This window comes from Nicotiana sylvestris, chromosome 2 (assembly GCF_000393655.2).
Source record: "Nicotiana sylvestris chromosome 2, ASM39365v2, whole genome shotgun sequence".
In the NCBI taxonomy this organism is placed as follows: domain Eukaryota; kingdom Viridiplantae; phylum Streptophyta; class Magnoliopsida; order Solanales; family Solanaceae; genus Nicotiana; species Nicotiana sylvestris.
In genome coordinates, this window is record NC_091058.1 from 33,009,474 (window position 1) to 33,153,652 (window position 144,179).

The window sequence follows — 144,179 nt, forward strand, 5'->3', positions numbered from 1 at the left end:
AACGATCTTGCTATCAATTGCACACGTTTAATTAAAGACTCTACAAGGCCATTTTGAGTGTGAACATGAGCTACAAGATGTTCCACTTTTATTCCAATTGATAAGCAATAATCATTAAATGCTTGGGATGAAAACTCAGCAGCATTATCAAGTCTAATAGACTTAATTGGATTATCGGGAAATTGTGCCCGTAATCGGATTATTTGTGCCATTAATTTTGCAAACGCGAGGTTGCGAGATGACAATAGGCATACATGAGACCATCTAGAGGATGCATCTATTAAGACCATAAAATATCTAAACGACCCACTAGGTGGGTGAATAGGTCCACAAATGTCCCCTTGTATACGTTCCAAAAAGGCAGGGGACTCAATCCCAACCTTTGTTGGTGATGGTCTTATAATTAACTTGCCTTGATAACAAGAAGTGCAAAAATTCATTATTTAAAAGAATTTTCAAATTATTTAATGGATGCCCATTTGAGCTTTCTATGATTCGTCTCATCATAATTGATCCAGGATGACCCAATCGATCATGCCAAAGTATAAAAGTATTGTAAGCAGTAACCTTTTGGTTTAAGGTAGAATGTGCCTCAATTGCACTAATGTTTGTCAAATACATGCCACAAGATAAAGATGAGAACTTCTCAATAATTCTTTTCTGGCCAGAGACATTCTTGGTAACGATGAGATATTCCATATATTCTCATATATTGTCTCAATATGAAATCCATTTTTGCGGATATCTTTAAAACTCAACAAGTTCCTCTTGGACTTGGAGGAGAACATTGCATTCTCAATGATAATTATTGTTCCCATAGGCAGAGTTATAGTAGCTCTTCCAGAGCCTTCAATTAGATTACTACTACCAGAAATTGTAGTAATATCTGCCTTACACATACTTAAATGAGAGAAATATTTCTTCTCTTTGAATATTGTATGTGTCGTACATGAATCAATTAAGCAAATATTTTTATAATTGAACTTTGATCCAAGTTTGCTTTGAAAGATATCCATATTTGCTTCCCATAGTTTGACATACAAAAGAAGTATATGAATAAATATTAGTATTTTTAGAAAAAATGGAAAAGAAATAAAGTTAAACCAATAATTCAATAGTAGCCTTTAATGCATTTTCTGGCAAATTCTAATTATTATACAAATAATTACGCAAAAAATAATACAAGTACACATATGACTAATACAACTACAACAAATTTATTTACAAGTATAAATTATTTGCATTTTCCTATACATTGTATGAAACATAATTGATCCGTGTAAGAAAAGAACATACTCATAAAAAAATTGAGGGTGAAGTAACAAAAGTTGTTCCAGGGTGCTTGTAAACCTTTTCTTAAAGAGAATGAAAGCAATGTATAGGAAAGTTAAAATCGTTAAAAGATCACTGAGACTAGAATACTAATTAATAGGATATTACTCATTGTTTGTGAAATTTATAAAATTTCTCATAAGCATTTCATTGTTTCGTTCAGCCACAAGTAGTAGAGAAATCAACTGAGAGTACTTTGTGAAGCCTTTCTCTCGGTACTGCTGTTGTAAGACCATATTGGAAGCATGAAACATTGTAAACATTTTTTCAAGCATATCATAGTCACTGATATTATCTCCACAGAGTTTCAATTTGGAAGTAATTCTAAACATAGCAGAATTATATTCAGAAACAGACTTAAAGTCTTGGCGCCTAAAATGAGCCCAATCATATCGTGCTTGTGGAAGAGTGACCAACTTTAAGTTGTCATATCTTTCCTTTAAACCATTCCACAAAACAAATGGATCTTTCACTGTGAGATATTCAATTTTCAACTCTTCATCAAGGTGATGGCCAAGAAAATCAAGGCCTTAGCACAGTCTTGTGTAGATGCTTTATCTTTATCTTTAATGGCGTCTCCAAGACCCATTGCATCTAAATGGATTTCAGCATCCAATACCCATGTCATATAGTTCTTGCCCGAAATTTCAAGGACAACGAACTTTCTTTTCATAATATCAGACATTTAAAAAAATATAAATTTGAGAAAAATTATACCTTAATTTTCTCAAAGATCTTCTTGAGATGGTAGAGCCTCGTGCTGATAACGTGTTATAAAATATAATCCAAAATAACAATATAGAACAAGCAAAACAAACTAAGAGATATAGATAGAAAGAGAGGAAGAGAGATTCTTATTTCTTCTTCAATTGTGTGTATTTTTCTATCTATTACAAGGCCTTTATATAAGCATAAAAAATGAAGAAAATATGTCATGGAATATGTCATTGAACATACAAAATATGTCATTAAGCATTTGAGATGAAGATCATGGAAGAAGAGTAGACATCCACCATAATGTGATATTTATCATAACAATATATACTTTTATACAAAGTTTTAAATTTTTATAGTAAATATTAATCGTTTGCACTTTTAGTACAATTCTTTACCTTTACATTCTAGTTTAATTGGTAGTTTTCTTTTGTTAAGTGTAAGAATCTATTTCATGTTGAAAATTATATATTTTTAATTGAGTCCTTAAATTATTCATCACTATTTGATTCAATTATCATCAATATATCTTGGTAAATAATAGATTTCTTAAAGGGCAATTGATTTGATAGTGTTAAGTTGAAAATGTAGTCGCCGAAATGTGTGTTTGGTAGTGTATGTCTTAAATTTAAGAAAAATCGATAAAAACCCGAAAAAATCATAAAACTGACATAAACCGAATCGAGAAAAAACCAATTTAATTGGTTTGGTTTGGTTTGGTTCTAATATTTGAAAAACCGACTTACTTGGTTTGATTTCTTTTTAGAAAAAAATCGATCCAAACCGAACCATTACCTCCATCGTATAATCAGAACCAACTTGTACCGTATGTCTTTAGTATGTTATTCCATTGATAATTACGCCATATTGGAACATCATTCATATGGCCCCTTAATTGATTTTCTTTTTTATTTAAATAAAGGCTTGTTATCCCCCAAAAGTATAATTTAGATTTTGTAAATTTGACGAGGTTTACCTTCTGAAAATATCATTGTTTTTTTTAATCACTGGATTATCCCAACAACATTCCCCATTTATTGATTAAATTGCGCTATAGAATTTAAGAAAAAATAATACTTTATGAAATATTTCACCAACTTATTTTGCAATCAGGTTCAAAAAAGGGAAAGTTGGTCAAGGAAATTAATATACAGAATATGTACATTTTTTATATGGCATCGGCCGAAGATAAGTTTACCAATAGAATAATGTAATATTGAAAGTTCCTTCAAGTACAACATAAGTAGCTAGTTGATTTAAGTGACCTCTTTATTCAGGTTTTAATTTCTTATACATTGATAGTTTAAGAAAAACTTTACATTTTCATGTTATTAATATTCAATTAAAAATTATTATTTATAGTAAATTTAAGTAGATAACTTGAGAAATATGAGTAACTTGTTACAATTAATAAAGTTATAAAGCGAATCATTAATTTTCTATAAAGAACTTATACAGTATTGTGATATTATCCTTCAAAACATTTTTTAATTTTCAATGAAATTTTGCCTTAATTCACTTTTTATGGTTTTATTGGCTAATTCAAATGTTATTCAATCTAATCTTATCTTATTTTAATATTTAAGATTTGCGCTTATCCCCATAACGGAATTGTTTTGATTGGGCTTCTCATGTTGTCTTGTTGGTTTCTCATAGAAAGCTGCAACTTTCAACTTACGTACTACCCGCAACTTCCCCAGACGCTCTTGTTGGCGCGTGGTTCACGTCACTAAATTGCCTTGTTGTAACCCCCTCGTACCCTTCACTTTCCTCTCATTAAAAGTTTCACCTTTTACTCCATTAAAGTTTACACATTTGATTCCCTTTTAATCCCCCACCCCCTAACATACCCCCCTACTCCCAGTATTCGAATTATCGAATATACCCGTTGCTTTATTTTATTATAGTATATGCACATACTTGTGTCTGCTTATGTGCAAGTGGCAACTTTCCTTGTTTGAAATTTTGGAAAAAGAAAGGATTTTGGAGAGTTACCCGTTAGTGTAAAGCTGCTGTGGAAGCAAATGCGATGAATCTCCGGCAACGTCCACCAGTCACGCGCGGCCGTGGTTCTGATCACGCGCCGCCACCACCCCATTACGAGCCGTACAACATTATACCCATTAACAATTTGCTTGCTGACCACCCTTCACTAAGGTACCCAGAAGTGCGTGCTGCTTCAGCTGCTCTACGCGCCGTCGGGGATCTCCGGCTGCCGCCGTTCATTCAGTGGCGTGACAGTATGGACCTCATGGACTGGCTTGGACTATTCTTTGGGTTTCAAGACGATAACGTGAAGAACCAACGGGAACACTTGGTTCTCCATTTGGCTAACTCTCAAATGCGCCTTCAACCACCACCTGCCGCCCCGGACCGCCTTGACTACGGTGTCCTCCGCCAGTTCCGCCAGAAGCTCTTGACAAACTACACAAAATGGTGTTCATATCTTGGTAAAAGGTCTCAACTTCGCTTGCCAAGACGCCAAAGTCCAGAACTTTCTCGCCGTGAGCTCTTGTATGTATGTCTTTACTTATTGATTTGGGGTGAGGCTGCTAATCTTCGTTTTGCTCCTGAATGTTTATGTTATATATATCACCATATGGCTATGGAACTGAATTACATTCTTGATGGTCACATTGATGAGAGTACTGGAGCCCCTTTTGTTCCATTTACTTGTAGGCAGTTTGGTTTCTTGGAACAAGTTGTCACTCCTATTTATACGACGATTAAAGGTGAAGTTGAGAGGAGTAGAAATGGCACTGCCCCTCATTCAGCTTGGAGGAATTATGATGATATAAACGAGTACTTTTGGAGTAGGAGGTGTTTTAAGAGGCTGAAATGGCCTCTTGACTTGTCATGTGGTTTTCTGGATACTAGTGTAGGCAGGAGAGTTGGTAAGACAGGTTATGTGGAGCAGAGGACTTTTTGGAATATTTTTAGGAGCTTTGATAGGTTATGGGTGTTGTTGATATTGTTCTTTCAGGCTGCTGTTATTGTTGCGTGGCAAGGTACACAGTATCCGTGGCAGGCTTTGGAAAGGAGGGATGTGCAAGTGCAGTTGCTTACTCTCTTCATAACTTGGGCTGTTTTGAGGTTTATTCAGTCAATACTTGATGCCGGGACTCAGTATAGTTTAGTTACCAGGGATACAATGTGGATAGGTGTGAGAATGGTCTTGAAAAGTGTAGTTGCTGTGACATGGGCAGTCGTGTTTGGGGTGTTCTATGGAATGATTTGGAGCCAGAAGAATTCTGATAGGAGGTGGTCGTACGAGGCGAATCAAAGGATCTTGACATTTCTTAAGGCTGCTCTGGTGTTCATCATCCCGGAGGTGTTAGCTCTGGTTCTTTTCATTCTCCCATGGATACGAAATGTGATTGAAAACACCGACTGGCCAATTTTTTATTTGATAACATGGTGGTTCCACACTAGGATTTTTGTGGGTCGCGGGCTCAGAGAAGGGCTTATTAATAACATAAAGTACACGTTGTTCTGGATTGCAGTATTGGCTTCCAAATTTATCTTCAGCTATTTCTTTCAAATAAGGCCGCTGCTTGATCCTACACGAGCTCTTTTGAATATGAAAGTTAAGAAGTACAAGTGGCATGAATTTTTTGGTAGCACGAATGAGCTAGCAGCTGTTTTGATGTGGATTCCAGTTGTTCTAATTTATCTAGTGGACCTGCAGATCTGGTACACTATATATTCCTCCATTGCAGGAGCAACAATTGGGTTGTTCTCGCATATAGGCGAAATTAGGAACATTAAACAGCTCAGACTCAGATTCCAGTTCTTTGCAACTGCATTGCAGTTCAATCTGATGCCCGAGAATGAGAGTATAGATGCTAAGGACACCCTGGTTCGCAAGCTTCGGAATGCAATACATCGGACAAAGTTAAGATATGGCCTTGGACAGCCGTACAAGAAGATTGAATCGAGCCAGGTGGAAGCAACTAGGTTTGCCTTAATATGGAATGAGATTATCATAACTATGAGGGAGGAAGACCTTGTTAGTGATCGTGAGCTGGAGCTGATGGAGTTGCCACCAAACTGTTGGGATATTAAGGTTATTCGTTGGCCGTGTTTTCTCTTGTGCAACGAGTTACTTCTTGCTCTCAGCCATGCAAGCGAGCTGGCAGATGCACCTGATAGATGGGTTTGGTTTAAGATAGGCAAGAATGAGTATAGGAGGTGTGCAGTGATTGAGGCTTATGATAGCATCAAATACTTGCTATTAAAGATTATTAAATACGACAGTGAAGAGCATTCAATAGTCACTGCGCTTTTCCATGACATTGATGATTGCATTCACTTTGAAAAGTTTACTAAAGCCTACAAGATGACCCTCTTGCCACGCATTCATGAAAAGCTGGTGTCTCTTATTGAGCTTTTGCTCAGGCCAGAGCCAGATTTGCGTGATATGGTCAATGTATTACAGGCTTTGTACGAGCTTTCAGTTCGGGAATTTCCAAGGGTGAAGAAGAGCACAGAACAACTGATGCAGGCAAGTCTTGCTCCTTCAAATACCAATCACGGGTTTCTTTTCGAAGAGGCGATCGAGTTTCCTGATAAACAAGATGCTTTCTTCTATAGGCAGCTGCGCCGTTTGCAAACAATTCTTACTTCCAGAGATTCAATGCACAATGTCCCAAGAAATATTGAAGCGAGACGGCGTATCGCCTTCTTCAGTAACTCTGTTTTTATGAACATGCCACGAGCTCCCCAGGTAGAGAAGATGATGGCTTTTAGTGTCTTGACCCCTTACTATGATGAGGAAGTTCTGTTTGGCAAAGAAAGTCTTAGGAGTCCAAATGAAGATGGAGTATCCACCATATTTTATCTGCAGAGGATTTATGAAGATGAGTGGGCGAACTTCATGGAGAGGATGCATACAGAAGGAATGCGAGATGAGAATGAGTTATGGAACACTAAAGCAAGGGAGATTCGTCTTTGGGCATCATATAGGGGGCAGACTCTGTCCCGTACTGTAAGAGGCATGATGTATTATTACAAGGCTCTCCAGATGCTTTCCTTCCTTGATTCTGCTTCAGAGGTTGATATAAGGCACGGCTCGCAAGAAATTGCTTCACCTGGTTCATTGAACCAAAATAATCACTTGAATGGTATAGGCTCTGGCATGTTGCGAACTCCTCAAAATATTCACAGAACGAGTAGCAGCGTCACCCTTCTTTTTAAAGGAGATGAGTTTGGTGCTGCTCTAATGAAATTCACTTATGTGGTGACCTGCCAGGTGTATGGTTCTCAGAAGAAGAAGGGTGATCCACGTGCTGAGGAGATCCTAAATTTGATGAAGAATAATGAGGCCCTCCGAATTGCTTATGTAGATGAGGTTTACTTGGGAAGAAATGAAGTAGAATACTATTCTGTCCTAGTGAAGTATGATCAACAATTGAAGAAAGAAGTGGAAATCTACCGCATAAAGTTGCCTGGTCCCCTGAAACTTGGGGAGGGTAAGCCGGAGAATCAAAACCATGCCATTATCTTCACCAGAGGTGATGCAGTTCAGACCATAGACATGAATCAAGACAATAACTTTGAAGAGGCACTTAAGATGCGTAATCTGTTGGAGGAATTCAAGGAGAATTATGGTATTAGGAAGCCCACCATTCTGGGAGTTCGTGAAAATATCTTTACTGGTTCTGTGTCATCTCTTGCTTGGTTCATGTCTGCCCAGGAGACGAGTTTTGTGACTCTGGGGCAACGCGTTCTTGCCAATCCTCTCAAGGTACGGATGCACTATGGTCATCCAGATGTCTTTGATAGGTTTTGGTTCTTGTCCAGAGGTGGCATCAGCAAGGCTTCCAGGGTGATTAATATAAGCGAGGATATATTTGCTGGATTCAACTGTACCTTGCGAGGTGGCAATGTTACCCACCATGAATATATACAAGTGGGTAAGGGAAGGGATGTTGGATTGAATCAGATCGCAATGTTTGAGGCTAAGGTTGCTAGTGGCAACGGGGAACAGGTATTGAGCAGAGATGTATATAGGTTGGGTCACAGACTAGATTTCTTTCGCATGCTCTCATTCTTCTATACGACTGTTGGCTTCTTCTTCAACAATATGATAGTGGTAGTAATGGTCTACATGTTCTTGTGGGGGAGACTGTATCTTGCACTCAGTGGTGTTGAGGAGTACGCCAGCAGAAATGCCAGCAGCAACAAAGCACTTGGTGCAATTTTGAATCAGCAGTTTGTTATCCAGCTTGGTGTGTTCACTGCCCTCCCTATGATTGTGGAGAACTCTTTGGAGCATGGCTTCCTTCCGGCAGTCTGGGATTTTGTAACTATGCAACTGCAGCTTGCCTCACTATTTTTCACATACTCAATGGGAACCCGTGCACATTTCTTTGGTAGGACCATTCTGCATGGGGGAGCGAAGTACCGTGCAACTGGGCGAGGTTTTGTTGTGCAGCGCAAGTGCTTTGCTGAGAACTATCGGCTCTATGCTCGCAGCCACTTTGTCAAGGCAATCGAACTTGGAGTGATCCTCATTGTGTATGCTTCACATAGCCCCTTGACTAAGGACACCTTTGTGTATATAGCTATGACTATATCAAGTTGGTTCCTTGTACTGTCATGGATAACATCTCCGTTTTTGTTCAATCCCTCTGGGTTTGACTGGTTAAGAACAGTGTATGACTTTGATGATTTCATGCATTGGATTTGGTACAATAGGGGAGTTTTTGTAAAAGCGGATCAAAGTTGGGAGACATGGTGGTATGAAGAACAGGACCACCTGAGAACTACCGGTCTCTGGGGAAAGTTGCTTGAGATTATTATGGATCTTCGTTTCTTCTTCTTTCAATATGGAATTGTTTATCAATTACACATTGCTGGTGGTAACACTAGTATTGGTGTTTACTTGCTGTCTTGGATTATTATGGTCGCTGTTGTGGCAATTTACATTGCCATTGCATATGCAAAAGACAAATATTCGATGAAGGAGCACATATATTATCGACTGGTGCAGTTGCTTGTCATTCTGCTCACTACGCTGGTGATTGTTCTACTGTTGAGGTTAACCAAGTTTACGCTGCTTGACTTCATCACAAGTTTGTTGGCTTTTATTCCAACTGGATGGGGCTTAATCCAAATTGCCCTAGTGCTCCGGCCCTTTTTGCAGTTTACTTTGGTTTGGAGCACTGTTGTGTCCTTGGCTCGGCTATATGATATGATGCTTGGGTTAATTGTTATGGCTCCTCTGGCATTTCTATCATGGATGCCTGGATTTCAATCCATGCAGACAAGAATATTATTTAATGAAGCTTTCAGCAGGGGCCTTCAGATTTCTCGTATCCTCACAGGCAAAGATACATAATTTGAGGTGATTCTCTAACTTACATAGGTAGTTGAGTTTTCTATTTATCATGATGATTGGAAGTGTACTTTAGTCTATCAGGTTTAAATTCACATGCTATGTATAGCTGCTAGTATTTTTTAGACTTGTAGTTTCTTGTCCAAATTTATAGTGCTCTGATTCAATTAACCTTCTCTAAGTTCGAAGGTAGCTAGATAAAATTTAAGTCAGTTAAATCTGTGCTAAGTACAAAGGTGACACTTTATCTAGCCTTTCTGAGATAAGATAATCTTTTTGTTTGAGAAGGATTGACTGCCCTGTTGTTCATGAGGTCAGCAACATGAATGCATCTACGTAAACGAGTTCATACACATGACGGAACTTATTGAATTACTTAAAAAAAAAAAAGAAACGAAAAAACCGGAATGTTCTTACTTTTGACATTTTGTCACATAGTTTGTCTGGCTGTTTTAGACTGATTAATATGCTTTGCTTTCCTGGCCAAAAATAGGCTAACCCTGGAGAAATGAACAGTTGTTTGATAGTGCTGATGTAGAAGCAGATTTATTGAGAACAGATTTGCAACCTTTACATCTGCTGGTTTTAAATGTCATTTCTAGCGTAACAGGCTAAGATGAATGTTATTGAGGCTAGCAAGACATTAATGAAAATATAGACAAGAAGGGACATCACCAAAAGCCATATAAAAGCAGAATAAAGATAACAAGATAGTAAGGTGATAAAAAAATCCGTCTAATAAAGTAATAAATATCAAAAACACTTATGCTTTTTTTTTTTTTTATATAGGGAAGGTTTTTATATCAGAAACACTTTTGCTATTTTCACATTTCACTTTATCATCTTTCTTTTAAACTTTTCATCACACTTCTTTCTCTTTGATTTTGAATAACAAGGCTTGCCCTGACATGTTTTTCTGCTGTTAGTAATAAAGCAAAATGTTGATGTTTCTAACATCTATTATCACGTTTATGAATCCGCCCCCTCTCCCATCCTCAGCTAAGATGGCCTAAAATTATTACTTGCATTGAAAACAGTATTGAGCAGGAAAATTTATAATATGGTGTCACTTTAATCTTAGAGTATTCCTTTAAAAAAAAAAAATATTCGTAGAGTAATTATCCTCGCTTGTTGGAAGACCACTCAAGAATTTAATCCTTGTCACATAAAAAAAGAAAAGAAAGACTAAGATAGAGCCCCCCAGGACTTTGGTCTAGTGATAAGAACCCAACATCAGAAGTTCGAATCCTATTATTTAAGTGGAGAAGGGCAGAGATGCGGGCCCATTATCCACCAAGATTCAAATCCTGCACCACCTGGCTCTTGGCGATTTCTCATTATCAAAGAAAGAAAAAAAAAAGAAAGAAAAGAGAAACTGTGATAGAGAGAAGGGATGGGAGGTCGGGGCATTGGGGTATGGTTCGGGGTCTAAAGATAGATATCTTAATCCATAAACTTGATGTGGGGGGTAAAAGCATTATACAAATTAAGCTTTTTGGTGCAAAATAGATGATGTCCACAAAGTGGAGCAAATGCCGGAATTCCTCAGCTTCTTACAGATCAGGAGCTGAGTTTTTCCTTTTTGTAAATGTCCGGGTGCAGCACATCCTCAGTTCTGGCTAAGTACATCAATAAAATCTTTTGGTCCACCTGAGTAACTGGTCATACTATCAAAGATATTATGTGTTGTTTTTCTTATATCTCTTAATGATTGAGATTATGATGTTCAATAATCATGCTTGTTTTAGTTAACTTTTCTGTTGATTGCAGGAACAAGTTAATAATTTCAGAGGCATATGCATCTCTTTTCTTGATTATATAGGCCGCGGTTCCAAATAAGTGGCTTTATTTTTTGTTGGAGCTTGGATGGGGAATTTGATTTTGTGCCTTCTACTCAGTCTGGGTAACTTCTCACCCTTCAGTCTACCAAGTCGACGAGGTTAATACTACTTTTTTGTATTCTCCTTGCTACTTACAACATTGTGATTTCTGCTTTATTTAATTTTGAGTTTATATTGTTTGCTTGGCTGGGAAGGAGGATGTCAACATTTCTACTTTTGACGGCTAAAAGCTTAGATGCTGTGACCGCGCACCTCCTAATGTTCAAGTCATTCTTTGCTTGATGATAATGTCATTACCAGTTAGCAACTTTGCCATCATGATACTCAACAACCTCTCAGTTAACTAGAAAGCTCGAGGGTGCTACTTAATTTACTGTTCTACCCTCTTTTCAGACTTGTATTTCCAAATGCTTTTGTACGAACATGGTACAATCTTTGTTTCAGAGAATATCTGCCCGCCCTTAGTTCTGACTGCTAGTCTGACCATTTCTGAACCTGTCTTTTATACCGTTTCCAACTCAATGGAGAATATCTCGACTCTTGCAATTCCGCTTCCCTTGGCTTATAACATGATTAAAAAATCGAGTCTTGACTGTAGATCCTCTCCCTCTGCACTATATTCTCTTGGGCAAAATATCAAATAAACAGACTCGAAAGCTTTGAGTAGATGATTCAAACTATTGAAAGCTGACAATGAAACAGAGTCTTATCAATTGGTTACATCCTCATATGTTGCTATAGGATTGGAATGTGCCTAAATCTTTATTAATTCATCTATATCAGATGAAATCAACAATAGTAACCCACCTTTACCTATACAACAAATCTGTAGACAGAGTTACTTATTTAGGTTTCTGGTTTCCCCTTGTAGTCATGCGTTTTCGATGAACCATTTTGTTGGTCATTTGCTACCTGAAACTACAAACTTTGAAAGTTGAAACATCTCGAGACCTAAATTTTCCACCTTTCACTCTTTCTTAAAGTCTGTGCTATACTACCATCTCTTTAATCTTTTCTTTAGTTTCATCTTTTTGTTAGCCTCATCTATTGGAAACAGCCTCTCTGCCCCCCTAGGGTAGGGGTAAGGTGTGCGTACACACTACCTTCTCCGGACCCCACTTGTTATAATTCGTTGGACTTGCAGGGTAGGGGTAAGGTTTGATCTACATGTGAAGGACAGCACACCTGCCCGAAATTTTGCACATTCGACTCCTCTTTACCGTTGGACACCAACAACCATGAGGGATCTCTCTTTCGCGTGCAATATATATTTACCATTCTGTCTTTGTAAATTGCAAGGTATAATGAAGCCTGATGTAATTCAATTTTCACTTATGACATTGCAGGCTTGCAGCGGTTTTACTAAGCGATGTGGAACAGTTGGGTCTTTTCTTCTTCCTAGTCTTAGTATGGTTAGGTTCAGGAATCATGGTTAGATCTATCATGTTTCCAATTTTTTGTAATTCTGTACATAATGGCCACATGTAAATGGTGTAGTCTATTCTGATTATGACACTGTATTTGCGTATTTCTGGTGAGCTAATGGACGACAGTGGAACTTACACCAACTACGGTTTGGCTACTGAGCTTGCAAAAGGAAATTGCTCACTTCTAGCTCTATTTAATGTATTTTTTGGGGGTTAATTTCTTGACAGATGTAACTCATATTCAGTCAGTGAGCAAGACTTACTAAAAGGCACTTTGCTTGTCGCCTTAAATTGTAAATGTATTTGGCTCTCTGAATAATTGGCCAGTGGTATCACTTTTAAAATGTTCCCTAATTCAGATGAGTTTAGTTAAGTTTATTTTCTTACTAGAATTGATCAAAATTCAGTAGTAAAGAGACATTGAACGTATCATAGAAACCCTCTTTTGGAGCCAAAGTTATGACATCAGATGTTAGTTTGGTAGCAAAATCATAGGAAAGTAAGAGCAGTATACATGAGAGAATAGCCAAGAAACCCAAGTGAGATGTAGGAACTCAAATTTGGTCAAATCCCCGGGAAATATAAGCCGCTTACCCGCCTCCCAATTCAAATAATTAATTAGAGTTCGAATCTGTGATGTGCGCCTAACTTAGACTTCATTGTTTGTGTTGTGCGAGGCATTGGATAAAATTTCTCACTTCTGCAAAAACCAGACCTTAAGTCGAATTTTCATACATCCTCAGAGACAAAACTTGGATGCTATTTCTTAAAATGGAGTAAAATCTTCACTCTTACACTTGCAATTTTTTTAGCGACCAACCCATCAAACACATCTTTCTCCTTCCCAACCCCAAATGAAGTATCTATATACTTAGAAAATCTAATCTCTTGCAAAAATAGCTGACTAATTCAGTTTAATCCGGCTATGTGGGAAAACTTGCCAGTTAAAAACTTTTCTTAATGAAATGCCAGTACTTTACAACTTATAATTTTGGGGAAAACAGGAGTGCAGAGAGTACTGCAGAAACCTGTCAATGCATCTAGAAAGCTGAAACAGATACAAGTCCCACTTAGATTGAAAATATTCACAGTGATTGGTAAGCAAAATTTTGCATGCTAGCCAGTTCAGTAACAATAGTGTCTGAAAGAAGAGTTCAACTACCAAACTATAGATACTTAGAGAGTCTGCCAGATGAATCATTCCTTAACAGGCTTGAAATTAGATACTTCAGCTATACAATCTTTGACATACAATGTAAGTATCGGAAGCTAATGAAGCTCATGACAGGAGAACTAAAAGTTTCTTCAAAAATCAAGGATAAAATTTCTACTGACAGTTTATTCTTCCGTAACTGACTCAGTGCTGACTACAGATATTTTCTCATATGTGGAACTATCTCTATATCTCCTGGGAAGAAAACAACGGCCCCCAAATCTCTGCTGCAAGAAAGTGAGAATTGCAAGCAGCAGACCCCCACAACATATAATGATGTCCCAAGCAGTGGAATAGTAATCCATTTTTGGGTTTCCATATATGTAATCAAATGACCAGGCATTGCCGTGAGCTCTGTAAAGATCATATACATGTGGCATTAGGCGCACAAGGGTGGTTCCTATATAGAAACCAGGGGTGAGAGCCTTCTCAGCGTTGTTACAGAACAAATTGAACAGAATCTGAGGAAGCAAGAATCCATCCAAGATCAAACCGGCATATGTTTTGAGCTCCCCCCACAAAGTTTGCTGTTGGTAACGAAAATGAAGAGAATATTCAAGCTTCATCTGATGAGGATTTCTTGACAGATGGAGAAAGTAAGCAATCAATCCACCACAAATATACATTGGCAAAGACAAATACAGAACCTTTTTATCAGATATCCAGGAATTTTTTAGGCTCTCATTACCTGCTCTTGCAGACCATATGAGTTGGAGAAGACGGAATTCCAACAAGAATGCTATCATCGTCATGATTCTAATTAAAATCTCGTTTACTTCAACCCATCCATCATTACCAAAGTAAACATTCCGCTTTTTCCGGTTGACCAAAAATAAAGCTTCAAAGTTTAGCAACAGAGGGATCATGTGTGCCAATGTGAGTACAACTAGCATGACAACAGAGATAAACGGAAGCACACTTGGGTTTTTTTTCACATAAAATAGCTGCAGACCCACAAAGATGCATGCAAGTGTGTTGGAAATTAGAACCATGGTCATTTCCAGATCCATTCTCCATATGGAATTTCTGGCTTGGTCAGTGTAGATCGAATTTGATATAAGTTCCAGAGGTTCAAAGTAAAGAGGATCAGACTTTTTTCTCATGCTCTCAATGGTACCTCTAACACCTGTGCGGACTTTAGCGTTCAAAGATGGGTACTGAATGTTAACTAGAATTTCACAGTCTAACGATGAATTTTTCAGTGAAATCCCTTGACGTGATGAAAAATACATACAACCAACCATGCAAAGATGTCCACTCCTCGAATCATATAAACCTTCAGCAGAAATTTCAATTGTCATAGGAGTATGATCATCAATGTACAAGAACTGAGGTGGAGCAAAAAAGTGAAGCACATAGCTTACATTGACCACAGTACTTTGATTGTCATTCAATTTAACAGAAGAATCAGATGCACCCCGGTAAAACTTATCCCCCACAGACAATGGCGCTGAATAACTGAAAATTTCTGTTTTTTTCTTATTCCTCACCATCATATCAAATCGCATATCAGATGAATGAACATCGGGATACTTCCCTCCCTTGCCTTTATAACTCATTGCCTTGGCACAAGACCTCGTCACATTATCAATCACAGTATACTCATATGTCAATCCATCAAGCCTGTTAACCAGATTTCTTAGACTGTGCAAGGCAGCTTTACCGTAATTACCTTTTTCATTTGAGTCTTTTCTTATCCAAATCTCCCCAACAACAACACTCCTCTCCTTCAAGGTCCATTGCTTAGGCAACCTCAAACTCAGCCTCACAACACAATCCCCAAGAAAACCCTTTTCAGCTGCTGCATCACTTCCATTGAAAATCCGGCAACCAATCATGTCAACTGTTTTCGTCTTCTCATCCCACTTCCCTTCAGCAACCAATGTTTGATTTATCAAATAAGTTGGCCGAGTGCGCACACCATCACCAAAGCTTAACAAGAATCTCCCTCTCCCATTATCCCCGCACTCAATCTCATTAAACCATATCGTCATCGGCCTAAAGATTGACACATTACCACCAAGAAAATCACAATTCCCATTACTACAATTACCCAAATACATCATTTCCATAGTCCCAGCACGACTTATCACTGAGCACACGCTCCTATCTGGGTTTTCTATTCCCAACGAAACATTAGACCAATCACCATATTCACTAAACCCATGATTCTCAACTTCTTTATTAATCAAAGTATACATATAATTTCTCAAAGACAAACCAAGTATTTCAACAGGCTTAGTATATGCATTTTTATCATTCACATCAATTCTTTCCAATGTACCATTAACAACACTATGCAAAATATCAGAAGAATTCAAATAAACCAACTTAAGAACAACAGCAACAGAACTTAACTTCCTCATACCTGATCCCACCATACAAAGCTTCCCAGTACTAGAATCCCAGAAACCCGAAACGCGAAACTCTCTCGAATACCCGCCGCCACCTCTGGTAGGAAACCTAGGTGGCCGGTTATAAACTAGCCGGAGTTGCCGCCGGTGTACAAAATCACCAAAAAACTCAGGACCAACACTTCCTGCGAACCTCAAAACACCTTCAAGTTTAAATATTTTACCATTTTGGGTCGGATAAACGTTTTGGGTGTAGAAATTTAGGGTTTTTGGCTTGAATTTTCCGGCATTTTCAAACGGCACGTGGACGTACGCGTTGCGAAGACTGAGGAAAATTGGGGTAGCGTTAAAAGGGGTTGAAGCTTGGCTTAAAGGGGTGCTGGAAACATCGTCGTTACAGTATGGTGAGTATGGGATCTGAGGGAGTTCGGAAACTCCAAGGGAGGAATTAAGGGAAAGGAGAAGAAGGAGTAGAAGAAGAAGAGGACTAAATTGGAATTTGGGTGATGGGGTTGTTGTAAATATGGAAAGTTTGAATCTGGATCTAGGGTTTTGCAATGGAGATGGAGCTGAGGAATTCTCCATTGTTATGAGGTGTTCATGGAGCATAGTGGAGAGACGGAGACTTCAATGGTTGATCAAATAAATATTGCTGACATTTATATACACCTGAATCACAATCTCATTTCCTTTTTTTTTTTTTAAACTTTTGTCTCCCCTTTTGGATTCTATAATTGTCGGTTTGCTTCTTTATTTTATTTTCTATTTTGACTTTCGATTTAGAATTATAATCTGATAATAATTAAAAAAAAATTATATAATTATGTCATCCGGGTAACTTTTGTCCGCCAAAGAAGAAGTTATTTGCATTTTTCTCTCCGAACAGATTTGAACTTGAGATTAATGTAAAGTAATTTACACATAAAAACAGAAAGAATTCATGAGAAATTAAGATTCCAATTATAATGTAGACAAAAATTAGGTTATTCTATTCCTTATGTTTATACCTGACCAAATTAATTACTTCATACCTATACTGGTGGAAGGATTCAAATTTCCCAAGTAGAATAGTCGTCAATTACTATGTTGTCATTAAAAACAAGAAACAAAGAACGAATGCCTGAAAGAGCTTAAACTTTTATCATTGTGCTTTTATTAGGTATTCCTTCCTTTTCAATTTAAATGATTTAATTTCCTTAATACTTTGTTCCAAAATTTAGAAATAATTTAATTTTGAATTTTTCCTATTTACCTATTTTATCAGAATTTTTATAATCACACAAATATTATGGCCCGATAAAACTTTTAATACCATATATTTCAAAGTTATATTTTTTCTTTAACTTTATGTCAAGAAAGGAAAAGAATATTTTATTTTGTTATAATTTTTTTTTTTTTTGGTTATGATAAGACACTTTACTTTTGTGCAGTGAGATGTGTGAGATTCAGACATTTTCGATCCCTAGTTTATTCAAAAGATAAATAATTTGATATTTGAATAGAATAGCTCTGAACAAGGCATAAATCTTATACTAGAAGAAATGGAAATAAGAAGGCTAACTATAGTTGAACAATTAAAAGAGATAGAGAACAACTTATTAATTTGCATTTCAATAATAACGTAACATACTTGAAGCTTTTGACCAGATTCTGAAGTAAATTAGAGCCCGTTTGGACATAAGAATTTTTTTACTTTTCTCCGAAAAATTTTCATTTATTTTTCAAAATCAGTGTTTGGCCATAAAATTTTTAATTTTCACTTGAAAATGAATTTTAGAATTTTTCGAAAATTTGAAAAACCCCAAAAAACTGTTTTTCAAAATTTTTACTGAGATCACTCATAAAACTTCAAAAACAACCCAAAATTATATTCATGTCCAAACACAACTCTAATTTTCAAATACCATTTTAACTTAGAAAATTGTTTTCAATTTTTTTTTTGAATTTTTACAATTCCATATTATTAGTATCATAGTATGCAATAAACGTTCCTTTTACAGTTTGAATTATTTTTGGTTTTGGTTTTACTTCTCCTAACCTTTGATCGACCTAAATGCTGAGTTTTCCACCACTCTAATAAGGACCTAAATAAATCCACTTAATGATGGAGACTTGATTATATCCTTCCATTTCCTACAACCCAAAGCTGAGCCGGCCATTGCAAAAAGTTGGTGTGTTTTACTATTTACTATAGTTTGTAACTTTATGCAATTTGGATATAAGTGGTAACCAGAACATGTTGACACAACAAGTTCAAAACAACTGGAAAACATAGTAAACACCGATCTCGAGGTTCAACCATTTATTCAAGCTGCAATATCTTACAAAATGTAATGCATATATACACAACTATGGTCCAAATACTCATTACTCACACATACCCCAATTCCCCCCCCCCCCCCCAACAAGCCCACAACACACATCTGCACACTTTAAATTAACATGGAAACGGCCAATTAGGGCCAGTTCAAATGCTGATATTGTACATATATTGGTAAGGTTGTTAATTATTACACAGGTGCATAGCAACACTTAATCGGACAACTGACTGCAATCGATACCTTTGTCAGTGAATGCCGCCACGAGTTTAGGGAAAAGCTTGCCAAGCATAATCTTGAACCCTGTAGAGCTTCCTTTTATCGGTTCTTGCTCCTGGCTTTTGGGTTGAAATGCAGAACCAACTGGTGCACCGTCCATGTACGCCTTACAAGCCAACAAAATGTGCTTCCATCTTTTACCAAAGTGCTCTTGCACGAGTGCTTCAAAATGCTGCAGCATAATTGACCAAGCAGATCAGAAACTTCCATATTAAAAGGGAAGTGTTTCTATATAGAATGCTGGAATACAAAAAGTCTTGGTGGTAATTAGAACTTTAAGTTGTCAGAGTCCAAATTCCTTTCTTAAACATGGTACATTACGTGGTTTTATCTGAAATCTAAACATGATTTAAAGAGACTTGGAAAACTTCAAATGTAATCATCTACCTTAGGTGGCTTGTTGAGTTGGTATAACATGGACTTGCAGGTAACAAGGAAAGCATTTTCATTATAGCTAGCTGAGTTCTTTTCACCATCAGCTTTTCCAATCTGTGCATCATATCCAGCCTCATTGAAATAAGGCTTTTCATTGAGCACAAGTGCTTGAAGAGAGAGGAGAACTTGTAGAATCGTGGAACTTTTGGGGTTCCATACTTCATTTCCGGAGCCCGTCCATGTATTTAAGAGACTAAGACAGACCTTTCCTGACTCATACAAGTTGGGATTGACACGAAGCCCGCTAGAGTGATAGTAGACCATCTGCACAATTTCATTTTCACAAAACCTAAATAAGCTTTGACGAGAAAGTCTATGTTTGATCTCACAAATCAAGAAACAGATGAATTTCATAAATGGATGGTGGAGTTTGACAATTGGATGCCTAACAATGCATAAGAGCTAATGAATAAGTATGATCTGAATTTAGCTTCCAAAGGTAAGCAAGTGCTCATTTCTATCAATCAGAACATTGTGGAAATATGGAACAACTTGTGCTCATGTTAAGATTAATGCACAGGCTATAAAGAGTTACTTACAGGTGGCTCATGCGGATAGTCCGAAGGTAGGTAAATATCAAAGAAGAAGAGTCCATCATGATACGGAGTCCCAGGTGCACCAATAATGGCTGCTCGCAGCAAATCCATTCTTTCTTCATATACGCGTACATAGATAGTCTCTGTTTTAGGTTTTAATAAAGCAAGTGTGAGGAAGAATAGTCAAGAAATGCACTGTAAAACCATCTATTCGATGATAAGAGGTTTTTTGCTGATAGAATCAGATATTGTGCATCAAAGAGAAAAGAAAAAAGGAAAAGATATTGTGCAGTCAAGTTGTGGTTAATTTAGTGTCTATCTCAACCCCTCTCCCCCAAATCTTTCCTATTCGAGCAATAGTTTGTGATCATTTGTTCGCCTTTTCAAACTTAAGTTTATCGTCACTCGGAACTTTCCACTTTCCTGAGGGAAAGCCATTCTGTCTTAACAGCAATCGACCAAAATTACATAAACTTAGTGAATTAAGGAAAAGAGAGAACTTCTTGAGAAAATGATACAAGACAGAGGCGCTATTACAAAGAGCAAAGACAAAATAATTGGCACATAATATCAGAAACATTAAACCTACAGTGGCTCCCTTACTTTCTAAACTTTTAAATTCATTTATCATATTAGCCCATGTAAGAATCTAATTTTCTGGGCTGTTTGTCTTGCAAAAGATCTGTGGAGTAACCCACAAAATGAATTTCGAATAGAAGATCTATCATTTTGCTCCAAATGTAAAGATGAAAAATAGAACTTGTGGACTGCCATAAGGGCATTACCATTTGACTTCGGTACATGAACTACAGAACAACTGATATTTATCATATATTCCATAGGCTAAAAAAGGCAATATATTTCAGGAATTAAAATTCTAGTTGCAGAGTATGCCAATTCTCATTGAAAGTCTGGCTTATATCTTTTTACATTTTCCCTCGTCTTTGTTCATTTCAGTAGCTTCAGCATTCCCAATGTTATATCTTTCCACCCCCACCCCCCTCCAATTCAACGAGCTTTCGCTCAAAAAGCATGACTCATACTTGCCAAAATACATAGATAGACAAAGTAAACAATAGCAGAATGTAAATATCACATCATTAGACACAAACAGAAAAACAGGTTGAAATTCTCACCAGGAAGATCATGTTCCAAAATGCTCCATTCTTGTTGGACCTTCTTCAGCCAACCTCTTCTAACCTGTGAAGTAATAGAAAGATTAAAAAAGGGGGAAGAGTAAAGTAAAAATAACAATAAGCCGACATGTTCACTTGGGAAAAACTAAAAGAAATTTTGACCTGGGATAACTGCGCCTTTCCAGCACCATCTGCAAAATGGTGGTCTGAGAAACCAGTTACCATATCAAACTGTCTAAACTCTTCAGGGAGCTTGCTGGAAGATGGAAAAGCATCATGTTTTTGATCCTCAGCTGTTTCCTGTTCTTGCTCTAGTTCCATTTCAAGGGAAGCCTTCATGTATCCTACCTCAAGTGTGAGAATTCCTGCATTCAAATTGCTAAGTTCTATGACTTCCTCCTCATTTAGAATCCTTGATTCCTGTCCTTCTGATATAGCTTGGTATGTACCAAACAGTGATGTGCTCAAGGAGCCGAAAAGACGAGAGGTGATACTCGAGAAAAAGCCAATAGCAGCTTGAGAAAGCAAACAGGAACTAGAATTCCACAAACTCCTGTTGCAACTTTCACTATCGCCACCAAACTTCAGCAAGTCCTGAATATCAAAATCTAACTCTGTCAAACTTTCACACGAGAATGAATACCTAATATCTAATTAAATCCCTGCTATATTGAGCTTCTTATAACGTGGATGGCCAATGATCTTCTAACCACTTTTTATGGTTATTAGCTTATCTCCTATTGAACCATCCGGTTTTCCTTCCAGTTAACTATCAAGTCACTGCCAAATTTTCCATTCTCAGACTTACTTCTTGCAATAACACCAAAGGAACAAAACATGGAAAGGGAACTAGACTTACCTTTTCCTCAGGTTTTGAAAGTTGATTTTCCTCTGAACTCATCTCCGCACCTGATGGCTCAGCATTTTCACCAGAGGGCACTGTAATGGCAGCAGCAGCTTCACACTTACCTATCCGATAGATCTCAAAGGGTGCTACCTGATGAGCATCAATGAAGAAAGATAAGATTTGAGCCAGCTCAAGGCATAAGACCAAGATTAAGAGTATATTTCTCGAAACACTTCAGCTCTTAGTACATTATTTATTACTTTCAACAGTTATCGTGTGAACAAATATTCCTAAAGAAAACGTTTCGGTTGCAAACTTCAACTGCTTTCTGCCAATCAACTTTCCACCAAAAAAGATCAAATTTAATAAAACAATGTAAGAAGAACAGTAATGATATGATTCTTGGAAATCAGCAAAACATGAGCGCTAATGTCAACAAACAGTAAGTATCCTTTTGAATCTCCAATAGGTTATGTCACACTCACGTTCAGCTATGAGAAATGAGGAGAGAAAAAAGACAGGATCCAACCCCTCAAAAATAAAAGAATAGAAAAAAGAGTACCCTTACCGTGCTTGTAATACCAGTAGCCCATTTCACTTCAATATTGCCATCTTTGAAGCCAACAATAATACCAATGCAAGACAAGTGATCATATCCGGTGAAATCTGAATTATCCTTTCTTTTATCAATATTCTTAAGCTTGGAGTTAATGTCCATCTCAGAGAACATGCTTTTTCCATCAAGACTGAAAACCTGATCCTCACAAAACTTGCAAACCGCATCACCGAAACAGTATGAGTAGTCTGGATGGTCCATCAGTTCATATGCACTCACAATTTCTTCAGTTTGCTCTACCCTAAACTTATTTGGTTCATTCAAGGAAAAAGTTGTCCATTTTACCTTTACAGTTCGCTCCTTCGCATCAACACACCTCACCACGCCCCACCTTTTTGGACTGGGAACAGACGAGTCATCACAGGATCCCTTATCAAGCACGAACTGCTCTGGCCAAAACTCATGAGCATCCACAATATTGACAGGAAATACAGAATCTGAGTCCAATCCAGTAGTCACGCTTCCATCCTGCCACGAAACATCAACTTTTGTCCTTGTTCTTGAAATTACAGCAACTTGCGGAACAGTTGAGCTCCTATTACTCTGAGATGCCTTGTTTAGCTGCCTGTTCTCTTTCATTGCTCCATAGGGAGGTGAGCATTGAATATTCTGCTGCAGAAAGTTCTTAGAGTCAGCAACTGGAAGTAGACAGCAATCTCCAAGCTGCCACTTTGCATGGGAGAAGCAAGATAACAAGGTTAACTTTTCTGAGTCCTGAAGATTCGGGGGACTAGGCACCTCTTCACAACCAAGACTGCCACAGCCGATCCAATCTACATACATGACTCCAGCCTCCACAGCACAAATGGTACCTTGCTCTCTTTTGCCACTTTTTACACCACATAACCAGTTGGTTGATCCAGAGGCAGCTACAGACTGAACTTGAACCCTTTGTCCCGGGTAGAAAGGATATTGTGGGTCTTCAACTAAATCAGGGGAAATTGGTGTGAGAATTTCTGAACCCTCGGCTGCAAACTCAGACTTTGCACCATCATCAAAGAGGACTTTAACTTTATCGACTATCTTTTCCACTTTCCCAAGCCATGGGCCCATCACTACATAATCCCCAACAGAAATTGGACGTATTTTCACCAGATCTTTTGAGTTAACATCTTGCATCTTGCTTCCATAAATATTTTCCAAGTCAACAATCATCTCAACATTGATCACTTTTCCCATCTGTCCGGATGGGTCATTTACTGCGCATACTATGTCCCCATACATAAACACTCTCTCAAAGGAGAGAAAGTCGTCGATTTTACCGATGCTCTCCTCAAGACTTGAAAGAATAGAACAGGCATGCCCACCATACAGATATTCAACATAATCCTGATCGTCATAACTGCTGCTCTCGCTGAAACTATCAAAGTCACTTAGAGAAGATGTATCCATAGTGTGGAATCCAATGAAAAGTATTCTGCAATTTGAGAAACATTAATTTATAAGCCAAGAAATGAGGGTTCAAAAAGCATAGTATTGGAATGAAAGTTGCCAAAATGCAGCTACATCTTGCCTATATCTGATTCACAGTTATTTTCTCTTGGATTCTTGGTGCTTAAATTCTAGAGATACAAAAAACACGAGTGACACTTTGACTTGAAAAATTACACACGCTTAAACCTAAATTATGTTGCTTTATACTTATTCAGTTGCTCATATACTGTAATGCACTATACTTATTCAAAATCGAGAGCAATTGATGGGATGACTTGCAATGGAACAAATGGAAACATCGATCAGCTTAACTAAGTTGAATTAAACCCAATCCCTATTGGTGTTAGATGATATAGCTAACAATAAGTTACATGGACAAATAAATGACGAGTGACAGGAGACATACCACACAAGTTACTTGCAAGTCCTAGCTGTTTGATCCAAACTTACAGACTGATATTGATCCCCTGCTGACGATGATTATCAGTCTTCCTAGTTCCAACAACGACCGATGTATATATCCAAAGATGAATCAGATCTCGAGGTCAATCTGTTACTTTTAAACAGAGACCAAGATAGTATCTCCAAAAGGAGATAATGCCAAAGGAGATTTGCCCTAAAGACAAATGTTTTGGAGTCTAACTCCAAATGCCAAAGGAGATTTGCCCAATGAATTGACAAGTCCACTAGAAGAATTGTGCAGAGAAGAACTTTCGAATTAATTGTGGTCCTTGTAGAAGTGCCACTTTCTTTAGCTCTTCCTGACCGGTTGAAGAGGAAGTCCACAAGCCGGATATATGGATCAAACTTTTGCCAACAAAGGAAGACAACAGCTTGATTAAAACCACGATAAAGAACCACCAAACAGCGGAACTTCACGATTTGCCAAAGGAGATTTGCCCAGCAGAGCCAATAGAGAGACACATGTAACTAGATGCTCTCGCATGAAAGGAATTTACTCCTCTCAAAGGCCAAAGACAGTTTGCCAAAGAAGATTTTCCCCTTAAGTGGAACCAGCTGTTCTGTCAGGTTTACTTACTTCCACAAAAAGGAGATGTCTCAGAGAGTTGAATCAACCAGAAAAAGACAGATGTGTTGCATAAAGTGTTTAAAATGCCAAAAAAGATATCTGCTCTTGAGTAACCAAGGAAACTGCTGAGAAAATGTAAGTTGATATGAGCCACTGAACTACATCAGGAAATCCTTGCAAAATATGTGGTATACTGACCAGGAACCAACTTTCTTCTGTGTCAAACCAGACTTAGCTATTTCAGAAAATACGTGAAACCTGTGTGCAGAAATAGCTGTTAAATTTCAACACAATGCTATTTTTATATAGAGCAGTAGGAAGACTAGTTCTGCAGTTTCTTTTGACCAAATAGATACACAGCCTACATCAAAATAGAGACGCGGCATGAAATTCTAAGAGGAAAAGTTCTCAAGAGGACCTATAAGAGAATGAATCAGCAATTCCTTAAAACACGGCCCATTTCTGTAACTTCTTTAACCATCTGACTTTCTGTTCATCATTCAAATAAAATTTTCAAAATAACTACTGTAATCTTTTGTGGTCAACTACTGTGGTTAATTGGCAGCATGCGGATACTTAGACAATAAACCAATTTCCAAGTGAAACTCATTTTTTAAAGATTAATTGAGTGATGGCAGAACTTGCACACACGTTTTTGCCATTTAAACTGTTGTTTGAACTTGCATCAAGATCAATTTAGAGCTCTATGGTTAATTGCTTACAAGTGCTTTTGTCCACATGAAATAATCATTTTCAACTAATTTTCAAAACCCAAATCCATGACCCTTCAAAAACTAGAATTGAATTAAAAGATCATATAATAATAACAGTTCTCCAGCTAACATCACAAGTAAGATAGATGTCTTAAAATTGGAATAAGACTCCACGGGTTCATCAACCATCAATAACTGTATTATCTATGTTTTTGTGCAAAGTCCACCTCTTTGACATTGAGAATCTACTCTAAGTTGAGAGGAATGAGTTGCTTTTTCATCTTTAACTTTGCCTTTTCATTCAATTCAATTTATTTAGCCTAAATTTTTATTAACCTCATATTAATTACATCCTTACCATTTCTTGGTTCATTCATCAAAATTGGATATTCTGTGCCCCCAAATTACTGTTAAGTTTCTTTTTTGAATGTTTAGTCCAATGCTCAAGCCTCGATATCATAATAAGTTTCTTATTATCAATGATTTTGCTTCCTCAGGATCAGGTGTTAAGCTTTCAATGTATTAAGACATGAGAAGCGACTAAGAAGCTATTATCTTCTGATTCCAGTGCTCACCTCAGAAATAGGCGATCTACATGTGAATAAAAAACCTTTGCTCCTAGATACTAAGTATATAGTGCATCTAGCCTCAAGAGAGGATATCACTGGCTTGACAATAGCTTGTACTACACATATCCTTGAAGACCTCAACCTGAAGACCCTCTACTATTTTTCGTATTTATCCTCTCTGACTATATAGACAATAATCTATGCGTAAAAATTGCGAAATCTCGAAACATTATTTTCTCTTTTGATATCAATTTTCCTTTTAAGATGGTCATATAGACACTAGGCACAATGAATAAAGGCAATTGCATCTTAGAATTTCATTTGGTGCTCTACCCTTATCTTTACTGTCCTAAAATTTCAATTAAAACAACTTGTTAAACAAACTTTTTCATCTTTGAATCAGAACTCCAAAAAGTATCCTTTTTGAATTGAATGAAAATTGCAAACATGCAGCCTAAGAGTTTCAATAACATTCAAACATAAAATTCACCTTCACATAAAGAAAACAAATAAGGAGGAGAAGTGTGAGAAATATTTTCATCAAGGTGAAGAAATACATATGCTAGATAATTCAAACAACTAGAGATTAAAAAACAAACAGCCAAAAAGAGTAAAGGACAGCATGAGGAGAAAAAGGAAACAAGATTATAAGTAGAAGTTGAGAAAGCTACCATCTTTTACCCTCTTATGCCGATATCAAACCAAAGGCAACTTCCATAGAAAGAGCACAAGCTGATGAAACTGAAGCAACCCCAGAAGAGAGAGTTTAATTCTTGAATTTCTAGCTGTTTCCTTCAGTTTCAGAGATAAATTCTTGAATTTTTCTTTCCCAACAAGCAGTGATCACCTCAACCAAAACACACACACGCCAAGAAAAAGAAAGATTAAGGGAATTCAGAGAGGCAAATCACCTCCCTAAATTCCCATAGTCCACTCATATTCAAACCTCACAAACATGGCAGCATCAAATGTTGCAAAATCACCAACCCCCTTAATTACCACCTCTCTTATTTCTCTTCCACTGCGTGTGTGTGTTTTGTCTGTGTGAATTCTTGAACGTTAAATGGAGATTTTTGAGTTGTGTGTGTACTATTTTTCATAGCCAATTATAGATACAGGGTATTAAATAAAACCCCATATATACTTTTTAAGAAGAATATACCGTAGTATCTATGCTCTCCTTGTATATTGTATTCTCTACTCTTTTCTGCCGTACAAGTTAACAGGAGCATCCCGAATTTACATAACTACCCTCTGTGGCTGTTGTAATCAATTATCACCTTGATCCAACTTGGGTTCTAGAGCATTAATTAATTTATCACTTTTTTCTTTTTGAAAAGATAGATGGTGTTTTATATATTTTAGTTTTTATATGTGATGATTCTATTTTTTTGATTTCGCACCCAGTATTTTTATATCCGTATTAGGATCCTAACTAATTCAGATTCGTATAGTGTAAGACTCATTAAAAAAAAATACTCTAAATAAATAATATTTTCATTTTCAAATCTCGAACCTGAAACTCCTAAACATTCTATCCATCACACCATACTCCAACAGTATGATGATTCTATAATATGTTAGTGTGTGTGGCGGCCAATGTACCTTCATAAACCTAAGAAATCGATTTTATAGTTCGTCCAAGTATTTCTTTTTCAAAAAGAAAAAGTTGTAGTGGTCAAATTAACATGTGTATTAAACAAATTGTTCCGTTCAATATCTAATCAGATGTAGTTATCTCACATTTTCAAAAGGCCAAAGAACCTAATTCCTATGTTTTTTCACAATAAGAAATAAGAATATGAATTAAATATTAAGGTTTCATGTTGTACATGTAGAATTTGTATGCACATTGATGTTGATTCAATCTCTAATCATCTTAGTCTTATTTTTGTTGCCAAGTGCAAACAACAACAACAACAACAACCCATATCTTGGGTAGAGAGTTTGTTTCCAAAATAGACCTCGATGGGGAGGGTAATGTGTACACAGACCTTACCCCTATCTTGGGGTAGAGAGGTTGTTTCCAAAATAGACCTCGATATCCTTCCCTCCAAGAACTTCCCACCTTGCTCTTGGGGAGACTCGAACTCACAACCTCTTGATTGGAAGTGGAGGTTGTTTACCATCAGAGCAACCCCTGATATTAAGGTTGCCAAGTGCTTAAGGTGTTAATATTACTTTCACATTTTACACCGATGATTTGATTTTGTAAATTTGAACTTCGTAACATTTGTTTATATCTCCTATAGTTGCGGTGCTAATTCAAGTAAGGGAGTGACAATCTGAAACTTAGACATTTAACATCTTTGTATACATTATAACTTATGCCAATAGATTTAATAATTAATCTTTCAGAAATTAACAAGTGAATGATTAATTTGAGTTTATGATTATCTCATATCTTAGCATGATTGTATATCATATAGTGGTGCTTGGCATCCCTACACCTTCCAAATGAAAAATACATAGTAAAAACTATCTGTTATCTATTAAACAACTAGCAATTTGTGCCACGAGGCTTTAGTCAAGTGGTAAGAGCACATGTGTGGGTTTGACGCACCTCGCGTGTTCGAACCATGCTGTAAGAAAAGCTTGGTATTTACTTGGAGAAGGATAGAAAGACATGCTCATTATCCATTAAGTTTCTAACTGTGTGCACTGATCCTCGAACATTTCTCGTTTATAAAAAATGTGGAGCAATTTGTTTACCAAAGAAGGTGCATAGGAGGGGGAGGGGGAGTGGAAATGGATAGTAAATGTTGGTAAATAAGTAGGTATTATCAAAGGCGCGCTTAAACCGTACTTAAGCCCTAAAGCGAGGCTCAAACATGTTGAGCGCTTGGCCTCGCTTAGCGGGTACTTCAGTGTTGTGATCAAGGATCTAAGACATATTGTTCTTTGCCAATGAGTGTAATCCTGAAGAGGCGACACTAAGCATTGATATTTTACTTTATCGTAAATTTTCTTCAATTTCTTTGTCCTTATATTTGGTTTCATGCTTATTGATATTAGTCTTGGACTACACATATATATTTATAGTTTTTCTCCATTTGCGCCTTTCTTCATTAACGACCACGCTTTATTTTCACTTTGCGCTTAAAACCCTAATAGACATTAGAGCTTTTTTTGCGCTTTTCTCCTTTGATAACACTAGTAGCACATTGTCAAAGGTTATTTTTGAACCACCAACTTGTTATTTAGGCCATTCGAGACATTATCTGATATGAGTACCTTTTTTTTAATTCAAATGCTTGACGAGAGTTTTTCTCTTTTGTTGGTTTAGGGTAATCAATTTGACTGCAACTGCTTGAAGGATTGGGTCACCTTGGGAAAATGAAGTAATGTCTTTTCTTGTTATGTAAATTCTATTTCCGATATATCTTGTATTCACTTAAAACTCAAATTCAAGTGCTAATAAATGTCACATAGACATGATGGAGAAAAGAAATGTTGTACAGATATTACTTTCCTATAGGTATCCTGTAGTAGACTGAATGTGCTCTTTAGCCCCAAAGCCTATGTGTTCATGCTTGTTCCTGTATCTTACGTAGCGTGTTTAATACATTGAGTGAATTATTGCAAGCACATTTATTTTTGGGGTACGGGGTAACGCTAAATGTTGTGTTTGCATGATGATTTTAGTAGTGGTTTGACAAGTTCTTTCTGAAAAAACTGAGCTTATTTGTTTGCTTGCATTAGTATTGTTAGTAACAAAAATTTAACTGCTTTGAACATTTGGTCGTGGTGCAGAAGGGGAGCACATGTACAGTGGGATGAGGAAAATTTGGGAGAAATGGAGGCAAATAAACCAGTGAGGCAGAAAATAATTGAACCAAAGACACCATATCACCGCATGATCAATATTGATGGTATGTTCGTGAAATTAATTCTTCTTTTTCCTTTGTACCCATTTATCTCACTTGTCAATTTTTTGTGTCATGCAAGCTTCATAGATAGATCAAATAATGCGGTGGCGTGTTGTCTTCCTGCTTTTCACATGTTGATCATTCTTTTTGAAATTTTTTTGATGCTTGATAGGTTTATAAATAGATGAAAATCAATTATGTATTGACTTGGTTTTATGCATTTGCTAGTCTTCTTTTTCTATCTTTTCTCAGGTGATTTATGCGCCATCCGTTAATTCATCACAAAATTGCTTAAAAATTTCCTCTTGGCTAAAAGCGTGGACTTCACGATGTTCAACTCTTTCGAAGAGATAGATTTGAATCCCTATCGGTCTAGCTGCCCCTCTTCATATTTTATTCAGCCTTTTCACATGCTTGTTTCAAAATTTTATTATATACACGAAGCGGGGGTACTTCTGCGTTATCGGCCTTTACTAAAATTGTGTTTCCTGTTGTAAAGTTGTCTCGTTCGTTATTTGTATGTATCAGACCATAATGGTTCTTTTTTTCCCTTTTGATTTGCTTCCGTTAAGTGATGATTTGGGAGGAAATATCATAAGATTTGAACTTATTTGGATCATTTGCCAGTAGTTTTGGAAATATTATAGAAGTTTCTTTATGTGGTACTTATACTCTTTGAGTGAATTTTGTTCACGCTACTGATGCATCTTGTATCTCTGTTGTTTAATTTGCTTTTTATTGATATTTAAGTTAGGGTGATTGTTTATTTTTCTCAAATTGCAAATCTCAAAGTTGATGTGTATGTGAAAAAAATAAAGTTAATTTTTTGGAATAATATAGAATTCTCTAGAATGTCCTAGTTTAGTATACTTGATATTTATCTAGTGGACATATCTAGATGTTCTAGAATGTTGTAGGAAGATAAGACATATCTAGATATTCTAGAGTGTTGTTAGAAGATAAGGTTGCTAGAATTTTCTTTGTACATTATCTAGAATCATATCTAGAATCATCCATAGGCTAGTATAAATAGGGGGTATCTTGTTCATTTATAAGTAAGCCAAAATCAAGAAAGCCTTCTTTCCTAAATAAGTTCTCCTATCTAAAATCTCTCTTCTTTTTTCAAGCTTCCTCTTCTTTAGTTGAATCCTCCAATCTTGGTTAACGATCTTGGGCTAGCAGAAGGTCTCCGAATAATACTCTTCTTCTGCTATTCTTTACATGGTATCAGAGCCATAAGTCGGCTCCTGGATTTCAAGGTCGGGTTAGTGGTTGATTCAACTGATTTCTCTAAATGGATTTGGGTGGTCGTGCTAATGGACTGGGGATTGAGTTATTGAACCAGTCCAACTACAAGGTATGGAAGACTTGTATGGAGTCATACCTTGTTGGTGAGGATTTGTGAGAAGTTGTCAATGGGAGTAACACAAGTCCTCCTACTGACGCATCGGAAAATAGCAATGCACGTAAGAAGTGGAAGCAGATTAATGCTAAGGCGGAGTTTATCCTAAAGAGATCCATCTCTCATAATTTATTTGATCATATTATAAGGTGTAAATCAGCTCACGAAATATGGAGGACCTTCGATCGGCTATTCAACAAGAAGGATGAAGCTCGGCTACAGATTTTGGAGAATGAGTTAGCTAACACCACTCAAGGTAATCTCTCGATCACTGAGTATTTTTTGAAGGTTAAAAATCTATGTTCTGAAATTTCTCTATTGAATCCGGACGAGGCTATCTCTGAAGCACGAATAAGAAGAATTATTATTTGTGGCTTAAAGCCAGAATATATTCCCTTTGTTACATCGATTCAAGGATGGGTTCAACAACCATCTTTGGAAGAATTTGAGAATTTGCTATCGTCACAAGAGCTATTAGCCAAACAGATGGCTGGTGTATCCATCAAAGAAGGGGAAGGAAATGCTCTTGTCGCCGATAAGAGGAACTTTAAAGGGAAATCAAGAGATAGCATGCACTTTCAATCCTCAAGTAGTTCAAGCTCGCTAGGAAAGAAGGGGGAGTCTTCCTGCAACGGTAAAAAGCCTTAAAAATGTTACCGTTGTGGCAAAGTCGGGCACATAAAAAGATATTGTCGAGCCAAAGAGAGCAATATAGCTCAAATCGAGGAAGTTGCTGAAGAAGAAGAAGAAAAAGAAGAAGACTGGGGAAAGTGCTTCACAGCGGAGACTCGAGCAATAAATGCCATGGCTTCCATAAATTTTGAAAGAGACTGGATCGTGGATTCAGGATGCGGGCACCATCTCACTGGAGATCAATCCAAATTCTCCACCTTTCGCGAATACAACGGACATGAGGTCATTGTTACAGCATATAATACAATCCATAATGTGGAGAAGGAAGGCACTGTTGTGATCAACGAGAAGCAAAAAAACACTATCACCCTCAACAGTGTCTTTCACGTTCCAGGTATGAAGAAAAATCTATTTTCAGTTGCAAATGTTGTAGATGATGGAAACTATTTGCTATTTGGCCCACGTGATGTGAAGTTCCTCCGAAATATCAAGGTACTCAAGGCAGATATCGTTCACTCAGGTAAGAGAGTTAACGATTTATATGTCTTATCTGCCTCTAATTCATATATTGAGAAGATGAGTAGCAATGATAATACACATATTTGGCATGCTAGACTTGGACATCTAAGCATGGATAAATTAAAAGCCATGGTAAAGTTGAATCTAGTAAAAGGTTTGCCTAACTTAAGAAATTTTGATGGAGGAGAGGTTTGTGAAGGATGTCAATATGGAAAGGCACATCGTCTTCCATTTGACAGATCCTTGTCAAGGTGCAATGCCCCACTAGAACTTATTCACAGTGACTTAATGGGGCCAACGAGAACTCCTTCATTTTCAGGCTACTCCTATATGCTAATTTTCATTGATGATTTTACTAGATTTACTTGGATTTATTTTGTGAAGCACAAGTCAGAAGTTTTCAGTAAGTTTGTGGAGTTCAAAGAAACTGTTGAAGGTGAACTCGATTCCAGAATTGGTAATTTAAAAATTGCCCGCCCGAATCCGGGGCGGGGCAATTGCACTTGCATAGCCTTGGTTTGGAAGCACTCGAGGAGCCACTCTTGGAGGTGGCGGGGGAGGGTCTGGAATATTATCATTGGCCTGGCGGCCTCTCCTTTTTCCTTGAGGCACAATAGGGACCTCATCTTCAACATTATCATCGACTTCCTCCCCCGGCGGAAGATCTCCAAGAGGTGCGTTGTTTAAGTTTGTTGTAATTCTGTACCTGAAGTTGTGACACACACAAATTAGTAATGGAGAAGGAAAGAAGAAAAATACACAAAACTATTTAGATAGATAGCCAAAACCGTTAGTTCCCCGACAACGATGCCAAAAAGTGATAAAGGCCAACACTGTACTACTATGAAGTAGCAAGAGAGGTCGAAGCAGCTTTTACCCGAGAAGGTCGGGATCGATTTCCACATGGAGCTAGATATTGGAGTTGAGTTTCTATCTAAAATGGAGTTGTGTATTTGTTCCTAATTGCACTTCTAAACATTTTTGGTATTGATATTAATTCTAATTTTATAATACTACAATGCTAAATTAGGCTAAGTAAAGTTAAGATTAAACTATTGAGAGTTGATCAAATAGATAAAAGGCACTAGGGTAGTGACTTTATCCTAGGTGGTCAATTGACGGATTCTTGAGTCTAAAGCTAGATTGTCACATTCGGGGAGTACGATATAACTATTGCACAATTCTACTCACTCTATACCTCTCGGTAGTTCGAGTGATTTTGCCCGAATTGACTTTCTCAAGACCAATTGGGTATGCAAATTTGTGCAAGCAATCAAGGTTCAAGTCGGGTATTACTATCTCTAGATTTAACCCTTTAATTGGGGCTATCAATATCTTGAATATGCCCTAATTCCTTGTTGGACCAATTTCATGGACTTAGACTCCCTTTCTCAAGAAGAACCAAAGTCTACTAAGCATAAACTAGTGTTTGCAACCACTAAGTCAATATTAAAACCCTAAATTAGTCCAAATATCAAACACTCATAGACAATCAAGCATAAAAACACAAGACCCATCAATTACTCACACCCCAACCCTAGCTAATGGGTCTAGCTACTTATAATTATAGAAGAAAACAAAGAAATAGATGAGGAAAAGCCCATAATAATTAATTACTAAATAAAACTTAAAGATTCAATATTGAAACTAAGCTAAAATTACTCAAAAAGGTAAAAGATATGAGTTCACGAGCGCAGCTCTACGTCCAAAACAATCTGATGGCCTAAAAATGGGAAAAGAAACTATTTATATTAGGCTGAAAATTCTGGATAAAAATACCCATGTGGGGATAGTGCGGACCGCACAAAATCGAGTACAGCCGCACTAAGGCTATTGGCTTGATTAATTTGCTCTCTGAACTTGGGCTTTGTGAACCGCACAAAGTCGAGTGCGGCCGTGGTGGCTTCTATTGCGGTCCGTACAAAATGGACCGCGGACCGCATTGGGCTTCATCCTCCAACCTAGCAACTCTATGATTTTGGGCAATGCGGACCGCACAAAATCGAGTGCGGCCACAATGAACCCAATGCGGACCGCACAAAGCCCTTTGCGGCCGCATTGCCTGGTGGCCTGAAAAACATACTCTCTAAACTTCATCTTTGCGGACCGCACAGAATGGTGTGTGGCCGCAATAGCCCTGTTTGACTGAGTTTGGTCTTGTCTTGGTACTTGTGCAAGTTTCACTCCTTTTTGAGTTGGTTTTTGACACCTTGTCACCTTTTGATCAAACCTACAATCAAGCACAACTTGTGAGCCTTTGGGACTATTTTGTATACATTTCTAATCAAAACTTAAGCAGGAAAGAGTGTAAAATGCATCATAATCTCTAGTTATGAGGTACGCGCAAGCTGGTTCGGATACCATGATGGTTAAAAAACACAGAAGTGTTTTCTAGATGTGATGTGCGATATGATGGTTTTTTCTAGATGTAATATGTGATACGCATGAATTGTGGAGAGAGGTGCCGATGTTGATGGTGGTAGATGATGGAAAGGTGGGCTACAAACTCTGGATGTTCCTAGCATTTTGCTCTCGAGGTTAGTGAAGATGGTGATGGAAGGAGGGGAGAGGAGTTATGGAGGAGAAAAGGGTGAGACATGAGGGAGTGTTTTCTTGATGTTGTGTCCATGGTGGCCTAAAGGCTTAAATAAACGTATTAATCAGTAGCACACTTGCAAGTACCTGGATGTCTTACATGTCACTTCTGTAATCATCAACTAGTGTGCGCTTCAATGGGATGTATGGTTGGACTCGACTGAAGGGATCTGGAAGTTTCTGTTTGTCAATATGAGGCTGTTATGTCCCCAAATAAAATGGGAAAGTGAAGACCTTAGAATTTTCGGCAAGGCAATGCAAGGGAAATGGTTTTTGGCATTTGTGACTAAGGAGCAGACACTATGAAATTAGGTGTTCATAGAAAATATATGTCGTAAAAGGGGGATGGATGACTTAACTCACATTACCATTCTACTGCAGACTATGAAGAACCAACATGGAGTGGGAAGACTTAAGCATTATCATCAGGTACAGAGTAGGGGATGCAGGTAGAGTCAGTTTTCGAGGTCACATATGGTGTAGAGATAGCACGATGGGTATCTCTTTTCCAAACATATACGGGGTCTCAAGCTAGAGAGAGCTGATAATATTATAGATCTAGAGGACATAAAAGGAGTGAGCTACCTGACTTGTGGTTTATGGTGAATTATGAGATTGGGAGATTGTTGAACACATGCTAGCTAGGACCTGTGAAAGTGCGAGGCTAGGAGAGATGGACTGTTCTCGATAAAGTATTGCCATCGCTTCTAGGTGAAGGACAAGTTAGGCTTTTCACACTTAATCCATTTGAATAACCAACACAGCTAGAAAAATGTGGCTTTCTGCATGGTTTGCAACAAAAAGAGATATTGACAGCTAAGAACTTAAGAAAAAGAAAGATTACATATGTTAGTATGTGCTATGTGTATAGATGCTCAGGTGAGGATGTGGATCCTCATCTTGGTTGTATTTTCAGGAGGCAACAGAATTGTATGGGTGGTGTTGAACTGGTTCAGGGTTCAATGGACTATGTCGTGATAAGTGAAGTCTGTACTGCATATTCCAAAAATTAAAAAAAAACTACTGAATAGTAGTCTTTAGATGAATGAAGAGAAGATCTAGCACATGTGATGCTGCCCGGTAGTCCTTATGTCGGTTCAGTGGATGGAGAGAAATAAGAGATTTTTTAAGGGATTAGAGAATGGATTTGTTCATTTATGGAATATTCTGTTGTTAGTTAACTTTTGGAGCGCCATGAAGTCCCTGTTTGTAATTAAGATTAGCTCTCTTTAGTAGAGAACCATATCTCTAGATAAGCTCTTTAGTGTTTGATTTATTACTTGTATTTGAGATTTTTCCAGGCAAGAGAGATTAGCTCAAGGGGAAAGCACCTCCACCTCCAACCTTAAGGTTGTGGGTTTGAGTCGCCAAGGGAACGAATTACCATATTAAAAAAAAAAAAAAAATTCACATTTATAAATCACTTATCTTGGAAAAAAAGCTTTGTGATTATCACGTCAAGTTATGTCATACTGTTATGAAGGTTCTCAGTTTTGAAAACTGCTTCACTGTTACTTGATGATTCTATAACCTTTTGGGTCAATTACTAATTTGACATTTATAATGCAAGTTTACGGTTATAAAGTCAAACAAGTATATAACACAAGAATGAGAGATCTCTCCAAGCAGACTAGAAACACACTGTTGTCTTGTTGATTACCTGTATTTGATATCATCGGTATTCAATAAAGTTGGGAATGTAATTTTGCCATTCCATAATGCTGATTAGTTTTGCGGTTCTTTTTCCTGATAACCCTTGTCCATTTTATTTTATAAATACCCTCTTTCAGCTCTTGCTATCAACAAGCCAAAACAACCTTTGCTCATATTTTAAATGAAAATCATTGAACTTAATTCATGGATAGTGTTGAATGTGTTTGATTATTTCATATAAAAATTTAAACTATTAGAGAGAACACATTATTATTTATTTAATTATATATTGAACACCCCCTCACATGCTGATATGAACTCAGGACTTTTACCTACTTTGATAAGATGTTGCATAGATAAAATATACTTTATTTTATTTAACTATATTTTCAACTGATAAAATGAACATTTCCTCTTCCATCCTCTTCATTTGTTAATTTTAGAAAGCAAAACTTATATAAGATGAGGATTACGGTAGAGTGGGAGAGGTTTGAATGAAGAAACAAAGAAGGGGGAAGGGTGAGAGGAAGAAGCAGAGGGAACGGGCGACGGAGAAGAGGAAAGCTGGGATCTGTGGGGTTGGTGGGGGTCTCTTTTAGATGTTATTTTGCCACATCACTCGCACTTGTAGCACACGCATGAGGTTTGCTGGATTGGGGTGTGTAAGAGACACATGCGTGTTAAGTTTAAGTGTCAAAGTGACAATTGAAACCAAGTTTGACTGTCTGTTTTATGTATTTTGCCAATGGGAAACTACTGTGATGATGCTTCCTTGATCTTTTTATATGTTATCCTATCCACTTGGAATGATAACTTAATATCTTATTTTATAAACTAACCGATCTATATATCCTCCATGTAATTGTATAATTAGGAATAACAATTATTTTTTCTTCCTTTTTGCATTACTTGTATTCACTATTTAAATCTGGACATACTTTGAGGAATAATCAAGCAATGCATCCCCATAAAAAAGTCACCTGTTTCATTTTTTTTTGTGGCATGTGTCCCGATATTTAATAAAGTAACAATTAATTTCACATGTATTTTAATAAGGATTTCCTGTAGTTAAATCTATGCTTGCCAATTTTCTATTTATTAAGAATTAGTTAATTATTAATATGACAAGAATCTATTTCTTTAAGCATGGGATTGATTTAAAATCCATGCACGTGCATAATAAGTAATAAGAATTACTTTTTTTCCTTTTTTGAAATCATCAACATGATTGAGGGGATAATCTTGTAATTCACTTCCAATAGATTGAGGGAATCTGGTCCATTCCATGAGGATACGGGAGATGACAATACTCTAAGTAAATTAACGCAACCTTCTCACCCTCCAGTTCTGCCGAAAATGTAACAAAAATCTTGTTCCATATCTCCATCTAGTGTTGCAGGCTTAAGGCTCGGACCAGCTAAGTCCGTTCAGGGCAGGTCATTCGGTTCAAATTTTTATTTACGACAATTGCATGTTGTAAGTTGTTATATTTTACTTCATTTTGGTTCTCCTTGACCCATAAAATCAGCGAGCAACCTTCATCTTTATAGAAATTGTTTGCATTGGATCATTTTTAGTCGTTTGACGATCAAATTTGCTTGATATAAATTGCGCTAGTATAACCCTCATTATTTTTCTCTATATTGCATTATGAAGCTAATTACTATTTTCTTCGTCCACAATAAGTGACCAATTTACTTTTTTATTTTGGCCCAAAATAAGTGTCCATTTATATAATCAAGAAAGAATTCAATTTGTTTTTACAAAAGTACTCTTATGTACATATCCCCCAAAAGAATTTTTACTCCTTACATTAAATATTTAATTAAGGGTAATTTAATCATACTATGTATTTTTGTATAGAATTTAGTATTTTTTAATGGGCGTGCCAAAAGCAAATTGGTCACTTATTGTGGATCAGAGAGAGCAGAAGATATGTATGGAAATAATTAAATGAATGAAGTTGGTTATGACATTTTATCCAAATGACATGATAATTGTCCCACATGGGTTTGGTTTCTTTATATCCAAGATCTTCATCTTTGACACTGTCATTAATTTGAACAGGAGTGAAGTGAAAAGGACCAACTTTTATGTTGTATCTTTTCTATTATTACATCCCTAGGCGGAGCCACTTATAACTAAGGAGTGAGTGTCAAGTTGACATTCTTTTGTTAGAAAATTATATTGTGTTATTAGGTAAAAGATTTTATTTTATACATATATATTATGTTAAATCTCTTTGACTTTCATGTGTTTAACTTTTTATATTTTAACACCTCTTAATAATAATCTTACTTCCGCTACTGATTACATCATTCTTCTACTTATTATACTCCATCCACTAAGATCTTGTTGCTAATTTTTTTAAATTTAAAATAAATATACAACAAAGTGGGATTTGCTTTGGTAACAGAGGGAGATCTGTCTTCATATGCTAAGGTTTGACAAATGGCACTACCGTACTAGAAATCAAGCTTTTCGTGATTATTAAATTCGACGTAAAAAACTAAAAATAGTCACAAAAGTCGCCACTTTTCTTTCTTTCTTTTTTTCTAAGTTGGAGGACATGCATATTTTATTTCCGAATATTCTGACAAATCTATTTTCATACGGAAAGGTGCTACAAATGCAAAAATAGGTTTTCATATGCAACGGTGTGACAAATGGCAAGGAAAATCTCTTCATTTGAAAGTCTTTTGAAAAGCTATCAAAAATTGTTATCAAGCATGTTTAATTTTGTTTTCCTTAATTCTAAACGAAATGTCTTGTTGCCTGTTGAAGACAAAAAACAATTCATAAGTTAAGTTTTGATCATAATCATTACCATGAGAATTCTCCAAAGAATTTTCATAAATGATAATCTGATTAAACACGCAACTCTTCCCAATTGTCTTCCATAAACAATTATTTTTATTTTTATTTTTATTTTTTTGTAGATCTCATTTTTTATAAAAGTAAACCAAAGTCAGAAGTAGACCCAATAGCGACCTGAGAAGTTACTGTTTCAATATGGCAATTTGTAATACACACCGATTGATAAACTTTGAGTCATATTTATTTTGGTATTGAATTGAATTGAATTAAGTTGATATACTACTAGTAAGATGCAAGGAGAAAAAGCATTTTTATTTTCGTGTTTCTTTCTATTGCAAAAATTTATTTACTTTAGTAATAATAGCTAAAACTAGGCTTTTGTTCTTGAATATTCTCCTAGGGTATCATCATCTATATATATGTCAACTCAGTGAGCAAAAGATATTTGGGTGGACAACTTTTCATAATGACTGTGACATGTTAATGTTATGTTAGTCAAATTCCATACAATACTATTCCAAGAGTATATATGTTTTGACAAAAAATTAAAGTTGATGCATCAAAAAAGAGAATCACTTCTCTAAACAAGCAAATACGCGAGGAAATGGGTCTTTATGGTTTTTTACAGCGTTGAAATTAAGAAAGTGTCTTTTTTAGGTATTTTATGTGTAAAAGATAAATCTCTTATACGTGTAAAAGTAAATTTCTCATGTTTCTCATGTGTGAGAAAAAAAAGAGTTATAAAACTAAAAACAAATTTGTAATGGGCTATAAAACCAGTTGACCCCAAATACCTACGGGACACAGTTTAGTTTCATGTGTTTTACCTTGTCATAACTCGTGCAAAACAAAATCAATTCAGTTAATTAACTATATATAGATAAACGTGTGATACACCTAAAGTTATAGATTGTGGTTCAATACCTAGAAAAGAATGCACAGTGCATAGATGATTTTTGTATATATAATACCTATTGACTGTTAAATATCATCAATATATAAGGAAAGTTTTTTGTGTAATTATGGCAAATAGAGTTCAAATATAACATTTAGTTCATGGGTTCAACTCTCAGTCAATCCAGCTTAATTACATGGGGGAAGTTTAGCAAATACCCATGCGCGGAAAATATTTGGTTTTGTAGCTTTTTATAAATTTGTTTTTAGTTTTATGACCCTACCTCTTTTATTACACCTGGTAGATTTACTTTTACACCTAAGAGATCTAAAAAGATTATTTTCTTAAATTATAAATTATAAAAAGATATAATATATAAATAGCAGCCCATTTTTTCTAATACCCAGCTAAATGAAGTCAAATTAAGCTACTATAAGCCAAGCCAATTCAAGCCAAAGCCAAGTCAATTCAACCCAAACCGAGCCAAGCCAAATCAAGTTAAACTAAGTCAAATGGGTAAAATAAATGTTGGGATGAGTGGGTAGGTAGGGATAATTAATTTAAATTGGGTAGGTATATATTGTAAATAGTTTTTAAATAGGTAGGAAAGGATAATTATTTTAAGCTTAATGGGTATTTTACATAAATTGCTCAATTATATAGTCTTATCAAATCTACTCTAACTGCTCCATTCAACAATACCAAGAGACATTGTTCAAAAAAGCGATCACCTTTTGTCTAGTCATAATTTGGTTAAATTATTCACACTTTTCTTAGTAAAGTTTGGTGATGAGAGCTACTGATTATTCAGTGTTTGGATTACAATCTTTTCCACCACACTTGATCAATACCAAAAACAAGAGAAGTTTATTAAATCTAGGAACTAAAAAGCGTCCTAGGTTTTTTGCTCAAGTTTCCAACAACTACATAGTATTATTATGTCAATGTCAGAAGAAATCTTCCAAGAATATTCTTTTACTTAGTTTTTGTTTCGTGAAGAAACAATTGCATAATATTAGAAGCATGCCACTTTTGTCTAGCATAATATGTTTATTCCTTCTCATAAATCATGCAAATTCAAAAAGGGCATTTCAATATAATCTACCTTACTTGTTTCTGTAAGTTTTTTTTTTTTTTTTTGCACTTTCAGCGCATAATATTTAAGCTCATCAATATTATTAGATACGTATGATTGGTTGAGACCATTATTACTTCCTGAAACCTCAATCCACCCACTAAGAAAAGAATTGGAAGAATTAGCTATGAACTTTATCACTAATCTGTCACTAAATCCCTCGTAGCTAATAGAATTTCTTGATAATCTGTTGCTAATCCAGCACTAAATAGGATTAGCGACAGATTTTTTTGTTTAGCAACAGAATTTGTCTGTCGCTAATTTTTTATTTTTTTTTAGTAGTAGTGACCATCTGCGATCTCCAAAATTAATTAAACTTCGTACCCAACTACTTGTGCAGTATTTTTCATTCTGGAAGTAGGTCATTTAGACTGCTTAATCATGCTTGTGCAATTGTAGAGCAGTTGTTTACGTTAATGGTGTGTATGAAAAATCGTACGAGACTATAATTCATCTTTTGATGATCATGTGAATTAAGTAAAGAAAGTATAACTCGGTAATTGAAACATGATCAGTACATGCAACAGAATCTTTGGTTTCAGACAAACAGGAAACATACTATCTATAGAAATGTTCTAAGGAGATATATATGATGAATCCAAAAAGGCCAAATTGTTTAACTTTTACAAGTCATTTGTTCACTCTCAGTTGCAACTTGACTCTTTACTAATGCCAAATGAAGAAGTTGTTTGAATTAAATTTTGGGTCGTGTATGTATATAATGAAGTAAAGATGGATATGTGATCTTTTTTTAGGTGCAATCTTGGAATTAGGTCCAAAGGTAACAGCATTATGCACTAATCTTAGTTGGAAAGGCATTTTTACAAAGTGGAAGTTTTTGGGGGAGTGAAAATGACATTTTCCTAATTTTGAATCTCTTTCCACTTCAGTAACTCATCTCTACCTTTTCACATTTTTTTTTTCTTTTTACGTTTTTGGTGGGTTTCAAAGCTCCAGTACTTTACATGATTGTATTTTTTTCCCCTTGAATTCACTTTCTTCTTTTTTTCTTCTTCTTTTTTTGCAGTAGGTTTTGGACTTAGTTATTAGGCGCAGGGACCGCCAATCAGGTCTTTATTTTTTGGTTTCCCCATCTATGTCTGGCCTGCATTGGGATCCGACTAAATTCGGATTTACGTTCGAAAGTCTCACATTAAGGTAATTAAAGTACTCCTTATCAAAGACGACTTCATACCCAAGCACTGCCGGAGCCACATGCACGTTGACACCCTTTCGTCGAAAAATTACACTGTTTAGTTCGGTAATATTTTTAAATATATATATATACTATATAATGACACACATTGACTTCTTGGCGAGTTTGTTTCTTTATATTTTGACTCGCCTTAATGAAAATCTTGGCTCTGCCATTATACCCAAGGCTTAAATCTGAAACCTTTAGTTAAGAATGAAAGAGTACTTATTACTCCACCACAACCCTTATTGGTCCGCCAATCATGAATCTGAATTGCAGGCATAATTAAAGTACATGCTAACGTAGAGTCTAGACGGTAAGAGACTTTGGTTTATCCGAATTCAGTTATTTTGTTTCAAATTTTAATTTATATTTGTATCAAAAAAAATTCGAACTCGAACACTTAAATTTTATATTTTAGATCCATCTCTAAGTTAAATCAAACATCTTGTTGTTCGAGATATACATACAACATCTCACATCAGTCATGTAATTTGTTTCAAAAGAGTTTATAATGACTCCACAATTATTTTGGAGTTTCAAATTAAATGTTTAAATTCATCCAACCAACCAAAAAACCAAAACAGAAAAGGACAAATAGACTTAGCTAGCGTTTGACCATAGATTTCAAATTTGTTTTGAAAAATCTGATTTGGGTGAAGTTTGGTTTGAAGATGAAAATGTGTTTGGCCATACGTTTTCAAAACATATTTTCCAACTTTATTTTGGAAAAACATGTATATAATTCCCAAGTTTTAGGATTTTGGCCCAAAATCAGCAATTGGGGTAATTTTGGAATTTTGCCAAAAGGTGGGCAAAATTTATGGCCAAACATGAGTTTTGAAAATAAATCCCAAAATTATTTTGGCAAAACTCATGGCCAAACAGGGCCTTAATATATTGTCATGTTTCATTTCGTTTCGTATGGTTAATTGGTTATAGATGAGGAACTAATTAAGGAATTAGTAAATAAATAACAGAGAATACGCATCATAATTATTGAAATTAGATGCTTAGTTTAATTTGGTTAATGAATTTGTAAAGTGGGGAAGAATGACAATTAGTACACTATTAAAAGACGTAGGTTATTCTTCTATACCCTTCATCGTAAAGCAAGAAAGATATTTTCAACAACCAACGCAATCATACTCCAAAAGTTGATTTTGTTAAAGAAAACAATTTTAATTTTCAACAACACCCAAAATAAGTTTGCTACTTGCCTTTGAACACTCTTTTCCAACCTAAAAAACTACATAATATAATTAAAGTGCATAATGTATCCCACACGCAACAGAGAATAATAGTCAGCATAATTAAGCAACTTCATTAGTTATAGACCCAGAAAAGCATAAATTAACTAGTATATTTATCAACCTTCATTTTTCTTTTAGTAAAAAGTAGTAAGATATTAATTAACTAGTAATTTACCACCTTTTAATCAACTGTTATTTTGATATACACAGTACCATATGAATCTTCAAATAATCAACCGAATATTTGTTTAAAATCGACCTAGGTATTTCTCAGTATAAAACCGGTACTGATATATTTAATATTATCACACACTATGTTCGATTGTCAACGTTTGCCTTATCGATACTCGACCAATGAATTGATGTCCAGGGGCATGTGATAATTAATTTAAAATGCCAAAAAATCAGAACAAGAAAATAAAAAGGCCGTTGAGTAGGAATCTTACCACTCTACTATTAAGGAAAAAGACCTAACATCATTAAGTTGGTTCGAGAAATGAGAATATATACGTAATGGTGGAACAACAACACTTTGATTCTATAACGTTATTAGTGGGAAGTCATGATGTTGTTGAAATTATTATCAAACAATTCATTCTTATTTCAGAAAGGAGAGGCACAAAATGCTCATGCCCATGTGCTTTAATATTTGTAACTAATCTGGTCAATTTATCAAGATTTTTGCTTCTTTCACAATAATATTCCTCCATCAATTCAATGAGCAGTGGTAATGGAACCAAATACACTAAAACTCAGCTTCCTTTCACATCTACGAAACCCTTGTCATATTTTTGGTTCCTACTCGATGTTCTATACTTGCATATTGAAGCTCCCCCTATTCACGTCGCGTAAAGCGCAGCAAAAGGCGAAGCGCCCTACTATGATCTTTTCCAAACGCATAGCTCGAACTCGAGGACTTCTAATTAAGAATGGAGCAATTCTATCCCTCCTATATTAACTCTTAATGGTATGAAACACATGTCATTTCTGCCGTAAGTATACTCAAAATATTGAAAGCACTAGGTAATAATTAACCCTATCATTTCTCCCATAGAAAGGGAATTTGAAAGAAGGGATGATGCTACTTAAGGTGTACATGGATCGGGTTGGTTCGGTCTTTTATCAAAATTAAACCAAACCAACTATATCGGTTTGGATTGGTTCGGTTTTATCGGGTTTTTCGATTTTTTCGGGTTTTCTGTTACATGAATATTATTTCAATCTTACTTTGCTAATTTTTTATAAGTAAATATATGTTTAGAAAAAATTGAAAAAATTGACAAACATATCACCTATTAAAATATTCTTGTGGGAGAATTCTCTTAATAACACATGATAGTAGTTTTTTTTAGTCGTGTGACAATAATTTTTCGTTGATGGACACTTTCAACATTAACCGAATTTAATAATTAAATATAAAAATTAATATGTTACCTATATAATGATATATTCTATTTAGTTTAAATTATCGAAATATCACTTCAAATTTGAAAAAGATATAAGATTTAATAGATCTTAGCATATGAATATGGAAGAACAAAGAATTTGGCGCATTTCAGTAACACTTGATTAGAAAGTGATTATACAACCCATTATTTAAAGTTAATAAAAAAGGAGCACTTCATATTTAACTAAATATTACATCCCATAAGAGAATCGCAAATATTTCTAGATTTTTTTTAAAGAAAATTCTATAAAAAGTCTTAAAAGTATATATAATAATTATATATTTATATGTCGGTTTGGTTCAGATTTTTTTTACTCAATACCAAACCAAATCAAACCAAACCTAATCGGGGATTTTAATCAGTTTGGTTTGACTTTTCGATTTGGTACGGATTTCTGGTTCGGTTTGTACACCCCTAATGCTCCTTTAAAGCATAAACCATCAATTTCTTGTTTATTCTTATCCAGCTGCCTAAGAGAAATCAATAGAGCAGTCAGAATTTGTAGTGTGTATAGTTAGACCTCTCTATAACAGCATCTCTATATAATAACCATTCGTTATAAAAGTCAAGTTTTTTCGGAACCAATTTTTATGTTATGTTATATTATATGTTCTTTATAACAGCACCTCACTATAGCAGCCAAAAAATATCGGAACAAACAAAGCTGTTATAGAGAGGTTGTTTGACTGTATTACTTTTACAACATATAATATAATCGTAGTTGAGCAATACGAAATTATGGCGCTATGAGAAACTGTTGTTCAGCTATAATATATATCAATTTTGTGATATATTGTCTTTGTTATAGCGCATTCACCAATATTCAATGCAAAGTATAAAAGTCTAGTGAGCAAATTCACATGTTAACTAGCCAAGGACGAAAAGATGAAATGTGAGGAACAACTCAAAAGGACACTCAGCCATATACAGCATAAATATAGAATCTAATTGGAGTTGAGTTGGAAACCTCAAGAAAGGAATGCATAAAAGTAAAGAGGGAGAATTAATATTCAAATCCTATTGCTACAAATTAGTGAATAATTGAAGCTTCCGAGGGGCGGTGCGATGGGTCGAATTTCCCCTTTTTGAGATTATAAGAATTAATATAAAGCATTAATCTTGTTCTGTTGCATTTTTATGTAAACGTTACAAGACCATGCGCGATTGAAAATTTAGACATATTTTAGATTTTTTTTTTTTAATGTCTCGCGACCTTTTAGAATATATACTCATAGATTTTGAAATGTTACATAATTATGTTTAAAGATTCAAAACATCTTATTTACCTATGTTTGATATGGATAAAGGGACTTGAGTCCTATCTTTCTATCTAGTGGTTGTGAAAAGTTGAAAATATATATAAGAAGATAAGTACTTCATGGCCATAAGTACGTAGTTTCCTCAATTTGATTAGTATTTACTTCTATGTACAAATTATCACACATTCTGCGTAGCAATAAAGATATTAGATTCATTTTCTTATATAACAATATATATACCTCTAAAACAGTGAGAAGATAATTATAAAATCTTAGGACGAAAGTAGAAGCACTCCACATGTTAATGAAAATGAAGTTTTGTGAGTGGGGGTGGAGGCTAAAAGAGTCGTCGTGAGTGGGAGGGACTATAGAGTATATACTATGAGTCTATGACAAAGAATTCCATTATTAGTTTTTTAATTAAAAATACAAGTTGGAGCACTGAGAAGTCCCCTTATTCCTTTTCCCAGCTTTGTTCATCAATGATACTTAGGTTAATAGGTGGGCAATTCTAGTGATATCCACTTGTTTCTGTTTTATTTGTTTAACAAGAAAAAAGGTTAAAAATAAATAAATAAATAAATAAAGTAAAATCCACTTTCAAGTACTTTCTTTCTTTTTCTTTTTCTTTTTCTTTTTCTTCTTTTTTTTTTTTTTGGTGAGGAGAGGTATCTTCCACAATTTCTTAATGATTTTAGGACTTTAAACAAGATTTGAATGAATCGGATCTATTCAAAGAAAATAATTGATTGCTCATGAGAAAAAATAAATTAAAATCTGAATTCTTCAAATTTAAATCTCCATTAAGTGACAACAAATGGAAGCATAGTGATTGTAAAGATGGAAAAATGTAAATGAAATATATAGGACGAAAGTTATGTACTTTTTAAAAAGAAGGTAGGGCCAATCTAATAAGTGGAGCATAAGAAAATGAAAAACAGTCTTCTTGAACTATTGTACTTAGTTAGTGGCGACATAAAAGTGAAGAGAAGGTTCATCCTAATCTCAAGTTTTGTTTTGGAGTCAACTAAGAAGATATACTTCGAGGAGCAATTGTAAAGTTGGCTTCGTGTGATCTTTAGGTCACGAGTTTAAGTTGTGGAAGCAATCAATAATGCTTGTATTAGGGTAGACTGTCTACATCACACCCCCTAGAAGGTGTGGCCCTTCTTAGAGCTTGCATGAATGCGAGATACTTTGTGCATAAGCTGTCTTTTAAAGAACTATATACCTGCAAGCTATGTTTTGCACACACCCAAGATCTTCTTCTATCAAGAAGTGGGACAGAGAGTGTATTTGGAAAGTGTCTGTGGTGACTACTGTTACAATCTCTGTTTCCACAAGTTGTAAACTCAGAAGTTCGATAATGCGACATATGGTTAACAAAAATTAAATTCGAAACTGAATGCTTAAAGCAATATACTTGGTGCCTCCTGTCTGTTATGTTACTATTGTATGGAAATATTTAGAGCTTGTTATCTTTCTTTTCTCTTTGTATTTTTTCTAAAGGGTGAGGGTAGAGGATAATGTAGGTCCAAAGGGGGTCAATCCAATCCCTTTTATCAGAAAATTACACTATGGTAAGGCAAATTCAATTATTGTTTTATCACATTAACAAAAGAAATCCTTTACTATACATAAAAGAATATCTAGGTCACTGCTCCACCACTGGTGGGGAGGCTTTTCAATTCATCTGTTTTTGCTTGACCAACAAAAACTGGCATACTTGGTCAACTAAGGGCAAGTCCTTTTGTATTTTGCTTGACAAAAAGAGTTCAAGCTAAGCTGCCCTCAGCTTCGAATCCTTTTCATCCTATTAATTAGTCATACAAAAGGAGGTTAAGAAGGGGATAAGGGTGGGAAGCCGCATGAAATTTACTTTTTCCTTGGGGTTGGACACGACAATTTCGGAAATAAGCAATAGGGCTAATCAACTTTAGATTAGAACCACGATAATTGTGACAGTAAGATTACAAAAATACTTTTGTACGTCAAAGTTTATGGCATTGAAAATAGAGATTAATTACAGAACAAGAGAAAGAGGAAGGAGCGAAGAAAAATGGTGCTCAAATAACCCCTGGCTTTTGAACTATTAAGACCACTACAGATATGTTGAGATTTCTTTTACCATAATCAGTAAGCTGCGCAGAGGTAAAAGTCTTCAATTTGCAATCCAGCAGAATGTAGTTTCCATTCTAACTTTGTTCCTCGCCCACACTTAAAGATGGAAAATTTTGCAAGAAATTTTTGACTAACAAGCCGCATCCAGTGGAAATCCAGGACCCAAACCTAGTGTTGGGCCTTCATTTAACATGGTTCTCGACTACAAGTTTGCATAAGCGCATAATGCCGCAAAAACTAAGAAACAAGATACAAGATATAAGGTCTGAAAAATGCACGAGTGTGGATACATGCTTAAGGTACCAGCTGCATTAATATAGTCCCTCATACACTTCGTTTTCCTTGGACACTACAGCAATAGTTTTCCCTTTATTTGCTAAACAACAACGCTAATGTTTTATACAAAGCAATGCAAAAACCAAATATCCAGTCAAAGCTGATCATGTCTCACCATATTTTGCATAGTCCAACAGCTAAAGCCGTGCAATATGACAACACGTACGGAAAGGGGAAACCAGCAAAGAAAACAAAACCACCAATGACTTGAGAGTAGGACATACTCCTCTAAAAGAAAATATTATTCTCTAAGCTTTATAGGCGATGTGTTCTCGTAACCGAATATACCCTCAAGATTCAACTATGTTAAGCCTACAACATAATCATTGCCCTCCATCTCATGCCACTTTAACACCTGAACACATGTGGCATCTGCGTTCTCACATAAATCTTATAAGACAGGACGAGAATGGAAAAAGCTGAGCCATGTCAGCTGTATATGCCAAATATCCCTTACTCAACTATTACTAAAACTTTTTAGCATCTTTAAGCTGCTACTGCTACCTTCTTAACACCTTTCTTCTCTGTTTTAAGAGGGGGTGCCACTTCAGGTTTCTCAATTCCTTGTATATCCGTAATCCTCAATTTTGTTAATTCCTAGAAATGAATAGGAAAAGAGGATGAGAAGTAACAATGAGTAAAAAACATAGCTGTGTTTCAGGCAGTATGTTCATTGTGGATGAATCAATGACTAACCTGTCGATGTCCTCGTGTTCGTCGATAATTCTTCCGTCTCTTCTTCTTGAATATAAGTACTTTAGCATCTAATGCCTGGACCAAGAGAAGGACAGATTAAATATCCTAACCTATCTGGAATAAAATGAGATGTGTGTGTGCATATATGAAGTAAGTTATGCGACCATCCAAGCTCAAAGCCTGAAGAACTGAACCTAGTTCCACATCTGTGGCATTCCTCGAATAAGCTCAGCAAGATCCAATAAGTAATATAATTGAAGCTAACAGTTATAACTACTGAAAAATGAAGTTCTGGTAAATACACAAACCATTCTTGAGGTATTGTATATTACTAATATCAGTCCACTTACCATAAGTGGTTACTGGTAGTGCAATATGTGCAATACCTTTTCAACAGTGATGAAATATAGATCATTTAAAAAATAACAACAATCACACCTCAGTCCCAAACAAGTCAGAGCCGGCCCTCGATGAACCTTTTTTTCCTTGGGATAAGTATTCCTCTCAACAACTCCTTATAGAATTCATTCAAATAAGAACTTATTCTTTTAATATATTTTAAAGGATTAAAAAGTGGTTTTTGAGGAAATTGCTAATCCAACTTCTCAAGCTTCATGGGAACTCACTAGTCAACCAGAAAATACACAAGTAAATATGCAAACAAACTAAAGGCAAAGGTAGACTCATGACACAACTATCTTACATGCTCCTCAACGACAGCATGAACAGCTGCATCCGGCAATATAGGCCTGCCAATGATTGTCTGAGACGTTGAGCCCAGCAGCAAAACCTTGTTTAGTATTAACTGAACACAAAACATGACATAGTTATGCACTCACGTGAAGGTAATTCCAATGTACAAGCATTTTTCACAAGTAAAAGACAGGCAAAAACTAAAGTGAGAGAGGGGAAGCACCAGTGTTGTCAAAGGCGTGCTTAAAGCGCGCTTAAGCCCTGAAGCGAGGCTCAAAACATGTTGCGCGCTTCGCCTCGCTTAGCGGGCGCTTCAATGTCGTCATCAAGACTCTAAGGCATACATTTCCTTGCCAATGGGCGTAATCTGAAGAGGCGACACTAAACAATTGATATTTCACTTTATAATAATTCTTTTTTACTTTCTCTGTCCATATACTCCCCCCATTTCAATTTATGTGAATTTATTTTATTTTTAGTCCGTGCCAAAAAGATGACTCATTTTCATATTTGGAAATAATTTACTTTTATGCAATGATTTGTAGCAATACATAATATATATGCCTCATTTTACACCACAAATTCAAAAGTTTCTCTTTTTTCTTAAACTTCGTGTCCAGTCAAATAGGATCACATAAATTGAAACGGAGAGAGTATTTGTTATTCACATTTATAATTATTAATTAATCTTGGACTACACATACATATTTGTATATTTTCTCCATTTGTGCCTTTCTCCATTAAAGCCCTCTCTTTATTTGGCTTTGCGCTTAAAGCCCCAATGGACCTTAGAGTTTTTTGTGCTTTTCGCTTTTGATAACACTGGGAAGCACATAGCAAGCTTCATCAGGGTCAAGGTCTCATGCGCAACGTGATCCTGCACTTTGAAGCTTATCTTGTGCTTCAGCTTGTATTAGAACTAAAACCTATCATTAAACACAAGCCACATTATATTTAAGGGTTATGAGTTTGTTCCTCTTTCCTCTATATTAAACTGAACCCATAAGATTTGTTTTCTAAACAATTACTATGGTGGTAGTTACTTCTAACTAAGTTGGAAACCAAAAAAATTAGCATCTTCCCTTGGCATCGAAAGATATCAAAGCCAATTAGTTTCATATGGATTATGGAACCCAAGAATTTTGTGCATGCACAGCTCAAAAGATGTCCATTTCCAGCAATATAATTCAAGTCTCCTTTTATACTTTACATAATTTTAGAACAGAAGGCATACTACCCTATTCTAATTATAAACACTTGTCAATTCTTCTCCAACGCAAGTACGTAACAAATAGTCTCATTAGCCCTTTTTACAGTATTATACCTGTATATTAAGACAAGGAAACTCATTTTGCAATAATATCTAGGATCAGTGTTATCAAAGGCAAAAGCGCAAAAAATCTCTAAGGTCCATTTAGTGAAAAGAGGCGCAACTGGAGAAAAAGTAACAATATGTATATATAGTCCAAGACCAATAATTATAAGCATAAATAACAAATATATGGACAAAGAAATTGAAAAAAAAATTACGATAAAGTGAAAGATCAATTGTTTAGTGTCGCCTTTTCAGCATCACACTCATTGGCAGGAAAAGTATGCCTTAGAGCCTTGATGTGACACTGAAGCACCCACAAAGCGAGGCGAAGCACTCAACATGTTTTGAGCCTCGCTTCAGGGCTTAAGCACGCATTTGACAACACTGTCTAGGATACACAGAAAATATTATAAGGTTGTTTCATCTCAAAGTCCCAGTGGTCTAATTTGCATTTACTTTCTACCATCAAAAACCTGAAGATTAAAGAATAAACTGATGACAGGAGAAAGAATCATGGTTTTCAAAAAAAAAAAATAGTTGCATGTTTTCTTAATGGGAAAATGCATAATTACCCCCTTACCTATACCCGGATTCCCAACTACATACTTTTTCTTTGCGAGAATCATATTACCCCCCTAAACTTATTTTAAATGGAATTATTTGCACCCTTAACGCTGACGTGTCAGAGTGTTTGTATTTTACTCTCCCAAAGGAGAGTGAGAAGCAAGAAAAAATGATTTTTAAATTATTTTTTATTTTTTTTACGATTTTTTTCCTCTTCCTTTTCCTTTTCCTTTGTCTTTTTTCTTTTCCTTTTTTTTCGTTTCCTCTCTAATTCCGGCGGATATTCATTCACCGGCGACTTTGTCTAACCGTTTTTCTTCCATTTTTTCTTTTCACACACAAATTAAACTCTCAGAAAGATCTATTCATAAGAAAACCAAAATACACTCAGATTTGGGGGGGGGGGGAATTCATCATCGGAAAACCTTCCCACGCCGGAAAAAAAATAATGTATTGAAATTTTAACTGGAAAAAGTTTTCTCAGCTTATATTCGTTTTTATTTCTTTTGCTCTTACTCCCACTCATAAATTCAACTTTCAAGAAAAATTTATATATATATAAAACAAAACACACTTAGATCAGGATAAAAAATTTGTCGCCGGAAAAAAAAATTCGCCGAAAAAATGGTGTTTGTGAAATTCCAACGACCACCATTTTATGCTGCCGGTGACCAAAACAAAAAGAAAGAGAATGAAATAACCCAAAAAATGAGAATAATAAGAAAAAAGGATAAGAAAAAGCAGAAAGAATAAAAAAAGTACTAAAAATACATGTGGGGGCACGTGTAGCTCACCACTTGCCAAGAGTTTGGTTGCCAGCGTAAAGGGTGCAAATAATTCCATTTAAAATAAGTTTAGGGGGGTAATAGGATTTCCGAAAAAAGAAAAAGTGTGTAGTTGGGAATTCGGGTATAGGTCAGGGGGGTACTTATGCATTTTCCTTTTTCTTAATCAACCCAAAGTTGTGTGGTTTTATGAAAAAGGCCTCTTTAATTAAGGAAAACTACAGAGGAATTACAGGGATATTACATAACAAGAGGAGGGTAATTATCAAATTCCAAAAGCAATAAAAGGGTAACTTCCTTTTCCCCCTTTTCATCAAGCATCAGATGAGTTAAAAATAGAATTATGAAATTTCCCACATCTAATAATAAATATCTTAAACTTTTTTCCACGTATATCACCACTTAATTGATGTTATAGATATACTTTTTTCTCAACTTTTTCCTTGAGAATTGCTCTGGAGCCTTTTCTTTCAAGTAATGCCAATTGATGCAAGGTCAGTAGTAAATAATCTATTGAGAAGAGCAAAGATAAAAGTAGTGGACTGAGACCTAATACATTTGCACAAAGAACTAAGGAGATCATCAACTAGCTCCTGCAGTCCTACTTAAGGTTTGGTAGAAATTGAGCATTTAACATATCCAGAGGGACGAGGCACATAAAGCTCAAATAAGCACTTAGAGTATCCCTTTACCCCATCATTCCTTACTTGAACAAACAACAGAGCTTAAAAAAAACGATACATGGTCACAATCCAACCAGACCTGTGACAGCCACAACCCTAAACTCAGCCTTTAGTTTTTTTCCTGATGAAATTTCAGCAGTTAGGGTAAATTTAGTATGAGAGCAGCGGGTGCATCTGCACTGCACACTTGCATTTGATTTTAACTATATGAACTGTTGAACAATTTTTAAGACATATATTTTTACTAAGTTAGCGCCCGCTGCTACAACGTCCTCAAGGTGTCTTCTGTTGGTGGTATGCATAAGAAAAAGACATCAACTTTGTACACAACTTCCAGAAAGCAAGAACCCAACTTACCTTGTCATTAACTTCGCAGAACTTCAGTTTCTCAGTAAAAATGGAATCACCATTGCTCACTTTAAACTGGTGAGAACCAATCTACATAACAAAAGACAACAGCTTCAATTCTCCAAAGGTCACAATTAAAGATACTTTATTTATCAGTAAACGTATACAATCTATAGTGTTAAAAAAACTCCTAATATATTAAGTCAATAAAAAATAGCATAGACATTCATATAGTCGATTATAAGGTATACAGGAAACAGCAATTAACCTGAACAATGGCGAAAACGGGTTCATATGGTTTGAAGACCCGGTCCGATTTCTGAAGTGGGCCGATGACCTTATACCCAATTTCAGCTGCCTCGTGTTCTTTCTCCTCTGGAGTGTACTCTCTGCTGGGCTCACTATTCGACTCCAAACCCTCCACGTCCTGATCATCATCATAATCATCATCATCAGTTTCTTCTTCACTTCCCTCCTCGTCATCATCGCTATTGATCGGTCGATTGGAACAGAAATTCCGGTGGAAAGATGAAATTTTAGTGGTAATGTGGGGGCATTTTGGGGAGGACGTGAGTGCGTTAAGGGAATTGAGTAGTTTTGGGGTTAGGATTTGAGGGGAAACGGAAGTAAGGGAATGGAGAGAAGATGGCTCCGGAGATAGAAGATATGTTAAATGACGGGTTAGGGTTTGAACGCATCGGCGATTCGCCATTGTTTGGCTGAGCTTTGACCTTTAGGGGAGTGATGAGTGGGGACTGGTGAAAGTCTAGGGTTTAAGAGTGAGCTGGAAGTTGGGGGTTTCTGTTCTGATTGAACTCGGTAACATGACTCACGGTTCTCTTTTTCTTTTCGTTTTTTTCCCTTTTTTATTTGAAGAGTAGTAATTTTATTTTTATTTTTAAATAACAGTGGTGTTTGAGTTTCACATTTTCTGGTTAGCTTGCCCCTGTCATGATTTTCATATTTATCGACCACCAAACCACACGCTCGAATTTGGAGTAACAGTTTTAACTTTTACTTGATAGCTATGTTTAGCTTGATCAAGAAATAATCAACTCACCCCTCTTAATTTGTAACTTTTCATATTATCAAAGTAACTAGCGTGTGTTGAAGAATTATAATGATTTTTGAAACTTCGTGTTACTGTATTTAAGGATATTTTATCAACAACGAGCATGATAAGTGATAAAAGTTTTTGTGTTGCATTCATTTATTTGATGCAAATATAAATTTTTTTGTGGAATCTTTAGCATGTTGGCTCATTACTTGCAATGTATGATACCGCAATCTCATCTCATCTATAGTTGGAAACTACTGATCAGCATGTTGGTTTTTTTTAAATCTAATTAGATAAGAGGTGTGAATAGGAAATGAAGGGAAAAGATTTGGAGAGAAACGAAAAGTTTGAAGCTATTTCCTTTACTAATGCACTTTGTCCCTCATCGAAAAAATTAAAGAAAATTTTTGTGCTTATATAGAGAAGTACCTCGCGCCGTCGTCACTCGCTCGGCTTCGGTCAACCCTTAGTTACCATAAGCTTGCGATTTATGTCCAGTACTAGTGAGGTTATGCCTGGGTATGTTAGCAGATCCACTAACATTTTTATTTTCGTCAAAATTATCAAACGAATAGCATAAACAGCATGCACATTCTAACATTTACCAAAACGTGACAACATTAAAATCTATTAGGAGGTATTTGTGAGCTTAACACATAATTCAAATTGCAAAGAGGTTGAAAAGTTTTTTAATTTCAGCAACAATGAAATGAAGTATAGGTGTTTTATTTTTCTTCTGAATCAAGTATTTGAGAAGACATGTGATTTGAAGTGTTCTGCAAAAGCATAGTGTTTAATGTTATTGTCACTGAATCTAAACTTTAACTATACACAATAGATCACCAACAAAATCTTAGCTCCTATACATCATAGAATTGCCTGAAATTTCTCTGTGTTGAGCCTGATCAACTTTGGTTTTCTTCATTTCCCTGCTCGTGTTAGAGCTATCAGGCATTCTTGAACTATGCACATTCTCATCTAAGAGTGAAACAGGAATAAAGGAGTATTAGAGTTAAACTTGTAGTGACACAATCTTAAGCTCAAAGGGTAGATTGGCCTTGAAAGTTAAAACAAGGCTCTAAGAAACTACTGGTATAACTGGGATAAAATACCAAAAGAAAATCAAATTAAAAGAAATGAACAACTTGGAATTTGGCTCTGCAGAAATTGAATTTTACTATTTAGTTTTGGTAGTGTATTATTAGCATGACTGTGTTTTAAGCAAGGAAACATGAGACTTATTAGTAATTGGAAGAAATTCTGAGGTGAAACAATGAGTATGATGGGCCTCTAAAGATGTAGCAGATGAGACAGTAATGTCGTCAACCCACAACGTCCGCATATGTCAATTCAATAAGCATGCATAATACCAAAAAGAAAGGATCTTAGCCCAGTTGATATCTTTCACTGTTATGATAAAACTGTTGTATTTAAACTATATAACCAAATCCCAAAACACAATCAATAGAAAACTATAATAGAAAAAGAAACAAACTAATATATGAATTGTCCAATTCAAACAAACTCAGTTGTTTGGAGACACCACAACTCCCTCTACCCTATAACAAACCAGTAACCACTCAGAAGAATACATTATTTTTTATCAGGTAAGATAATCTAGCAACAAATATATAATAACTACTACTATCCCTACTATCCCTCAACCCCACACAAGTTGAGGTCACTATATGGAGCCTCTTTACCATTCTAATCTATTTTGGCCCGTCTCTATTCCAATACTGAACCTTTGCTTAAGGATACTCTTACTCTAGATTTCATAGTCTTATACGGACATACAAGTTGAGCTAGCAATAACTAACCTAGTAAAATAGTGTGTAACAGTTTCTCCAAAATAGAAGACAAAACAAACAAATTCGAATCAAAACTTAAATCAACTGGTCGCTGCACTTGGGAGCACAGATCGGTAGAGTCACCCAACAACTAAAAAACTTACCAATGGACATGGATTCAGGAGGTCTGATAGTACATTTTCCTTTGTTTTTTAACACCAACTGCTAACCAAAGAGGCACCTGTGTTGCTATTTGTGGACAGATAATTTGAATATTCAAAACAAAATTAGCACAAAACACTACAAAGCTTATGTAAAATAAATTTAATTAAAGGAGGAAAATAATACATATACAAGATTGAGAGGATCCATTCTCATGTTTGGCATGTATCATCTTTTGAAAAAATTCCAACTGCACAAGCGATAAACAAGAAACTAAAGCTCACCGCTTTGGCATTACTTAAGAGCATGAAACAACACAAAATAAAGTGAAATTACTAAAAGGTGATTTGTATTAAAAATAGAAGCAGATCTTGGATTTTTAAGTTAGTGCATATAGATTACTTGCTGCACCCACTACTCTTTTATCTTTAGTGACAATAGGCATGGATTTGGAAAAATATAGGTGCAACATTTATTTTCACTGAAACTTGTACTTCTATGTAAATCCACAATGGTAAGAGGAAATGAAACAAATTCTAAGAAATATAGAGCACAAATATCCTTTAAAAGCATAAGTCAAATAGAAAATCAGATGAAAATTTCATCAATTTGATTGTGCGAAGAGAAAATGAGAATTTTTTTTAAAAAGCTAAGAATATCAGTGTGGATAGAGAAGTAAAAGAACCTCAGCTGCAGAAAAAGCGAAAGCGTGAGGATCAGATTGGCTATCCATTGCAATTATCTTTTACTTGTATGTGAATCCGGAGTTTTGAGTACTGAAAGTCTCACAGTGACAAATCTACAAGCAACCAAAAGTAAACACAATAAGCAAAATCCAGGATACCTCATATTCCAATAAGTTAATATTCAAGTAATTTCCAAATTAAAAATAGTTCACTATAAAATAAACCAAAAGTGAAAAATAATAAAGTATTCATTGGAATTATTATGTTCTTCTACTATGTAAAATCTCCAAAATAGTAATTGATTAAAGATATAGCATTTTAGAAGCTCTAATGTATTATTGATGTCACACGCAAGCACTTCATTTGAGACAACAACATGCATTTTATCTAATCTTGGTAAGGTTCAAAGATAATCACACCAGATAGTAAGGATTCGTTGTACGAAGAAATCCTGCAATTAATATTGTAACACCGAAATACTTTAATCCTTTCAGCTAGATTACTAATAAAAACAAATCATTAACAATGTCATATACATTATCAAAATTATTGTACGAAATAGGAGAAGACATTAGTGGTTAAAAAGCAATTTTATCGTAACAGAGAAAAATAACTTCACAACTGTGAAGCAATAAATGAAAACACATCAGTGAAGGATGTAACTATAATAGACAGTAAATCCTCCTTCTTCAAGCTATGTATATGTAACACATCCTCACATTTTCAAGAAAACAGACAGAAGAACAAGCAAGAAGACGGCGTACATGCATTGCAACAGGTAAAAACTTTTCCTTTGTGTATTTATCCCGAAAAGAAAGTTTCAAATATTTTATATTCAATGATATTATACAATGTCAGAAGTAGTGCTAAAAGCACAGAAGGTAAGGGAAGTTTGTCGTCTTAATCGTATCCTTTTTAATTTATCAGATAGATTTTTGTATTCGATATAAAATGATCAGCGAAATTGTATAAGTGCACATATTAAGATACGTTAAAATATTATTTGATAGTTTGTTTACAGTTTGTATTGCAAAGTGAACAGTTAAATGATGTTATACATCCATTGTTAATTAAATTATATTACCTAGTGATCGATAAACCATCCAAAGAGTCAGTGAGTATATATCTTATATTAACATACAATAGATAACTTAGTTTAGAGACCACATATCATCAAGAGAAACTAAAAAAGAAGAAACATGTTGCGCCTCTGTCATGAAGGTAGGAGGCAAGTTCAAATTCGAAAATCACAAGTACTGCAGTAAGTCACTATTTAGATTTTATGTGTGTTGCGGAATATCGTGGGTTAACTAGCACACAATCTCACACAAAACAAATAAAGAAGAAAAATCAACACAAGGATTTAACGAGGTTCGGCTAAGCCTAATTCTCGGGGCAAAAGAAGAGAGAGTTTTTTCACTATGAATGAGAAGAAAAGCACAATACAATCTATATAATCCCCAACTACAACCCCTATATATAGATCTCAAAAGGTCTCAAACATATATTAGAAAGGTTTCCCAATTTGACAAGGACTATAGGTTTTCCTTTCCCAAATCTATTAGGACAATGGGTTTTCCTAAACCTATAGAGATTATGGGTTTCCTAAAAATACAAGAAAATAATTCAAGCCACAAATAACAAATCTTCCCCTTGACTTGAATTCTCTTCATCAACAGGAACAACGTCTCTCTACATTGCCCTCATCCCTCGCAAGGGCTCTATTGAGTACTGCACACACCAATCAAGTCTAGGCAATGCCTAAACTTGTTAAGAGACTCAACCTCTTTAGCCATAGCACTAATCCGTCGATTTGGTTATGTACTCTAAATAGCTTATGAGTAGCTATAACACTCAAATGCATCAACGGTCTCTGCAACTGCCAAAGCAAATCCCACTGGATTCGTATATCCAAGGAGATTCCCATCAACTACATTTGCAAACCTTTGCGGTCGGTTGATCATTCTCTTCTCTCTGCCTATTGCAATGCTATAGAGTTGTTGCGCAGGTGCATCAACATTATCTTCTTGATCAATATTTTGCACCTCCTCCACTTCCTTTACTTTAGAACTACTGGGCTGAGCTAGTGGAGATTCAATTTCTAACTCCATGCGGTCACTGACACCATGATCTGTTTCTGCTATTGCCTTATCCCTCTGACTGTCCAGTGAGGCAGATTCATTGAATATTACATCCCTACTGATAATTAACCCTGGAGTCTTTTGATCTGTGTACCACAACCTATAACCTTTCACTCCAGTTGCATACCCTAGAAATATGCACTTCTTTGCCCTCGGCTCAAGTTTTCTATCCCTCACATGAGCATAAGCAGGACAACCAAATACCCTTAAATTTGAATAATCAGCAGGCGAACCGAACCATACCTCAAAAGGAGTTTTGAACTCAGTAGCTGTGGATGAAAATCTATTGACCAAATAACAAGCTGTATTGATTGCTTCAACCCAAAAATCTTTGCTAACACATGAGTGTGAAAGCATGCTTCGTGCCCTATCACAAAGCGTTCTATTCATACGTTCTGCAATACCATTTTGTTGTGGTGTTCCAACACAAGTGCAGTGTCTCACTATGCCCTCCCTGCTGCAAAAATTATCGAACTCAGAATTGCAAAATTCTAACCCATTGTCAGTTCGAAGACGCTTAACTTTTCTTTCCGTTTGTCTCTCAACCATCGTCTTCATGTCGAAAATGCTTCATCTTTTGTTTTCAGAAAATACACTCACACCATCCTTGAGTAATCATCAATCAAAGTCATAAAATACCTGGCACCACTCTTGGAGGGAACTCTGTTTGGACCCCACAAGTCAGAGTGTATATAATCTAACTTGTCTCTGGTCTTGTGCTCAGCCTTGTTGATGAACTTTACCCTTGTCTGTTTACCAAAGACACAATGCTCAGAAAAATTCAAAACTTGATTTTTATACCCATTTAGCAAATTCTGCTTACTCAACAAAGACAATCCATTATCACTCCTATGGCCAAGTCGCAAGTGCCACAACTGAGACTGATTCAGATCACTTTTCCCAGAAGCTACAGCAGCTTCCCCTTCAACTATACTAGACCGAAGATGATATAATTTAGAATGTAGTTTACCATTCATGAGTACCATGGAGCCTTTACACACTTTAAGTATTCCATTCTCGGAGTGAAATTTGTACCCTTGATCATCCAAAGTCGAAAGAGAAATCAAATATTTCTTTATCCGAGGAACATGCCAACACTTAATGTTTCTGATAATTCCGTCGAACATTCTTAATTTGATGTTACCAACCCCCTCTATTGGTAATGGATTATCATCTCCCATATAGACAGTCCCACTCATTTATTTGTAAGTTGCAAACCAATTCCTGTGTGGACACATGTGGAAAGCAAATTTTGCCCATGACTAGAACTCACAGCACAAACTTCCCCTACATAATCACTATCATCAAAATTATTGCCAGTGTCAATAATATTTGTCGAATTATCTATTTTCTGCTTCCCTCTTTTCTCCTTCTGCTTAGGACAATCTCTCTTGTAGTGACCTTGCTCCCCGCACTCATAACAATTTTGCTTTCTTTCTCTAGACTTTGATCTTGCGGTTGACTTTTTCCTTTTAAATTCCTTTTGTTTTGTTTTTCCTCTAATCACAAGACCCTCGCCCTCAATTCTGTTGTCTCTTTTTCAACTCTTTAGATTTTAGTGCATTACTAACATATTCTAGTGAAATATTATCTTTCCCATATAGCAATGTATCAGTAAAAGTATCATAAAACAGTGGTAAAGAACATAACACAATAAAGGACTGATCCTCACTCTCAATTTTGATATCCACATTCTTCAGGTCCATTATAATTGAATTAAACTCATCAAGGTGAGTTTTAACATGTGTACCTTCATTAATACGGAGATTGTATAACCTCTTTTTTAGGTAGAGGCAGTTCGTCAGCGATTTCTTAGAATACAGATCTTCTAGCTTCTTCCATGTCGTTGCTGCAAAAGTTTCTTCAGCAATTTCTCGACGAACGCTATCTGTAACGCTCATGAAGATCGCACTCAAAGCCCTCTCCTTTAGGTCTTCCTTCTTTGTCTCTTTTATATCTTCAGGAAAATCCTCATCAATTGCTTTCCATAATCCTTGTAACACCAGGGACGATTTCATCCTAATCTTCCATAGACTGAAACTAGAACCTCCATCAAATTTCTCTACTTAGTACTTTGTTGAAGATGATGAAGACATCTTAACCCTAAATTATGTGTAGAAACCCGAACCTTGCTCTGATACCAATTGTTACGGAATTTCGTGGGTTAACTAGCACACAATCTCACACAAAGCAAATAGAGAAGAAAAATCAACACAAGGATTTAACGAGATTCGGCTAAGCCTAATCCTCGGGGCAAAAGAAGAGAGAGCTTTCCACTATGAATGAGAAGAAAAACACAATACAATCTATAGAATCCCCAACTACAACCCCTATATATAGATCCCAAAAGGTCCCAAACATATATGAGAAAGATTTCCCAATTTGACAAGGACTATAGGTTTACCTTTCCCAAATCTATTAGGACAATGGGTTTTCCTAAACCTATAGGGATTATGGGTTTCCTAAAAATACAAAGAAATAATTCAAGCCACAAATAATAATTTAACAACAAAGGTTTCATGGTATCCAGAAGAAAGGAAAGGGAATTCTCTTTAATTGATCAAATTTATAGCAGGATGTTAAAGTTTTTCCAGCCAAGCAGTAAAATAATTATTGTTTCAATCGATTCTAACATTGTAAATTTTTATTAAGTAATATCCGCTTTGTTGGCAAAAATATACCAAAATAATAGTAGCTAAAGCAGGATCCAAATTGCAGAGCTATCTACATAATACATGCATTTCAAACCTTGTGTCACTGCCGCTCGGGATACCTCTGTTAGTAAACCAAAATTATTTCTTAAGCAAAGGAAAATCAATCTTGATGACTATCTAAAATGAAGACAGAAAGAAAGCTTTCAACTCAAAAACACCACTTGATAAGCTAATGAAACTTCTTGCAATGTCAGGCAGAGATTTCCTATTCGTGCGTCAAAATGCCCTAACTCAAAATGTAACCAAAGAATGAAACCAGATAAAACAAAAGACAGGACCATGCATAAGAAATCTAATTGAAAACCTGGTTGAAGAATTTTGTCAAACACCTAGAGAACAAAATTTATTAACATGTTTCACTTTATCTGCAGGAATCCCCTTGCTATTCAGGGGAAAACACAAATACCTAGCATATTATCAGCGATTGAAACAAATCAATGCAAGAAACACAAGATGAGAAGAAGATTACCCAGTAGGAAATATCAATAGACAGAGGGGAGGAGTGAGAGAGAGCAGAGATATTAAGCGAAGAGCCGTTTGAAGAAGAGGACTTTGCAGATGGAGCTTCTCACCAGTGTCGGATGTAGTTAGAGAAATCAAGCGGTGAGTTGATAGTTGGGCTACACGTGTTAGGCTACAAATTGGGATAATTCAAAAATAGTCGAATTTACAAGTGGTCATTCAAAAAAAGCCACAATTTCAAAAGTAATCGAAATTGGGTCAGACAGACATGCTGACCATGAGCTACCTGATTATCCCCGTTTATAGTATAGGAATAGAAATAGATATGATGGGCTATGATTTGGTAACGTTTATAAGACTCTCACTTATATACAACAAAAAATAATAATTGGTCACCTCCTAAAAGAATAGGTGAAATCTTTTTATACCATCTTTTCTGCAAACAACATCTATAACACTCATCTTGCACAATTTCTAGGGAAATTACCAGCTATGTCCATTTATAAGTAGCTCATTACAAAAATTGGCCAATTGATAAAATATTACTAATATTAGCCAAATTATCCAATTAGCTATTTGTAGCAAAAAAAAAATCAAATTTTTGATTTGTTTTGAGTGGAGTATTATTAGAATAGATTTGGCACAACTTAAGGAGCTTGAATCTCAGTTTTGGAATGATTTGGTGAAGTTTTGAGGCGGTTTGAATTGAAAATTCGAAGTAAATGCTGAACATGAAAAAAAATGATATGTGTATCACAGTGTGTATCATTTGTGTATTACATATGTATCATATTTGTATCAATTGTGTATCACATGTATATCCATGTATGCCTGTGTGTGAAATACATGCGTGATACATGTGTCGTAGAAGACTTTTTTGAACTTGATTTAATTACGAATTTTGATACAAAACCAGTCCAAATCGCCTCCAATCTTCCTCAAATTTTGTATATTGACTTATCTATATATTTTCAATGAATTTCAACTATATCCATTGAAAAAGTTCCTTTTTTGTTTAGATTTTTGGAATATTGTATAGATTTTTATATTTTATCACCTTATTTGCTACCCCGTCCATGAAATTTCCTTTCCGTCTTGTATCTAATGTTGCTAATCACGCTTAAAATATGAAAGGTGATTTTTGCATGTAATTCTTTGATAAAAAGAACCCTATTTTTTGGTTTTTCAATTTTTGTTGGCTAGTTTTGATAAGTCTATGACTAATAGCTAGATGTTGGTAAGTTAGATTTATTTGAGACATTTGTGTAAGTTTTCCCAATTTCTAACCCCGAGAAACCGATATCCTTGAGTTCGGGGAAGGAAAGAATAAGAATTTACCTAAAATAAATATTTTATCTTGAGTTGAGATCTCTATTACCAGGAATAACTTTTCTATGACGTCTGAATTTCCTTTCTCTCCCACGCTTCGCGGGTATTTCTTTTACCGGACTAGTACTAAACTTGATGTTGACTTGTTAATATATATATATATATTACTCAATGCATATATATTTGAATATTTAATTTAATTTAGTTTAATTTAAAGCTAGCATTCTCTTATGAATAAATTAAAATCAAACAAACATATTTTTTCGACCAACTCTATTTCTATTCTTCTAGTCATTTGTGTATGGGTCAAAATCTGAAGACAAGAATCGGCGTGGGAAGGGACGGCGAAAGGTTACCTGGGACTGTTATATCCATACCACTGTAACGATATGCACCTCGGCCGCGGTCGAGATCGCGTATTTAGGACATCTGGGCCGAATTGAATATCGTGGTATTTCAAGGGGTCGGCCCATAATACAGTCGAATGACCTAGATACTATGGGTAAAGACCGTTGGGTAAAGAGGGGGGGACAAAAATACAGATATTCCCCAAAAAGAAGAGGGATCACCATCTCTCCCTATGGAGGAGAAAGAAGCAAGGAAGCTCGGAACTTCAACATAGATTGTTGGTTCATCACACCCAATGTATAGGGTTCTACCTTATTAAAGATTGGTGACCTTTTCCACTCATATATTCTTCATTGATTGTTAAGCATTACGGAAACCACCATCGTCTTCTTATACGATGTGATTTAATAAATATTACATTTAAATCTTATGGTGTTATGCTTGCTTATTCTCATCTTCTATCCTAGATCTGGAATAAATTATCGTTGGCTAAGATTTACCTAAAGTCTTCTTATTTATTTAGTTTAGCAAAAAAACTCAATACTTTTTGGTCAAACAATTTGTGATATTTTTTATATCCTTCAGCCATACTAATATCAATTGTATTATCAAGATTGATTTCTCTTTTCTACAATATTTTAAGCCTCACTATTCCTGTTTGAATGTATATGTCATGCAAAAAATTTCAATTTCATCATATACACCTATAAGTAATATTTATTTATACATCAATAAGTGTTAGAATCCAAATAATATCATTGGTGGATATAAAAAAAATGAATTGCATAATGATCCATCTTTTATCTACCTATTGAAAATTAGGTAATCAAAGTAAGATAAAATTAAGGGGAAAGTTCCATATATTCTATGTACTATTCAAAAGTATTCAATTTCTTCTTCTTCAATAAACTTTAGAGCTTTATACCTTCGTCTGGTTACGATGGTCCTTTCTTCACATTAGTTTAACACGGTAAGGTGATCTCCTTTTTCATTCCATTTAACTAAATGAGACTTATTTAAATAAATAAGACTAAAATTCAAGAGCTTTAAATGACCAATGTGGATCACAAATTTAAAATTGTTCATATTTTTTGCTGTCGAGCATAATACATAAAATATTAATATGTTATATTTCGCTGAAGAGATCAGATTTATGATAATATGTCACTAATCGGTAAACAATATTTATGTAAACTTTAATTTTTATCATGATCACAAGAATATTTTAAATATTAATTTAAGCTTATTTTATATCTTTCAACCTTGAAAATAATTATCCATAATATTTTATGCATGGTTACAAATTAAATATTAATTAATCAATTTTATTTGGCAGAAGGAAAACGAAATTAATTTATAACCATATGTTATTTTCAGTCATCACATGCCTACAAATTAGGATATTTCAAAATCATAACATAATAAATATCTACCATAACACTTGTACAAAATAAATTTCATAATAACAAATGGTAAATTATAAATTAGAAAGTTCATCGAGAAACCTGTATTTATATTCGTCAAACTGCTCCGATCTCTCCAAGCAACGACCAGAAAGAACATCATTTGGGCCCGAAAAGTCATGTCAGTTGAAGACATCCGCTCTGTCACATTATTCATGTGTTCAATCTATCACATCATTCAATAAAAAGTTGAATATATGTAATTTTGCAAAATTAATACTTCAGATAGCCACATTAGAGATGATAGAAACTGAGCGAGGTGATCGACTTGCTGTAAAAGTTGAAATGGTTTGTTAACAAACAACGTCAGAATTATAAGATATACCTTGCAAGAATTCATGAAACTCTATTGGTGGAACTCCTATTATCATTTTATACTCCTACGGTCCTATGCAGAGAGCAATCTGAAGAATATTTTTGTAAGCCTTTAGATTCAGGCTCTTACTCTTGTGTTGTCTCTCTCTCTGCTTCTTGCACTTATTTCTCGTTGTGAGAATTTGGAGGAAATCCAAGAGCATCACACAGAGGCGAATTTAGAATTTCTAGAGGATGGATGCACCGTTATCGAAGATAGGAGAGAGACGAGTAGTGACGGATGCACTTTTTTGACATTGGATTCATCTGAACCCAATAGTTTCGACGCATAGCACAAAGTTATATGTAAACTTTACTAAACTTTCAATAACTTAGTCTGAACAAAATTTTTTAAAATATAATAATTTCAATACTAACATTATTAAAGACGAAAATGGTTAAGTCATGATTTCGCACTGGAAATAAGTCATGAAAATCACGTGTGTGACTTGTAATTTTGGGGATAGAAGCTAAGGTTTGAATACCGCTAAGATGGAGTTGGAAGAGAGAGGAAACACAATTTTTTTTAAAAATCAGAAGAATTAACTTTATACGCGAAAGTGTAAAAATATTTATTATCAAGTTATTTAAATATTATTTATAGATAATTCATTAGTAACATTGAAAAGATCTCAAGTGAACTTGTGATAAAAGAATGAATTAAAAGATTTTTTTAAAAAAGAATAATAGAATAGGAAAACTGTTATGATAAATATCACATTATGGTGGGTGTCTACTCTTCTTCCATGATCTTCATCTCAAATGCTTAATGACATATTCAATGACATATTTTGTATGTTCAATGACATATTTTGTATGTTCAATGACATATTCCATGACATATTTTCTTCACATTTTATGCCTATATAAAGGTCTTGTAATAGATAGGAAAATACACACAATTGAAGAAGAAATAAGAATCTCTCTTCCTCTCTTTCTATCTATATCTCTTAGTTTGTTTTGCTTGTTCTATATTGTTATTTTGGATTATATTTCATAACACGTTATCAGCACAAGGCTCTACCATCTCAAGAAGATTTTTGAGAAAATTAAGGTATAATTTTTCTCAAATTTGTATTTTTTTAAATGTCTGATATTATGAAAAGAAAGTTCGTTGCCCTTGAAATTTCGGGCAAGAACTATATGACATGGGTATTGGATGCTGAAATCCATTTAGATGCAATGGGTCTTGGAGACGTCATTAAAGATAAAGATAAAGCATCTACACAAGACTGTGCTAAGACCTTGATTTTCTTGCGCCATCACCTTGATAAAGGGTTGAAAATTGAATATCTCACAGTGAAAGATCCATTTGTTTTGTGGAATGGTTTAAAGGAAAGATATGACAACTTAAAGTTGGTCACTCTTCCACAAGCACGATATGATTGGGCTCATCTTAGGCTCCAAGACTTTAAGTCTGTTTCTGAATATAATTCTGCTATGTTTAGAATTACTTCCAAATTGAAACTCTGTGGAGATAATATCAGTGACTATGATATGCTTGAAAAAACGTTTACAACGTTTCATGCTTCCAATATGGTCTTACAACAGCAGTACCGAGAGAAAGGCTTCACAAAGTACTCTCAGTTGATTTCTCTTCTACTTGTGGCTGAACGAAACAATGAATTGCTTATGAGAAATCATGAAAATCTCACAAACAATGAGTAATATCCTATTAATTGGTATTCTAGTCTCAGTGATCTTTTAACGATTTTAACTTTCCTATACATTGCTTTAATTCTCTTTAAGAAAAGGTTTACAAGCACCCTAGAACAACTTTTGTTACTTCACCCTCAATTTATTTTATGAGTATGTTCTTTTCTTACACGGATCAATTATGTTTCATACAATGTGTAGGAAAATGTAAATAATTTATACTTGTAAATAAATTTGTTGTAGTTGTATTAGTCATATGTGTACTTGTATTATTTTTTGCGTAATTATTTGTATAATAATTAGAATTTGCCAGAAAATGCATTAAAGGCTACTATTGAATTATTGGTTTAACTTTATTTCTTTTCCATTTTTCTCTAATAATACTAATATTTATTCATATACTTCTTTTGTATGTCAAACTATGGGAAGCAAATATGGATATCTTTCAAAGCAAACTTGGATCAAAGTTCAATTATAAAAATATTTGCTTAATTGATTCATGTACGACACATACAATATTCAAAGAGAAGAAATATTTCTCTCATTTAAGTATGTGTAAGGCAGATATTACTACAATTTCTGGTAGTAGTAATCTAATTGAAGGCTCTGGAAGAGCTACTATAACTCTGCCTATGGGAACAATAATTATCATTGAGAATGCAATGTTCTCCTCCAAGTCCAAGAGGAACTTGTTGAGTTTTAAAGATATCCGCAAAAATGGATTTCATATTGAGACAATAGATGAGAATAATATGGAATATCTCATCGTTACCAAGAATGTCTCTGGACAGAAAAGAATTATTGAGAAGTTCCCATCTTTATCTTGTGGCCTGTATTGGACAAACATTAGTGCAATTGAGGCACATTCTACCTTAAACCAAAAGGTTACTGCTTACAATACTTTTGTACTTTGGCATGATCAATTGGGCCATCCTGGATCAATTATGATGAGACGAATCATAGAAAACTCAAATGGGCATCCGTTAAATAATTTGAAAATTCTTTTAAATAATATTTTCTTGCACTTCTTGTTATCAAGGCAAGTTAATTATAAGACCATCTCCAACAAAGGTTGAGATTGAGTCCCCTGCGTTTTTGGAACGTATACAAGGGGACATTTGTGGACCTATTCACCCACCTAGCGGGTCGTTTAGATATTTTATGGTCTTAATAGATGCATCCTCTAGATGGTCTCATGTATGCCTATTGTCATCTCGCAACCTCGCATTTGCAAAATTAATGGCACAAATAATCCGATTACGGGCACAATTTCCCGATAATCCAATTAAGTCTATTAGACTTGATAATGCAGTTGGGTTTTCATCCCAAACATTTAATAATTATTGCTTATCAATTGGGATAAAAGTGGAACATCTTGTAGCTCATGTTCACACTCAAAATGGCCTTGCAGAGTCTTTAATTAAACGTGTGCAATTGATAGCAAGACCGTTACTCATGAAAACGAAGTTGTCCACTTCTGTTTGGGGTCACGCCATTTTACACGCAGCAATGCTATTTCGTCTCAGACCGACAAATTATCACAAATATTCCCCGTTACAATTAGTTTTGGGTCATGAACCTAATATATCTCATCTAAGAATTTTTGGATGCGCTGTATATGTGCCTGTAACACCCCCATATCGCACCAAGATGGGTCCCCAAAGAAGGTTAGGAATATATGTTGGGTTTGAATCACCCTCTATTATTCGTTACCTTGAAACATTAACGGGAGATTTGTTCACTGCTCGTTGTGCAGATTGTCGATTCGATGAGGCATTTTCCCCAAAATTAGGGGGAGAAATTAGTGAAACAAAACATGAAATTTTGTGGAAAAATACATTATTGTCTCATCTTGATCCACGTGCATCTATTTGTGACACAGAGGTGCAAAAGATTATCCATTTGCAGAAAATAGCAAATCAAATGCCAGATGCATTTACGGATTTGAAAAGGATAACAAAATCACATATCCCTGCAGAGAATGTTCCAATCCGTATTGATGTCCCTATTGGACAATCTTCTAGTGTCATAGCTAATGAGTCAAAAGCACGCCTAAAACGTGACAGACTATTAAGTTCTAAGGATCGAAATTCTAGAAAAAGAAAAATAAATGATCAAGATGACACTACGAAAGAGTCTCATAAAGAAATTCACGATTTAACCAATCTTGAGATTCATGAGGAAATCAATGAGCCCGAGACTCAAGAAAATAAGGAACTATCAATAAATCCAATCGATATTGAGACAAATTTGAATCGAATGGATATAGTGGCAGATTACATCTTTGCATATAATGTTGCATCTATCATTATGCAAGAAAGTGAGGATCTTGAACCTCAATCTGTTGGAGAATGTCGACAAAGACTTGATTGGCCAAAATGGCAAGAAACAATCCAATTAGAGTTAAGTTCACTTGCAAAACGTGAAGTTTTTGGGCCTGTAGTCCAAACACCTAATGGTGTTAAGCCTGTTGGCTACAAATGGGTCTTTGTACGCAAAAAGAATGAGAAAAATGAGGTACAAAGATATAAGGCACGCCTTGTTGCACAAGGATTTTCACAAAGACCTGGTGTCGATTATGAAGAGACATATTCTCCTGTTATGGATGCTATAACATTTTGTTATCTCATTAGTTTTGCTGTCCATGAAAAGCTTGACATGCATTTAATGGATGTAGTTACAACCTACCTTTACAGCTCACTTGATAATGAGATATACATGAAAATTCCCGAGGGATTTAAAATGCCTAACGCACAGAATTCAAATTCTCGGGAAACATTTTCAATCAAATTGCAAAGATCTTTGTATGGTCTAAAGCAATCAGGAAGAATGTGGTATAACCGTCTTAGTGAGTATTATTAAAGGAAGGGTTATATAAATGATGCCATTTGTCCATGTGTTTTTATAAAGAAAACAACATCGGAATTTGTTGTACTTGCCGTATATGTTGATGACATAAACCTTATTGGAACTCCTACAGAACTCCAAAAGGCAACTGATTATTTAAAGAAGGAATTCGAGATGAAAGATCTCGGAAAGACAAAATTATGTCTCGGTTTGCAAATTGAACATTTGACAAATGGGATTTTTGTTCATCAATCTGCCTACATTAAAAAGGTATTGAAACGGTTTTACATGGATGAAGCACATCCATTAAGTACTCCGATAATTGTTCGATCACTTGATGTGAATAAGGACCCGTTTCGACCTCAAGAAAAGAATGAAGAGCTTCTTGGTCCTGAAGTACCATATTTTAGTGCAATTGGTGCACTAATGTATCTTGCTAACACTACAATGCCTGACATAACTTTTTCGGTTAATGTCTTAGCAAGATATAGCTCTGCTTCTACAAGGAGACACTGGAATGGGATCAAACACATATTGCGATATCTAAAAGGGACTACCGATATGGGCTTATTTTATGGCAATGATTGCAATTCCGATCTTGTTGGTTATGCCGATGCTGGGTATTTATCTGACCCGCATAAGGCTCGATCTCAAACAGGTTATGTGTTTACATGTGGCGACACTGCCATATCTTGGCGATCGACTAAGCAAGCAATCGTGGCTACTTCTTCTAATCATGCTGAGATAATTGCTATTCATGAAGCAAGTCGAGAATGTATTTGGTTGAGGTCTATAATACATCTTATCCGAGACAAATGTGGTTTGAAGTGTGAAAAACTACCCACAATTTTGTATGAAGACAATGCAGCATGCATAGCCCAATTGAAGGGAGGATTCATAAAAGGAGATAGGACAAAACACATTTCCCAAAGTTATTTTTTACACATGATCTTCAAAGAATGGTGATATCAATGTGCAACAAATTCGTTCAAGTGATAATATGGCTGATTTGTTCACCAAATCTCTACCAACATCAACCTTCAAGAAACTGGTGTACAAAATTGGGATGCGAAGACTCAAAGATGTGAGTTGATGCTCTCATCAGGGGGAGTTAATACGCGTTGTACTCTTTTTCCCTTACAAGGTTTTGTCCCACTGGGTTTTCCTTGCAAGGTTTTTAACGAGGCAATAAAATGGCGTATTTCTAATCATGTGTACTCTTATTCCTTCACTAGGATTTTTTTCCCATAGAGTTTTTTTCTAGTAAGGTTTTAACGAGGCACATTATCTTTGGACATCCAAGGGGGAGTGTTATGATAAATATCACATTATGCTGGATGTCTACTCTTCTTCCATGATCTTCATCTCAAATGCTTAATGACATATTCAATGACATATTTTGTATGTTCAATGACATATTCCATGACATATTTTCTTCATTTTTTATGCCTATATAAAGGCCTTGTAATAGATAGGAAAATACACACAATTGAAGAAGAAATAAGAATCTCTCTTCCTCTCTTTCTATCTATATCTCTTAGTTTGTTTTGCTTGTTCTATATTGTTATTTTGGGTTATATTTTATAACAAAAACAAATTAAAAGAGAGAAAGAAGATCGTCTGAAAGAAAGATCACAAATATTATATCACTATTTAATTAAATGGTTCCTTACAACATTTTTATATTATCGAATTAATGCCCCAAGCATAAAATACTGTAAATTTACTTGAAAAGCTTTAAAAAGAGAAGTCATGATAAAAGGTTTTAACTCCTTTACACATATGCACATAACTACATCCTCGATCAGTGCACCATGCCTTTGTTTGGTGCGCCAGATGCTTTTATTTTATTGGGTGCACAAGGATACATTTGTCTAATTTATGAAAAATTTGTACAACATAATACAGAATTTTGGGTCTTAGCATGGGTTCCTGTGAACCAAAATATATTAAGTGGATCCGCCCATCACAGGCCCTAATTCTTGATACACATATTAAGATAGAAGGTAATTTATTGAGCACATTAATGAACCGTTGCCTTTTTTTCTTCTTCTTATAGGCTTCATAATAGTTTGAAGTGTTGCCTTATATGTTAGGCGTTAATTTCTTTCCTCTTTTTTTTTTTTTAAAAAAAAAATTAGGATAATTAATTTTTTCAAATGCCAAATCGGTAATTTAACTTTTAACTTAAGGCCTTCCCACTTTTAATATAGTACATAATATATATATATATTGCATTTTAAGTTAGAACTTAAATTTTAAAAAATTGTAAAAAAATTGTAAAAATGGTAGGCCATCCAGTGGGTTGGATTGACCACATTAAGGCTCATAGAAATAGTGGGCCGATCCAGCCCAACCCGTCAAATGTCAAAGCCCACGTGAGCTGGGCTAGGTCAGGCTGGGCCAACGGCTCTATCAAATTGTTTGGATGAGTTATAATAGTAAGCTAGTAACACATGCATTTTGCCGGATCTTTTCTCATCTTATTTGTTCAATTACAGCAGTGAGCATACATATGCCAAACGTTCTGAAGCCATGCTTTTGACAATTTGGGCGCATGTGGGAAATGAAAGCTGAACTTTCCTTTTGGCTCTCCCCAAAAATTCATAAGTAGTAGTAGCAAAGTTGGTTGGTGGACAGCCGATATCACATTTAAATACCTCTCATAATTTATAGAATCAAAAAGTCATTATATTAGTCAAATCATCACCAGATCAGCACATAGGTGTAATTTTAGCACCATCATTAATTTTTATTTTTATAAACATTTCAAACGCTGTCCTTTTAATTTACTCAAGCATTATCGATAATTATAGCGTATTTTAGTCGCTTATTACACTTTAATGTACTGTACTTTAATTGAGTTTAAACTTTAATCGCTAGTGTTTTGTACTAATTGTGTATTTTATGCCTTGTAGGAGTGATTCCGAGCTATGTAGATATTATGGAATGAATTCAAGTGATTGGAGCTTTGAAGTCTGAGTAAAAGCCCAAGGAATTAAGCCGGGATCGTGTTCGGGGATCAACGGATGATAGTTAAGAACGAAACGGAGAATCGAGCGGGCATAAGGCGCATTGTCTAGTAAAATGCACATAAATCTTCGCTCAGAACTCCGTTTGGGCCCCACAATATATCATTGGAAAGCTATTTGAAAGGGCTACAACTTTCATATTTTGCATTTTCGTGAATTCCTACTACCGCGACACGTATATCAACGTGCGGTGCGTCGCGCCTGTGAAAATTTTCTACAGCCTGTCAGAATCAGCAATCTGAACTTTCCCACTACCGTCCGGCATGGCGCGTCGCCCCATGCGGCGAGGTAGTGCAAATTTTACAGAGTGATAGTCCTATTTCGCGCGGGAGAAGGTATTTTCGTCTGGGCCCGACCCTACTTGGTATAAATACATGTAAAAACGCTATTTTGAGAGGGGGACATACTTTTGACACACTTTAGACCTAAGGAGGCTATGGAGATCGGGGGTTCGACCTAAGGAGGCAAGAACACACTAGGAGCAAGGCGGAGAATTTTTCTACGAGTTTTTCACTTCCTTCTTCCTATTTTCATTATTGGTTATGAATTCTAGTATTGTAGTTATGCATACTATTATGAATAGCTGATTTGTTATCTAGGGTTTTGATGGAACCTATTAGAGGATGATTTTTCGGTTACGTTAATATATATTTATCTTAGTATTTTCTTTATTTGTTCAACTACATATTATTGTGGTTGGTTGAAGAGCTCTCAATCGACTATGCCTATTTAGTGTATATTACTCAGGAGAGAGTGCATATTTAGGTAGTTGTTGAACAACATCACTCCTAACGTATATGCGGGATCAATACGGAGGGTTTAAAGGTGGGATTAGGGAAAACGAAACCTTGGGTGCGATCCGATTGAGACGTACTTAATGCCACCTAGCGTAATTCGGGAGAATATATCTAGTAAATTATGGTAATTACTCAGGAGAGAGTTACGACAGTCAGAGCGCTCATGATCGGTAGAGAATACTTAGGCGAATTTATAGAAAACGTAGCGGGAAGGATTCCGACAATAGTGGAAATCATAACTATAGACCTCCTTAATCTTGTCTCTATCCCTTAGTATCTTTAGTTGTTAATTTACTATTTTAATTTGTTAGTTAATTAGTTAAACATAAGAACATTAATATCTATAAGTTAGGAATTATTCAAGCTTGTCTTCTTGGTGATAGTGTTGTGATTGTTTTAAAAATAAATTATGTATTCCGAGGCCTTAAAACCTCCCTTTTACCTCACCTCGATTTGCGTGCATAGTTTTGACGTATGTCTGAAAAGTTTTTATGTGAAAATATGAGAAATAGAAATTTCTAGAGTTAAAATTTGATTATGGTTGACTTTGGTCAACATTTTGAGCAAATGGACCCGGATCTTTGTTCCGACGATCCCGGGAGGTCCGCAGTAAAATATGAGACTTGGGCGTATGCCCGGAAATGAATTCCGAGGTCCCAAGCCTTAGAAATCAATTTTTGAAAGAAATTATTTTGCTGAATTATTTATGAAATAAAGAAAAGAATTAATGTTTGAAACCATTAGTATCGGGCTCGTATTTTGGTTCTGGAACCCGGTACAAATTTGTTAAAGTATTTAAATGATAACTGTGAAATTTCGTGAAAAATGGAGTTTATTTGACATGATTTGGACCTCCGGTTGAAGAGTTATGAACTTTAAGTGTTATTGATGAAAATGATGAGTTTTGAGATTTAATTCATAGTTTTACATGTTATTTTCATGATTTAATTGCACGAACAATTCCGTATGATATTTTTAGGTTGGTGTGCATATTTCATTTGGAGCTCCGAAGGCTCGATTGAGTTTTGGATAGGCCACAAAGTGGAATTGAACTTAGGAAGTTGCAGGTTTTCAGCTATTATGTTGCAGGTCTGCAGGCTTCGCAAATGCGATATCCGACCTGGGCTACCTTGGTCGCAAATGCGACTTCTTTATCGCAAAAGTGACATCGCATTTGCGAATGGTCCCTCGCAAATGCGAAGGTGACCGATAATAAACTGGGTCGCAAATGCGACAAAAGCTTCGCCTTTGCGAAGTTAGCAGTCTTAGGGGTTCGCAATTGCGAACCCTGGTCACAATTGCGATACCTAAAACCTGCAAAATCATAACTTAGACGCATTTCAATCATTTTTTAAACTCTTTCAAAACCAAAACACTCTTGGGCGATTTTTTAAAGACAAGTACTCTTCCAAATCGATTGTAAGTCATTTCTAACTTGTTTTTATTAATCTTTAACATCTTTTCTCATGATTTCAACTCAAATCAAGGGTTTTCAAGGGGGAAATTGGGTGTTTTGGATAGAACCTAGGTTTTTCAAATTTTGGGGATTTGGACCACGATTTGAGGTCCGATTTCAAAACAAATTGTATTTTGGGTTCGTGGAGGAATAGGTAATCGGGTTTTAGTTCAAACCTCGGGTTTTGACCATGTGGGCCCGGGGGGCAATTTTTGACTCTTTGGGAAAAACTTTAGAAAACTTATTTTCATGCATTGGAATTGATTCATTTAGCATTTATTGATATAGTTAAGTAACTTGTGGCTAGATATGAGCGAATTGGTGGTGGAATCAAGAGGTAAATCCACAGTTGAGACTTGAATTGTGTTCGTAGCATCGAGGTAAGTGTTTGGTCTAACCTTAGCTTGAGGGATTAGGAGTTGTGTCCCATTTGCTATGTGTTATTTGTTGAGTACGACGTATAGGCATGGTGAAGAGTATCTATATGTTGGTGTGAAGCATGCCCGTGAGTCTTATATTATGATTATTATGACTCCGTTTGTATCGTTCATGCCTTTTGTGATGATTTCTATATTTGAGCAAAGCTTGTGGAAATAGTATTGGTAATTGAATATTGAGGAGTGTTGGCTCAAGTTGTAAAAAGAATTGTGGAATTAAAATTGGTAATTGAACCTTATAGAGCATTGGCTCAAGTTGTGTAGTGAGTTGTGACGTAAACATGAAAAAAAGAAGAGGATTATTATATTGTCTCCCTTGCCGGGATATTGTTGCTTTTAATGCCATTTCCCTTGCCGGGATGTTGATTATCTTGATATTATTCCCATGCTGGGATATGATTGTTGTACTATTGTTCCCTTGTTGGGATTCTATTATGATTTCATTTATTTTCTTGTGATTGTTGATTGGCGAGGAAGAGTGTTAAAGCACGAAGAGTGATGCTGTGCATTGTTTTGGTGAGAGAGTGTTAAAGCATGAAGGGTGATACCGTGTATGATTTTGTGAGGAAGAGTGTAAAGGCACAAAGGTGATGCCGTGCCTCACGATGTATAATTCTATGCCGATTATATTGATTTGATGGTGAAGACGAGAGTAAAAGCACGAAGGGTGATGCCATGCAAATTATATTGATTCTTATGGTAAGGGCGAGAGTAAAAGCACGAAGGGTGATGCCGACACTTGTTTGATTTCTTATTCTTATTGATAATTGAGTTATGATGTTCCTTATATTTACCCGTGTCCTTCTATTATCATTTGATGTTTCTCCGCAGCATGTTTCCCCCTCTCATTCTTAACTGTACACTCCTGCTTTTATTTTCCGCTATATATGATTTAACTGCACAGGTTTATTTGGTAGTCTGGTCCTAGCCTCGTTACTACTTCGCCGAGGTTAGGCTAGACACTTAGCAACACATGAGGTCGGTTGCACTGTGTGTAGATCCCGGTGCAGCAGCATTTGGACCTTAGCTTGGGGTTGCTGCCTTCAATCCATTCGGAGATCCAAGGTAATCCCGCAGGCGTCCTCAGCCCCTGACGTCTCCCTCTATCCTTTCATCCTGTTTCATTTACGTATTTTAGAAATAGTGTTGTATTTATTTTTCGGACCTTGTTTGTAGTATTCTTAGACCGCCTGTGAAGTTGTGACACCAGTTCTGGGTAGTATTTGTTTAAGAAATTGTATTGGAAATATTTAAATGGTTTCATTTGTTTCTTCCACTTGTTTAAATTCCGTTGTTATAAATTGTTGGTTCCTAAATGATTAAGGATTAAAAATGAAAAAAGTAAATTATTCAAACGGTTGGCTTGCCTAGCTTCCACTAGTAGGCGCCATCATGACTCCCGAGGGTGGAAAATTCGGGTCGTGACAAGTTGGTATCAGAGCTTTAGGTTACATAGGTCTCACAACTCACGGACAAGCTTAGTAGAGTCTGAGGGACCGGTACGGAGACGTCTGTATTTATCACAGAGGCTACAGAGTTAGGAAAAACTTTACATCTATTCTTTCATGTCGTACGGATTGGTTTCTTAATGCTAATTGAATTTCTACTCTATTCTTTTGTAGATGGCGAGAATACACACTTCCTCATCCACTGATCAGTAGCCCGAGCCCCCAGCAGCAGCTCCCATGAGGGGTAGAGGGTGAGGCCGTGCTAGAGGCCGAGGTAGGGGCAAAGCTCAGCCCAGAGCAGCAGCACCAGTGACGGAGCCTCAAGTTGAGTTTGATGATGAGGCTCCGGCCCATGCAGTTCCGGTGGGCCCAGCTCAGGTCCTAGAGGGGTTCATTGCTACCCTAGTACTCCAGGATGCTCTGGTTCGTCTAGTGGGCCTTATGGAGAGTGTCACCTGGGTAGACTTGCTTCCTGTAGCACCAGCTGTCTCTTAGGCTGGAGGAGAATCCCAGACTCCTGCTACTCACACTCCGGAGTAGATGGCTCCCCAGTTTCAGACTCCAGCAGCTCAGCCCGTTGGAGCAGTTCAGCCGGGTGTGGTAGCTCAGACCGGTGATGGAGTAGTTATGTCTGCTGATGCCTTATGGAGATTGGACAGGTTTACCAAGCTCTTCACTACCACTTTCAGCGGTGCATCTTCTGAGGATCCCCAGGATTATTTGGACAACTGTCACGAGGTTCTCAGGAACATGGGTGTATTGGGAAAATTGAGTTTACATATTGAAGTGATTGGAAGATGACGTGTCATGACACGAAGGCTAGTCAAAAAGTGATGATTGGCAAAGAGGCACGAGTTGCAATAGATACGAGTAAAAGGTACAAGTAGAGGCACAAGCAGTTATTCAAAAGACTCAACGCTCGTACCTATTTATACCCAAAAATCAAGGAGAATGAATCTGACAGCACAAGAGAGTACAGATACAGTATTTAATAAGCAGTAAATACTAAAAATGTTAGAGAATCTGTATTAAATTACAATGATTATGTAACATAGCATTTAATGCCTTTAATTGTCTATAATGGCCTTATTATGACAAAGACAAAATGTATATCTTTAAGATAGCTATAAAAGGGAGAGAATGGATCATTTGTAAGGACACGAAAGATCATCTGAATATACTGCTTTACTTTGTTTTCTTATGTCTGTCTTATTGTTAGCAAAATCACTTTCCTTTATTCCGTTTTGATTATCAGTAACCCATGTTTTTATAAATTAAAGCTTTGATAGAAATTCCACTTTTTGGTTAAACAATTTGGTTTCGTTACCGGGAATCTGATAATCTACTCTTTCTTAGCCTAACCTTTTTTGTTGCATCAACTATGTCGAACATCAATGACAACACCCAAGGAAACCAAGGAAACCAACAACTCCAGGAGAATCCACAGGATGATCACATCCCAATCCCTTCTCCACAAAGCTCCCCTCGACGATCTCGAGAAAGCACTCCTGATAAATCTCATACAAATGGAAACGCTCAATTCGAAAATGATGAAGCTATCAATGAAGCTTTGCAAAAGCTAATCGCTCAACAGGTCAATAAAGCTCTTGAGGCCTTTGTCAGCCAATTACTTGTTGCACCACCAACACCCACTCCAAATAATAACACTTTGGAGAACCCTCAGTCTGGGCTTGCTAATTCAGGTAGTGGTGGAATCCCCAGCGCGTCACGAGAAGGAGAACCGGGTAACTTAGTCAATTCTGATTTACAAAATTTAGTACTAATATTGCAAAAACAGCTCAAGGAGCAAAGTGACTGCATAGAGCAAATACCTGGAGTACCGCCCGTAATCAAAGGGATAGATATGGATAAATATTCACAACAACCTTGGAAGCCAAGTGCTGCTCCCCTCCCAATTCCAAAGAAATTCAAATGCCCGATATTCCAAAATATGAAGGAAAAACTAATCCACGAGACCACGTGAATGCATTCACAACAGGTGTAAAAGGCAACGACTTGACCAAACAAGAAATTGAATCAGTATTGGTCAAAATATTTGGTAAAACACTCACTAAGGGAGCATTAACATGGTATTCTCTTTTACCCGAAAATTCCATAAATTCTTTCGCTGAGCTTGCAGATTCATTTATCAAAGCACACTCTGGAGCTCAAAAAGTTGAAAAAAGAATGGAAGATATTTTCAAAATTAAGCAAGGGGACTCAGAGTTGCTTAGAGAGTTCGTGGATAGGTTCCAGTGTGAAAGGATGACGTTACCGCGTGTACCTGACAATTGGGCAGCTATAGCCTTCACTAGTAATTTGAATGAAAAAAGTTCAGAAGCCGCGAGGCGACTCAAGGAAAGTCTTCGTGAATTCCCTATCACAACGTGGAATGATGTTTACAACATGTATAGCACGAAGCTAAGGATAGAAGAGGATATTATTTCACAATCTCAAAAAGAAGAAAAGGTAAGTTCTAGATGGGCGGAAGCCGAAAAAAGGTCAGGTAAAAACAGGCACGAACCATATATGGGCCCAACGGGAAAATATTCACGGTCAAAACACGACAATCCTAGGTAAGATCATAGGTCGAGGAATAGAGAGTCGGGCTCGTCATCAAGATTTGGGAATGATCAAAACAAGCGAGAGTCACAGGATGATGATAGAAGCTTGAAGGCAAGATTTGGTGGTTATAATTTTAATGTATGCACTTCCGAGCTCGTAGCTATTTTAAGAAGCATGGGTGATAAGGTGCGATGGCTAAAAGAAATGAGATCGAATCTAAATAGGCACAATCCTGATCACTGGTGCGAATTTCATATCGATCACGGGCATAAAACGGCAGACTGTAGGTTGCTACAAGGGGAAGTTGATCATCTATTAAAGCAAGGGTATCTCACCGAATTATTCAATGAGATAGGTAAGCAAACATACATGAAGAATAGGCAGGATACCCCTAAACCACCTTCTCCTAAAAGGATCGTTAATGTTATAAGCGGAGGTGAAGACATCAATGGCGTGACGTACACAACAACCAATAAAGTTTCCAAAATCACAATTACCCACGGGAAGCGAGTGCGACATGTCTTAGAGGAAGAAAGTATTACGTTTGATGATGCAGATGCGGATGTCGTATTATATCCACATAACGATGCACTGGTAATATCTCTACTTGTACATGATACTAATGTGAAATGAGTTTTGATTGATCCAGGTAGTTCCGTGAACATTATTCTGCTAAGAGTACTACGTGAGATGCAAGCTGAAGATAAATTAATACCAAAGGCGCATACTTTGTCTGGATTTGACAATTCCAGCATCGTGACGAAAGGGGAGGTAATACTTACTACATTCGCAGAAGGAGTTGTCAAAGATACAAAGTTTCAGGTGGTAGATATGGAGATGGCTTACAATATGATTCTCGGAAGACCATGGATCCATGAGATGGATGTCGTTCCATCGACCTTACACCAAGTAATTTAATTTCCATCACCATAGGGGATATGTCAAATCCGTGGGGATCAACAGACATCCAGGAATATCAACTCTGTAGTAGATTCAAGTACGAGAAACAAAGAAAAATAGCAGTTATAGAATCCAGTTGAGGGTACCACAACACAGAACCAGAGAAAAACAAAAATATCAAAGCAACAATTGAAGAACTGGAGGATGTACTGTTATCCACACAATGGCCTGAAAGGAAAGTCTACGTAGGGGCCAATCTAAGCCAGGACATGAAGGGTAAGTTGATTGAATTTTTGTAAACTAACATGGATTGTTTTGCTTGGTCCCATTCTGATATGACAGGAATACCACTGGAAGTAATGACTCACAAATTAAATGAAGGCCTATCATATCCGTCTGTCAAACAAAAGAAGAGAAAGCAAGGAACTTTCAAAAATTAGGTGATTTAAGAAGAGGTCCAAAAATTACTAAAAATTGGGTCTATAGGCGAGGTAAAGTATCCTAACTGGTTTGCCAATACTGTTGTGGTACCAAAAAAGAATGGTAAATGGTGTGTTTTTGTAGATTACACAGACCTTAACAAAGCTTGTCCTAAAGATTCTTTTCCGTTACCACATATAGATCAACTAATTGCTGCTACTGCAGGGCATGAGTTGTTAAGTTTTTTAGATGCATATTCAGGATACAACCAGATCAAAATGGATCTTATAGATGAAGAAAAGACTTCATTTATAACAGACAGGGGGGACTTACTGTTATAAAGTAATGCCCTTTGGTCTTAAAAATGCTGGTGCAACATATCAAAGACTAGTGACCAAAATGTTTCAAGAATATTTGGGAAAAACTATGGAGGTCTATATAGACGATATGCTCGTTAAAACTCAACATTCAGGGGATCATATATCACACTTGTCTGATACGTTTTAGATCTTGCGAAAATTTAATATGAAATTAAATCCTGAGAAATGTGCATTCGGTGTTGCATCAGGTAAGTTTTTGGGTTTTCTTGTTTCTAACCGTGGTTTGAAGTGAATCCCGCACAGATTAAGGCTATTGAAGAAATCCCTAACATGCTTACAAGTAAAAAAGAAGTGCAGAGGTTGACAGGAAGAATTGCAGCCTTGGGGAGATTTATTTCTAAATCATCAGAAAAGTGCTTTAAATTCTTTGCAGCTCTTAAAAAACAAGATCGTTCGAATGGGTTGAGGAATGTTAACAAGCACTCAAAAATTTGAAGACATACTTGTCAAATCCGCCATTACTCGCAAAACCAAAAGTTGGGGAAAGATTGCTCATCTACCTTGCTGTCCCCGAAGTAGCGGTAAGTGTTGTGTTAGTTCGTAAAGATCAAGGTAAATAATCTCCGATTTATTATGTCAGCAAAACTTTATTAGATGCGGAGACACGATATCCTCAATTAGAAAAGCTTGAACTTGCATTAATCATGGCATCTAGAAAATTAAGGCCTTATTTTCAATGTCACCCTATTGCTGTAGTAAATGCTTATCCATTACACAATATATTACACAAGCATGAGTTGTCAGATAGGTTAGCCAAATGGGCTATAGAATTAAGTGAATATGACATCACATACCAGCCTAGAACCGCGATAAAATCTCAAGTGTTAGCAGATTTTTGGTGGCTGATTTTAGCTAAGGAATGCAATTGGAAGCAAAAAAGGAATTACAGGTGTTCAACGGGTCTAATCCGAGAGTATGGACTTTATTTACTAATGGTTCATCTAATGTGAAGGGTGCAGGCTTAGGAATTGTTTTGGTACCACCTACGAGTGAAACCATTCGACAATCCATTAAATGTCATTTTATAACTAACAATGAAGCAGAGTATGAAGCTGTGATTATAGGTTTAGAACTAGCATGAGAACTCGACGTTAATCAGATTGTAATTAAAAGTGATTCGCAGCTCGTAGTTAATCAAATATTGGGGACTTATACGGCCAGGGAAGCACGAATGCAGCAATACTTAAAGAAGGTACGAGATCTGATAAGGCAATTCCAAACTTGGAAAGTTATGCAAATACTAAGAGATGAAAATGTCGAGGAGGACGCCCTAGCCAATCTCGCATCTGCGACAGACGTGGCAAACAATGAAAATGCTTCCGCAATCCATTTGTTTCATTCAGTACTCGATCCAGACAAAAATAAGATAAATTTTAATAACTTAACCTGGGATTGGAGGAACAAGATTATTGCTTTTTTGCAGTATGGAACCGTCCCTGAAGACCAGAAAAAAGCTCATGCGCTTCGAAAAAGGCTGCTCGATATTGTTTAAAGCAAGGCAATCTTTATCGAAAAATGTTTGGTGGTCCCTTAGCAAGGTGCCTCGGGCCTTCACAGACGAAATATGTAATGAGAGAAATACACGAGGGGCATTGTGGAGATCATGCCGGAGGAAGATCACTAGTAAGAACCATGATTAGGGCATCTTATTACTGGCCTAAAATGGAAGAAGAAGCGGAAAATTTCGTGGCTAAATTTGATAGGTGCCAAAGATACGGTAATAACATGTATAGACCTGCGAAGTTGTTACATCCGGTCATTGCACCGTAGCCATTTATGTAATGGGGGATGGATATCGTGGGTCCACTACCACAAGCAAAAGGACAGGTAAAATTCTCGTTGTACTCACTGACTATTTTACTAAATGGGTGGAAGCAGGAGCATTCAAACAGGTGCGAGAAAAAGAGGTTAGAGATTTCATTTGGTGAAATATCATATGTCGATTCGGTGTGCCAAAAGAAATCGTGTGTGATAATGGCCCTCAATTTATAGGCGCACAAATCACATAGTTTTATCAAAGTTGACATATCAAAAGGATTACATCTACACCTTATCATTCGGTGGGTAATGGACAAGCTGAGTCAACAAACAAAGTCATTATTAACAATTTAAAGAAGCGTTTGGAGGAATCTAAAGGTAATTGGCCAGAATTACTACCTGGTGTTTTATGGGCATACCGCACAACAGCAAAAACAAGTACGGGAGAAACACCATTCTCATTGGTTTATGGAGCTGAAGCCTTAATTCAAGTTAAGATAGGAGAGCCAAGCATGAGGTTTACACAAGCGTCAGAAGAATACAATGACGAAGAAATGTGCATAAACCTTGATCTACTTGAAGGAAAAAGGGAAACTGCATTAATAAGAATGACATCACAAAAGCAGGTCATGGAACGATACTACAATCGAAAAGCGCGTCTAAGATACTTCAAGATTGGGGACTTCATGCTCAAAAAAGTTTTTCAATCTATGAAGATGATCGCTGCCAACTCCGCACCACTAATAAGTAGTGAAAGAGGGTCGCAATATCTTTTACCCGATTTTGAGTCGGGATCGATTTCCACAGAGAGCTAGGAATGGAATTGAGATTCTATTTAGCTTAGGATTGCGTGATTGTTCCAAATTGCACTTCTATTCATTTTTGGGTTTTCTTTATAATTCTACGATTATCAAACTACAAATTATAATTGCAACTAGATTAAGCTAAGAGTAAAATGCTACAAGTTGTATCTAATGGTTTAAAAGGCACTAGGGTAATAACTTCCGCCTAGGTGGTCAATTGATGGGTAATTACATCTAAGATACGATTGACATGATTGGGGAGTAGGCTATAACCGTTGCTCGATACTACCCACTCTACACCTCTCGGTAGAAAGAGTGATTTTGCCCAATTGACTTTCTTAATACCAATTGGGTATGCATATTTGCTCAAGCAACTAGGGTTCAAGTCGGGTATTACTCTCTCGAGGTTTAACTCTTTAATTGAGACTATCAATTATCTTGAGTCTATCCCAATTCCTTGTTGGATCAATTTTGGAGACTTATGCTCTCTTTCTCAAGAAGAGCCCAAGTCAACTTAGCACAAACTAGTATTTGCAACCACTAATTCAGTAATTAAACTATGAAATTGACCCAAATAACAAACACTCATAGTCAATCTAACCCTAAATTACAACACCCATCAATTACCCACACTAGGGTTGAGCCACAACCCTAGGTAATGGATCTAGCTACTCATACTTGAAGAGAAAAACAGAGAAATAGATGAAGATGAACACATATTAATTAATTGCTAAACTAAATACAAAGATTCAATGATAAAAAGTAAGTAAAAATGCCCAACATGGCTACAAAAGATGTTCCCACGAGCGCAACTGCTGCTCTAAAATGTCTGATACCCTAAAAATGGAAAAAGGATCTATTTAGACTAAGCTAGAAAATCTGGACAAAAATGCCCCTGCGGGGTTAGTGCGGACCGCACGAAATGGTGTGCGGTTGCACTAGGCTCTTGAACTTGAAAACTTGACTCTCTGAACTCAGGCTCCGCGGACCGCACAAAATGGACTGCGGCTGCAGAGGTTTCTAGTGCGGTCTGCACAAACTGGACCATGGACTGTACAGACTTGAAAGCTCCAACTTCCCCCTCTCTGAACCTTGGCTCTGCGGACCGCACAAAATGGTAGTGCGGCCGCATTGTCTTCAGTATGGATCGTACAAAACCTTCTGCGACCGCACTGCCTTAATGCCTAAAATACCAGCTCTCTGAATCTCCCAAGTGCGGACTGCACAAAGTGTAGTGCAGCCGCACTAGGCCTGTTTTTCCTGAGTTTGTCTTGGCTTTGGTACTTGTGCAAGTTTCACTCCTTTTGAGCTGATCTTTGAGATCTTGTCACTTTGTTGATCAAAGTTGCAATCAAGCACAACTTATGAGCCTTTTAGGACTCTTTGTATGAATTTATAATCAAAGCGTAAGCAAGAAGGGGTATAAAATGCGTCAAAATCCCTAGTTATCAACTCCCCCTAACTTAAGCTTTTGCTTGTCCTCAAGTAAACAAAATAAGACCCACCCCTTAAGGAAAAATCCAAGAAATTTTCAGCTGTTCTAAAGCAACCTCAACTAGTATCAATTGGGACTAACAATTGACCTCAACACACATGAGTCATTAACAACATTTAACCTTTGAAACATTTTGGATTAAGTGCGACACAAGAGTGTCACACCTCCTTTTTCACTACACCCCGTAAGGGCATAAAAGAGTTTTTCTAATTAAAGGACAATCGGAACGGGATTTATTATTATTATTCAGAGTCGCCACTTGGGAGAGTAATGGTGTCCCAAGTCACCGGTTGTATCCCGAATCGAGGAAACGTATGACTCTGTTAATAGTCCGCGAACTAGAAATCTGAGTAAGGAATTTTGTTAACCCGGGAGAAGGTGTAAGGCATTCCCGGGTTCCGTGGTTCTAGCACGGTCGCTTAACTGTCATATTTGATTTTATCTGATTTCAAAACATGTTCTAGCTTATGTGTTTTTTAATTGTAAACAGCTTTTATATTTATTTTTAATGAGAATTGCAACATCGTGAAAACGCGTCTCGAACCACGTCACATCAATGCACCTGTGGTTGTTGACACATTTCAACTTCGTTGAGATTTGAATTTGGGTCACATAAATGTGCACCCGAGTTTAGGAAGGTAATGTTATTAAAATACGCGCCTAAAGAGGCTATCGCGTTATTATCTTTGAGGAAGGCCGTGAAATCCGCTAAACGACCCACTCTTAAACCCAACTTCTACTAATTCAAATTAAAAAAAAAACCCAAGGCATGACACTAGTACATCACTGATTTTTAATTCAACCTTAAAAAACAAAAATCAATAACAATAGATTGATGCCACATGCTCATAATTCAGAGGCGATATATACGTTCTATAAAATCAATAAAACCAAATTCATCTATAAGACTTACATAACGTGGTGAGAACGAAATATATTATAGCATGAGAAATTATATTTTTATATAAATGAGGTCTTCCAGAGAGGTATCAAAAAGGCACCGTGATTCCAACTATCAATGGTAAAATATTTAGCATTGTGATTCCAACTATAGGAGAAGTAAGTCCAAAACTGAAGTAATTATAAGCAAGCCACTATAGAAAGACAATTAATGCACATCATAACAAAAGCATTATTGCAACTGAAAATATTCACGAGTTGATAAACTTTGGCATGGAAACAAAAATCAACAAATATCTTATGAAGAAAGAAACAGAACCTCGGACGGAAGCCAACGACAACAAACTCGAACCCGCCGAAACTCAAGCTGGACCTCACCGACGACCTCACCGATCTCTAAAACCCACCCGGATCTGAAAATTGGAGCTTCATGACTGAAATTTCAAGCAAAATTACACGAGAAGGATCAACCAACTGTTGTGACCGAAATGGGAAATGGACGGAACTCGAGCGAACCAAATCCGGACGATGAACAACGACGGACTCAAACAAAGCCAAACGAGACCTTGAGCGGATGGCAGCTCTTAGTCAGGCTCTAACCAATGAAAGCACACATGAGCTCCATGATGAGATAGAAATCAAAACCGACATGGAGTGAAACTTATATTATTTCTGATTTTCTCGAATTTGAGGCAGAGATGAAGCAAATCGTTGCCGGACTTAAAGTTTTCTGGCGGGTTCTGATGGAAAGGGGCTGGGATGTGTCAGTTTTGGCTATCAATGGAGGAATTTCATGGAGGAATGGAGATTGCTGCGGTGGTGTTGCTGATGGTGTGCGTTGATGGGTCTAGTTTCTCTGCCTTTTGTTTTGGTGTCTTTTCCCCAGGCGTTTTTCTTTTGAATTTTTTCGTGTCTCCCTTTTTGTAAAATTTTTCCGTCCCCCTTTGAAAAAGAAATGGGGATCGATTTTATAGTGTGGGTAGGGTAGGGTGTTATGTGGGGAAATATTTTGGGGGAAAAGTTTTATGCGGGGGAATATTTTTGGGGAAAGGTATTATATGGGGAAATATTTTTTGGGAAAATATTTTGGGGGAAGGTATTATATGGGGAAAGGTTCTTCCAATTCTTTTTTTTCAATTTTCTTTTAATCTTTTTTCTTTCTAACTAAAAATCTTAGAATTAAAAAACAAACCTACATTATCTAAAATTATACTAATTATGAAAATTATAAAAAATGCTTAATCCTAATTTAAAAGAGAAAATTCAATAAAAGGAAAAGGTGTGAAATGACACATTTTTGTAATTTTTAATTTTTATAAAAATCAAATGACTTCCGATAAAACCTAAATGCTAGGCAAGATATTTTTGTATTTGTTATTTTGATTTAAAAATATTAAAATGCATGAAATGCGACTAAATAAAGTAAAATTCCTAAAAAATCAATAAGAATTATTTTGATCTATTTTTAGGAGTTATCTTCATGTAGGGCAAAAATCACGTGCTCACAGCTGCCCCTCTTTGCTCGGGAACACGAAGAGTTTCTGCGTAAAGATAAGTGAGCGGACTCAAGCGATTTTTGCCCATTCGAATACTCCGTGTGAATCATTTTTTGAAATATTTGACCGAACCTTGCTTCCGCGGTTGCCTACATATCCTTGGCTGTAAAGGAATCAGGTCAGTGTAGTTCAGAAGTTAGTGAGATGATGGAGTACCGAGGTGGAGAGCCGATCGAGGTATCATTCTGCCGAGGTTCCGGTCCACGGTCCTGTTATTACATCAAAAATCAAAACATGAAAAAGACTAACTAAGCCTGTCAACTACGAGTTACAAGATTCCTATCTTTAAGTCTTCTGAAGCTTGATCTTGAGTCTTGAGTGGTTCTTCATGCAGACTTTAGATTTGAACCTTGACGCCTGCTAGTTGCAAGTGCTAGTTCATCCTTCTTCAGCTTTTCGGACCAAAACCAGGTATGCAGTGCTTGTGACCTCGGCCATGTCTTGAGCAACCCACATCTTTCATCAACTTCTGCATTTGGATTAACTTCTCGCCTTTCATTATTTTCTTTTTCTTTATTGTGACTAACTTCTATTGATAATCTCGGATTGTTGACTTGCATTCTTGCCGCGAGCTTCTTTTTTGCTAACTTGAATTGTGTTTTGAAGTGAATTCTCTTATTCTCCAAGTAGGCGCCTGATTGCCAATATTCGAACTGTCTTCCTTTGAACCGTACTGCTTTCCCTTGAAATTTGTGCAATCTTCCTTTGAAACTCGAATTGCTTTCCCTTTGTTCTTGAACTGTCTTCCCATGTTCTCCAGGTGGGCGCCTGATTGCAAACTTGAAATGTATTCCTCTGTTATCCAGGCGGGCTCCTGACTTCACAAAATAAACCGAACAAAAAAAAAAACTTTCTGCCCCAGTTTGGAAAACTAGGTACATGTTATCGGATGTTAATAAGAGTTAAAACTAAAACTTGAATTGTAATACCTCTGTTCTACAGGCGGGCTCCTGACTTCAAAACTTGAATGTATTCCTCTATTCTCCAGGCGGGCTCCTGAATTCAAACTTGAAATGTATTCCTCTGTTATCCAGGCGGGCTCCTGACTGCTGCGCTTGAAAGTATTCCCTGCTCTCCAGGCGGGCTCCTAACTTCAAATAGACAAAACAAAGAAAATTTTCTGCCCCAGTTTGGTGGGTGGGGACAAATGTGATTGTAAAACTAAACCATATTACCAAGTATTACTAAGGATTTGAAAGCTAGGTCCCATTATTCTGGGGGGTCCTCACAACTCTTAACTAAGCGACAGATTAAAATCTAAGTTATATCTTCTACAGGTGTGACTTCTGCTAAATCTTGCTATCTAAGAGGATCTTTAAACTACTCCCCATTATCAAGGAGGGTCCTACAACAGAGTTTACGCTAAATGTGGTTATCTAATTGAAATCTTAATGCTAAGTCCTATTATTCAGGAGGGTCCTGGAAACTCCTAATTGAATCCTGTCTCGAACATGCACACTTCTAAACCAACTTATACTCCTTTAGGGTACGTTTATGCTAGATTATGTTATTTTTGAACTTTAAACTAGGTCCTATTTTCCAGAAGGGTCCTGAAAATTAAAAAGCAAACCTTTTTGGTGACTGCCTTCCTCCACAGAGAGTTCCTCTGAAACAAACGAACTTTTCTGCCCCTATTTTAATCAAAGAAAATTTGTCAGTTCAAAATGGTGGTTAGTTGGTGGCATTCTTGCTGGAGATCTTTCTGCTGCAGTGTTTTGTTCCAACTGGATTCCCGAACTGGCCCTGAACCGCTTTGACTTTCTAACTGATCTTCGAACCCCTGACTCTGACAAACCGAGTGTTCTGTACCCATGTTGTTGTTTCACACCTCTAACCCTTTTTATGAACCTTTGCACTTCCCACGACATTTCCCAATCATTCCACCTATGGCATTTCCGGTGATTCCCTGTATTCCACCTTTCACCACATTGTTTTTGACATGCTCTGACCACATCGCGCTTTACACTTTCCGGAATCTGGTAGTGAGTTTTGAAATCCCTTTCCACTTGCTTTGAAAAAAACTGATATTGAAACATTTTAGACAGATAAAGCCCCCAAAGAAAATGAAATGCAATGAGTTTACAAGTTAAGGATAAGAAGAATCAAAAACTGGATGACTGCTAAAAAGAAAAGGGGAACGAAACTTATCTGACCGGAACAGCCGGTACCAATCGTCATGACATGCATTTCAGACTAATCGGCCCAATCTGTCCAACTAACCAACTCTTGGTCGCCACCCTTTGTTGCCCCAGAATTTCCATCACTTTATTACTTTATCCAAACCTTAGCCTTGTTCGTCCTGTGGTGCCTCGAAACAATTTTCCACCAACAGACCTTTCTCCATCAATCATTTCTCAACTCACTTTCGCCTCAAGGTGCCCGCTAGGGTTTTCACCAATAAGACTCTCTCATTTTATTCTTTCTCTCATATCCCGTCGCCTTATGGTGCCTGTGCAGGTTTTCACCAATAAGACTCTCTCATTTTTATCTTTTTGCTTTTCTTGCTTGAACCAGAGTGTTGCCCCAGACATGAATTACATTTACCTGCTTGACTTGGCATTTCTCAAAGATTGATCAGAAGGTCTTTCTTTGGACCGTAATGTGGGCTTTGGACGGGGCTAGAAAGAAAGGGTATGAAAGTCTCAAAATAATTTCAAAATGGGTTAAAATTACAACTTTCGAAATCAGATTTCTTACAACAACCACGACTTTTTCCCCAGTTTCTTGCTTGGGGACTTTTGGATTTTATTTGGTATGACTGAACCTCAGAGAGGCTGCCTACGTACCCTTTCGGGATCAAATCAAACGTAGTTCACGTCATAGAGACTACGTTGTTTTTCTTTTTCTTTTTTGCTCTTCTTTTCCTTTCTTTTCTTTTCCCTTTCTTTTCTTTCTTCTTTTCACTTTCTTTTCTTATTTTCTTTTCCTTATGTCCGGCACATGCGTTTCTTGATTGTGTCGTTGATTCCGAAAGAGGGGTATGAACGAAAATAATTAATGCTCAAAGGGGATAACAAGGGATAAAGTGTTTGGATAGAAGAACAAAACGCCTTCGTCATTTCAATCTTTAAAAGGTGCCAAATACAAACAAGTACAATAAAAATAAAGAAATCTTACATAGTATCTCTTGACCGCATCAGAATTGATGGCCATTTCTACACATTTTCCTTCTATGTCTGTCAAATATAGTGCACCATTAGACAACACTCTGGTTACAACAAATGGCCCCTGCCAGTTTGGGGCGAACTTTCCTTTTGCTTCAGCCCAATGAGGCAAAATACGTCTCAGCACTAACTGTCCGACTTCAAACTTCCTTGGACGCACTTTGTTGTTGTACGCTCTTGCCATTCTTTGCTGGTACAGTTGACCATGACACACTGATGCCAATTTTTTCTCGTCAATCAAACTCAACTGCTCAAGGCAGCTTTTCACCCATTCATCATCATCGATCTCAGCCTCTACTATGATTCGGAGAGACGGGATTTCCACTTCTGCGGGTATCACTGCTTCCGTGCCATACACCAAAGAGTAAGGAGTTGCCCCCACCAAGGTACGAACTGTGGTGCGGTATCCCAATAATGCAAAAGGCAGCTTTTCATGCCGCTGTCTAGATCCTTTCACCATTTTCCGGAGTATTTTCTTTATATTCTTATTGGTTGCCTCCACCGTACCATTTGCCTTAGGGCGGTATGGAGTAGAATGACGATGAGTAATCTTAAACTGCTCACATGTCTCCTTCATCAGATGACTATTAAGATTAGCCCCATTGTCTGTGATAATCACCTTCGATATCCCAAACTGACAAATAATGTTCGAATGCACAAAATCCACCACAACTTTCTTGGTCACAGACTTGAACGTCTTGGCTTCCACCCATTTGGTAAAATAATCTATAGCTGCTGGTAAAATAATATCCATGCCCCAGGCAACAAAATGCCATGGTGCAGACATTGTATGTAGTTCTGATGGCGGAGAATGAATCAAGTCTCCATGCACTTGGCACTGATGACATTTACGTACGAAACTGATATAATCTCGCTCCATAGTAAGCCAATAGTAACCTGCCCGTAGGATCTTCTTTGCCAAAACATATCCGCTCATATGCGGTCCACAGACTCCCGAATGTACCTCAGTCATGATAGATGTGGCCTGCCTCACATCCATGCACCTCAACAGTCCAAGATCTGGGGTTCTTTTATATAACACTCCTCCACTAAGGAAGAACCCACTTGCCAACCATCGAATCGTTCTTTTCTGATCACCAGTGGCCTATACCGGGTATACCCCCATTCTGATGTATTCCATGATGTCGTGAAACCACGGCTCGCCGTCAAGCTCCTCTTCTACCATATTACAATAAGCATGCTGATCACGGACTTGAATCTGCAACGGGTCCACATAAGCCTTATCCGGATGATGTAACATGGACGCCAAAGTAGCCAAAGCATTGGCGACCTCATTATGAATCCTTGGAATGTGCCTGAATTCTATTGACTGAAACCGCTGACAAAGCTCATGCAAACATTGTCGGTACGGTATAAGCTTTAAGTCCTGTGTTTCCCATTTTCCTTGAATTTGGTGTACCAGCAGGTCCGAGTCACTCATGACCAAGACTTCCTGGACACCCATGTCTACAGCTAATCTCATCCCCAAGATACATGCCTCATATTCTGCCATGTTGTTCGTACAATAGAAATGAAGCTGAGCTGTAACAGGGTAATGTTGCCCTATTTCAGAAATAAGCACCGCTCCTATTCCCACGCCTTTCATGTTTGCAGCCCCATCAAAGAAAAGTTTCCATCCTGGCTTCTCAACTTGTTCCAATTCTTCAACATGCATCACCCCTTCATCAGTGAAATAAGTCTTTAAAGGTTCATAATCTTCATCAACCGGATTCTCAGCCAGATGGTCTGCCAAGGCCTGTGCTTTCATCGCAGTCCAAGTCACGTAGACAATGTCAAACTCTGTGAGAAGGATCTGCCACTTTGCAAGCCGCCCTGTGGTCATAGGCTTCTAAAATATATACTTTAACGGGTCCAAACGAGATATGAGGTAAGTAGTATAAGATGACAAATAGTGTTTCAGCTTCTGTGCCACCCAAGTTAGGGCGCAACATGTCCTTTCAAGATGAGTATACTTAACCTCGTAGGGTGTGAAATTCTTGCTGAGGTAATAGATGGCCTGCTCCTTCCTTCTAGTAATATCATGTTGACCCAATACACAGCCGAACGAATTGTCCAATACCGTTAAATATAGAATCAAAGGTCGCCCTGGTTCTGGCGGAACCAATACGGGTGGATTTGACAAATACCCCTTTATCTTATCAAACGCCTCCTGACATTCATTTGTCCACTTGACCACAACGTCTTTATTTAACAGCTTAAAGATAGGCTCACAAGTTGTCGTGAGCTGGGCGATGAATCTGCTAATATAATTCAATCTCCCCAGCAAACTCATCACCTCGGTCTTGTTCCTCGGAGGTGGCAATTCATGGATGGACTTCATTTTTGATGGATCCAGTTCAATACCCTGGCGGCTGACTACGAACCCCAACAACTTTCCAGACGGCACCCCGAACGCGTATTTTGCAGGATTAAGCTTGAGATTGTACCTGCGAAGCCTTTGGAAGAACTTTCTCAGATCCCTGATATGGTCAGATTGCTGTCTAGACTTTACAATCACATCGTCCACATACACCTCGATTTTCTTGTGTATCATATCATGGAATATTGTTGTCATTGCCCTCATATAAGTTGCCCCAACATTTTTCAAACCAAACGGCATGACCCAATAGCAGTATGTTCCCCATGGAGTGACGAATACCGTCTTTTCTGCATCTTCCTCGTTCATTAAAATCTGATGATAACCCGTGTAACAATCCACAAAAGAACCAATCTCATGTTTGGCACAATTATCAATCAATATGTGGATATTCGGCAGCGGAAAATTGTCTTTTGGACTTGCCTTGTTAAGATCCCGATAATCGACACACACCCTGGTCTTGCCATCTTTCTTCGGCACAGGTACAACATTAACTAACCAGGTGGGATACCGTGTAACCCGAATGACCTTCGCATAGAAATGCTTGGTGATCTCTTCTTTGATCTTTACACTTATATCCGTTTTGAACTTTCTCAGCTTCTGCTTGACAGGAGGGAATGCTGGGTCAGTGGGCAATTTGTGAACCACTAAATCAGTACTTAGCCCCGGTATATCATCATACGACCATGTAAAAATATCCTTGTACTCACAAAATGCTTTGATTATCTCCTCCTTGAGCTGTGGCTCCAGATGAACACTTATTTTAGTTTCACGGACATTGTCTTGGTCCCCTAGATTAACTGCTTCTGTGTCATTTAGGTTAGGTTTGAGTTTTTCTTCAAAGTGACTTAATTCTTTACTAACTTCCTCATAGGCCTTGTCATCATCATATTCCACCTCATCATGACACTCAATTTCTTGCACTATTATTTTTGAATTAGATTGGATTTTAAAACTGGGCCGAAGATTCCTCATGCATGTCATGTCATCGATATCAACATAAAGAGAACTGTACAGAAAAGAAAAAGAAAAAGAAATGGAAACAAAATTAGGAATTAAGAAAGAAAAGGAATTGCATTTCATTGAATGTAAAGATAACAGGGTTTTAACTCATCCAAACGGACGGAACATAGCAACTGAATTACAAACCCTGGAATAATCCAGGTGAACAAAAGGAAAACAAAATCCACTACCGCGACTCCCTCCGAGATGGAAGAGGAGTGGCTTCCCAGTTGTTGACATTAACACGTGACCCGATGTACTGTATATCTGCTTTGCTCGATCCTTCCCCAGCCTCAACCATGTTCACCTCAGCAAATACCTTCTCAAGCTCTTTCTCCAAGTTCCCATCCACACCAATCAGTGGACCAGACACCTTTGCCAATAATTACTTCCCGATACTTGGCCTGACGAAGGACCTGGACAGACGTAGAATTGGTTTGGGAAGAACCCAGCCTCTTTTCTTCATCTTGGGGGCTCGTCTTACATCCGTCGCCATAGGCTTGAAACCCAGCCCAAAGGTATCCAGATTCTTGGGCAAATAAACTGGCTGAACAATACCTTGCAAATCAGCACCCAACCCTTTGCCTGGTACAAACCTATTTTTCAACATGTCAGAGGCTACCATGACAGTTGCAACTGTTATTCTAGGGACCGGAACGCTTTTACCTTCAGGAACCTTTTCTACCGAGACTGTATCGAAAACCTGGTAAACCCACGACCCCTTATCATCATCAGTTTCTATGAAGGGTACGATGGCATCACTTACAATGCTCATGTTGTCTTCCCCATGTACTACGATCTCTTGTCTATCCCACTCGAATTTGACCATCTGATGTAGTGTAGAAGGCACCGCTTTGGCAGCGTGGATCCATGGTCGCCCCAACAGAAGATTATAAGACACCGCCATGTCTAACACCTGAAACTCCATGGTGAACTCGACCGGACCAATTGTCAATTCAAGTATGATGTCACCCACTGTGTCTGTACCACCACCATCAAACCCCCGAACGCAGATGCTATTCTTATGAATTCTGTCATCATCAACCTTCAACTTGTTCAATGTAGACAAAGGACATATATTGGCACTGGACCCATTATCAACCAGTACTCGAGTGACTACCGAATCTTCACATTTCACGGTCAAATAAAGAGCTCTATTATGTTCTGTACCCTCTACGGGCAATTCATCATCAGAAAATGTCACTCTGTTTACCTCAAAGATTTTGTTCGCGATTTTCTCCAAATGATTCACTGAAATTTTATCGGGGACATGAGCTTCGTTCAATATCTTCATCAGAGCCCGGCGATGTTCATCCGAGTGGATAAGCAATGAAAGCAACAAGATTTGGGCTGGCGTTTTTCTTAGCTGCTCAACAATAGAATAATCTTGCACTTTCATCTTTTTCAAGAACTCTTCTGCCTCTTCCTCCTTAATAGCTTGCTTAATTGGAGCCGGATTTTCCTTGGGAGCCCTAGCCTTTCTCAACTCTTCGGGGGCAAAACAACGTCCCGAGCGAGTTAAACCTTGTGTTTCACAGACTTCCTCTTTGATTTCCTTCCCCTTGTAGGTCACAACTACCTATTCATACTTCCATGGAACGACTTTACTGTCAATCACTGGTAACTGGGTTACTGGCTTTATGACAACTGGTTCTATGTGAGCCCCCTTCACGACTACCGCAGGTGTGCTTGATACTCCCCGAACCACTACCTTGATCGGCTCTGGTTTCTTCACAACAACGGAAGATCCTTTCACCATCACCACAACTGGCTTATTGTCTATTCTTTTCAACTGAACCGCTGGTTTCACACTGTGAGCACGTGATTTTTTCCCTACAAGAGCTGCTCCTACAAAAATTCAAAATAAAATGGTTTTTGTGTTGTTTATAATTTATGTGTATTTTTGTCTATTTTTTTACTTTAATTAAGAAAAATATAAAAATATTTGTTGCATGCGCATTTAGGATTTAATTTTATGATTAGGAATTAATTAAACTGGTTTGTTTTACAAAAATGGAAAAATCACCAAAAAAATATGTACTTTGCATTTAATGTCCGAATTGGGTGATTTTATCTTTATTTGATGTTTAATTTCATGTGATTGCCAATTTTATAATTAGGATTTTAGTTGGTAATTAGGAATTAAAAAGAAAAATAGAAGAAAAGGAAGAAATAAAGAGAAAGTCGGACTGGGCCAATTTTGAACTAAGTAGACCAGGCCCCAAACCAAAATATTCCCTTTGCAACCCAGTCCAAATACCCTGTTTACCCGGTCCAATTAGGCTGGAAACACGACCGTCCAAACGACGTCGTTTTGTGCCAGTCTCAGTCTGGGCCGTTGATCTCACTGGATCAACAGTACAGATCAATCCCCTTTATCCATTCCCTGGCCCGACACATTACCCAGTTCAGACCGACCCCCCAACTTAAACAAAACGACACCATTTGGTCGTTAATTGATCCTGGCCATCTAAGATAATTAGATCAACGACCAGGATTCAATCCCCTAATTTCTGTTACCCCCAAACCCTTACCCTAATTTCATTTACCAAAAATAACCTCCTACCCCTTCGTTTCTCTCTCAACGAACCAGACGACCCCAAAAACCCTAGCTAGTCGCCATGAAAATCCTCCACCAAAACCCGCCGGCCCCTTCTCCGCTACCGACCAAAATCATACCCCTGAACCACTATGCCATCCCCTCTCCGAATCCACACTCGTTTTTCTTCGAATAATCCCCGAGCCCTTCGAATATTAGATCGAAAAATCTGTCCGGATCCTTGGTTCATCTAATCGACCCCAAATCAACACCATATGACTCCCGTGACTCCTTCATACCGTACTTATCATGGATTTGATTTGAATCGGACCAAAGCGCGTCGAATATCAAGTTTAAGTTCGAGCCTTAGAACCCTAAATTGGGACCAGCACACAAGGGGTCGTTCGTTTGGATCTTTTGGTTTGTTCGAGTCTGTTTCAGCACAAAATAATGACGCCCGTTTGTTCTTCAATAAGAACAAACGTTTGGCATTATGTTGTGTTGACTCAAAATGTCGATTCCCAGTTCGAGCCTAGCCGGTGAGTCTTTCTAATTTTGTTTATTCTATTGTCAATCTCTCCCCGCCTTTTCTTCTTTTCTCTGGTCATTCTGAAACTCGACCAATCCTCTGTTTTGGCATTTTGTTTATTCGACCATCTTTGTTTATCAAGAACAAACGTTTGGCATTTGGTTGATTAGCATATGTTGTGAACTGTTTAATCATTTAAATAGTTTCGTCGATTAGTTCGTTCATGTTTTTAGCTATTTTCTTCGAGTTATTTGATGTTAGTTGTTTCATTTTTCTGATCCTTATGTATTCTCAGCTTCAGAGGTTCATTGTTAGTTTGATTCCGCTACCTGAATCCATTTGCATTGTAATTCATTGAGTTACAAATCAATCGAGAGCTTAAGGTAGAAACTCAAGGGGACTTTAATTTGAAAGTAGAATGGAGGGTAACCGGACAGCATGGCTGTCAAGTCACGCTTGATTTAAAAAGGGGAAAAATGCCCATGCTAGTAAGTAAAATAAGAATGGACATGGGTTAGTGGGGAACAAGTGAATTAAAAAGAGATTAGACACATAGTAGTGGGCTGTCAGGGAATATCATGGGAGAATGGCTTAATTAATTGGTCTTAATACTCATAAGGGCTGAGAAGGGGTCTGTTATGGTATAAAATGGGGGGGAGAGGACAGAGTTAAGGGGGCTTCTTTAATCAATCTAAGGGAGTTCTTTGGAGAGCTTTAAAAATGAGTTTTGAGCTTGACAAAAGACAGTAAGTTTTGAGAGTTGAGGATTAGTTCTTGAAAGTTTAATCAGTTTTTAGAGTTTGTTTTCTTCAGTGCTTTAAGTCCTTTTCAGTTGTGAGGGAGGTACTGTTCTATTGAGTAATACTGTTCCATTGAGAAATTGTGAACTTTGCTAGTTGTTCTCCATAACTTGTTGGTTGTTGAGTTGAATCACTGGTGGTTGAAGTTCAGAGTTTCATTTCAAGTAGCCTTGGGTCCAATTAAACTAGTTTTGGTATGAGTAGTGGTCAGTTGACATTTTCAAGTGTTTGCTGGGTATCTTCAAGTTTAAACTGGTCTATCCGAGCTAATTCTGGGGTTATTTGCTGGTTATTGTTGTTGAGATTTGCTGAGTTGTTCCGGTTAGCTGTCAAAATTGCTGCTAACCCTGTTCTTTCTTCTATCTCCTTGTAATTCCAGGTATTTTTCTACAGCTTCCATTGATGTATGAAAGACTGAATCAGGCCAATGTATAGTTGATATTTGAAGAAATGGCATAAGGCTTCTGTTAATCTAATTTCAGCTCGTTTAGTAGTCAATTAAATGCACAGTGGTAGTGATAGGGACTTAGACGATTTGAACATTTATAATTTGTGTAAACTCTGGACTATATTGACTGATGGATTGTTGAACATGAGTTTGCTCGTTTGAGCTATTAATTGTTGTGTTTGTGTATTTAGAGATGCTTATGTGTTTTAGTGGGGTACTAGTAGTAATTGACTCCTTATTGGATTAATAATGCCTGTTGGTTTTTAGCAGATTTCTGTGTGTCATAAATCAGCCTAAAACATTGCAAATTGTAATCCAGTGGACTGTGGAATGTCGAAGTAGTGTAATTATTTCTTACGATTGTAGGGGTTTCATATCTAGTAGTGGTAATGTGAGGGGGTTTAAGATCCTAAGTTCTAATTGCTACGTGAGGATGTGAAATCAAAAGCTAAGGGTAAATGTGGCTTCATATCTGATAGGAACAAGCAAACAGTGAAGAGTTATGTGCTGGAAATGATAATTGAACTTGTGTTAAAGTCTATGGGTTAAAATGATGTCAAGGTCAAATGCAAAAATCAGGATTTCTGAATTGACGCAAGTATAAAGATTAAATTTGCCGATTAGTTACATTCATATAATAGTTGATTAAACTAGGCTGCTGTAATTCCTACGGCCCAAATGATTCTTGCCCAGGCCTATGACATCTCATGTGTTCCCCAATAATCAGACCTGCTGATAATCAAAACCACAAGGAAAACATCCGTAAGGAATTTGGACGCTTAGGAGTCCCAACGAGATAGTTTTTTTCGGATAAGACTTGGGCCTGAACTTGTTTAAGGCCCGATAAGGCCCGACCTCGGGCACCTTTTTCCCCTATACAGTTGAATAAATCTTTTTTCTTCTTCTTTTGGGCTGTTATTAAGACCAATTTGTTGAAGGTCATGTGATGTATATTAGAGTTTGCTTGATTTCATATCATGATGCAATACGTTCAATGCCGGTCCATACAAGTTAATTAGGACCTTTGTTCCATTTTTTAGAGACAAACAAAGATAGAAAATCATAGTTGCTTTTAGGTTTGCCTTTAAATAAAAATGAGATGAGCCTCACCCAAATAAAACGCATAAATTGCGGGGCCCTCATTAAATGTATATATTAAAAATATTTAGATTCTGGGACGGGCCGTTTAGCGAATTTCACGGCTTTCCCCAAAGTAATAACACGCTAGTCTCTTTAGGCGCATATTTTAATGACGTTACCTTCCTAAACTCGGGTGCGCATTTATGTGACCAAATCCAAATCTCAACGGAGTCGAAATATGTCAGAAAACCACGGGTGCATTGATGTGACGTGGTTTAAGACGCATTTTCACGACGTTGCAATTCTTTGAATAAATAATAACAAAAGCGGTAAACAGTTAAAATTTGCACATAAGTTCATAATTGTATAAAATCAGATAATCAAGCCGAATATGACATTTAAGCAACCATGCTAGAACCACGGAACTCGGGAATACCTAACACCTTCTCCCGGGTTAACAGAATTCCTTATCCGGATTTCTGATGCGCAGACTGTTAAACAGAGTCAATATTTTCCTCGATTCGGGATTCAACCGGTGACTTGGGACACCATAAATCTCTCAAGGGCGACTCTGAATTTTTAAGTAAAATCCCGTTTCGATTGTCCTTTAATTGGAAAAACTCCTCTCTACGCCCCTTTGCGGGGGTGCAGGTAAAAAAGAGGTGTGACAGCTCTGGCGACTCTGCTGGGGAACGAACCCTGAACCTCTGGTTCAGGGTTTAGAATTCGAGCTTAGATAAATTGTTATATTTGGCTTTATATGATTTTTACATGTTTGGGCCTAATGTGCTAAATGCTGCTTTTACCGCTTTGATATTATCTGAACTGTATATAAACTGTGCCGAAACCCTTCTCTTCTTACCACCGGAGATGTGCTTGCTGGTCGAGACTCCCTATTCTGTTAGTGTCAATACCTGAAATAAGAAAGAGGCCGGACAAGTTACTAAGCCGGATGGCCTTTTGGTTCTCGGTACGTAGCCCCCTCCTCGACTCGAGTTGTCCGCTCGGTTACACAGTCTAGAACAGATGCCCAGGTTATGAACCTAGAATAACTCAGCTTCATGCCGGATCCCTAGTAGGAACGTTTGTTTGCATCACGTGCATTTGACTTTGGACGCTCAACACAAGGGTTGGGTCTGTCTAGGACAGGTGTACCAAAAATGAAAACGACCATCTTGATGCATCTTACTTGTGCATTTATTTGTTTCGGACTTGCATGCTGACCGGCTTTTGAGGAAAGAGAAATAGCAGTGTGAGGGTTAAAAAGAGTTAAATCGCCTGTTTTGAAAACTAGTGTCCAAATAGTGGCGAAACTCTGCCGAATTTTTGAGAAAATGAAAAAAAAAAGAAAAAAAAGAGAAAAAGAAAAAAAGGGGTTTTTGTTTATGAAAAATAGTTTTATTTGCCAATGGAAAAAGAGTATTTTTTTCAAAATAAGTTTGCTTTATCGGCCCGAATTACGCCGGTCTGATTCTAACCGGATGTGAGATACGTAGGCAAACCTCTTCGGTTCCGGCCCACCATATTCAAAAAATCCAAAAAATATTTTCCATTACTCGCTTCTTTAGAAAGTCTTTCTTTGAGACCTCAATTTTTTTTTAAAAAAAAATAATACAAAAATATTTCCTTTTAGTCTCTCTCAAAATCCAAAAATATTTGTTTAAAAATTCAAAAGAAAATTCAAGATTCAAAAATATTTTTTCTTTTCTTTTGTAGTATTTCTTTCATAAATTCAGAGTAATAGTCCAAAAATATTTCCTTTCTCCTTTAGAAGTTTTACTTTCGAAATTTCCAAAAAAAAAAAAAAAGAAAAAATAAAAAGAAGTTAAAATTCAAAATATATTTCTTTAGACATCTTTCTTTTAAAAAAAAAAAAAAGAAACAAACAAACAAATCGAAATCCAAAAAATATTTTCTTTCTTCTTTGTAAGTATTTTATTCGAAAAAAAAAGAATTAGTTTATTTCCTTTATTCCTGATCGGCCCGAACTACGCCGGTTTGATTCTCACAGGATGTGAGATACGTAGGCAGCCCTCATCGGGTCCAACCTCCCCTTTTGCAAAAATAGCCAAAAAATGTCAAATTTTAATTGTCAACATAAATAAGTCGGGTGATGCCGTTTTTTGCAAGAATAGCCGAATGTTCCTGAAAGGGACGCTGGAAGGCTGACTTTGCATAAACGGCCACTTTTGATCATCCTTTAGAGTTTTGGTCGGTTGACCCTCACAGCCTTAAAATCTTCATTCCCGAAGTGCTGAAAGGCCGTATTCGGAACCTGATCTTTCTTTTAATCTGTGAACTTTTTTTTAAAAAAAACAAAAAATAAAAATAAAAATAAAAAATAGCCAATTGGTTGAGTCAAATAAATTTTATTTTTGCTTGGTCACCTTAATAAATGTGCAGGATGAGCACAATGCAAAAGGAACCTTTTGTTTTCAATAAAGATTTATGTCCACCAGGTTATGAAAGATTTAAAAGATCTGCAAAGGGATCTCGCACTTAAGCCCGCGGCAAGGCCGAATGATGCCTCGCGGGCACCAACTTTTGGAGCTTTAATGTATTCATAGTTCGAGTCAGTGTTTTGTTTTTAGAGTCTGTTGTCTGTCTGTATATTCTCTTTTGCATCAGAATGTGTCAGTAGTTTTTTAGTCCATAATTGGTTTTACTTCGGGTTTGTTCTCCTTTCCAAAAAATGTCTAGTTTGTATTATAATGTTTCAATAAAGAAAATGGAAAATTCCCAAAATTTGCTTTCGCATTTATGTGGCAGAACTACGCCCGGTCTGATTCATGTGGGGACATGATACGTAGGCAATCCACATAAGATTCGACCACCACTAAAAAGGAAAGTTTGGAGGCACATAAAAGAAGTCGGAATGATGCATGCAGTCAGAACAAAGACATGATAGAAATGGTTAAACTGCTTAGGAACATTGCATCCCCAACGTGAAATTGCAATATGTGTTAAACTCTAACGCTAACAAGTTTGTTGTTGATCCAGAGATTCCAAAACAGTTAGCTCGTTAGAACGTTCTGGCAGATTACCATTACCACACAAGATCTAAAGGGCCCATTCCAAAAGTATGTCTGGTTCGGACAAAAGTGTTGAGGAGGAAAAGACGGAGATGCAAATGATGAAAGAGGAAGTAGACAGGTTGAGACAAGAGATAGCTGGGATGCACCTAGCCTGGGCTAGGGGACAAACATCACCAATACTTCCCCCTACTCCTACCCTCTTACCGGCTCGGACTCCGGAACACCCTCCCACTGGTCCATCAACAAGCTTCCCCATTTCCCAATACTATCAGGGAGAAACTTCCTATAATCCCCAAGCTCCACCACCCAAACAAAACCCTCCTCCACCAACTGTTCCTGTTTTCGTGGCACCTCCACCCACCACATTGCAAAAATCATTCGATGAACCAATGTTTCAAGTTCACGACAACCAATACTATCCTCCCGAACTCACCTTCAAAGCACCCGAGCCATACACTTACACCTCTCACCTTCAGCTCCCGGCAGAAACTGAGAGGCTGGCTAAGAATCTAGAGCAGGACGAAGTGCTCCGTAAAGTGAAAAGCCTGGAGAAATCCTTCAGGAATATGTATGGATTGGGCAGCCAAGTTAGTGTGGCCTACAAAGATCTGTGTCCCTTCCCCGATGTTCAATTGCCGGCAGGTTTTAAGATGCCAAAGTTTTATCTATATGAGGGACATGGTGATCCCATGGCACATCTACGAGGTTTCTGTAGTAAGATGAAGGGGCAGGTGGAAAGGATGAGCTGCTGATAGCTTATTTTGGTCAAAGTTTAAGCGGGTCCGCACTGGAATGGTACACGAGGCAGGATCCTAGCAGGTGGTATACCTGGGACGATCTAGCACAAGCATTTGCAGGTCACTTCCAGTATAACCTTGAGATCCTCCCTGACCGTCTCACACTGTTGAAACTTGAGAAAAAGCCTAGAGAGAGCTTTAGGGAATTTGGATTCCGTTGGAGAGAACAAGTAGCAAGAGTCGATCCACTAATGAGGGAAGGTGAAATGGTGGACTACTTCTTACAAACTTTGGAGCCAACTTACTTTGGTCACCTGGTGAAGTCAGTTGGTAAATCTTTCAATGAAGTAGTAAAAATGGGCGGTATGATTGATGAGGGACTTAAGTCCAACAAAATCCTAAGCTATTCGGCGATTAAAGCAACCACTCAGGCCATCCAGAGCGGCACGGGAGGTGCGCTCGGAAAGAAAAAAAGGGAAGATGTCGCAACAGTCGAGGCAGGTGCTTGGTCCAGATTCGGAGGTTCCCCCTCTCACTACCAACCCAGACCCCATCACTCAAATTACCCACACATGCCATATGGTTTTCCACAACCTTACTACCCACCATCAGAGCCACGCTTTTCCGCCCATCACGCCCAAACATATACCCATCCTCCGGCTCAACCGCAATGGCATGCACCTCCTCCACAAAACACATACCCACATCCACAATACACATATCCACCTCCGAGGGCCTATAGAAATCCTCCAGGGTCAGGTTTCCGTGGGAATAAAGCTTTTAAGAATGAGAGGAAGCAGAAATATACTCCGCTGGGAGAATCCTATACTACTCTGTTCCACAAATTGAGGCAGTTAGGCCTGTTGAATCCTATTGAGCCCAAATTGCCAAATCCCCTTCCTGGAAATCTTGACCCGTCAGCGAGTTGTGAATATTGTTCGGGGGCTCCCGGACACGATACTGAGAAATGTTGGAAGTTGAAGAATGTCGTGCAAGAGCTTATTGATACAAATAGGATCGAGGTTCAAGCTCCAGAAGCACCAAACATTAATCAGAATCTGCTACCGGCGCACCATGAGACCCACATGATCGAACTAGTACACAAGGGAGGGTAGCTTAAGAAGCTCTCACAAACGGTAATGATGATTCGTGCCAGTGAAAATAGTTCGAAAGAAAAACCGACCAGTGGAAAAGCAATGGTGCAGTGTGTAGATGACAAGCCAGTTATGGTGATGGGAGAAGGGTCCAGCAAGGCGGATGTACAATTTGTGGGGCTGAAAGCAAAAATCAACAATTGAATGGCTACTCCTCTTCCTATCCGAAGGGAGTCTTGGTAGTGGGCTCTGATTTTCTTTCTTGATGTCTAGATTATTCCAGGGTTATAATCCAGATTTCTTTTTGTGCTCGCCAAAGTGTGAAACCTTGTTATCCCGTATTTTAATAAAGTGAAAGTTTCTTTTATTCATTCCTTATTTTGTTTTAATTTTTTTTCTTCTTTTTCTCTTTTGAACAGTTCTATTTATACTGGTTCTAATGACATGGCATGCACGACGGATCTTCAACCTAGTCTAAAAAATTAATATGATTTCGAACTTATAGTACAAGATTGGGATGATGAGTCGGAATACGATGAGGATGAAGCCTTCGAAGAAATTAACAGAGAGTTGAGCCAATTTGAAGAAAAAAAACCAAGCCCAACTCAAATGACACGGAAGCCGTAAATCTAGGGGATGCGGATGATATTAGGGAAGCTAATATAAGCGTCCACATTGAACCAAACATCAGGGAAGAACGAATCAAAACACTTATTGAATTCAAAGACGTTTTGCATGGTCATACGACGACATGCCGGGTTTAAGCACCATTCTAGTGGTTCACAAATTGCCCACTGACCCGGTATTTCCTCTCGTCAAGCAAAATTGAGGAAGTTCAAAATTGACATGAGTGTGAAGATTAAGGAAGAAGTAACCAAACATCTAAATGCTAAGGTTATTCGGGTCGCTCGATATCCTGATTGGTTGGCTAATGTGGTGCCAGTGCCAAAAAAGATGGAAAAATCAGGGTGCATGTTGATTATCGCAATCTGAACAGAGCAAGCCCAATGACGCTTTATGTTTAATAGATATCGAAGGGAAATGCGTCGACATGGCTATCAATTCTGACGCAGTTAAGAGATATTATGTATGATTTCTTGTAATTGTAATTGTTGTTTGTTTGTACTTGGCATTTATCGGAGAATGAAATGACGGAGGCAATTATTTCTTCTATCCAAACACTTTAACCTTTGCTTCCCCTTTTGAGCCTTAGTTATTCTTTCATACCCCTCTTTTGGAATCAGTAATGAAAATGAAAGAAAAAGAGAGGAGAAAAAATAATGATAATAAAGACAAAAGAAAAGTCACAAGAAAAAAAACAAAGGAATTGGGAACTACGTTTGACCTGATTCCTCAAAGAAGGATACGTAGGCGCCTCACGGCTCGGTCATAGTGTAACATAATGTGCATAATGTAACATAGTGTAACAAAAAATAAAAATCCCCAAGCAAGAAACTGGGGCAGAAGTTTGTGTTGGTAATTTTGGAAAGAAAGTGTGATTCCAAAAGTTGTACTGTTTTACCCATCAAAATTATTTTGAACCTTTTACCCTTTTTCTTTTAACCATACACAAAAACCCATATTAATGTCCAAAAAAGACCTCCCGATCAGTATCCGAGAAGTGCCAAGTCATGCAAATGGAAGTCGGGAATAACACTCTGATCCCCAGCATAGAGGAGGATCATAAGCTGGAAATGAATTGGTAGCCGAAAGAATCCCCAGCAGAGAGAGTCATATCAGCAACACTCCAATCCCCAGCTGAAAAATAAAATAAATGAGAGAGTCTTATCGGTGAAAACCTTCGCAGGCACCATAAGGCGACAGGAGTTGAGAGAAATGAGAGAGTCTTATTAGTGAAAACCCCTCGAAGGGCACTATAAGGCGACAAGGCAAGATTGGCGGAAATGGTCCGCATTTGGCAAAAAGTTGAGTGTTCGTTTATCCCCGGCAGGATGAGGCCATCCGAAAGATTGATTGATACAAATAGATTGGGTTGATTAATCCAGAATGCACGACATGATCGTTGGTATCGGTTATATCATTCAGATAAGTTCTTTTCTTCCTTTTTCCCCAGCATTCGTTTAGAAAGACTTCTTTTTTTTTCTATTTTTTTTGAAATCATCATTTTTTTTCATTTCTTGGTTTAAAGACTTTACCTCCCCAGCAATTTGCTTTTGAAAAGGATTTCCAGAGCTTACTACCAGTTTCCAAAATGGTGGAAAGCAAAATGCGAATAGGACATGCCAAAGATAAGGCGCAAATGCGAAAGAAGTTGGTCGCAAGACCAAATGATGAATGGGTCTAGATCCCAAGAGGACCAAATTTCCAGGGGAAGTTGGATAAAAACGGAAAAGCAACAGTTAAAAGGTTATGAGGATCCCCAGTAGATTTGCGAGATACAGGAACAACTCCGACAGATTCTCGACCAAGTTCCGCAATGGTCGGACAACACAGAGCGGGGAGGGAAGAGAAAAGAAAAAACCATCCCCAACAGGAGTATCATCCTCAACAAATAATATCATCCCCAATAAGTTTTGTAGCAAAGCAGGGAAAGGAAAAAGGGAAAAACCATCCCCAGCAGAAGTGGCACAACCACTCACCACGTTTTAAACTAGCAAATTTTCTTTGATTTAAAGCAGGGAAAGGAAATATTATTGACAACAGGAAGACATGGCCACAAAGAAGATTATCAAACTGGGGCTGAAAATTTTCTCTCATTACCAAAATTTTCTTGAAATCAGATAGCCATTTGGGAAAGAGAGAAGATAACACAAGTTTTGAAGGAAGTGGAATCTCCCGCAGTTTACGGAAGAAAGAATACAAGTTTTAAAGAAAGCAATCTTGGAAGAAGCAAGATAACCCAAGTTTTAAGGGTAGTGGTCTTTGAATCAACATCATCCCCACCATCGGAAGGGAGGAAATTAACTAGTCTTAAAGAAGGAAGATAATTTCCCAGCAGTGTTATCCCCGGTAGGTTTCAGAAAAGTGAAAACACCAGTTTGAGGAAAGTAGTTCCAAGTGGAATGAAACATCAGTCTTAAAGGAAGTAGTCTTTGAAGGAGTAAGATAACATATTTTTGAATTTTTTTTATCCCTAGCAGTTCGCAGAGAAGACAGTACAAATTTTGAGGGAAGTGGTTTTGAAGAAAGATAAGTCAAGTTAGAAGGAAAATGGTTCAGGAGGTAAGGGGAAACAATGACACTTTATTTTTCAAAGTTGTTGTCGAGGTCAAGAGCCCCGCCTGAAGAACGAAATGACAATTTATTTTTCGAAGTTGTTGTTGAGGTCAGGAGCCCCGCCTGAAGAATGAAATGGCGATTTATTTTTTCGAAGTTGTTGTGGAGGTCAGGAGCCCCGCCTGAAGAACGAAATGACAATTTATTTTTCGAAGTTGTTGTTGAGGTCAGGAGCCCCGCCTGAAGAACGGAATGACGATTTATTTTTCGAAGTTGTTGTTGAAGTTGGGAGCCCGCCCATATAACAGATGAATACATTTCAGTCTTTACATTTCAAGTTTTGAAGTTGGGAGCCCACCCATATAACAGAGGAATATATTTCAGTCTTTACATTTCAAGTTTTGAAGTTGGGAGCCCGCCCATATAATAGATGAATACATTTCAGTCTTTACATTTCAGGTTTTGAAGTTGGGAGCCCGCCCATATAATAGAGGAATACATTTCAGTTGTTATATTTCAAGTCTGGAAGTTGGGAGCCCGCCCATATAACAGAGGAATACATTTCAGTCTTTACATTTCAAGTTTTGAAGTTGGGAGCCCGCCCATATAACAGAGGAATACATTTCAGTTGTTATATTTCAAGTCTGGAAGTTGGGAGCCCGCCCATATAACAGAGGAATACATTTCAGTCTTTACATTTCAAGTCCGGAAGTTGGGAGCCCGCCCATACAACAGAGGAATACATTTCAGTCTTTACATTTCAAGTTTTGAAGTTGGGAACCCGCCCATATAACAGAGGAATACATGGAAGTTTGAAGTCAGTAAAGCGGAGGGTTACAACAAAAACCCCCAGCAGAAATCAGAAGGAAGACCACAAGTCGAGCCAGAAGTAAAGAAACGACAGAGGTGTTATCTTTAAGAAGTTATATCGAAGTCAGGAGCCCGCCTGGAGAATAAAAGTGTTATATTTTAAAAAGTTATATCGAAGTCAGGAGCCCGCCTGGAGAATAAAGGTGTTATATTTTAAGAAGTAATTGGTGTTGAAGTCAGTAAAGCAGAGGAATACAACCGAAATCCCCAGCGGGAAACAACAAAAATCCCCAGCAGAGGAAGGAAGTTCAAGATTTGATGGAAAAATAATGCGAATCTCGCGAGAAGGAAATAAGCAGTTCGAGATCGGAAGTCAAGGGAGAATACAAGACAAATCAGAAGTAAAGAAATACCAGAGGAGTCACCGAGACATCAAAGTAACAAGAGATACAAGAGCACGGCTGAAGATCTAGAAAAGATTTTGTAATTCATAGAATATAGTTTAGTCTAGCTTCTTGTTTTCTTTCAGCATGGTGTAATAAGGAGGTCGGCAAGCAGTAATAACAGCATGCAACAGTAGTAACATTGCAGTCCCATGGTAGTCCAAGCTACCAAAACTTCCCGAACTACATTAACCTGATTCCTTTCTAGCCAGGGATATGTAGGAAACCTTTGAAGCAAAGGTTCGGTTAAATCTTTCAAAAAATTTGCTTCACACGAAGTACTCGAATGGGCAAAAATCGCTCGTATCTGCTCACTTCATCTTTGCACGAAAACTCTTCGTGTTTTCGGACAAAGAGGGGCAGCTGTGAGTACGTGATTTTTGCCCTACAAGAGCTGCTCCCACAAAAATTCAAAATAAAATGGTTTTTGTGTTGTTTGTAATTTATGTGTATTTTTGTTTATTTTTTTACTTTAATTAAGAAAAATACAAAAATATTTGTTGCGTGCGCATTTAGGATTTAATTTTACGATTAGGAATTAATTAAACTGGTTTGTTTTACAAAAATGGAAAAATCACCAAAAAAATATGTACTTTGCATTTAATGTCCGAATTGGGTGATTTTATCTTTATTTGATGTTTAATTTCATGTGATTGCCAATTTTATAATTAGGATTTTAGTTGGTAATTAGGAATTAAAAAGAAAAATAGAAGAAAAGGAAGAAATAAAGAGAAAGTCGGACTGGGCCAATTTTGAACTAAGTAGACCAGGCCCCAAACCAAAATATTCCCTTTGCAACCCAGTCCAAATACCCTGTTTACCCGGTCCAATTAGGCTGGAAACACGACCGTCCAAACGACGTCGTTTTGTGCCAGTCTCAGTCTGGGCCGTTGATCTCACTGGATCAACGGTCCAGATCAATCCCCTTTACCCATTCCCTGGCCCGACCCATTACTCGGTTCAGACCGACCCCCTACTTAAACAAAATGACACCGTTTGGTCGTTAATTGATCCTGGCCGTCTAAGATAATTAGATCAATGACCAGGATTCAATCCCCTAATTTCTGTTACCCCCAAACCCTTACCCCAATTCCATTTACCAAAAATAACCTCCCACCCCTTCGTCTCTCTCTCAACGAACCAGACGACCCCAAAAACCCTAGCTAGCCGCCCTAAAAATCCTCCACCAAAACCCGCCGGCCCCTTCTCCGCTACCGACCAAAATCACACCCCTGAACCACCATGCCATCCCCTCTCTGAATCCACACTCGTTTTTCTTCGAATAATCCCCGAGCCCTTTGAATATTAGATCGAAAAATCTGTCCGGAACCTTGGTTCGTCTAATCGACCCTAAATCAACATCATATGACCCCCGTGACTCCTTCATACCGTACTTACATGGATTTCCTTTGAATCGGACCAAAGCGCGTCGAATATCAAGTTTAAGTTCGAGCCTCAGAACCCTAAATTGGGACCAACACACAAGGGGTCGTTCGTTTGGATCTTTTGGTTTGTTCGAGTCTGTTTCAGCACAAAATAATGACGCCCGTTTGTTCTTCAACAAGAACAAACGTTTGGCATTATGTTGTGTTGACTCAGAATGTTGATTCCCAGTTCGAGCCTAGCCGGTGAGTCTTTCTAATTTTGTTTATTCTATTGTCAATCTGAACTTGTTTAAGGCCCGATAAGGCCCGACCTCGGGCACCTTTTTCCCCTATACAGTTGAATAAATCTTTTTCCTTCTTCTTTTGGGCTGTTATTAAGACCAATTTGTTGAAGGTCATGTGATGTATATTAGAGTTTGCTTGATTTCATATCATGATGCAATACGTTCAATGCCGATCCATACAAGTTAATTAGGACCTTTGTTCAATTTTTTAGAGACAAACAAAGATAGGAAATCATAGTTGCTTTTAGGTTTGCCTTTAAATAAAAATGAGATGAGCCTCGCCCAAATAAAACGCATAAATTGCGGGGCCCTCGTTAAATGTATATATTAAAAATATTTAGATTCTGGGACGGGCCGTTTAGCGAATTTCACGGTTTTTCCCCAAAGTAATAACACACTAGTCTCTTTAGGCGCATATTTTAATGACGTTACCTTCCTAAACTCAGGTGCGCATTTATGTGACCAAATCCAAATCTCAACGGAGTCGAAATGTGTCAAAAAACCACGGGTGCATTGATGTGACGTGGTTTGAGACGCGTTTTCACGACTTTTCCATTCTTTGAATAAATAATAACAAAAACGGTAAACTGTTAAAATTTGCACATAGGTTCATAATTGTATAAAATCAGATAATCAAGCCAAATATGACAGTTGAGCGACCATGCTAGAACCACGGAACTCGGGAATGCCTAACACCTTCTCCCGGGTTAACAGAATTCCTTATCCAGATTTCTGATGCGCAGACTGTTAAACAAAGTCAATATTTTCCTCGATTCGGGATTCAACTGGTGACTTGGGATACCATAAATCTCCCAAGTGGTGACTCTAAATTTTTAAATAAAATCCCGTTTCAATTGTCTTTTAATTGGAAAAACTCCCCTCTGCGCCCCTTTGCGGGGGTGCAGGTAAAAAGGAGGTGTGACACACACTAGCTGACCTTTCATTCACTTTGGCTTCACTAGAACGGATCATCATGACTGTCTGTGAGGGCTTCTTAAGCTCTGCTCCCTTATGTATCAGTTCAATCATGTTGGCCTCATGATGCACTGGCAACGGGTTCTGGTTAATATTGGGTGCCTCAGGGGCCTGAACCTCAATCCTGTTTGTGTCAATAAGCTCTTGCACAACAGTTTTCAATCTCCAACATTTCTCAGTATCATATCCGGGAGCCCCTGAACAATACTCACAACTCATTGAATGGTCTAGATTTCTAGGAAGAGGATTTGGCATTTTGGCCTCAACCAGGTTCAACAGGCCTAACTGTCTCAATTTGTGGAAAAGAGTGTAATAGGATTCTCCCAACGGAGTGAATGTTTTCTGTTTCTGCATTCTCTCGTTTCTGAAAGCCTAGTTTGGGCGGAAGCCGGATCCTGGCCTATAAGCCTTCGGGTGTGGATATGTGTTTTGTGGAGCTGGGTATGTGTTTTGGGTAGCCGGCGCACACCATTGCGCGTGAGCCGGAGGCTGGGTATAAGTTTGGGCATGATGGACGGAAAAGTGTGGCTCTGGTGGTGGATAATAGTGTTGAGGAGGGCCATATGGGGTATACGGATAATTTGGGTGGTGGGGTCTGGGTTGGTTGTAATAGGGTGAAGGGCTTCTAGACCTAGACCATACTCTGGATTCGGCAGATGCAACCTCTTCTTTCTTCTTCTTCCTAAGCACACCCCCAGTGCCGTTTTGAATGGCTTGGGTGGTTGCTTTGATTGCTGAATAACTCATGATCTTATTGGATTTGAGTCCCTCCTCAACCATGCCTCCCATTTTCACGACTTCATTAAAGGACTTGCCCACTGCTGGCACCAAATGACCAAAATAGGTGGGCTCCAAAGCCTGCAAGAAATAATCAACCATTTCACTCTCTTTCATCGGGGGGTCAACCCTTGCCGCTTTCTCTCTCCAACGGAACCCATATTCTCGAAAGCTCTCATCGGGCTTCTTCTTGATCTTTGTCAATGACAGTCGATCTGGGATGATTACAAGATTGTATTGAAATTGACAGGCGAAGGCTTGGGCCAAGTCACCCCAGGTGTACCACCTACTATGGTCTTGTCTAGTGTACCATTCCAACGCCGATCCGCTAAAACTTTGGCTGAAATAGGCCATCAGCAATTCACCTCTCTCTTCTGCTCCTCTTATCTTGCTACAGAATCCCCTTAAATATGCTGCTGGGTCGCCATGCCCGTCGTACAAATCAAACTTAGGCACCTTGAACCCGACCGGTAACTGAACATCTGGTAACATGCATAAATCTTTATAGGCCACACTTACTTGGCCCCCTAACCCCCTCATGTCTCGGAATGATTGCTCCAGGCTTTTGACCTTTCTGATTATCTCCTCCTGCTATTGATTTTTATGTGGCTTCTCGGTGCCTGCCATGAGATCAAGATGAGGGGTAAAAGAGTAGGGTTCTGGAACTTTGAAGGTAGGCTCAGGGGGATAATACTGGTTGTCGTGTGTCTGGAACAGAGGTTCACTGGGGGATCGGTGTAGGGTAGCAGGCGGAGGTGCTACAAAAATGGGAGTGACTGGTGGCAGAGGGTATGAGACTTGTTTGGATGGAAGAGCCTGTGATGTATGAGAAGTGGTGCCTTGGCATTGTTGGTAGAGGGGAAATGCTGGAGATGAATTCACAGTGGGTGGCTCCTGAGGCTGAGCCAATGGTGGGATATAAGCGGGGTTAGTGGGATAAACTGGCAGTGGATGCCCCTTCGCCCAGGCTTGGTACATTTCAGCCATCTGTTGTTTCAACTTATACATTTCCTCCCTCATTGCATGAACGTCCATTTCTTCTACTTCTTTCGATGGGTCAACAATACTCGTATCAGATTCTGGGCCAGTCATGTTCATTTTATCCTTAGACCAGGTGTTGTATGGATGAGTTGCCAGAATGCCAAACAACTAACCACCTACCTGGACTCACACATTTTGACAACAATTCCGTTAGCGATTAGGCTTTAATAGATTGGATAATCGCACATTGGGCATGAATGCATCTATACAGTTAACCATTTCTATTATGCATTTGTTCAACCGCATGCGTCATCCTGGCATTTTTTTAGTTCCAACTGTAAGCTTTCTCTTTTCTTTCTGTTTTCTTTTCTCTTTTATTTTCTCTTTCTTTTCTCCTCTTTCTTTTCTCCTCTTTTTTCTTTGTCCTTTCCTTCCTCCTTTATTCTATTCCTTTCTTGTTTTTCCGCTCTTCTCTTTTCTTTTCTCTCTTCTCTTATTTTCATTCATTTTTTTTCTTTCCGCTTTTCCCTTTCGTCTTTCCCTTTCTTTGTTTTCTTTTCTTTACTTGGTTACGGTCGAATCCTTTGGAGATTGCCTACGTATCGTGACCCCGCACGAATCAGACCAGGTGTAGTTCGTGAAAATAAGTGCCAAAATAAAGGAACAATTTTTTTGGGAATTTTCAAATTTTTATTACCACAACATTCTATTATAAACTAAACATTTTGCAATGGAAAATAACAGACTCCAACTAAACTCAAATACAGACTCCGAACATACTAGCATACTTGGACGCAAAAAGAAAATAGACTGACAAACAGCAAACTCTAGAATGGAAAATACAGACTCGATCTATGAATACATTAGTGCTTCAAAAGTGGGTGCCCGCGGGGCATCGTTCGGCCTCGCCCGCGGGCTTAGGTGCCAAATCCCTTTCAAGTTGCTCCAGCTCATACATGGTTCGCTTGACATAAATAATTACTGCCGAGAAGAAGGTAGTGCGGGTCATATCTTCACATGCCCGGCATCTCCTAAGGATGGCGTGAGCAATGGTCTCAATCCTGTCTCTTGTTCGACCCTTTTCTATAATCAATCGCCTTACTTGATTATTGCGAGCCTCCAACACATGAGAATCCTGAAGCTAATGATCCTGTAGCTTCTGTATTTCTACTTCCATTCGGGCCAGTAAATCATAGCAGTGTCCACTTTCGGTCTCAAAAGCTTTAGCTTGCTTAGCTGCTTTATCCTCAAGTGTGACCAATTTTCTTTTCAGACTAGCAATTGTCTTTTCATAATCCTTCTTTAATTGTTGCATGTAATGGGTGCGTTCTTCTGTTCTTTTTACCCACTGTGCCTGGAGTTCCACTGTGGTGCCTTCAGATTTTTTCATCTCATCCCGGCACTCACTAATTTCCTTTTTCAGCCCCCTTTATCAACCGCTCGTCCGACCGGCTCCTTTGTTGGTTATTGGCAACTATCCTCATTTCCTGGATTTGGGCCCTAAGCTCCTCATTTTCTTGGGCCAACCTGTTCTTTTCTCCCTGATCAGCAGCAGCTTGCACACTGTTCTCAAATTTCAGAGCTCCAATCTGTTGTTTTAGCTTGCCAATTTCATCCTGATAGCCTTCTTCTTTTGCTAGCCAACGCCATTGTTCTTGTGATGATTCAGTGAAATCCTTGATGGCTGGCCTCTGATGCTCAAGTTCTCTTCTATACCATGCGAGGTATTCTGGCGACATTTCTCCTTTGTCCCGATCCTGCACACAAGTATCTGCTTGTAGATATTGACATTCATTCCAAATCACACGGACTTTTTCTTCGGGAAACTGTCCGTCAGGGCTAATCTCAATTACTTGAGCCCTAAGATCTTCTTCCCGTGGCACTGTTTGGCATCTCCCGAGTTGTCTCAGAACTCGACATGGAGCATAAGGCTGGATGCTCTTAAGTCCCATCAAAAGAAAATGCGACCTAGCTGCTGGCATGTACATGATTTCTTCAACAGGCAACCATCCCAATGTCCACTGTATCTGACTGTCCGTGAGAGTACGAAAGTATGATATCCACGCTGTTACTCCTTCAGGCAGACTCACCCCGTCAATCCTTGTGTAAAACTCTCCTATACAGGTTTTGTCAGACGAACCATAACTCAAGAGCTGGGAATGGTGGCATAGATGCTCGGTCATCCACATTTGTAGCAACAAGTTACACCCCTCAAAAAAGTTGCCTCAGGTTTTGCAGGTAGTGAGAGCTCGGAAAATGTCAGACACGATCATAGGCGCAAGAGTGCTTTCATCTTGAGTAAGCAAGGTACTGACGACCTCGATTACTTTTATATCAATATTCTCGTCTTTCATTAGGAACACCAAGAGGCCCAAAAAGGTTATCATGAAAGCCACCCGTCTGTGCTCATCCCATTTTTGACGGTTATTTTTACTGCATAGCTTGATGTCCATTTTGTTAAACCCTCCTACGTGGCCGTACCTGTCGTATATGAAGCGCAGAGTGCAAAAGCCTTTTGCCAAATCTGGATTATGGACTGTCCTGGGTATCTTCAATGAATCTAAAAACCGATGCACCGTGATGGATCTTGGAGCAACCAGATATTTTCCTCTTAACGGAACCTCAGCATTTCCGATGTACCCGGCGATTTCCTCCAGAGTTGGGGTGAGCTCAAAATCTGAGAAGTGGAAGACATTGTACGCCGGGTCCCAACAAGTGACCAACGCTCTTATAATATCACCCCGAGACTTGATTTTCAATAAATCCGTAAGACCTTTAAGATATTTCTTGACTTCGTCTTGTCCTTCTTTGCCTAAATCGTTCCACCATAGCCGCAACTCGAAAGGAATTTTAGTCATTATTGAGAAAGGTTCGTTTTGCATCGTGCTCATCCTGCACATTTATTAAAGTGATTTAAGCAAAAACAAAACTTTTATTTGACTCAGAACAAAATTAACTATTTCTTTTTTTCAAATGTAAAATGAAAGACTCGGTTCTCGAACATGGCCTTTCAGCACTCCCAGGAACGAAGATTTTCAGGCTGTGAGAGTCAACCGGTCAAAATTCAAAATGACCAAAAATGGCCGTCTTTGCAAAGTCAGCCTTCCGACGTCCATTTCGGGAACGTTCGGCTGTTTTTGACGAAAACGACAACACCCGACTTATTCATGCCAAAATTTAAACTTAAATATTTTTGGCTATTTTTGCAAAGGGGAGGTTGGACCTGATGAGGGTTGCCTACGTATCTCACATCCGGTGAGAATCAAACCTGCGTAGTTCGGGCAAAGAAACTAACTATATTTTTGAAAACAAGGCTCTTTCTTTTCATTTTTCATGGCAAGACAAACTATTTTTCCTTTTCTATTTTTGAAAACAAGACAAAATAACGACTCTCCTTTTCTTTTTTATTTTCAACAAACAATAAACAACCTATTTTTTCCAAACTAAAACAAAGACTCTTTTACTTTTCTTTTTCAACAAACAACTTTCCAAAAATAAAAGACTCTTTTTCTATTTTTCCTTTTCTTTTTAGTAAAACAAACTATTAAAAATAAAACATTTTCCTTTTCCATTTTCTCAAAATTTCGGCAGAGTTTCGATAGTATTTGGTCATTGGTTTTTCTAAAATAATCAATTAACTCCCTAACTGCTATTCCTCTTTTTTTCTCTTTTCCTATTTTTCTCAATTTTCCAACATTCCCGAGATTCAAAACCGGTCAACATGCTGGTTCGAAACAAATATATGTACAGAATAAGTAGGATGCATCAGGATGGTCTTTTCATTTCAGGTTGCTAGCCCTAGATGGACCCAACCCCTGTGTTGAGTCCCCTAAGTCAAATGCAGCATGATGCAATTAAGCGTTCCTACTAGGGATCCGGCATGAAGTCAAGTTATTCTAGGTTCAAAACCTGGGTATGTGTTCTAAACAGTGCACTCGAGCGGACAACTCGAGTCGAGGAGAGGGCAGCGTACCGGGGACCCGCGAGATCGTCCGGCTTTGCAACTTATCCAAGCCTCTTTTTTTATTTCAGGGTATGACACTAACACAATAGGGAGTCTCAACCAGTAAGCACACCCCCGGAGGTGAGAAGAGAAGGGTTTCGGCATAGTTTATATACAGTTCAGATAATATCAAAGCGGTAAAACATTTAGCACATTTAGCATGAAACATGTAAAGAGATCAGATAAAGCCAACACAACAATTATTCTAAGCTCGAATTCTTAAACCCTGAACCAGAGATTCTGGGTTGTGTCCCCATCAGAGTCGCCAGAGCTGTCACACCTCCATTTTCACTACACCCCGTAAGGGCATAAAGAAGTTTTTCCAATTAAAGGACAATCGGAACGGGATTTTTTATTATTATTCAGAGTCGCCACTTGGGAGAGTAATGGTGTCCCAAGTCACTGGTTGTATCCCAAATCGAGGAAACGTATGACTCTGTTAACAGTCTGAGAACCAGAAATCTGAGTAAGGAATTCTGTTAACCCGGGAGAAGGTGTTAGGCATTCCCGGGTTCCGTGGTTCTAGCACGGTCGCTTAACTGTCATATTTGATTTTATCTGATTTCAAAACATGTTCTAGCTTATGTGCTTTTTAATTGTAAACCGCTTTTATATTTATTTTTAATGAGAATTGCAACGTTGTGAAAACGCGTCTCGAACCACGTCACATCAATGCACCTGTGGTTGTTGACACATTTCGACTCCGTTGAGATTTGGATTTGGGTCACATAAATGTGCACCCAAGTTTAGGAAGGTAATGTTATTAAAATACGTGCCTAAAGAGGCTATCGCGTTATTATCTTTGGGGAAGGCCGTGAAATCCGCTAAACGGCCCATTCCGAATTCTAAAGATTTTATTATTCGAAGTTGTTCAACAGGTTACATGAAATGTACCCCCGAATTGAGATTCACATATCAAAACCATACCACGGGAACAGTACCCACAACCAATTAACAAATCACGCCACTCTTAAACCCAACTTCTATTAATTCAGATTTAAAAAAACCCAAGGCATGGCACTAGTACATCACTGATTTTTAATTCAACCTTAAAAACAAAAATCAATAACAATAGATTGATGCCACATGCTCATAATTCAAAGGCGAAATATACGTTCTATAAAATCAATAAAACCAAATTCATCTATAAGAATTGCATAACGTGGTGAGAACGAAACATATTATAGCATGAGAAATTATATTTTTATATAAATGAGGACTTCCAGAGAGGTATCAAAAAGGCACTGTGATTCCAACTATCAATGGTAAAATATTTAGCATTGTGATTCCAACTATAGGAGAAGTAAGTCCAAAACTGAAGTAATTATAAGCAAGCCACTATAGAAAGACAATTAATGCACATCATAACAAAAGCATTATTGCAACTGAAAATATTCACGAGTTGATAAACTTTGGCATGGAAACAAAAATCAGCAAATATCTTACGAAGAAAGAAACAGAACCTCGGACGGAAGCCAACGACAACAGACTCGAACTCGCCGGAACTCAAGCTGGACCTCACCGATCTCTAGAACCCACCCGGATCTGAAAATTGGAGCTTCATGACTGAAATTTCAAGCAAAATTACACGAGAAGGATCAACCAACTGCTGTGACTGAAATCGGAAATGGACGGAACTCGAGCGAACCAAATCCGGACGATGAACAGCGACGGACTCAAACAAAGCCAAACGAGACCTTGAGCGGATGGCAGCTCTTAGTCAGGCTCGAACCAATGAAAGCACACACGAGCTCCATGATGAGACATAAATCAAAACCGGCATGGAGTGAAACTTATATTATTTCTGATTTTCTCGAATTTGAGGCAAAGATGAAGCAAATCGTTGCCGGACTTAAAGTTTTCTGGCGGGTTCTGATGGAAAGGGGCTGGGATGTGTCAGTTTTGGCTATCAATGGAGGAATTTCATGGAGGAATGGAGATTGCTGCGGTGGTGTTGCTGATGGTGTGCGTTGATGGGTCTAGTTTCTCTGCCTTTTTTTTTTGGTGTCTTTTCCCCAGGCGTTTTTCTTTTGAATTTTTTCATGTCTCCCTTTTTGTAAAATTTTTCCGCCCCCCTTTGAAAAAGAAATGGGGATCGATTTTATAGTGTGGGTAGGGTAGCGTGTTATGTGGGGAAATATTTTGGGGGGAAAGTTTCATGCAGGGGAATATTTTTGGGGAAAGGTATTATATGGTGAAATACTTTTTGGGAAAATATTTTGGGGGAAGGTATTATATGGGGAAAGGTTCTTCCAATTATTTTTTTTCAATTTTCTTTTAATTTTTTTTTCTAACTAAAAATCCTAGAATTAAAAAACAAACCTACATTATCTAAAATTATACTAATTATGAAAATTATAAAAATTGCTTAATCCTAATTTAAAAGAGAAAATTCAATAAAAGGAAAAGGTGTGAAATGACACATTTTTGTGACTTTTAATTTTTATAAAAATCGAATGACTTCCGATAAAACCTAAATACCAGGCAAGATATTTTTGTATTTGTTATTTTGATTTAAAAATATTAAAATGCATGAAATGCGACTAAATAAAGTAAAATTCCTAAAAAATCAATAAGAATTATTTTGATCTATTTTTAGGAGTTATCTTCATGTAGGGCAAAAATCACGTGCTCACAAAGAGCATCAAGAGTTGATTCAACACATCAAAGAACTATTTCAATTACACCCATCATTGTGGAACCCAAACTCACACATCCTTAACTCTCCTTAAGCAAACCTCATCTTTAGAATATTGGCATGCAAAACGAGGCTAATGGAAATTCACTCATCTCTCTCAAGAAAAAGTCACAAATCCGGCTCTAGGTACCATATGCTTGCCCCTTATGTGAGTATCCACTAATGTAAGCTTCATTCAACTCAAGATCATATAGGGCTTTTGTGGAGACATTATGAAGGCTTTTGGTTCAGGATAAGACATGTTTTGGTCTAAGTAGGTTCTATCTTCCCTTAAGCACTTCTTTTGATTCATTTAGCACAATTCACTTGACTTTTTGAGTTATTTCACTTCTTTCTAAGGGGTCAGAGAAACACAATGTCACTCTTTCTTATGCATTTCAAACCTTTTCTCCTTTTTCAACTTTCCACACCTTTCATTCTTTGTTTTTTCTTGAATCCCTTTTTATTCCTTTTCGCTTCGAACATTCTTTTTCACTTTGAACATTCTTTTTGTCTTTTTGCTTTTCTTTCTTTTTCATTGCCTTTCCTTTTCTTCATTTGTGTGCCCTTTTACCACTTTGTTGCAATCTTCATCTCTCCCCCCAAACTTATACTTTTGCCATGTGCTAAAGGAAAGATCGAGTGCCAAGAGATGTTATCTTTTAGAACGGGTATAGGCTTGTATCATGGTTCTTGAAAGAAAGAGGTATAAGGCTCAAAAGGGTTGACTAGGGATCTTATCATTGGTAGGCTATGGAATTGTTCAAACTATCATTTGGATCAAGGAGAGCCTATAATCATGTATCAAGTCAAAATTCATTTATGATTTCGCCTCAACAAACATTCAGGGCAAGTTCTAGACCAATGGCTCGGGACTTGGACTTGCAATTGCAATTACTCACCACACAAGCTAAGGGATTGCTAAAGACATAGAGTCGGGAGCCCACAACGACCTTAGATACGATTTAAGCACACAATGGTCCCAAAAAATCACTTGATGATTATCGGTCAACACAAGAGTCTCAAGGTCACGACTTTCACCATCCTAAATACAACAATTTATTTTTGACCATGAGATCAAAGGCAAATGTGCTAGACCCAAGTGAAGATTTGCTTGAGGCGCCCTTAACTACTAACTATTAAAAACCAAAAAGAAAAATGGACTCAAACCCTTAAGAAGATTGTCACGCCATCCATCATTGGGAAGAGCCACCCGGTTCACACAACACTCCACCTTTGGAAAGAACCTTGGCATTAAGAAAACCAAAGGCTTATTGCAAACTTTGAAAACAAGAAGCTACGAATCACAAATAAGAAGCTAAGAACGAAAACTTTGCGGAAAATAGAATAAATATATACAAGAGGGGATTTGTCGAATATACAAAAGATGGGGATGAATATGTACAATGTAGCATAACTTTATATACATACCCAAAGTAAAATAAAAGATAAGAAGCTAAGAATGAAAAATTTGCGGAAAATAGAATGAATATATACAAGAGGGGATTTGTCGAATATACAATAGATGGGGATGGATATGTACAATGTAGCATAACTTTATATGCAGACCCAAAGTAAAATAAAAGTACGATAAAAGCTCATCATGTGGCTGACTGGAGGAAGTCTCCGGTGGGTTTGCCAACTGGATGATAGCATCATCAGCTCTAAGCCTCTAGGATTGTCCCCAATACCAACTAGGGCCTACCCCCTCAAATGAAAGCTAGCGTTGTCCCCAATACCAACTAGTCTAAATAAAGCATCAAAAGATAAGAGGAAAAAATGATATAGAAGACTCCCTAAGCCCTGTCTGTCTGTATAGGATCATGTGTAGTCCCTGGGTCCTCTGTGTGCTGGGGAACCTCAGACTGATTCCCTTTGGTCTGCTCCTCTACTACCGGGACCTGGGCCTGGACGGGCTCTGGAACTGGTACATCTTGTGGCTGACTAGAGGAAGTCTCCGGTGGGTTTGCTAACTGGATGATAGCATCATCAGCTCTAAGCCTCTGTGTTTTCTCCGGCTGTGGATGAGCTGATAGCATTGGGTCCTCGAGTAATAAGTCTAAAGGTAGGTGATATGCCTTCAGTCTGTCAACATATGTACGCAGCTCCTTCACGGACTCCTTGGAGGCCCGTGTCTTCCGCAGCTTCTTATGACCCTTAACAAGCTCCTTGAGAGCCTTGCTATGTGAATCAACTGCCTTTGAGAGTGTAGTCTGAGTATCGAGGATATTCTTCTGGTTATCAAGTATCTCTTTAAGCATATTCTCTATCGACTGTGGAACCTATGGAGCTGGGGGAACCGACTGAGCCTCAACCACTGTAGTGAGTGTGGACAACTTGGATGAGGCAGTTTGCATCCAGTTGTTTATGCTAAGAAGTGCCTGGCTCAGCCGGTGAGAAGTAATAGGATGGGCCCGGGAAGATGGGATCTCCGGGTTTGCTGATGTGGATGGACCGGCATGAGTGGCTGTGGATGTGGAAGGAGGCTCAGCAGGGGTCACTACCACAACTAACTCTTCAGACTAGCCAGTTGGGGCAGTAGCAGCAGCTTTGAAATTATTGCCTTTTGGGATTGTCATTCCCCTGCATACTATACCAGGAAAACGGGGCCCTCTCCTTGACCTTGATGTCATAGGGCCTCTTGTCCATATTCAGGTCCCGGAAGTACATTGTGAAAAAACTAGGGAAATGATAGTTCCGGTCATGCTCCGCGCCCACAACAGTAATGATTCTGGACATAACATTCCCCACGTTGATGGGATACCCTGCCATGATAGAAGCCACTAATACAGCCCGGTGGAGAGGTAAGGTGTTGTCATGAGTGGTAGGGTCTAACCGACTGCAAACAAAGGTTTCTCATCCCTTTGCTTCAAAGTTCAAGCTCCTTCTCAATATCTTGACTCCAGCAGTCAACCAGTCGGGGACGGTACCTGGGATTGCCAGATACTGTGCTAGACATGGACGGACCTCCTCGCCCATTTCCATCTTCGCCATATACAAAGTCTCATCCTCCTCATTGAAGCCCAGGTATTCATTGATTGACTTCCCATCAAACAACACTTTTAAGTTCCGAACCTTGGTCACTTTGGAGCCCTTTTTGATGTGGGCTACATTGCAATAAAATTCCTTGACCAAGTGTTCGTTGGCGTCCACACAGTCATCCATGAAGTGCTCCCAACCCACTCTAGTCCTAAACTGTCTCTACACGTCGGGGTTGTGGGGTAGTAGGTCTCTATCTATGAAGCTCCTCTCTGGAATCAATTTTCTCACCGGCCACCACTCCCGAAACTTATGGTATGCTACCTCACTTACAAATCTATCCTCCCATGCTTCGGGTTTCCTAGTTCTAGCAACGCCTCCCACCTAAGGCACACCCCCTTCTTCTACTTCCTCATCTCCCTGTATATCCTCGTCACCTTCTCCTGCACCCTCCCCGGATAATGAAACTGTGGGGAAGGTGGAGTATTCCCCACTACCGGCTACTGAGCCCTTAGACGACCCAGAAGAAATATGTGTTGGTGCTTGGGTAGTGGGTGATGGTGGAGGAATGTCTCTCAATCGATGACTCTCCGGCCAGTCAGGGATGTATTCAGGTATAGAATCTGAAGAGATTTCTTGGGAGGGATCGTACTCACTCCCCGACATGTCAATGGCCTTATCAGCTGCTTTTATGGCCTTTCTCATATTCTTGATGTTTTACCTCGCTTGGGGAGTAAGTCGTACCATTTTCTGCTTTCCACCCTAGGAAGTTTCACCTCTGCCGGGTTGTTTCGAGCCTTTTCCTTGTTGTTAAACCATGGCCTGCAAGCACAATCAAATGAACTCGTTAATATCATTGCAGCAATTGAAAGCAGTGTTATAGAATGAGCTGTAGATCAGGCATAAAGAATTGCAGATAGTTGCAGAAAATAGCTCAGTGCGGACCGCATAAAATGGAGTGTGGTCGCACATGGTCAGTGCGGACCGCACAGAATGGAGTGTGGTCCGCACAGGGATGGGGTTCAGAATACCCACCCTCTGTATCTAGGTAGTGCGGACCGCACAAAATAGTAGTGCGGCCGCACAGGGGCCAGTGTGGACCGCACAAATTGTAGTGCGGCCGCACTGCCCAATGTTCAGCTTCCCAGAAGTTCTTCAGTGCGGTCCGCACAAAAATGGTACCGCAGACCGCACTGGCGTACCGCGGACCACACAAAAACGACCGCGGTCCGCACAGAGTGCCCAGAAGTGGCATTAAGATAGGGTTCATGAAATTTTGCTTATAAGTCCAATTTTGCACCTAATAAGTGTTTCTAAGTGACTACCCAGTTCATTAAGCTAACTAATTCAACATGAATCTAAAATTAAACTACTCTAACCTAATCAATTAAGAAAATACGATAAGGAGAAGAACTAAAAAGCTAAGAAAAACAAAAATTAAATAAAATTAACAAAATTAAACAAGTAAAAGGAAGATTACCAGATAGTGAGATGAAATGAAGCTAAGCAAGTTCCAACAATTAATTACGAGCAAAAGAAGTTTTGAACGATGTTTTTACGGCTCTGAAAGTTAAAATTGTGAAAAGAGTAAAAGGAGACCCTCAAGCCCTATTTATAGAAAAGGGGCTGGGGCCCAGTCTCACCAACCAGTACGGACTGCACAAAATGGACCGCGATCCGCACTGTACTGATTTGTACAAGCTTGAAAAGGCAACACTCTGCGGTCCACACAAAATGAACTGCGGCCGCAGAGGTCCACCGCGGACCGCACAAAATGTAGTGCGGCCGCAGTGGCAAACTTCAGAGAGGCTACACTTTATCATTCACTAGTGCGGACCGCACAAAATGTAGTGCGACCGCACTGGCAACTTCAGAGACTGTGCATTTTTCCACCATGTCTTACACTGCATCAATACAACCCTGCAACATCTCACAACCAGTTAGCCCAAAAATCAATCCTATACTACAAAGAAAATCAAAGGAACAAGAAGAAAAACACATGGGTTGCCTCCCCAGAAGCGCCTGATTTAACGTCACGGCACGACGCAGGTTACCATCACATCATTTGAAATGAAGAAGTGCCATCACATGGCTGTCATCAATTTTTCCAAGATAATGCTTGACCCGGTGCCCATTAACTCTGAAGACTTCACCATTTTTGTTCTTTAAATCAAGAGCACAAAAATGGGTCACAAACACAACTTCAAACGGTCCACTCTATTTTGATTTAAGCTTTCCCGGAAACAGACATAACCGGTAGTGAACAAGAGGACCAAATCACCTACTTTGAACTCCTTTCCACGAGCATATTTATCATGAAGGTACTTCATCCTTTCCTTATATAAGGATGAACTAGAGTAGGCATGGAATCTGAATTTATCAAGTTCATTCAGCTGCTCTACACAAAGATTGGCTGCAACATCCCACTCAAGATTTAGCTTCCTCAAAGCCCACATGGCCTTGTGCTCTAACTCAACCGGTAGATGGCACGCTTTCCCAAACACAAAACCGATACGGAGACATACCAATCGGAGTTTTGTAAGCCGTCCGATAAGCCCATAGAGTATCATCCAACTTCTTCGACCAATCGTTCCTATTTGCATTTACCGTCTTTGATAATATGCTTTTGATTTCCCTGTTGGAGACTTCCACTTGACCACTTGATTAAGGATGATAGGGGGTAGAAACTTTGTGATTGACACGGTACTTAGAAAGCAACGTGTCGAAAGCTTTATTGCAAAAATGAGACCCCCATCACTTGTGATTGCACGAGGAGTACCAAACTTTGTAAAAATGCTTTTCTTGAGAAATGCAACAACACTTCGGGCCTCATTGTTGGGCAAAACCACGACTTCAACCCACTTTGAAACATAGTCCACCGCCACAAGAATGTAAGTGTTTCCGCAAGAGCTAACAAATGTGCCCATGAAATCAATGGCCCATACATAAAAAAATATCAACCTCAAGGATGGTATTGAGAGGCATCTCATCTTTCTTCGAAATTCCACCCGCTCTTTGGCATTCGTCGCTTCTCTTCACAAAATTACCTGCATCTTTGAACAAAGTTGGCCAATAAAACCCACAACTAAGAACTTTAGAAGTCGTCCTCACCCCGCCATGATAGCCACCATATGGAGAGGAATGAAAAGCCTCCAAGATACTCAATTGCTCCTCCTCTGGGACACACCTTCAGATCACACCATCCGTGCAAATCTTGAACAAGTATGGATCATCCCATTAAAAATCCAAACTATCCCGCTTGATCTTCTTCCTTTGGTTAGAAGAGAGCTCACACGAGATTATTCCAGTCACAAGGTAATTAGCAACATCGGCAAACCATGGCATATCATTTACCGACACAGCAAGGAGTTGTTTGTCGGGAAATGAATCATTGATCTCTAGGCCATCACTAGGCCCCCTCCTCCTCCAAACGAGACAAGTGGTCTGCCACTTGGTTCTCACTACCTTTCCGGTCTATAATTTCTAGATCAAACTCTTGAAGTAGTAACACCCATCGCATCAACCTTGCCTTGGAGTCTTTCTTTGTCATCAAGTACCTAAGGGCGGCATGATCGGTGTGCACTATGACCTTGGACCCCATAAGATACGGCCGAAACTTTTCCATTGCAAACACTATGGCCAACAACTCTTTCTCGGTAACCGTGTAGTTCCTTTGAGCCTCATTCATGATCTTGCTTGCATAGTACACTGGATGAAACATCTTGTTAAACTTTTGACCCAAGACATCCCCAACTACAACGTTACTTGCGTCACACATGATCTCGAAAGGTAAGTTCCAATTTGGTTCGGTAATGATAGGGGTAGTGGTCAACTTAAGCATAAGAAGCTCAAATGCTTGCATACATCCCTCATCAAACACAAACTTTGCATACTTTTCTAGTAGCTTGCACAAGGGGTTTACCACCTTTGAAAAATCTTTTATAAACCTCCGGTAGAACCCCACATGCCCAAGAAAACTCCTCACCCCCTTGACGGAAATGGGGGAGGAAGCCTTGAAATCACCTCTATCTTGGCTTTGTCAACTTCAATCCTCCGGAAGTGGCATTTTTCCCAATTAAGTACGAGATTTGTGTCTTCACATCGGGCCAAAACTCTATCCAAATTTCCCAAACACTCTTCAAATGAATCTCCAACCACACTGAAATCGTCCATGAAGACCTCCAAAATATCTTCCACCATGTTGGTGAAAATAGCCATCATGCATCGTTGGAATGTCGCCGGGGCATTACACAACCCGAATGGCATCTGAGAGAAAGCGAAGGTCCCATATAGACAGGTAAAAGTTGTCTTCTCCTGGTCCTCCGAAGCGATTAAGATTTGATTATACCCCGAGTATCCATCCAAAAAGCAATAAAAGGCACGCCCCATAAGGCGATCAAGCATTTGGTCAAGGAATGTCAATGGGAAGTGATCCTTGCGGGTCACCTTGTTCAGCTTCCGGTAGTCCATGCATAACTTCCATCCGGTAACTGTCCGAGTGGTAATAAGTTCATTGTTTTCATTTGTCACCACAATCATACCACCCTTTTTTGGTACACATTGTACTGGAGAAGTCCACGAGCTATCAGAAATGGGGTACACAACCCCGACATCCAACCACTTGATCACCTCCTTTTTTACAACCTCTTGCATTGCCTCGTTCAATCTTCTTTGATGCTCTAAGGAAGGTTTTGCATCATCCTCCAAGATAATTTTGTGCATATAGAATGCGGGGCTTATTCCCTGAATGTCAGCCAAAGTCCATCCAATTGCCCTTTTTCGCCTTTGAAGCACCGCCAAAGTGGCCTCAACCTGCATGTTAGTTAGGCAAGAAGAAAGAATAACTAGTAAAGTAGAATTTGAGCCCAAGAACTCATACCTGAGGTATGGAGGCGGTGGTTTCAACTCCAACACTGGTGGCTCCTCAATTGATGGTTTTGTTGGTGGAGTTTTCCGGTTTTCAAGATCCAAAGACAATTTTATAAGCTCATAGGAATAAAAGCCCATCCCATGTAAGGCATTCACGCACTCCACCCTGCTTGTATCATCATTGACATTAAGATTTAATAGCACGGCCTCAAAGGGGTCCTCCACATTGATCATAGCACTGGTGTCATCCACAATCACAGCTGTGACAAGGTCTACAAATGAGCACACCTCGGTGCTATTAGGTTGCTTCATAGATTTGCAAATATGAAAGACGACCTTTTCATCTCCCACTCGGAAAGTGAGCTCACCCGCTTCAACATCAACCAATGCCTTCCCCATCACAAGGAAATGCCTCTCTAAAATGATAGGGACCTCATAGTCTACTTCACATTCCAAAATCACAAAGTAGGCCGACAATATGAATTTGTCCACCCGGACAAGCACGTCATCAATAATGCCCAAAGTTCGCTTCATCAATCGATCCGCCATTTGTAACCTCATGGAAGTCGGTCTAGGTTTCCCAATACCCAAAGTTTTGAAGACTAAGTAAGGAATCGGATTGATACTAGCTCCTAAGTCACATAAAGCCTTGACAAAATCCGAACTCCCAATGGTGCAAGGAATGGTGAAAGCACCGGAATCTTCAAGCTTCGGGGCCATTGAATGCACTATAGCACTAACTTGGTGAGTCATCTTTATAGTTTTACAATCCATAGAACGCTTCTTTGTGACCAAATCTTTCATGAATTTTGCATAGCCCGACATTTGTTCAAGGGCCTCCACCAAAGGCACATTAATAGATAAGCTCTTCATCATGTCAATGAACTTTTGAAATTGATTATCATTCTTCTGCTTCGCGAGCCTTTGAGGATAACGTAGAGGTGGCCTTGGAAAAGGTTCCTTGGCTTTAGGCACAACCGGCTCTGACATGTCAATTATGTGTTTCCTAGACGGGTTCACATCATTTTGAGTTTCCAACTCAACTTCTTGAATATCAATCCTCACTTCATTGTTTACATTTTCATCAACCACATCTTCAACTACCAAAGGGACTTTATCATCTTGCAACTCAACATCATCATCCACGAATTGCTTTTGCTTAGAGGCATTCACATCACCGCCTCTCCCACTTCTTGTCGTAACCGCCATAACATGATTGTTCCCACCCTTTGGGTTCACTACCGTATCACTTGGTAGAGCACCCTTCAGGCGAGAATTCAATGACTGAGAGATTTGGCCTAATTGCACCTCCAAGTTCCGGATAGAGGTATTGTGAGAAGCTAATTGTGCATCAGAATCCACATTCTTCTTCATCATCTGCTCGAACATCATTTCAATTCTACCCATATCATTACCCGAAGAACTAGGACCTTGAGATGAAAATGGTGGTGGATTTTTCGGTTGTTGGTACATTGGGGGCCTTTGAAAGACTTGCCCCCAGTTTCCTTGGTTTCCATTGTTCCATCTTCCTTGATTATTATTTCCACCCCAATTATTGTTATTACCATTCCAATTCCCTTGGTTGCCTTGGTTGTTGTTCTGATTGCCCCAGTTATTGTTTTGGTTGTTGTTCCCCCAATTACCACTGTTTTGTTGTTGATTGCCCCAATTGCCTTGAGGTCTCCACTGTTGTTGGTTGGAAGAGTTTCCCCGTTGGCCTTGATAGTTGTTTACACATTGAACCTCTTCACTTTGGTCATCATAACCATCATTTTGAAACCCATCACATCCATCATCAAATTGCTCATAATTCCCTTGGTTTTGTTGCCTTCTTTGTCTTCTCTTGTTCATAGGCATATTTACACCCTCCATGGCATTCACTTGGCGAACATTTTGGACTTGTTGAAACTGTGCCTTGGCCAATTGATTCATAGTAGTTGTCAACTCTGCTGTAGCTTGCCCATGGTCGTGTAATTCCTTATACAAATAAATAACTGTAGGGTCACCTTGAGGCACATTGGCTATACTTTACCATACAGAAGAAGTGTTAGCCATCTCATCAAGTACATCACATGCCTCATCATACGACAACTTCATAAAGTTGCCCCCAGCAAGTTGGTTCACTATGCATTGATTTGTTGTATTAATGCCCCGGTAGAAAGTTTGTTGTATCATAGCGTCGGTCATATCATTGTTAGGGCATTCTTTCACCATCGTTCTATACCGCTCCCAAATCTCATGCAAAGGTTTCATGGGCTCTTGCTTGAAAGCCAATATCTCATCTCGAAGTGCCGCCATATGCCCGGGTGAAAAGAATTTAGCAATGAATTTATCCGCCAACTCATCCCAAGTTGTGATGGAATGGTTGGGAAATCTCTCAAGCCAATCTAATGCCTTCCCCCGAAGTGAGAATGGGAAAAGTATCAATCTAAGAGCATCCTCAGACACATTCGTCTGTTTGCTCCCCCAGCATGTATCCATGAACCCCTTGAGATGTTTGTAGGCATTTTGATCTGCAGCGCCCGTGAAGTACCCACGCTGCTCAAGTAAGGTCAATATCACATTGGTTATCTGAAAGTTGTCCGCCCGAATTCTGGGTGGGACAATAGCACTTGCATAACCTTGGTTCGAAAGTACGCTAGGAACCACTCTTGGAGGTGGCGGAGGAGGGTCTAGAATATTGTCATTTGGATTAGCATTGGCATTGCGACCTCTACGTTGTCCTTGAGGTACAAGAGGCACCTCATCTTGTTCAACATCATCTACCTCCTCCCCCGCAATCATATTTCCAAGAGGGTCATTTGCGTTGTTCAATGCCATTTTAGTACCTGAGTAGTGACACAAACAAGTAAGTAACAAAGAAGGAAATAAGAACAATACACAAAACTAACTAAATAGATAGCCAAAACCATAAGCTCCCCGGCAACGGCGCCAAAAAGTGATTGCTGCCAACTCTGCACCACTAATAAGTAGTGAAAGAGGGTTGCAATAGCTTTACCCGATTTTGGGTCGGGATCGATTTCCACAGAGAGCTAGGAATGGAATTGAGTGTCTATTTAGCTTAGGATTGCGTGATTGTTCCAAATTGCACTTCTATTCATTTTTGGGTTTTCTTTATAATTCTACGATTATCAAACTACAAATTATAATTGCCACTAGATTAAGCTAAGATTAAAATGCTACAAGTTGTATCTAATGGTTTAAAAGGCATTAGGGTAGTGACTTCCGCCTAGGTAGTCAATTGATGGGTAATTACATCTAATGTACGATTGACATGATTAGGGAGTATGCTATAACCGTTGCTCGATACTACCCACTCTACACCCTCGGTAGAAAGAGTGATTTTGCCCAATTGACTTTCTCAAGACCAATTGTGTATGCATATTTGCTCAAGCAACTAGGGTTCAAGTCGTGTATTACTCTCTCGAGGTTTAACCCTTTAATTGGTACTATCAATTATCTTGAGTCCATCCCAATTCCTTGTTGGATCAATTCTGAAGACTTATGCTCTCTTTCTCAAGAAGATCCCAAGTCAACTTAGCACAAACTAGTGTTTGCAACCACTAATTCAGTAATTAAACTATGAAATTGACAAACACCCATAGTCAATCTAACCCTAAATTGCAACACCCATCAATTATCCACACTAGGGTTGAGCCACAACCCTAGGTAATGGATCTAGCTACTCATACTTGAAGAGAAAAACAAAGAAATAGATGAAGATGAACACATATTAATTAATTGCTAAACTAAATACAAAGATTCAATGATAAAAAGTAAGTAAAAATGCCCAAAATGGCTACAAAAGATGTTCCCACGAGCGCAACTACTGTTCTAAAATGTCTGATACCCTAAAATTGGAAAAAGGATCTATTTATACTAAGCTGGAAAATCTGGACAAAAATGCCCCTACGGGGTTAGTGCGGACTGCACAAAATGGTATGCGGTCGCACTAGGCTCTTGAACTTGAAAACTTGACTCTCTGAACTCAGGCTCCGCGGACCGTACAGAATGGACTGCGACTGCGGAGGCTTTTAGTGCGGTCTGCACAAACTGGACCGCGGACTGTACAGTCTTGAAAGCTCCAACTTCACCCACTCTGAACCTTGGATCTGCGGACCGCACAGAATGGTAGTGCGGCCGCATTGCCTTCAGTGCGGACCACACAAAACCTTCTACGGCCGCACTGCCTTAATGCCTGAAATACTAGCTCTCTGAATCTCCCTAGTGCAGACCGCACAAAGTGTAGTGCGGCCGCACTAGGCTTGTTTTTCTTGAGTTTGTCTTGGCTTTGGTACTTGTGCAAGTTTCACTCCTTTTGAGCTGATCTTGACATCTTGTCACTTTGTTGATCAAACCTACAATCAAGCACACCTTATGAGACTTTTGGGATTATTTTGTATGAATTTATAATCAAAGCGTAAGCAAGAAGGGATATAAAATGTGTCAAAATCCCTAGTTATCAGAAGGCGGCTAATGCGGGAAAATTGAGTCCAACCTGGGAAGGACCCTACATGATTCATGGTATCGCAAGAAAAGGATCATACGAGCTGGAAATGATAGATGGCATGATACTACCTTCACACTGAAATGTCGTTCACCTGAAGAGATACTATTTCTAAGGAATACCCACGGTCAGGTATCCATATTTTAAAATTTTATTTTTGAATTGTTAAAATTTTACTAACGATTTTAGATGATAGGCAAAAAACTAGCTCGTACTAAATGATGAATCATGACCTGCAAGGCACGTGGAATAAATTAAAATTCCCGGTCAAGGGTTAAAACTATTCTGATAGAAATTCAGAAGGGTTAAGCAGTCTTCATCTATAATCGCACCTCCGAATCCCGTGTGTTTTTCCTTTTCAGGGAAAGGACCAAATGAGAGGAACAATCAAGTGCTCGAGACTTCATACTTCAACGCTCAAACACTTGGGGGACTATAAAATATATGTGTATAAAGAAGGCAAAGAAGATTGAGAAATAATCAAAGTTCAAGCCATAGAAGTTTACTCATTGAGTAAGAGAAAAGTCACGAGTTAAGGCCAAAGAAAAACCTTATCATAGTTAGGGTAAAAGCAATGTACTGAAACGAGTTATAAGTAAAAACCTTGTATTCATTTTTTCACCGAAATCTGTTATAAGGAAAACAATTGCGAGAAAGTTATAGAAGTAATTCAAATACATGTAAAGTGTTATTTAAAACTTGACAAAGTTCAAATAAAAACTTGTCGAAGTTATTCCAAAAAACATGTGTATTCCTATTTCTTTTATCGTACATTAACACCATTATGAAGTTGAGACGTCTTCTTCATTAAGTGTCGAATATAAAAGGGCCCTCTTTTATAAAATTCATGATTAATTCAAATATTCATGAAGTTAACAGAAGTATTTTTGAAGAATAAAAATGCAAGTTATTCAGTAAGTCCTTAAAAATAAAGGCAAGAATAAATAAAACAGAAGTTCAAACAGCAACGAAAACTTCTTAATATTAAAAAGTTTAGACTAAGTATGAACTTAGTCATAAACCAAAAGTTGTTTATACAAAGTGCCCCATAAAAGGTGTGGGGACTTACCGTTTTCAACAAACCCTTAAAAAGACCAAGGGTCACAATCACATACCACCAAAAGAAAAAAAATAAAGGAATTCAAACAACATAAACTTTTCACTGAGAAGATGAAGGGACTGAAGCAGGTTCATCAGCAGCAACAGGCTCAACTTGACTTGAAGGAGTGGGGATACCCGTATTATCTTCAACATTTTCAGAAGCTTCAGCCACGGGAGAAGAAAAATCTTGGTTCTGCTGAGTCTTCTCAATAGTCTCTTTGATCTTGGCTAACTCAGATTCCAAGTTAAAATTCTCCTGGCTAACTTCAACGAGGGAATCATGGCAAGAATTTAAAAACGCCCAACTCACTTCAATGGCAATTTTATCTTCAAGGATCTCGTAATCTCTTTCCCAGTCAGCAATTTCATTTCTCAACTTTTCATTTTCAGCCAAGGCAGATTCATAAGAACTTTGAAGAGAAGCGTGAGAATTCTCTAAAGAGCAAACCTTATCAGAAGATACCCGGAGGTCTTCTTGAGTTTGAGTCAAATTCCGCACGAGTTCACCAACATATGCTTCTTTTTCACTCAAGAGAGCTCTCAACTCTCTAATTTCTTCACTTGCCTTGGACAATTGCTCGAAAAAAAGGGTTTCCAGATGAGCCTTTTCCTTACTTGCTTGATTTGAAGAAGCTTTTTCAACTGCCAACTCTGAAGTCAAAATCTGTACCTGCTACTCTAAGGTACTTGTACTTTCTTATAAAGTTTCCATGTCAATCTGAAGACTTTCACACTGTTCCTTCCAATTATCTGCCTCCACTTGGTAGTGACGCACTAATTGCTCTGAGAGGGTAACCCTTTTCATCATTTCCATACCAATTAGATTGACCTAAAAAAAAGAGGGGAAAAAATGAGAATCTTGAAGATAGAAAAATGACAAAGTAAATCTTGAAAAAGGAATACCTTTAAAGAAGCATGCACTATATCATTCATCAAGGTCACAAAACTATGGCTATCAATTTTAGCTCTCTCAACTGGACCAATCAAAGGCTTTAGCCATACGTCAGCTTGACCTGATTTCCTTAAAAGGTTACCTTCAGCGGGGACTTCAATGGTAACTTGCCTCATAGCACCACTCCTACTTGAAAAACCAACTTCTATGTAAGGAGTAGTTGAAGGAGGAGTAGTCGAGGGAGGAATTGTGGAAGCAGTCATAATAGCCTGGGGAGGAATGTAACAACCACGACCGTCAAAGGAGGAATCACAGGAACGAGAGTAGAAAAAGAAGCAAGAGGTGCTTCATCAGAAATCAGACCTAAATTTTCACCACCAAAACCGCGGTTAAAAAGTTGCTCAACTGAACCATGAGCAGCAACGGGGACTTCATCATCAGAAATCATCACCGGGGCTTCAATAAACTCGGTAAGAGGAACAAAATGAGGGGGGATGCTTCATCATCAGAAATGATTCGCCTACGAGCTCGTGGCCTTTTTACTATGGAACTCCCATCATCCTCTTCTTCAGAATCTTGGTCACTAGCAACTTTCCTTTTCGGTGAAGAACCCAAGATTATCTCTTGGGTTGTTTCCAAAGAAATACGGGAATCCACGACCACCTCGGCACTAATCCCTCGAACAACAAATCCTGATAAAAAGAAGGATTAAAATAAGTTTTGGAAAAAACAATAAAGAGTTAAATAAAAAATAAAAAAACTCTTACCATGAGTTTTCACTTTCCAACCAAATTGTTGGGAAAGATGCTTCCAAGATCTACCCTCCATTGGGGTTGTATTCAGTAACTTTCCTATCCAACCACAGAAATTAGGAATTTCCTCAACAATTCTCATGGTTGCTGAAAAGAAAAATGAGAATAATGATCATCAAAATTGAAGAAAAAGGTACGAGAAAGTTATTAAAAAAAAACACGTGAAAAATTCCACTTCTCGGGAAAGGGGACACTTTCATCACCCACTAAACCAACAGTGGTGGAAGTAACAAACCTGGCGTACCAGCCACGGTCTCTATCATCTTCTGGACTAACCAGAACTCTTTTGCTCCTTGCTACTAAAGTAAAAACACCTTGGCGAAAAAGTCTGGGAGAGTAAAGGTGAATTAAATGAGCAAAAGTGAAAGGCACACCGACCATGTTAGTCAAATGCCTCAAACAGACAACAACCCTCCACACTATAGGGACAATTTGACTTAAGCAAACATCGAAAAAATAATAGAATTCGAGAATACTAGGATCAATAGCAGGTTTGAATCCTAATATGAAAGGGTATGTATAAACAAAGGAAAATCCAATTAAATAAGAGGTGATTCTTTGATTCGCGTTGGGAATTATGATAGGGAAGTCATGACTCCAATGATAGTCTTTACGAACTAAATAAATTAGACCCTCTGTGATCTGAGTTGGATAAATATCAGCACGATCTAAAGAGGATACTTGATTCCTAAGGGACTCCCTATCATTGTAGATAGATAGTTCCGCAGGAACTATTTCTTCTACTGTAGGTTCACGAACAGGTTCAATGGGTTCCTTACCCATGGAAGAAGATCTTTGTGATAAAGAACCTCTAGAAAGGAAGGACTGGAACTAGATGAAGGAAGAGAAGAACCACGTATAGAAGAAGACCCTAAATTACGAAGTCTACCTCCTCTTTTACTCCTGCCAGAGGCAAGAGGAAAGTTATCAACTATGGGGACTCTTCTAGGGTTAGAGTTTGATGAAGACATGATAGTACGAGGAAGAAGCAAACAAAAATTCAAGAATTGAATATTCAGAGAACTTTATGTGATAAGGATAAAGACGAAAACTATGTTTATACTAGGAAGCAACCGTCAAAGGAAAAAGGTGCAATGATGGAAAGGTCATAATGAGAACTGTCGCTACGTGATTAGTAAAGCTGTAAAAAGCCTTAAAAAGTGCTGCAAAGTTGCAGAGCCAATAAAAGGATGCCACATATGATAAACATTAAATGGAAGTGACAATTGAAGCATCAATTTTACCGTAGCATTAATAGCGGCAACATTCCCGCTTTAATAAAATCCACTTCCCAAATATTCAATTGATGAATAAATGGTAAGTGGAGGGACTATCTGTATTGGGAAAATCAAGTTTACATATTGAAGTGATTGGAAGATGACGTGTCATGACACGAAGGCTGGTCAAAGAGTGATGATTGACAAAGAGGCACGAGTTGCAATAGATACGAGCAGAAGGTACAAGTAGATGCACGAGCAGTTATTCAAAAGACTCAACACTCATACCTATTTATACCAAAAATCAAGGAGAATGAATCTGATAGTACAAGAGAGTACAAATACAGTATTTAATAAGCAGTAAATACTAAAAATGTTAGAGAATCTGTATTAAATTACAATGATTATGTAATGTAGCATTTAATGCCGTTAATTATCTATAATGACCTTATTATGACAAAGGCAAAACGTATATCTTTAAGATAGCTATAAAAGGAAGAGAATGGATCATTTGTAAGGACACGAAAGATCATCTGAATATACTGGTTTACTTTGTTTTATTCTGTCCATCTTATTGTTAGCAAAATCACTTTCCTTTATTCCGTTTTGATTATCAGTAACCTGTTTTTTTCTAAATTAAAGCTTTGACTGAATTCCATATTTTGGTTAAACAATAGGGATAGTGGAGACCAATGTGGTCGACTTTGCTACTTTTCGCTTATCTGGATCCTCCAAGACTTGGTGGAGAGATATTGTTTGGCTAGACTAGTTGGGTCACCAGCTTTGACCTGAGATCAGTTTTCTCAGCTGTTTTTGGAGAAGTTTCTTCATGTCACTCAGAGAGAGATCTATCGGAGGCAGTTTGAGTATCTCTAGCAGGGTTCTATGACTGTTACTCAGTACGATACCAGGTTTATTGATTTGGCTCGTCGTGCTCTACTTATACTTCCCACTGAGAGAAAAAGAGAGTGAGAAGGTTCATTGAGGGACTCATTTAGCCTATTCAACTTCAGATGGCCAAGGAGACGGGGAGTGAGATTTCTTTTTAGGAGGCGGACAATGTGGCCAGGAGAGTTGAGATGGTTCTATCACATGGAGGTGGTCAGGGGTCTGACAAGAGGCCTCTTCATTCAGGAAGATTCAGTGGCGCCTCATCTGGAGGCACAAATTCGTATGGTAGAGGCCATCCTCCTAGGTCTTTTCAGCAGCACTTCAGGTTTCTCACGGTGCTTCAGGTGGTCGTGGTTCTCATATGCAGTATTCTGATCAACAGTCCTACAGTGCACCACCAGCTCCTATCAGTGCACAGCCGCTCCAAGTTTTCGGGGTGGTCATTCAGGTCATTAGTCTCAGCAGTGGAGGGATTGTTATACTTGTGGTGATATGGGTCACATTGCTAGATTTTGCTCTCGAGCATCGAATAGCTCTCAGCATCAGGGTTCCCGTGCCATGGTTCAGGCACCGAGTGTTCCACAGCCCGCTCAGCCAGCTAGAGGTGGAGGTAGAGGTATTAGAGGTGGAGGTCAGGCCGCTAGAGGTAGAGGCCAGCCAGCAGCAGGTCTCCCCAGAGATGTAGTTTAGGGTGGTAGGGCCCAGCCCCGATGTTATGCTCTTCCAGCCAGGCCTGAGGCTGAGGCTTCCGATACAATTATCACAGGTATGATTCTGGTTTGTAGTAGAGATGCTTCAGTTCTATTTGATCCAGGATCTACGTACTCCTATGTGTCATCTTATTTTGCACCGTATCTGGTCATGCATAGTGATTCTTTGAGTGCTCCTATATATGTGTCTACATCGGTGGGTGATTATATTGTGGTAGATCGTGTTCATCGTTCATGTATAGTTGTGATTGGGGGTCTTGAGACTCGTGTAGATTTGTTACTTTTGGACATGGTTGATTTTGAAGTCATATTGGGTATGGATTATGATATCACCATCTTATACCATCCGAGAAAGGCCAATGTGGTGGCAGATGCTTTGAGTAGGAAGTCAGCCAGTATGGGCAGTCTTGTGTATATTTCAGTCGGTGAGAGACTGCTTGCTTTGGATTTTCTTTAGCCAATCAGTTCGTGAGGTTGGATTTTTCTGAGCCTAGCCGTGTGTTAGCTTGCACAGTCGCTCATTCTTCATTATTAGAGCATATCTGAGATCGGCAGTATGATGATTCTCATTTGTGTGTCCTTAGAGACACGGTGCAGCACGGAGGTGCCAAGCAGGTTACATTAGGAGATGATGGAGTTTTGAGGATGCAAGGTCGAGTTTGCGTGCCTAATATAGATAGGCACCAGGAGTTGATTTTAGAGGAGTCCCAGAGTTCCCGGTACTATATTCACCCGGACGCTGCTAAGATGTATCAGGATTTATGGCAACATTATTGGTGGAGGATAATGAAGAAGGACATTGTTGCATATAATGCCCGGTGTTTGAATTGTCAGCAGGTTAAGTACGAGCATCAGAGGCTTGGTGATTTGTTCCAAAAGATTGAGATTCCTGAGTGGAAGTGGGAGCGTATCACTAAGGACTTCGTTATTGGACTCCCATGGACTTAGAGGAAGTTCGATGCAGTGTGGATTATTGTTGATAGGCTAACCAAGTCAGCATATTTCATTCCGGTAGCAGTCTTCTATTCTTCCGAGAGGTTAGCTGAGATCTATATCTGGGAGATTGTTCGTCTTCATGGTGTGCCAGTGTCTCTCATTTCGGACTGAGGTACGCAAATTACCTCATATTTATGGAGAGCAGTTCAGCGGGAATTGGGCATACGGGTTGAGTTGAGCACAATATTTCATCCTCAGACAGACGGGCAGTCCGAGCGCACTATTTAAATTTTGGAGGATATGCTCCGAGCTTGTGTCATTGACTTTGGTGGCTCGTGGTATTAGTTTTTGCCTCTAGCAGAGTTTGCCTACAACAACAGCTACCAGTCAAGTATTCAGATGGCTCCTTATGAGGCTTTATATGGTAGGCGGTGTCGGTTGCCGGTTGGATGTTTCAAGCTAGGAGAGGCTCGGTTGTTGGGTACAAATCTAGTACAGGATGCCTTGGACAAGGTCAGGATCATTCAGGATAGGCTTCATACAGCTCAGTCCAGGCAAAAGAGTTATGCCTACCGTAATTTTCGTGATTTGACATTCATGGTCGGTGAGCGGGTGTTGCTTCGGGTGTCGCCTATTAAGGGCGTGATGAGATTTGAGAAGAGGGGAAAGCTTAGCCCTAGGTTCATTGGCCCGTTTGAGATTCTTGATCGAGTAGGAGAGGTGGCTTACAGACTTGCGTTACCGCCGAGCTTATCAACCATACATATAGTGTTTCATGTGTCCTTGCTTCAGAAGTATCACGGCGATCCATCCCATGTGTTAGATTTCAGCACTGTCCAGTTGGACAAGGACTTTTCCTATGAGGAGGAGCTGGTACTATTCTAGACCGGCAGGTTTGTCAGTTGAGATAGAAGAGTTTCCCTTCTGTTCGTGTTTAGTGGAGAGGTCAGCCTGCTGAGGCAACGACCTGGGAGTTCGAGTCCGATATACAGAGCCGTTATCCCCATCTTTTCCTTGACTCAGGTACTTCCTTCTTATGTCCGTTCGAGGACGAACAATTGTTTTAAAAGTGGAGGATGTGATGATCCGAAAGGTCATCACTCATTTTACCTCACCTCGATTTGCGTGCATGGTTTGGACGTATGTCCAGAAAACTTTTATGTGAAAATATGAGAAATAGAAATTTCTAGAGTTAAAATTTGATTATGGTTGACTTTGGTCAACATTTTGAGTAAACGGACCCGGATCTGTGTTCCGACAATCCCGGGAGGTCCACAGTAAAATATGAGACTTGGGCGTATGCTCGGAAATGAATTCCGAGGTCCCAAGCCTTAGAAATTAATTTTTGAAAGAAATTGTTTTGCTGAATTATTTATGAAATAAAGAAAAGAATTAATATTTGAAACCATTGGTATCAGACTCGTATTTTGGTTCCGGAGCCCGGTACAAACTTGTTAAAATATTTAAATGATAACTGTGAATTTGGTGAAAATGGAGTTTATTTGACGTGATTTGGACCTCTGGTTGAAGAGTTATGAACTTTAAGTGTTCTTGATGAAAATGATGAATTTTGAGGTTTAATTCATAGTTTTAAATGTTATTTTCATGATTTGATTGCACGGCAAGTCCGTATGATATTTTTAGGTTGGTGTGCATGTTTGTTTCCAAAACCCTGGGGGCTCGGATGAGTTTTGGATAGGCCACGGAGTGGAATTGAACTTAGGAAGTTGCAAGTTTTCAACGGGTATGTTGCAGGTCTGCAGGCTTCGCAAAAGCGAAGCCTGTCTCGCAAATGCGATATCCGACCTAGGTTGCCTTGGTCGTAAATGCGACTTCTTTATTGCAAAAGCAACATCGCATTTGCGAATGGTCCCTCGCAAATGCGAAGGTGACCGGAAATAAGCTGGGTCACAAATGCGACAAAAGCATCGCATTTGTGAAGTTAGCGGTCTGAGGGGTTCGCAATTGCGAACCCTGGTCATAATTGTGATACCCGCAACCTGCAAAATCATAACTTAGACGCATTTCAACTATTTTTCAAACCCTTTCAAAACCAAAATACTCTTGGGCGATTTTTCAAAGACAAGTACTCTTCCAAATCGATTGTAAGTCATTTCTAACTTGTTTTTATTAATATTTAGCATCTTTTCTCATGATTTCAACTCAAATCAAGGGTTTTCATGGGGGAAATTGGGTGTTTTGGATAGAACCTAGGTTTTTCAAATTTTGGGGATTTGGACCTCGATTTGATGTCCGATTTCAAAACAAATTGTATATTTGGGTTCGTGGGAGAATGGGTAATCGAGTTTTGGTTCGAACCTCGAGTTTTGACCATGTGGCCCGGGGGCAATTTTTGAATATTTGGGAAAAACTTTAGAAAACCTATTTTTATGCATTGGAATTGATTTATTTAGCATTTATTGATATAGTTAAGTAACTTGTGGCTAGATACGAGCGAATTGGTAGTGGAATCAAGAGGTAAAGCAATAGTTGAGACTTGAATTGTGTTCGTGACATCGAGGTAAGTGTTTGATCTAACCTTAGCTTGAGGGATTAAGAGTTGTGTCCTATTTGCTATGTGTTATTTGTTGAGTACGACGTATCGACATGGTGACGAGTATCTATACATTGGTATCAAGCATTACCGTGAGTCTTATATTATGATTATTATGACTCAGTTTGTATCGTTCATGCCTTTTGTGATGATTTCTATTGTTGAGCAAAGCTTGTGGAAGTAGTATTGGTAATTGAATATTGAGGAGTTTTGGCTCAAGTTGTAAAATGAATTGTGGAAGTAAAATTGGTAATTGAACCTTATAGAGCATTGGCTCAAGTTGTGTAGTGAGTTGTGAAGTAAACGTGAAAAGACAAAAGGATTATTATATTGTCTCCTTTGCTGGGATGTTGTTGCTTTTAATGCTATCTCCCTTGTCGGGATGTTGATATTCTTGATATTGTTCCCTTACCGGGATATGATTGCTGTACTATTGTTCCCTTTCCGGGATTCTATTATGATTTCATTTTTTCCCCTTATTTCTTGTGATTGTTGATTGGGTGAGGAAGAGTGTTAAAGCACGAAGGGTGATGTCGTGCATTGTTTTGGCGAGAGAGTGTTAAAGCACGAAGGGTGATGTCGTGTATGATTTTGTGAGGTAGAGTGTAAAGGCACAAAGAGTGATGTCGTGCCGCACGATGTACAATTCTGTGCCGATTATATTGATTTTATGGTGCGGATGAGAGTAAAAGTATGAAGGGTGATGTCGTGCAGATTATATTGATTCTTATGGTGAGGGCGAGAGTAAAAGCACGAAGGGTGATGTCGTGCACTTGTTTGATTTCTGATTCTTGTTGATAATTGAATTATGGTGTTCCTTGTATTTACCTACTGTCCTTCTATTATCATTTGATGTTTCCCCCTCCCATTCTTAACTGTACACTCCTGCTTTTATTTTCCGTTGTATATGATTTAATTGCACAGGTTTATTTGGTAGTTTGTTCCTATCCTCATCACTACTTCGCCGAGGTTAGGCTAGGCACTTACCAACACATGGGGTCGGTTGTGCTGATACTACACTCTGCACTGTGTGCAGATCCCGGTGCAACAACTTTTGGACCTTAGCTTGGAGTTGCTGCCTTCAGTCCATT

General features: G+C 38.0%; 6 protein-coding genes, 1 long non-coding RNA gene and 1 other non-coding gene across 10 annotated transcripts; 3 read left to right on the forward strand and 5 right to left on the reverse strand.

Annotated features, from left to right (window-relative positions):
- Positions 1 to 3,978: 3,978 nt before the first annotated feature.
- Positions 3,979 to 12,788, forward strand: LOC104223551 (callose synthase 11-like). The gene is made up of 3 exons (XM_009775010.2): positions 3,979 to 9,394; positions 11,156 to 11,324; positions 12,573 to 12,788. The coding sequence occupies exon 1, from the start codon at positions 4,076 to 4,078 to the stop codon at positions 9,386 to 9,388; it is 5,313 nt and encodes a 1,770-aa protein (XP_009773312.1). The 5' UTR covers positions 3,979 to 4,075; the 3' UTR covers positions 9,389 to 9,394; positions 11,156 to 11,324; positions 12,573 to 12,788.
- Positions 7,032 to 7,111, forward strand: LOC138886641 (small nucleolar RNA J33). The gene has a single exon (XR_011405690.1). It is a non-coding gene; the product is annotated as a small nucleolar RNA J33 (small nucleolar RNA).
- A 1,051-nt stretch (positions 12,789 to 13,839) lies between the features above and the next one.
- LOC104223552 (uncharacterized) lies at positions 13,840 to 16,899 on the reverse strand. The gene has a single exon (XM_070167819.1). The coding sequence runs from the start codon at positions 16,827 to 16,829 to the stop codon at positions 13,992 to 13,994; it is 2,838 nt and encodes a 945-aa protein (XP_070023920.1). The 5' UTR covers positions 16,830 to 16,899; the 3' UTR covers positions 13,840 to 13,991.
- A 1,608-nt stretch (positions 16,900 to 18,507) lies between these two features.
- Positions 18,508 to 27,258, reverse strand: LOC104223553 (probable ubiquitin-conjugating enzyme E2 24). 2 transcript variants are annotated; one of them, XM_009775015.2, is made up of 9 exons: positions 26,805 to 27,258; positions 24,228 to 25,109; positions 22,340 to 23,804; positions 21,784 to 21,921; positions 21,087 to 21,518; positions 20,925 to 20,988; positions 19,792 to 19,931; positions 19,205 to 19,516; positions 18,508 to 18,989 (listed from the first exon to the last, which is right to left on the reverse strand). In XM_009775015.2, the coding sequence occupies exons 3-9, from the start codon at positions 23,777 to 23,779 to the stop codon at positions 18,753 to 18,755; spliced, it is 2,763 nt and encodes a 920-aa protein (XP_009773317.1). In that variant the 5' UTR covers positions 23,780 to 23,804; positions 24,228 to 25,109; positions 26,805 to 27,258; the 3' UTR covers positions 18,508 to 18,752. The 2 variants fall into 2 exon arrangements, with proteins under 2 accessions (XP_009773317.1, XP_070023921.1); XM_070167820.1 differs by having other exon boundaries at positions 24,228 to 25,125.
- A 21,935-nt stretch (positions 27,259 to 49,193) lies between these two features.
- LOC104223554 (large ribosomal subunit protein bL21m-like) lies at positions 49,194 to 55,186 on the reverse strand. Its single transcript, XM_009775016.2, has 5 exons — positions 54,616 to 55,186; positions 54,357 to 54,437; positions 50,663 to 50,764; positions 49,960 to 50,034; positions 49,194 to 49,860 (listed from the first exon to the last, which is right to left on the reverse strand). Exons 1-5 carry the CDS (start codon positions 55,057 to 55,059, stop codon positions 49,750 to 49,752), a joined length of 813 nt encoding a protein of 270 aa, XP_009773318.1. The 5' UTR covers positions 55,060 to 55,186; the 3' UTR covers positions 49,194 to 49,749.
- A 923-nt stretch (positions 55,187 to 56,109) lies between these two features.
- LOC104223556 (uncharacterized) lies at positions 56,110 to 63,482 on the reverse strand. 2 transcript variants are annotated; one of them, XR_011405278.1, is made up of 5 exons: positions 63,367 to 63,472; positions 58,042 to 58,155; positions 57,543 to 57,606; positions 57,359 to 57,443; positions 56,110 to 56,382 (listed from the first exon to the last, which is right to left on the reverse strand). It is a non-coding gene; the product is annotated as an uncharacterized lncRNA (long non-coding RNA). The 2 variants fall into 2 exon arrangements; XR_011405277.1 differs by lacking the exon at positions 57,543 to 57,606 and having other exon boundaries at positions 63,367 to 63,482.
- Positions 63,483 to 84,572: 21,090 nt separating this feature from the next.
- LOC104219271 (uncharacterized) lies at positions 84,573 to 88,589 on the forward strand. The gene is made up of 3 exons (XM_070165102.1): positions 84,573 to 84,715; positions 84,827 to 85,175; positions 88,440 to 88,589. Exons 1-3 carry the CDS (start codon positions 84,573 to 84,575, stop codon positions 88,587 to 88,589), a joined length of 642 nt encoding a protein of 213 aa, XP_070021203.1.
- A 46,545-nt stretch (positions 88,590 to 135,134) lies between these two features.
- LOC138884157 (uncharacterized) lies at positions 135,135 to 136,416 on the reverse strand. Its single transcript, XM_070165108.1, has 4 exons — positions 136,282 to 136,416; positions 135,980 to 136,237; positions 135,852 to 135,905; positions 135,135 to 135,746 (listed from the first exon to the last, which is right to left on the reverse strand). The coding sequence occupies exons 1-4, from the start codon at positions 136,414 to 136,416 to the stop codon at positions 135,135 to 135,137; spliced, it is 1,059 nt and encodes a 352-aa protein (XP_070021209.1).
- Between the last annotated feature and the right edge of the window lie 7,763 nt (positions 136,417 to 144,179).

Bases quoted from the DNA above. Each gene is read 5' to 3' on its own strand.
- LOC104223551 (XM_009775010.2), top strand. From the start codon at position 4,076: ATGAATCTCCGGCAACGTCCACCAGTCACGCGCGGCCGTGGTTCTGAT.
- LOC104223552 (XM_070167819.1), bottom strand. From the start codon at position 16,829: ATGCTCCATGAACACCTCATAACAATGGAGAATTCCTCAGCTCCATCT.
- LOC104223553 (XM_009775015.2), bottom strand. From the start codon at position 23,779: ATGGATACATCTTCTCTAAGTGACTTTGATAGTTTCAGCGAGAGCAGC. The intron at 21,922-22,339 runs GTAAGGGTACTC...GATGCTCATCAG, and splicing joins CTACTGGTATTACAAGCACG to GTAGCACCCTTTGAGATCTA. The intron at 20,989-21,086 runs GTCAAAATTTCT...ATTACTTCACAG, and splicing joins GAAAGGCGCAGTTATCCCAG to GTTAGAAGAGGTTGGCTGAA.
- LOC104223554 (XM_009775016.2), bottom strand. From the start codon at position 55,059: ATGGCGAATCGCCGATGCGTTCAAACCCTAACCCGTCATTTAACATAT. The intron at 54,438-54,615 runs GTTAATTGCTGT...TTTGTTATGTAG, and splicing joins CCGTTTTCGCCATTGTTCAG to ATTGGTTCTCACCAGTTTAA. The intron at 50,765-54,356 runs GTAAGTTGGGTT...TTTTGTGTTCAG, and splicing joins TCTGCGAAGTTAATGACAAG to TTAATACTAAACAAGGTTTT.
- LOC104219271 (XM_070165102.1), top strand. From the start codon at position 84,573: ATGGGGGATGGATATCGTGGGTCCACTACCACAAGCAAAAGGACAGGT. The intron at 84,716-84,826 runs GTGAAATATCAT...ACATATCAAAAG, and splicing joins GAGGTTAGAGATTTCATTTG to GATTACATCTACACCTTATC. The intron at 85,176-88,439 runs GTCATGGAACGA...CTCGAATTTGAG, and splicing joins GAATGACATCACAAAAGCAG to GCAGAGATGAAGCAAATCGT.
- LOC138884157 (XM_070165108.1), bottom strand. From the start codon at position 136,416: ATGATTTCTGATGATGAAGTCCCCGTTGCTGCTCATGGTTCAGTTGAG. The intron at 135,906-135,979 runs GTATTCCTTTTT...TCTTTTTTTTAG, and splicing joins TAGTGCATGCTTCTTTAAAG to GTCAATCTAATTGGTATGGA. The intron at 135,747-135,851 runs GTGCGTCACTAC...TTAGAGTAGCAG, and splicing joins TTACCCTCTCAGAGCAATTA to GTACAGATTTTGACTTCAGA.